General features: G+C 43.8%; 7 protein-coding genes across 7 annotated transcripts; 1 reads left to right on the top strand and 6 right to left on the bottom strand.

Annotated features, from left to right (window-relative positions):
* Window positions 1–5,403: 5,403 nt before the first annotated feature.
* Window positions 5,404–11,056, top strand: LOC311148118 (syntaphilin-like; the record flags this gene model as incomplete). Its single annotated transcript, XM_084185021.1, has 4 exons — window positions 5,404–5,504; window positions 7,418–7,552; window positions 7,939–8,088; window positions 8,544–11,056. The coding sequence occupies 4 exons, from the start codon at window positions 5,404–5,406 to the stop codon at window positions 9,844–9,846; spliced, it is 1,689 nt and encodes a 562-aa protein (XP_084041147.1). The 3' UTR covers window positions 9,847–11,056.
* A 1,037-nt stretch (window positions 11,057–12,093) lies between these two features.
* Window positions 12,094–14,161, bottom strand: LOC311147791 (peptidyl-prolyl cis-trans isomerase FKBP1A-like). The gene is made up of 5 exons (XM_084184572.1): window positions 14,073–14,161; window positions 13,910–13,957; window positions 13,146–13,258; window positions 12,794–12,969; window positions 12,094–12,543 (listed from the first exon to the last, which is right to left on the bottom strand). Exons 1-4 carry the CDS (start codon window positions 14,158–14,160, stop codon window positions 12,841–12,843), a joined length of 378 nt encoding a protein of 125 aa, XP_084040698.1. The 5' UTR covers window position 14,161; the 3' UTR covers window positions 12,094–12,543; window positions 12,794–12,840.
* Window positions 14,162–22,795: 8,634 nt separating this feature from the next.
* On the bottom strand, window positions 22,796–38,951 carry LOC311148117 (sodium-dependent lysophosphatidylcholine symporter 1-like; the record flags this gene model as incomplete). The annotated part of the gene is made up of 15 exons (XM_084185020.1): window positions 22,796–22,908; window positions 24,221–24,318; window positions 24,544–24,717; window positions 26,438–26,581; window positions 26,876–26,988; window positions 27,076–27,159; window positions 27,431–27,514; window positions 27,594–27,715; window positions 27,952–28,042; window positions 28,427–28,590; window positions 28,711–28,789; window positions 29,398–29,530; window positions 29,642–29,766; window positions 30,098–30,217; window positions 38,946–38,951. The coding sequence occupies 15 exons, from the start codon at window positions 38,949–38,951 to the stop codon at window positions 22,796–22,798; spliced, it is 1,650 nt and encodes a 549-aa protein (XP_084041146.1).
* Window positions 38,952–38,993: 42 nt separating this feature from the next.
* LOC311148116 (protein FAM110A-like) lies at window positions 38,994–45,451 on the bottom strand (the record flags this gene model as incomplete). The annotated part of the gene is made up of 2 exons (XM_084185019.1): window positions 38,994–40,329; window positions 45,318–45,451. The coding sequence occupies 2 exons, from the start codon at window positions 45,449–45,451 to the stop codon at window positions 38,994–38,996; spliced, it is 1,470 nt and encodes a 489-aa protein (XP_084041145.1).
* Window positions 45,452–46,383: 932 nt separating this feature from the next.
* LOC311147304 (uncharacterized protein) lies at window positions 46,384–90,355 on the bottom strand. The gene is made up of 11 exons (XM_084183989.1): window positions 90,079–90,355; window positions 66,153–66,235; window positions 54,115–54,298; window positions 53,212–53,325; window positions 52,817–52,954; window positions 52,301–52,504; window positions 50,837–51,023; window positions 49,649–49,987; window positions 49,035–49,343; window positions 48,389–48,754; window positions 46,384–48,288 (listed from the first exon to the last, which is right to left on the bottom strand). The coding sequence occupies exons 1-11, from the start codon at window positions 90,118–90,120 to the stop codon at window positions 47,813–47,815; spliced, it is 2,442 nt and encodes an 813-aa protein (XP_084040115.1). The 5' UTR covers window positions 90,121–90,355; the 3' UTR covers window positions 46,384–47,812.
* Window positions 90,356–94,623: 4,268 nt separating this feature from the next.
* On the bottom strand, window positions 94,624–113,608 carry plp2b (proteolipid protein 2b). Its single transcript, XM_084184666.1, has 5 exons — window positions 113,363–113,608; window positions 98,091–98,246; window positions 97,795–97,893; window positions 97,533–97,629; window positions 94,624–96,608 (listed from the first exon to the last, which is right to left on the bottom strand). The coding sequence occupies exons 1-5, from the start codon at window positions 113,456–113,458 to the stop codon at window positions 96,595–96,597; spliced, it is 462 nt and encodes a 153-aa protein (XP_084040792.1). The 5' UTR covers window positions 113,459–113,608; the 3' UTR covers window positions 94,624–96,594.
* An 11,479-nt stretch (window positions 113,609–125,087) lies between these two features.
* LOC311147556 (synaptophysin-like) lies at window positions 125,088–133,988 on the bottom strand (the record flags this gene model as incomplete). Its single annotated transcript, XM_084184307.1, has 6 exons — window positions 125,088–125,390; window positions 125,541–125,732; window positions 125,894–126,092; window positions 126,643–126,767; window positions 132,233–132,298; window positions 133,971–133,988. 6 exons carry the CDS (start codon window positions 133,986–133,988, stop codon window positions 125,088–125,090), a joined length of 903 nt encoding a protein of 300 aa, XP_084040433.1.
* Between the last annotated feature and the right edge of the window lie 2,495 nt (window positions 133,989–136,483).

The following is a 136,483-nucleotide window of genomic DNA, read 5'->3' as shown; positions in this document are numbered from 1 at the left end:
GCACCTCTGTATCTCCCAGGACCCAGACCCAAGTTAGTCACTCCCTTTGTGAGAAAGCAGGGCTTGCTACAAGACATCATTTGGACAGGGTTTTTGCTCATTGGGTCAGAGTAAAGGTTTTGGAATGTTCTGTTATTGTTTTGTTCAAGAGCTTTAGGTTTAATTTACTTGTTTGAATAAGATGGTTGTGTTGTTATTGTTCATTATGCCGACAGACTAGGATTAGTTAGATTTACCAATTTCAGTAATTTAGTAATGGCAGTTTTAGTTCAGTGTTTTTAATTCAGCAATTTTTTTTACTGGTTACATTTTTTTTTTATTCTTAACGATCTGTAAATAGAACAGTGAATCTTATTCAATGAAATGTTTAAGCAGCCTTCTTCAATGTTTGTAAAGTATGTATATAAAGTCTCAATTAAAAGAAGTGCAAGTTCACCATAGAATGATGTTGAGCTAATACTTTTAAGAGTAATGAGGATACAATGGCATGGATTTTAATTAATCTATTAAAAAAATTACATATTACAGTTGAAGTCGGAAGTTTACATACACTTAGGTTGGAGTCATTAAAACTTGTTTTTCAACCGCTCCACAAATGTCTTGTTAACAAACTAAAGTCTTGGCAAGTCGGATAGGACATCTACTTTCTGCATGACTCAAGTAATTTTTCCAACAATTGTTTACAGACAGATTATTTCACTTACAGTGAGGGAAAAAAGTATTTGATCCCCTGCTGATTTTGTACATTTGCCCATAGACAAAGAAATGATCAGTCTATAATTTTAATGGTAGGTTTATTTGAACAGTGAGAGACAGAATAACAACAAAAAAATCCAGAAAAACGCATGTCAAAAATGTTATAAATTGATTTGCATTTTAATGAGAGAAATACGTATTTGACCCCTCTGCAAAACATGACTTAGTACTTGGTGGCAAAACCCTTGTTGGCAATCACAGAGGTCAGACGTTTCTTGTAGTTGGCCACCAGGTTTGCACACATCTCAGGAAGGATTTTGTCCCACTCCTCTTTGCAGATCTTCTCCAAGTCATTAAGGTTTCGAGGCTGACATTTGGCAACTCGAACCTTCAGCTCCCTCCACAGATTTTCTATGGGATTAAGGTCTGGAGACTGGCTAGGCCACTCCAGGACCTTAATGTGCTTCTTCTTGTGCCACTCCTTTGTTGCCTTGGCTGTGTGTTTTGGGTCATTGTCATGCTGGAATACCCATCCACAACCCATTTTCAATGCCCTGGCTGAGAGAAGGAGGTTCTCACCCAAGATTTGACAGTACATGGCCCCGTCCATTGTCCCTTTGGTTGTCCTGTCCCCTTAGCAGATAAACACCCCCAAAGCATAATGTTTCCACCTCCATGTTTGACGGTGGGGATGGTGTTCTTGGGGTCATAGGCAGCATTCCTCCTCCTCCAAACACGGCGAGTTGAGTTGATGCCAAATAGCTCCATTTTGGTCTCATCTGACCACAACACTTTCACCCAGTTCTCCTCTGAATCATTCAGATGTTCATTGGCATTCTTCAGATGGGCCTGTATATGTGCTTTCTTGAGCAGGGGGACCTTGCGGGCGCTGCAGGATTTCAGTCCTTCACAGCGTAGTGTGTTACCAATTGATTTCTTGGTGACTATGGTCCCAGCTGCCTTGAGATCATTGACAAGATCCTCCCGTGTAGTTCAGGGCTGATTCCTCACCGTTCTCATGATCATTGCAACTCCATGAGGTGAGATCTTGCATGGAGCCCCAGGTCGAGGGAGATTGACAGTTATTTTATGTTTCTTCCATTTGCGAATAATCGCACCAACTGTTGTCACCTTCTCACCAAGCTGCTTGGCGATGGTCTTGTAGCCCATTCCAGCCTTGTGTAGGTCTACAATCTTGTCCCTGACATCCTTGGAGAGCTCCTTGGTCTTGGCCATGGTGGAGAGTTTGGAATCTGATTGATTGATTGCTTCTGTGGACAGGTGTCTTTTATACAGGTAACAAGCTGAGATTAGGAGCACTCCCTTTAAGAGTGTGCTCCTAATCTCAGCTCGTTACCTGTATAAAAGACACCTGGGAGCCAGAAATCTTTCTGATTGAGAGGGGGTCAAATACTTATTTCCCTCATTAAAATGCAAATCAATTTATAACATTTTTGACATGCATTTTTCAGGATTTTTTTGTTGTTATTCTGTCTCTCACTGTTCAAATAAACCTACCATTAAAATTATAGACTGATCATTTCTTTGTCAGTGGGCAAACGTACAAAATCAGCAGGGGATCAAATACTTTTTTCCCTCACTGTATAATTCACTGTATCACAATTCCAGTGGGTCAGAAGTTTACATACACTTAGTTGACTGTGCCTTTTAAACAGTTTGGAAAATTCCAGAAAATGATGTCATGGCTTTAGAAGCTTCTGATAGGCTAATTGACATCATTTGAGTCAATTGGAGGTGTACCTGTGGATGTATTTCAAGGCCTACCTTCAAACTCAGTGCCTCTTTGCTTGACATCATTGGAAAATCAAAAGAAATCAGCCAAGACCTCAGAAAATAAATTGTAGACCTCCACAAATCTGGTTCATCATTGGGAGCAATTTCCAAACGCCTGAAGGTACCACGTTCATCTGTTCAAACAATAGTACGCAAGTATAAACACCATGGGACCACGCAGCCATCATACCGCTCAGGAAGGAGACACGTTCTGTCTCCTAGAGATGAACGTACTTTGGATGGCTTTGGTACTTTGCAAATCAATCCCAGAACAACAGCAAATGACCTTGTGAAGATGCTGGAGGAAACAGGTACAAAAGTATCTATATCCACAGTAAAACTAGTCCTATATCGACATCACCTGAAAGGCCGCTCAGCAAGGAAGAAGCCACTGCTCCAAAACCGCCATTAAAAAGCCAGACTACGGTTTGCAACGAAGAACACCATCCCAACCGTGAAGCACAGGGGTGGCAGCATCATGCAGTGGGGGTGCTTTGCTGCAGGAGGGACTGGTGCACTTCACAAAATAGATGGCATAATGAGGAAATAAAATTATGTGGATATATTGAAGCAACATCTCAAGACATCAGTCAGGAAGTTAAAGCTTGGTCGCAAATGGGTCTTCCAAATGGACAATGACCCCAAGCATACTTCCAAAGTTGTGGCAAAATGGCTTAAGGACAACAAAGTCAAGGTATTGGAGTGGCCATCACAAAGCCCTGACCTCAATCCTATAGAACATTTGTGGGCAGAACTGAAAAAGCATGTGCGAGTAAGGAGGCCTACAAACCTGACTCAGTTACACCAGCTCTGTCAGGAGGAATGGGCCAAAATTCACCCAACTTATTGTGTGAAGCTTGTGGAAGGCTACACGAAACGTTTGACCCAAGTTAAACAATTTAAAGGCAATGCTACCAAATACTAATTGAGTGTATGTAAACTTCTGACCCACTGGGAATGTGATGAAAGAAATAAAAGCTTAAATAAATAATTATCTCTACTATTATTCTGACATTTCACATTCTTAAAATAAAGTGGTGATCTGAACTGACCTAAGACAGGGAATTATTACTAGGATTAAATGTCAGGAATTGTGAAAAACTGAGTTTAAATGTATTTGGCTAAGGTGTATGTAAACTTCCGACTTCAACTGTACATACATCACTGTTGCCCTGACCTGAATTTGTTTTGGTCCCAAACACCCATGCCCCTTGTAAATACACATGTTGGCAAGATACTACCATCAGACCATCCCCAGATTCCCCACCATTGTTAGGCGTTAGATAATTGCCGAATGATGCGCCATGATCCATTGTCTCTTTTAAGAGAATCCGATGAGTATACGCCAGGGTTCTTCAGTTCCGGTCCTGGAGGGCCGAAACACCTCTGTTTTTCATCCTCTCCTTCTAATCAGGGGCTAATTCAGACCTGGGACACCAGGTGAGTACAATTAACTACCAGGTAGAAATAAAAAACAGAAGTGTTTCGGCCCTCCAGGACCGGAATTGAAGAACCCTGGTATACGCAATTGCCTAAAAATCTTCTTCATGGCAGGTTCTCCGACCTGTTTGAAGCTAGCCACAATAAGGATTAGCCACAATAGTGGAATTTGCGGTTTTGCCTTCGAAATAAAAGGCTGAAACCCCATTTCATGGACTGAAGATCCATAGTTTAGGCTGTATGTACATTGCAATATGAATGTTCTTTACTCACAATAGTATTGGGGATTCATTATTCTCCTAAATTGATGGGATGACTAACTTAGAAAGAATGCATTCTTGACTGGGCTAATGTAGGTTGTGACACCTGGCAGGCTGTGATTGATGTGAAGAGCTGTTTTAGGGGGTAAAATAAGATAAGGATTGTGTCTCCAAATGCTAGACTATGCTGGTTCTTTGTGATCTGTGAACCTTCCTTGGACGTAGGAATGATGTCTAAGGGAGCTGGCTCTTCTCACTATGACAGGTTGTTATGATAAACTTGTGCCTGGCTGAAGTGTGCAACAAATGGCGCCGAGGAGATGGGACCAACCCCTGAACCAACGGATTGGCTGAGTAAAGTTTAAACCACGCTCAAGTCTTTACTCTAATTGGCCAGCAGAGAAGTGGGAAATTCCCTCTGTCAGAGTATTTGAGTATTGGATCTGCAACAATGTTTTTAGTTAATAATAATAATAATACACCATTTAGCAGACGCTTTTATCCAAAGCGACTTACAGTCATGCGTGCATACATTTTTGTGTATGGGTGGTCCCGGGGATCGAACCCACTACCTTGGCGTTACAAGCGCCGTGCTCTACCAGCTGAGCTACAGAGGACCACAGTTCTCTGAAGTGCCCTGCGAGGTATTTCAAAGAGCCCGTATATACGAAACATCATATTTACCATTGAAGGTTTTTGCATTAATTAAAATAACTAGTATATCTTAGAAGTCGTGTTGACCTCTTTTGTTCCTAATACCAGATTTGAATTGACGCAACTTTGACAATAGGCTGAATAGTGAGGTGATTTCCCACAGTTAAAGTTCCTTAATATGAGCTATGACGCTAATATTTGTGTCAACTTCAGAATTGTAATCCGTGGATGTCACTGAGTAGGTTTACACCTGTGCAATACACAATTTCATGGACCCAAGATCCATAGGTAAGTGTACAGTGCATTTATGCCCCCAATGCAATTCTAAAGTCTAATATATCCACAGTGCGATTTCAACTGTTTTTATATTATTGTCTTTTGTTGAATTTATATAACAACATTCCGACCTTGTTTAGCATTATCTACTCCAATTCTAGCATGATTCCACTATTTTTATGTTTGAATCACAGTGGGGGACTTTTATTTTGAAGGCAAACCGCAAATTCCACTATTGTGGCTAATCCTTATTGTGGCTCGTTTCACACAGGTGGCTCCCGGCATGGACTCTCATCAGCAGCACAGTAACCATCTACATGCCACTGGTGACGGTTCTCAGGCGTCCATACACAAGTCCGGCGGGGACAAATTCTACTCCACGATGTAGGACAGTTTATGAGCAAAAATGGTAAATGTTGGGAATCGTGTCACCTTGTTAGTGTACTGCTATGTTAGAGACCACGGAGTCAGGTAATCGCTGCATCAGAGAGGAGGCTGGTGTATTGAATCACAGTAGCCTATGTAGGGCACAGCCAGGCCTAAATTCGTTTGTCACCTATTTCTGCCTCGTCCCGAAGATTCCAAACGTTGGATGGGATGTTTGGGTTCACCGGAAAGTGATGTTGGCTGGTAGGATTTTGCTTTTAGATTTATAATGGCATATCATCTATGGTGTAGTAATTGTTTTCTATAATGTCAATGTCTCTCGCAGTGACGCACGGAGATGCAACTGATATGTTTTGTGCTTATGGCTTTCGGCGTCTTGTCCATTCATCAACAGCGCGCGCGTCTATAGGAAAAGAAGGCACTGATCAAAATATTGCCAATTGTAGTGGCAATATTCAGTTGGTTCAAGAGGGAAAAGCCTATACAGCGCTCCCTACCCTTCTGCATTGTACAGATTACGTAAAGCACCATGCTCAACCTTATTCAGTAATTTCACTGAAACCTAGGTAGGTGGCATATTACTGCATAATGTCAATCAAATTATCAGCCAACATTAAACCTTATTCCCGTTAATTCACCCTCATCCTACAACCCAGTTATGCTGTCTGATGCTGCTCACAATTACGTAAGAAGTACATTGCGTGACCCCACCACCTGTTGCGCAGGGGCCCTACAGTATCCCCTGTAGGGTAGGCCTAGTTGTGATCCCTGCCTCTCCCATTCTTTCATGTATTGATCAAATGTACTGTGTCCTCAAATGTCCCATTGGCACAGTGACAGTAGACAACCATATCACGTGGCATATCACAGGCATGCCATGCCTTTGTATCTCTGAGCTGCTTTGTGCTCAGCAGGGATGTTCTCTTTGATCATACGTTTTTCCTCCATTATTGTTTGAGCATTACTGCTCAGCTCAGTCAGCCACAGACTTGCTGATGAGGCAACCCTGTTTGCGTAGCACCTTTTAAAATCGGTTTCTGTACCAACTGGTCTGGTTTTGTTATTTATTGTTATTTATTGGTTCTTTGGATTTTGCCAGTGGATATTATATGATTTATGTTTATTCCCGGCTGTCTGTGGTTACCAGGGATGGCGTGTGCGGCAGTGAGATGGGTGATGGACTCACAGAATGCCCTGTGTCCGTCCTGGTCTGTCCTGTGAAAGGCTTCTTTATCTGTTGAAGGGCTCCTGATGGCCAGACTGGTTTACTCATCAATGGGCTCCTAACATGCAGGGCAGTCAGGGCCACAACAAACAGTAATCCTACAACACCCCCCCCCCCCCCCCCCCCCCAAAAAAAAAAAAAATAATAATAACAAATACTTCATTGTCTTATGATGAATGTGTTTCTTTAATACACCGTTTGAGACCATGACATAGGACTATGTCCTTGCCCAGGGATTAAAACCGGTATCTGGTAGGTAGAGGAAATGTCCACAAAATTGATTGCTTTTCCATGCTAGTTTTTAATGGATTATCTCCTGTCTACGTCCATTCTGTTTTCTCTATGTTTGTACATTATGTATTGTGCAGTAAGCCATCTTCCTAGCCTTCCTCTTGGAGCCAGCAGCAGAGCGATAGCAGTGGTCCACACCCATGTCACTCCCTCCCAGTCGGAAGCCCTCTGCAGGTCAGCGCAGGTACTGCTGCTCCCTTCTCTCGCTATTGTCTTTTTTTGCTGTGTGATGATCCCAAGTGATGATGTATGAAAATGTTAGAGTAAAATAGTACCACATGTATAGTGAGTGAGTTTTTGGAAGCAATGCATTGATTTAGTTTGTTTTCTTAATGTTTGTGACTGAAGATAAGAGTCTCATCAATGTGTAACATTAACATAGCCTCTGTTGCAGGCGGTCAGTGGCTACTAGCAGTGGGTGCCATTCCCATAGCAATGCCTCCAATACCAACACTTACCCCACCAACACTTACCCTGGCAGGGCTAGTGAGGGCAGTCCTACAGCCCGGACATACCCTGGCACACCCAGGTATGACACAGCATCTGTACATCATATGCAAGACACACGCAAATATAGTTTTGTTTTAGGAATCGTTTTTTTTAAGTTGAGCCCAAAATATCATGCAGTAAAGATGATTCAGAAGAACACCAAGCAAATGTTTTAAGAATAAGGTGCAGAATCTGCCTTGCAATAAAAGGGGGGGAATATAATGTAGTCTTGAGATTCATAATTTATTATAAAAACCAAAAGATGCAGAGCTTGCATAAAAACCCCACTGATATCTACTCATAAGATATAAAACAGGCTTCTCACTTTTACTGAAAACTCCCTTCTTGTTATTATCTGATGATTGATCTCTGATGCATAACTGATCATCACTATAAACTCTCCTTCACACCCCTATGCAAACCCAGGCGTCAGGCGAAGCATGCCACCTGCAGTGATAACCACGGGATCCGCCCCCCCACACCAGAGCAGTACCTCACCCCGCTGCAGCAGAAGGAGGTGTGTATCAGACACCTGCGAGCCAGGCTAAGGGAGAATGTTGAGATGCTGCAGCACAGGTGAGTCTGGAGGGATGCGTTGTGACACAGAAGCAGAATATTCCTGACCAATGTGGTACTTCAGATGTAGGCTGAGTGGCTGACAATTTTTTTTAAATTGCATATTGTAGATCTCATGGTCAATAGAAGTGTCTCATCCACAACCCAGCTCTTGGGTTACATGTAACCAAGCTATGATTACAAAAATAGCAACATCAATAACGGTCTTACATTTCACTACAGAAACTGGGATTGTATCTCAGACTTCTCATGCCTCTCAAGGCATACCGCACATTGATTCCTTTTCCTTGGGAAGCCCTCATACTCTCAATCTCCCTCCCTCTCTCTCTCTCTCTCTCTCTCTCTCTCTCTCTCTCTCTCTCTCTCTCTCTCTCTCTCTCTCTCTCTCTCTCTCTCTCTCTCTCTCTCTCTCTCTCTCTCTCTCTATCTCTCTCTATCTCTCTCCTCTCTGTCAGGGACAGTGAGATAACTGAAATGAGGACCCAGCTGTGTCGGATGCAGGAGGACTGGATAGAGGAGGAGTGTCACCGTGTGGAGGCCCAGCTTGCTCTAAAGGAGGCACGCAGGGAGATTCAGCACCTACATGAGGTCGTGGAGACAGTACGATCAAATCTCGGCACCCCAGAAAAATCCCCCCACGACCAAAAGCCATACCTCTCACCGCAGGGACCCCGACCTGTCAAGTCCCGCTCCTGTGGTTGCTCCCCAGCCAGCACCCTGAGCCGCAGCACCACCTACACACGGCTGAGCAGTGAGGGCCTGCATCTGGACCGCAATGGAAACATCCCAGGGCCTGACCTGCGTGCAGCGGCACGGGCAGAAGGGGGACGGACCCACCTGCTCCTGGAAGCAGCCCTTCTGTCAGAACAAAACCCAGCCGGCTCCGCCCGTGGCCCCTTCTCCTCCACCATGCCACGCTCCTCCACCTACGAGAGGCTGTACAGCGGGGGGGCTGTCCTGCCTCTCTCCCACTCCTGCCACTCCCTGGGTAACAGCTGCAGGTGCAGCGGACACACCTACCTCCCGCATCACCACCTCTTCCTGCACCTCCCCCAGGAGGAGCCCCCGGCTGCAGTGGCAGCGGCTGCTGCTGCCCCCATGACAGATGTGAAACCGGAGGTCCGATCCCAGGCCTGCAGCCCCACCATGACCTGGGTCTCGGAGGAAGGAGGGGGAGAAGAGCTAAGCGTCATCTCCCTGGCAACAACCGACATCACCCCAGTCTACTCCGAGCAACAACTGTTCCCTCCCTCCTTGTCTTCCCCCTCTCCTCCCCAGCCGTTCCCTCCCTTCTTGTCTTCCTCCCCTCCTCCCCAGCTCTCCTACAACCTAGAGCCGCTGCCTCCAGATGGCCCTGTGGAGATGACAAGAATGCCAACAGTGGCCCAAACCTGCCAGCCCAAGCCTGGGCCACTGTATTCACCAGAGAGGCAAGGAAGCGTGACAGTGGTGGAGGTGGAGGAGGAAGAGAAGGAGGAGGCTGTTGAAGTTGAAATTGTTGTGGAAGAGGGGGAGGAGGGGGCTCCCCAGCGGAACTTCTGGAGCCAATACTTCCTGGTGGACCTGTTGGCGGTGGCCATGCCGGTGGTGCCGACAGTGGCCTGGCTGTGCCATGGGGCCCCGCGGGAGGTCATGCCTGTCTACCACATTGGCTCTCTGCTACGGGGTTGCTGCGCTGTGGCCCTTCACTCTCTGCGACGCAGGGGATGTGGCCAGGGCCGTGCCCCCACAAGCATGAATGGGGCGACCAATATCTGACAACTTTACTCCTTAGTCCCCTGACTCCCCTCACAGCAACCATGCAACCCCAACCTCTTACGAGCCACAGCCACAACGGCAATTATACAGACTTTGATTTGGACTTAAACTACTATTGCTTTTTATTCTCCACCCACCACGTGTCTGATTTGAGGATGACCTTGAGATTTACATGATCCGATTTTATTGCAGTTGACCTTTGTGAATTTTGTTTATTGGTTACAGCAGACAGGAATTAGGCTAATTGTATAGTTCAAGCCTGTTTCTGTTAGATTTGTAATCATGCCTTGCTATCAAAGAAAATCTAATGCAATAGTGATTTGATGGGGAATGCATTAGCCTGCTTAAATTGACTTTTTGACACTGGTCTACAGTGTCTACCATGACTGTACAACTGTACAGTGCATGTAAACCTGAGAAATGTTCAACCTTTTGCCATTACCTCACTTTAAACAGACCTGCTACATTTGAACCTTGAAGACTTTGATGTATGCTCCATAAATCTTCTAGTGTTGTCTTTGAAATTGGGGTGAATACGGTTCATCTTGTTAGAAACATCAGCAACATTTTATTTTAGTTTCTAGCGCTAAGTGAATGAGGGACCTGAGTAGGAGTTCTAGTTGAATGTCTTTGAATTCTTTATTTTCTCAAGAAAATTGAGGATGGAAAAATATGTGTTTGCACAACGACCGGGAGATAGAGAATCTATTACATTTCAGGGATCCAAAGTTTATCTTCTGGTTTCATGAATTTTATTTATAGTCCAAGGATAAGATAACAATTCTGAATAAGACTAGCACTGTCACTATCCATGCAAATGCTGAATGCCAGTCATAAAAAAATGCCAGCTATGTATTTATTGTTGTTAAGGCATATATACCATTTGCTAAATTTCACAATTTACAATATTACGAATATTATCAATTGTTTCCAATAGTTAGCCTAGATATTTGACGTTGCACTTTTTTCCCCACACTTGGCTTTGCATGTTATCAAACATTAACCATGCAAGTCTGCTTTTGAGCCACATCGTGCCGCCAATGCTACAGTGACAGATTTGTCTCAATTATTCAGAGGTCAAAATCAATGATAAAAAGCAATGATGAAATGTCTTTACTTGGGTTGATAAATTGCACAAAAAGCTTTAGAATGCAAAGCGTAAATAGCTCTGGATGTATTTCCTCCTCCCTTTGAAAATAAACTGAAAGTTGCCTTTGTCTGTGTGTCATCTATTGAAGTGTGCTCTGAGAGAATTAGAGACGCCTAGGAATCAATATGAAATAAAAAATACATTCAAAGTCTCTTTTTGAAGTTGATAGAACATCCTATCGAAAGCTCTTAGGGATGAGGAACATAATTTTTTTCATCAACCAATGGGGTGGGAGTTTACTCATTATTGTGTTTGGGGAAATGTAATTCTACAGATCCATAGCTTGCTGAACAGGTTCCTTAAAATCTGGTTTTAGCGCGTCACTAATCCTCTGAAAACAAAATCATGCAACTTATCAAATCTTCTGGAATAGTATGATGGTATAATTCTGGAATAGTACTGTGAATGATAATGTTTGGCCCAAAACAAAGGGACTCTATTTTGCCTTCCCTTGTGATTACTAATGGTGTTCAAACATGCCCTCAACACTTCTCAGAGCGTCACTTGAAATAATTGGTATACAGTTGTCAGATACTGTGAAACATAAAACCAGTGATACAAGGAAAATGTATTGGAGAAATCAGACCAAACTATCCTAGTTTAGAGAACACAAGGTCAAGCTGACTTGGGGATAAAGGGTGATCATTGTATTCAAACATACCATAGGAAATTGACCCATTTTGTTGCTTGAGAGGATAACTATACTTGCCAGCATATTATGTGAGTTTGGCACTATAATAATGACCAGATTGAATTACACATGTAATATTTGGTCTTGCCAACAGACATCTTGTGCCATGCTTGTCCGTCTATTCAGTGTTTAATACAGAAAGTTAACGTTACTGGAACAAATATATATTAACCAAAACATTTTATTTTTTTTTACATTTAAATGAAAATTCCACCCAAAAACTATTTTGGTGTTTGTGTCATTAGTCCATTGTTGATAGTCCCAAAATGTTTTGAATGTCAGCAATCAAACCAGCAGTATCTCTGTATTTAGAAAGTTATATCTTGAAAACCTGATTGCTGACTTGGAAAACATTTTGTTTTTTTTTCCCTTTGTCAACTTCTGCAATCCAATTACATTAATCCAATCCATTTGGGGAAAGTCATTTATTCATAATTTCTTTCTCAATTATCATGTCCACAATAACACATTTTCTGAAAAGTTGCTAAAGCAAGGCCACTCATAGAGCCACAAGAATGAGATCAAATTGAATATGCGTAATGATACTTTATCCAAAATTGTATCAGTACCTACCCGATGGCAGGCATGACTTACAAATTTCACAACAAAAAAGACCATAAAAAACATACATTACAATAAAATGACATGATATCTGAAAGGTATGGCCTATGACTTGTTAGGGTCTTCTAATACAAGAAAGAACAAGAATAAGGTATTTTAAGCAAGTGACAAACACATTTGAATCTAAATGGAAAGGAGAGTGAAGTGGTGAAGCTATAGATTAGTCTTTTACAGGAGTCAAGTGCATTAATCTTCCTTTTGCCTTTTCCTCCATGTTCCCGAGATAGGAGTCAACCTGTAGAAAGGGACAGGGATACAATTATGTGGTTAACAGAAGAGACACGACAGAGGGGATTATGGGAGATGAGCACCAAAGCTTGTTAAACACACTAATGAGCACTTAAGCTCATATAACTGTGTTGTAAATCGCTCTGGATAAGAGCGTCTGCTAAATGACTAAAATGTAAAAATGTAAAGTACTCCTTCAACACTAACAATGTAGTAGTGCAATTTGTGCAGGCGATTTGCATGCAGAATTGTCTCACCCTGAAAATTTGAGTGGAATTAAACATGTAGTAATTGCACACAAGCATCACTCCAGGCCCATCAGCTCCACATCGAAGATGAGGGTAGAGTTGGGTGGAATGATGCCAGGGTGCCCTTTGCTGCCATAGGCGAAGTCCGGCGTGCAGGTCAGAGTTGCCCTCTGGCCCACACTCATCTGTGGGGAAGGTGAAACAAAAAGAAAGGTCATATTATTATCATCAAGACGCATCTAATATAACCCTAAAATTGCTTGTGTCCTTGCCAATTTTGGATTTTCCAAGTGATTGAAATAAGTGGTGCAATCATTCAAGGGGATATCTAATGTAAACACACCCAGGAGACCCTTCTTACCTGGCCAACCCCCTCCTCCCAGCCACGGATCACCTCCTGCTTGCCAATCTTGAACTTGAAAGGCTTGCCTCTGTCCCGGGAAGAGTCAAACTTGGTTCCATCAGTCAGTGAGCCTGCGATAGGATTGAGAGAAGGTTAGTTATACAGCCGTGTAACGTTACCTATATTCTGTCCCCTCCAAAATTGCTAGCTAGCATTCATGGATTAAAATATTTAATTACAGTACCCTGGACAAACATTATCGGCTACTGGCTAACTAGCCAATTTATTTCCTAAAGATACATTAATCTTTATTACATTCATTCTCACTGATTTGAGGAAACTGTCAATTAGCTAGCTAGCTAGTAACGTTAGTAGTAGTCCCGTGTAGCTCAGTTGGTAGAGCATGGCGTTTGCAACGCCAGGGTTGTGGGTTCAATTCCCACGGGAGGGCAGTATGAAAATGTATGGACTCACTAACTGTAAGTCGCTCTGGATAAGACCGTCTGCTAAATGACTTAAATGTACGGGCGGCAACTAGCTACTAGCTACAAACGATAACTTAGCTAGGGTGTACAACTACTTTAGCCGTATAAAAATTACTTGAATTAGCTAAGCAAATCGTTTAACTAATTGTTAGTTATATTATGAGACAATATCGTTTGGCAGATTACACACACATTATATAAATATCACAACATTTACATTGTTGCCGACGAAAGTGGACAACTGACAATAGCTAACTAAGCTAACTAGCTATCAAGCTGGTTAGCTTGCTGACTCACCGACATAATGCACAACGCATGTCTGTCCTTTTTTGGGAAATGTCTGTCCTAAAAGATGGAAGAAAGGGAAATAATTAGCTAAGTATTGTGTTAACGACTTAATATTTTGAATTTAGCAACATCCACTTGGCTAATTTAATCATATTTACTGTTTGTTCCTTACCATCACCAGGGGTTATGGTCTCGATTTCTACTCCCATTTTACTCTCCGACGCACTACAATGCAAACTGAAACTGGAAGTCCAGCTCATTGAATTCAAGAAAGGGGGAGGGCAATATAAAATGGCCAATACCAGTTATATGACGAGAATTAGTGTAAGCCTACCTGGTCATATTTTAAGGCCCACCTACATTGATGTAGTTTCATTTTTCAAGAGAGATGATGAAAACATAAAAACAACAATTGGTTGACACTCAACAATTTCTAGAAATATAAATTAATTAAAGTTGATGTCATTAACCACGTTTCCATCCAGTTATGAGAGTAAAGTCATTCCATATTTACATATTTATATATATATAAAGTAAAGACATCTGTGATGGAAACATTAAGTTACGGTACACTGTTATAAGTGCCGACAGATCATTTGTTCGTTCGACATATTTTTGTGTCGGTAAAATGTATTATGCGAGAAATGGCGGTGGAAACGCCTTTATGCGCAAATATTCATATCATAACCATCATTTTGAAGTAAACTTGGAGTCACGCGATGACATCACAGATAGAACAATGAGCCAGATATTCCACCGGATGTATAAATGTGAAGCATCCGGTTGGCGTTTCTACTCACTACCAAATATGGTGATGAGAGAAAACCCTGTGGCCGGCGGTGGGGGAAGCTGGAGCAAGATGGATTTCTGCCGACATTTTCTCATCGATTAAACATTTGATCTCAATACAGTTTTCTTTCCCCAAAACTATAATCTGTTACGAACAGAGTGGACTAGGTTTTGTAGATTTTACCCTTTGCCAAAGGAAAAAAAAAAGCGTTGTTTAGGAGTGCAAGGGCGAATTGAGTTATTGCACACGTGCACTTCACGGAGTAGGCGTTACCTAACGGAAATATGCAAACATCTTGCTAGCTAGTGCTTGGCTCTGCCCCACTCCTTGCTTGTTCTGCCTCTACGAATCATTTGTTCCCATTAGAAACGACAGGCTGTGGTCTATCTTGGGTTAGTTATAAAAATATTTTATGATATGGTGTGTGGTCCTCCCACTACAACTCAGGAAACCATGCAGTTTCAATTGGATGTGCATTCCGCCACTTACTGTGCGGGTGGATAATAAGGATCCCAAAAAGGAAATAATGCGGGTTATTTATTTTATTATAATCATACAAACTATGAAAGAAGAAATCAACTAAACAAAATCAACCAGGCACCCTGCTCCGAAGATCAATACAGGTTACTTCTGACGTGGGCAGGTCCTTCTGTTCTATTTTGCTTGAGGGACTATGCTAGTCACTCAATGAAATATCCTTCCGCCTGGCGGCAGGATGAGTCAAGATATTAATATCAGAGTAATTCCGTACCACGAGTGTGATGCGCCCCCATCCCCTATAAATCCCTGGGCGCATAGCATCACTTCCTATTTTCTTAACTCGGCTACGCAGGTGAGCGAAAAGTGGATATAGAAGACAAGGTAGGTGAGTTTTTCGTTGTGTGTAGAGTATACTACATCTTGGGCAAAGATTGCTCCTCCCAGGAGTGCTCTTCAGTGTTTTGTTGTCAAAGCTTTTTCTTACAGGTCGACAACATGCTACGAAGTAGGGTGAACTGGTTGAGCCAACCTGTTCACGGCGCAAGACTTGTCTTGTCTGTGTCTGTCCGCCGGTTAGCCTCCCGGCTAATTGCGTTACCTGTTGCTTGTTAGCTTCAGCTGGAGGCTAGCCTCTTCTCTCTGGAGTCTGGGTACCGCGCCTACCCAGGCTAAGGAAGGCTGTGTTATCTAGCTCTAGATAGATCTCCGGGTCACACCTTAATGTCCAGGCTTTGCATCCTAGCTAGCATACTCTCTTACTGGCTCGAGCTGCAGCTGTTGCCGGAGTGAGATTCAGAGCGTCTGTTCTTAGGACTTCTCCTCACACAGTCTGTTACTGTCTCAGTGTAATTGGCTCCTCACATCCATACGTTTTGGGGATTGTGAGTGAATTTACCAAATATATTCTGTTATCCATAGAATATATTATTACTTAAATTCACATATTGCCCTGAAACAGAACTACTTTAAACTTACACCTAGTATAGTATTAAAGGGGTGTTATGCAGATTATCTGTTCTATAAGACATATCTGTATTTCTGCTTCTGTCTAGACCGGGAGAAGATTATACATGCCATACTACTGTGATAAATGCAATGCTGGCTTGGCTTCGGTTGATGCCCATTCCACCTGTATGATGTGCCTAGGCTTAGAGCATGCTGTTCAGGTTGTGGATTCCCCCCTTAGCTGCATGTATTGTGCTTCTCTTGGCCCACGCCTATGTGAAGCGCGATTAGATACTATGAAGGAGACAAATGCTAGAGGCTCCGGGAACGGACTCAAGCGTAAGCAACCCTCCTCAGCGGCGGGCCCGCCCACCTTCACAGCTCCGTTCTCTCAGCCTGACAGGCTCAGTTGAAGACTTAAGACAGGATCCTGATGCCATCTCCATCTTTAATGGTAATGACCTAGACAAAGAGAGACCTCTGAGGCCGGTTCTGGGTCAGCGAACCATGGCTCATAGGGCTGAGAGTGAAGCGCCCTTTTCATCAGCTGATCTGCAGGAGCTCCTCTCTAGGATCCTGAAAGCTCTGGATATTAATCCAGACCCTAACAGCAGCCTGGGCAGAGTGTACATTCCTCAGTGCCACAAGTTCTCCAATGAACTGCGTCAAACTTGGGCTAAGGTGAACTCAAGCCAGTGCAAGCCTTGGACATTCATGGCTTCTCCTGAGGAGTTGGTACTGGACCAGTACCCAGTCATGGACCCCATTGTTGCGGTCATGGTCCTCCCAGACAAGGAGATCATTGGTAAGTCTCCCTGCTGTCCTCATCAGGCTGCTGACGACCACTTAAAGGACACCTTCTGGACCTTGGCTGTGGTGGCTCGACCACTCTTCTGCAGGCATACCTGCATGGTCTGATAGCTCTCCTGTCCACCAACAGTGACCCTGAGCTGAAAGCTGAAATGTACATTTACGTCATTTAGCAGACGCTCTTATCCAGAGCGACTTACATTATATATATTTTTTCATACCCCCTGTGGGAATCGAACCCACAACCCTGGCGTTGCAAACACCATGCTCTATCAACTGAGCTACATCCCTGCCGGCCATTCCCTCCCCTACCCTGGACGACGCTGGGCCAATTGCGCGCCGCCCCATGGGTCTCCCGGTCGGCTACGACAGAGCCTGGATTCGAACCAGGATCTCTAGTGGCACAGCTAGCACTGCGATGCAGTGCCTTAGACCACTGCGCCACTCAGGAGACTCCAGTGTCCACACTCCTCTCCCTCTTAAATGTTGAGATGTCACGTGCTAATGGCAAAGCCCTGTATACGGTCATCTTGTCACGCAGACCGCTTTGGCTCTCACAGACAAAGATGTCAGCCTCCGTGAAGAAGGGTACCAAGTGTTACCTTTCAGCCTTTCCCTGGCACCAAGAACATTCACAAAATGCATGGATGCCGCTCTAGCACCCCTAACATCACAAGGGATGATAGTACTAAATTACCTAGATGATTTGCTAATCTGCGCTTGGTCACGAGAACAGGCAGCAGCAGACAACATATCTCCTGAAGCATATCTCAGTGCTAGGCCTCAGGTTGAACATGCAAAAAGGACACCTGGTCCCCACACAAACTGAAGTTTGTGGGCATACGGATCGACTTGTCTCTAATGAGGGCTCACCTCACCGAAGAGCGAGTCCAGAAAATTGTAGATCTCCTCAATCCTTTTGTCCAAGAAGGTAACTGTTCTTCAGTGTCAGAGACTGATGGGTCTCCTCTTCGCACCCTCTCTTTTGACCCCATTGGGCCTTCTACACTTGAGACCCCTGCAGAGGTGGTTCAATGCGCAAGGTTTAAATCCCAAGGAACCCCGGTATTGTCGCCTGACTGTGTCCAAGGAATGCACGCAAGCCCTGGCAAGATTGCGATCCCTGAAATTCCTTTCAGGCGGGATATGTCTGATTCCATCGGAGGGAACTGGTTCAAACAGAAGCCTCCTTGACAAGCTGGTGAGCAGTATTGAGGGGGAGGGCGGCCAGCGGGACATGGAGCTCCAGCTGGTCCAAACAATATGCTGGAGTTGAGAGCAGTCCAACTAGCTCTGCTCAACTTTGTCTCACAACTGCGAGACAAACGTGCTGGTACAGACAGCACCACAGTGGTAGCGTACATAAACCACCAAGGGGTTCTGGGTTCCATCCGCCTCCACCAGATGGTACATACACCTTCTGCTGTGGTCACAGAAGAATCTGGCCTCACTAAGAGCTGTACACCTCCCAGGGACCCTGCGGCGGACATGCTGTCCAGGGAAGGGCCTCCGGAAAGGGAGTGGCGTCTACATCCCCGAAAAGTGAGTCGCATGTGGGGATTCTTTGGGGAAGCGGAGGTGGATCTGTTTGCTTCAGTGAGGAACACACAGTGCCCCCTCTGGTTCTCGATATCAAACCCCCCCACCAGGTCTTTCTGATTGCCCCGAGATGGCAGAGACGCCACTGGTTCAGCACAATACTGTCACTCCTAGCGGGGACATCATGGGAACTACCTCGGAAGCTGGACCTATTGTCGCAGGCGGGGGGCACATTGTGGCATCCGAATCCCTTCTGCCTGCAGCTGTGGGCCTGGCCGCTGAACAGCGAAAAAGCTGTTCAGTCTGGTTGTTAACATCTTACAGAGTTCCAGGGCCCCCTCCACCACGTCAACCTATGACACGAGGTGGCACGTGTTCTGCCAGTGGTGTGGGGAGCAGTGGGTTGCTCCAGAATCTTGCAGCATAAGAACTGTGCTCCAGTTCTTGGCGTCTTTGTTCGATGCTGGCAGGGCTGCATCCACACTTAAGATATACGCAGCAGCCATTTCAGCATGTCATGATGAAGAGCAGGATAGTCCGCTTGGCAGCCACCCGCCCATGGCAAGGTTTCTTAAGGGAGTCTGTCAATTATGCCCCTCATTAGCCCCCTCAGATCCCAAATGGGATTTGGATCTGGTTCTTGGAGTACTATCCAGACCTCCCTTTGAACCGTTAGATGCTATAGACATGAAACATCTCTCTCAAGACAGCGTGTCTGGTGGCCTTCGCCTCTACCAAGAGGGTTGGTGAGCTCCATGCTTTGTCTGTTAGTGATGAGTGTTATCATCTAGGCCCGGGTAAGGCGAGTGTTACTCTGTGGCCTAGTCCTGCCTTTCTACTAAAGGTCCTGCCCCCAGGTCACATGAACAGGGAAATGGTGCTAACAGCCTTATCCACCTCCATGCCAACTGGGGCTCATGATGTTGATGTACGCGCTCTGTGTCCTGTGAGATCCCTAAACGCGTACGTGGAGTGGCGATCTGTCGCTCTGATCAGCTGTTTGTGTGCTTTGGAGATACAGGGTAAGCCTCTCTGAAAACAACGGTTGTCACTTTGGATTGTAGACACCATCCTGCAAGCATATAGTCTAGCTGCCACCCAGCCCCATCCTTTATGGTAGCGCACTCCACCGGGGGAGTTGCCACCTCCTGGGCACTGCTTAAGGGAGTCCCCCTCTCTGACATCTGTGGCTGCCAGCTGGGCATCCCCCAGTACCTTTGCAGGTTTTACTGGGGGAATGTTGCTAACCCTCACAGTGTGAGCTCAGCTGTGCTTGGTGCTACCCTTCCCTCCCAAAACTAACCTGTGGTTGGTCCGGGTACTGCCTCAAGCACCTATGGTGATGTGTTGCTCTAGGCTGTGCCCTACGGGAACCGACTTACTCTGGTATTGTCATCCCATTGAGTGACTAGCGTAGTCCCTCAAGCAAAATAGAATTAAGGTTACTCACGTAACCACAGTTCTATGAGCTAGGGACTATGCTAGTCTAGCTGTTGGATCCCTTGTAGCCTCGGGAAGAGTCTTGAGGAAGTGATGATACGCGCGCAGGTATTTTTAGGGGGTGGGGGCACGCGCATCACACCCGTGGCACGGAATTACTCTGATATTAATATCTTGACTCATCTTGCCGCCAGGCGTAAGAATATCCCATTGAGTGACTAGCATAGTCCCTAGCTCATAGAACTGTTGTTACGTGAGTAACCTTCGTTCTTCATCGACACAATTAACCAAAACAAGGCCGCTTTTAGTCACCTTGATTAAATCCATTTTTCCAAAAGTCCAACAAGAAATGCATTATTAGACCGATCCTTGTCTTCTACTACTACAACTTTTGCTCGTTTCGTTCCATTCCTTGTTTTCACAATTTTCCATTAATTGTCACACACTTCCCTTGCCGCACTTCCAGATTCAAGCAACAATTCCATGGACGCTGCCATTTTGCCAAAGGAGACCAACAATGCAGTTTATTAGGCTACAGTTGAAATAAGTTATGAAATTCACAGGGTGGTGAAAGTGCACTGTGATCTTGATGTGCCTTTCCAATAAATATCGAGGGTCTCATTCTGGTGACATGATACAGTGGGGGAAAAAAGTATTTAGTCAGCCACCAATTGTGCAAGTTCTCCCACTTAAAAAGATGAGAGAGGCCTGTAATTTTCATCATAGGTACACGTCAACTATGACAGACAAAATGAGGAAAAAAAATCCAGAAAATCACATTGTAGGATTTTTAATGAATTTATTTGCAAATTATGGTGGAAAATAAGTATTTGGTCAATAACAAAAGTTTCTCAATACTTTGTTATATACCCTTTGTTGGCAATGACACAGGTCAAACGTTTTCTGTAAGTCTTCACAAGGTTTTCACACACTGTTGCTGGTATTTTGGCCCATTCCTCCATGCAGATCTCCTCTAGAGCAGTGATGTTTTGGGGCTGTCGCTGGGCAACACGGACTTTCAACTCCCTCCAAATATTTTCTATGGGATTGAGATCTGGAGACTGGCTAGGCCACTCCAGGACCTTGAAATGCTTCTTACGAAGCCACTCCTTCGTTGCCCGGGCGGTGTGTTTGGGATCATTGTCATGCTGAAAGACCCAGACACGTTTCATCTTCAATGCCCTTGCTGATGGAAGGAGGTTTTCACTCAAAATCTCACAATACATGGCCCCATTCATTCTTTCCTTTACACGGATCAGTCGTCCTGGTCCCTTTGCAGAAAAACAGCCCCAAAGCATGATGTTTCCACCCCCATGCTTCACAGTAGGTATGGTGTTCTTTGGATGCAACTCAGCATTCTTTGTCCTCCAAACACGACGAGTTGAGTTTTTACCAAAAAGTTCTATTTTGGTTTCATCTGACCATATGACATTCTCCCAATCCTCTTCTGGATCATCCAAATGCACTCTAGCAAACTTCAGACGGGCCTGGACATGTACTGGCTTAAGCAGGGGGACACGTCTGGCACTGCAGGATTTGAGTCCCTGGCGGCGTAGTGTGTTACTGATGGTAGGCTTTGTTACTTTGGTCCCAGCTCTCTGCAGGTCATTCACTAGGTCCCCCCGTGTGGTTCTGGGATTTTTGCTCACCGTTCTTGTGATCATTTTGACCCCACGGGGTGAGATCTTGCGTGGAGCCCCAGATCGAGGGAGATTATCAGTGGTCTTGTATGTCTTCCATTTCCTAATAATTGCTCCCACAGTTGATTTCTTCAAACCAAGCTGCTTACCTATTGCAGATTCAGTCTTCCCAGCCTGGTGCAGGTCTACAATTTTGTTTCTGGTGTCCTTTGACAGCTCTTTGGTCTTGGCCATAGTGGAGTTTGGAGTGTGACTGTTTGAGGTTGTGGACAGGTGTCTTTTATACTGATAACAAGTTCAAACAGGTGCCATTAATACAGGTAACGAATGGAGGACAGAGGAGCCTCTTAAAGAAGAAGTTACAGGTCTGTGAGAGCCAGAAATCTTGCTTGTTTGTAGGTGACCAAATACTTATTTTCCACCATAATTTGCAAATAAATTCATAAAAAATCCTACAATGTGATTTTCTGGAGAAAAAAATTCTCAATTCGTCTGTCATAGTTGACGTGTACCTATGATGAAAATTACAGGCCTCTCTCATCTTTTTAAGTGGGAGAACTTGCACAATTGGTGGCTGACTAAATACTTTTTTTCCCCACTGTATATACACACACAAATAAAAACAGAGTTAATGAGTTTGATGGATGTTGGCACAAACTCTTAGATTTTAATGGGAAAGCTCTATACCCGCGCCCGGAGGGTAGGTGGCTATATTGGTCTATCAGTGTGTGTGTGTGTGTGTGTGTGTGTGTGTGTGTGTGTGTGTGTGTGTGTGTGTGTGTGTGTGTGTGTGTGTGTGGTTCAAATGCTATTTGTTCCCCCCTTCTTCCTCACTTGTTTTTTGTAAATGTCACTGAGAGGTTCCTGACTTGCTCCGATTACCTTCCTACTGATTCTTATTACCCTGTTCAATGGGTTCTGACTTGTGTTCCCTAGAGCACCAAACCACCCCACAATATTAAAGCCTAAGATGGATTCTATAAAGCATATATAAAATGCTTGGGGAATTGGTGTACATTAAACTTCATCAATTTCTGTAGAAAGAACATGCGTTGACATTTTGAGTGAATGTGTTCAATGTTTCTTTTGAAGGAGAGCTTGTTGTCAATGCTGGTTCCTTGGTATTTGTAGTCCTCCATTCGCTCAATGATCTGTCTGTTAATGTCCAGCGCTTGGATGCTAGGTTGGTCTCTTCTGAAGTCAATGACCAGGTCTTTGGTTTTGGTTGCATTGAGGTGCAGGTAGTTCTGGCTACACCACAGTGAAAGCCTGGAGTTTCCCCGAGTTGCCTGCTGTGTCCATGATTACGGTGTCATCCGAGTACTTCATGAACATCATCTCTGGGTCTGAGCTCCTACAGTCGTCTGTTTACAGGTTGAATAAAACAGGCGAGATTGGAGCCTGTAGAGATGATTCTGGACGAGCTGCAATGACCATTGAATCTGACCAACTGTTCTCTATTTGTCAGGAAGGAGAGGACCCAGATAATCAGATGTGGATTGACATTCATGTTCTGGAGCTTTTGACCCATTAAGTGAGGCTGCACTGTATTAAATGCACTAGAGAAATCCAAAGATACCATCCTGACTTATACCTTGGGCTTCCCCAGGTGGGTGTAGGCACAGTGCAGTAGGGACAGAACTGCATCAACACCCCTGTGCCGCTTGCAAGCAAACTGGAGTGGGTCTGTTTAAGAGCATACCTCCTTTTGCAGCTGGGGGAGAATCAGCCTTTCAAAAGCTCTTCCCACCTTGTTGGGAAAATGCACATTTTCTTTATACAGATTCTAGAGTATTCGCATGAAAATCTGTCGCCAATTGGACAGAAACCTAGCTAGTCAGATGATCTAGCAGGTCTACGCCTATCTTGAAAGTGTATGATTATTATTTTATGTTTTACATATTCACATTTTCTAATGTAGTATTTATTGACATTTGTAGCTTTTTTTCTTAACAGAAATCACCAAATATTTGATTTGTATTTCTTCATCCCGGGTGAACACAGTCCTACAAGAAACATAAAGAAGATATTCGGCCCACTGGTGACTTTATTTGGCCCCTCAGAAAAGTATTATTATATAAAAATACATCGTTATTGGACATAAGACTGTACAATCATCAGAAAATCAGTTAAAATTTATTTTAAATGTAGGAAATCTGTCCCAAGTATTCCCACACATACAGTGCCTTCAGAAAGTATTCTGGTCACTACCATGAAGGCCCAATTGGTGGAGTGCTGCAGAGATGGTTTTGGCTCTGACATGCACTGTCAACTGTGGGACCTTATACAGTGAGGGAAAAAACTATTTGATCCCCTGCTGATTTTGTACGTTTGCCCACTGACAAAGAAATGATCAGTCTATAATTTTAATGATAGGTTTATTTATTTTTATTTTTTAGACCCATGTAATTTTAAATTTTCCTTCAGACTTGTTAGACATCCTATGATCAGATTTATGTGAGCAGTGATTAGAATTTGGCCTAGAATTCCATGGAAGGTGATCTGAGTTGGGCTTAGATTCTTGTGAATGGGAATTCAAATCAGGCCTGACCTCCAGTGGATTGTGATGAGCAGATTTGTTTGATTGGTTATTTAACTTTTTGGAGCCTCTGAGGTTGTGACTTTTCAAGGTAGACTTGTTTGAAATACAACTGGACTTAGTTGGCTGTGACTCGCCACTTGACTTCAGACTGGACTCATGTGGTTGGTGTCTTGACTGATGAATGTGTGATCCTATCTCCTCTTCTATATCAGTTGAATGTATGGCTTCAACACTGAATAGAGGGAAAACAAGAAAACAGTTAGTTGCCTAGGGCTACACATATTCATATTCATCGTCATGCACATACAAAACGTCAAAAGAGTGGGGCAGGATGTTTGAGAATCATAAACTCAGGAATGTGTAAGGGAAGTTGTGATGCAGTATGTTGGATTTAGAGAGGAAGCTATTGTCAGAGTAGGAGCACTAAGGCAGCCTATTAGGAGTGTGAATGACTCACACTCTTCCTCGCTCTCTCTGGAGCTGGAGGCGTCGATCCTCATTGATGGGGTACAGGTGGAAGAAGACCAGCCCCACCAGCAGCAGGGTGATGGGCACAGGGGCAAAAAGCACAATAAGAGCAGTCACCACGTCCTCACTATGGCTACAGGCACCTGCACGATACCCCACAAAGCTGCAGTACAAACAAGCATACAAACACACAACATAAATACATAGAAATAATATGGTGATCGAAACATATACAGTGCATTCGGAAAGTATTCAGACCCCTTCACTCCACATTGTTACGTTACAGCCTTATTCTAAAATGGATGAAATTGTATTTTTTCCCTCAATCTACACACAATTCCCCATAATGACAAAGCAAAAACAGATTTGAAATGTTTGCAAATTTCTTAAAAATAAAAAACGGAAACATCACATTCACATAAGTATTCAGACCCTTTACTCAGTACTTTGTTGAAGCAACTTTGGCAGCGATTACAGCCTTGAGTCTTCTTGGGTATGACGCTACAAGCTTGGCACACCTGTATTTGGGGAGTTTCTCCCATTCTTCTCTGCAGATCCTCTCAAGCTCCATCAGGTTGGATGGGGAGTGTCGCTGCACAGCTATTTTCAGGTCTCTCCAGAGATGTTCGATCAGGTTCAAGTCCGAGCTGGGTCATTCAAGGACATTCAGAGACTTGTCCCGAAGCCACTCCTGCATTGTCTTGGCTGTGTGCTCAGGGTCGTTGTCCTGTTGGAAGGTGAACCTTCGCCCCAGTCTGAGGTCGCTCTGGAGCAGGTTTTCATCAAGGATCTCTTTGTACTTTGCGCCGTTCATCTTTCTCTCGATCTTGACTAGTCTCCCAGTCCCTGTCGCTGAAAAACATCCCCACAGCATGATGCTGCCACCACCATGCTTCACCGTAGGGATGGTGCCAGGTTTCCTCCAGACGTGACGCTTGGCATTCAGGCCAAAGAGTTCAATCTTGGTTTCATCAGACCAGAGAATCTTGTTTCTCATGGTCTGAGAGTTCTTTAGGTGCCTTTTGGCAAACTCCATGTGGGCTGTCATGCCTTTTATTGAGGAGTGGCTTCCATCTGGCCACTCTACCCTAAAGGCCTGATTGGTGAAGTGCTGCGGAGATGGTTGTCCTTCTGGAAGGTTGTCCCATCTCCACAGAGGAACTCTGGAGCTTTGTCAGAGTGACCATTGGGTTCTTGGTCACCTCCATGACTAAGGCCCTTCTCCCCCGATTGTTCAGTTTGGCCGGGCAGCCAGCTCTAGGAAGAGTCTTGGTGGTTCCAAACTTCTTCCATTTAAGAATGATGGAGGCCACTGTGTTCTTGGGGACCTTAAATGCTGCAGAAATTTTTTGGTACCCTTCCCCAGATCTGTGCCTCGACACAATCCTGTCTCGGAGCTCTACGGATAATTCCTTCGACCTCATGGCTTGGTTTTTGCTCTGACATGCACTGTCAACTGTGGGACCTTATATAGACGTGTGTGCCTTTCCAAATCATGTCCAACCAATTGAATTTACCACATTTGGACTCCAATCTAGTTGTAGAAACATCTCAAGGATGATCAATGGAAACAGGATGCACCGGAGCTCAATTTTGAGTCTTATAGCAAAGGGTCTGAATACTTATGTAAATAAGGCATGTTTTTTTATTTTTAATAAATGTGCAAACATTTCCAAAAACCTGTTTTCGCTTTGTCATTATGGGGTACTGTGTGTAGATTGATGAGGACATTTGTATATTTAATCAATTTTAGAATAAGGCTGTAACGTAACAAAATGTGGAAAATACTTTCCTAATGCACTGTAATAATGAAATTATATTTTACATAATGAGGGGGAGAAAAGGGGTGAGGGAGAGAAGGAGTAGGTGGATGAATGACTCACTGTAATGTCATGGTTGAGATTCCAACAGACAGGCCTCCCCCCAGCTTACTGCAGAAGGCATAGCAGGAGAAAAACAGGGGCTCCAGGTCCTTGCAGCAGGGGTTTCTCAAGGCAAAGTCATCTACCACGTCCGGGAGCATGGACCTACATGAATAATAAGAGACTGCCTTGCAAATCAGACCACACACAGATTATGCACCAAACACTGTCTGAGTGAATCGATTGAAGTGTAAAACAGTTTATATTAGTGAACTGGCCGAGTGTCAAATCAGCATATAAGAATATTCAACACTTGACAGGCTGTCATGGGGGGTTATGAATGTTAGCATTGTGTGTGTGTGTGTGTGTTTAGAGTCATTAAAAGTGGCAGAGACAGAACTGGAGCAGAGTGCAGTACAGAGAGGAGACATGGCCCTGAGCCAGAGTACGCTGACTCACCAAGGCAGCAGGAACATTGTTGCCAAGCTGAATCCTAACATCACACACATGGTCACAAAGACCGGCAGGTTACTGGGTACACAAGCTATGATTGTTACAGCTGGGATGAAGAGCTATAAAAAATACAAAAACATTTCACACACACAGTAAGTATTTCAGCATAAACATTGTCATAAAGGGACAAACAATGTTGTGCTCACAAATAGGCCGATGAAAAGTGTGGTCTTTTTCCCAACTCGTACCAGGATTGCCTGCCACAGTGGAACAGCTATAGTGGCTGCAATCTGTTAGGACGAAGAAACAGACTATATAAAACAAAAACAAGAGAATGTATTGTGGCTGTAGTTTTCCCTTTAATAAGGAAATGACAAGCGGTTAGCTTCCAGAGACGAATACCAGTTACACATAAATATATCACATCATAAAGAGTATGATATGCCGGATTAGATAACAATTGTGTTCTGTCATCTGTGTGTGTATTGGGCCAATCAGAGGGTGTGGGGTGTGTGATACGAGTATGTGTGAGGTCGACAGAACTGAACAGAACTGTCTTACCAGCAGAGCCAGGAGAAGGTGTTGGAACTGGGCCCCAAGCCCAGCTACATGGGTACAGAACAGTGCAAAATTCCCCAAAGACATCTAAAAGGGACAAATGTGCATTAGCGGGTTCAAGATGTATAAGTTGATCTATTTGGATGCAGTCCAGGCAAGGATTTACCTGGAAGGCAAGTGCAGCAAAGAGGAGGCCAAGGACCAGTCGTTGGTAAGGAATGTGGCACACAAGCATCTTTAGTGTGGTGAGATAGGACAGACGCACTCTAGCCGGACTATAGAGGGGAGCTGGAGAGAAAATCAGAGAGAGGTATTTGGTGTTGTAGAAAAAATAAATTCAAAAAATAGTTACTGTGATTTATGTCAAAAGTGACTTCTGCAAAACTTTAGTTCCAAGCACATCATTTAGCCCACCTCCCAGAACTAGACTCTTGAACACATTCTACTGAACCTTGACCTCCCCTGTGCTTTGCTCTGGCAGTTCTAAACTGACCCCAACTCTAGTGTTCTGACCCTTGACTCACCATGCTGCTCTTTCACCCCCAGGAAGAGGACCAGGCAGCAGAGGAAGAACAGCCCGCCTATGACCAGCGCTGAGGTCAGGAAAGCCTTACGCTAGGGAGAGATACACAAAACCTCACAGGTAAGCAAAGCTACACAAACAAATGATTCACATGTATGCATATACATAAAAAACCACTTAGGCCTATGGGTAAACAAACAAGACAAACGCACATACTTGAAATGCAAAGACACACGGACGCAAGTACACACGCATACATGAGCATGCACACACACGCTAAGAACAGTTAATTACTGTGTAATATGATATCCCTGGGACTAGGTAAGTTCACTTCCACTGACAAAGAAATGCTGCTAAACTAACATAGTAGAGGAGTGTTATGTTCATCAGTGTGTGTGTCAGTGCTGGGTTAGTGATTGTGACTGGAGAGTAGTTACTCGCACCAAGCCCTGCTGTGTGACGCATAGTGGTAGTACCGTGGCCTGTAGTGTATCTGCCTGTGGCGCAGGGGTGTTGTGAGGCAGCTCCTGGATCTGGTCCAGCTGTTGACAGGCCCCAGCCCTCTCTGTGTTATATACAGCCACAACCTGACCCTGAATCACTGAGGCCACCAGCATCGCCAGCATTTCCACACTCATCCCTGAGAGAGAGAGAGAGAGAGAGAGAGAGAGAATGTATGATTTTATCCATTTTTACTGTATGCCATTCATCATTACAAGATTTTAAAAAAATTGCCAGAGAGTGGATGTCAAGCTCTTACTGTAGGCTGTGGCAGAGTCTCTATCTCTCTGGTCTCCACCCAAAAACATGCTCAGCGAAAGGTAAGGCACATTAAAACACTGTCAGGAGAAAGAGACAGAAACCATGGTGACGGTGCAAAAAAAAGGGGTATGTGATACTGTACTGTGAGTCAATAATTGCACCTTGTAACCATGGTCACACTGACACAGGAAGAGTATGGCACACAGTAACCATAGTGATGCCCTAAAGGAAAGTGGTCATTATCAAGAGGCAGCAATGATAACACTGCAGAGATCAGACTACAGAAAGCAGCTAAGTGATTTGTTTGGGATACATACAGTAGTAATTATGATACAGTAAGTGGTCCTCTGTAGCTCAGTTGGTAGAGCATGGCTCTTGCAACACCAGAATAGTGGGCTCGATTCCCGGGACCACTCATGCGTGAAAAATGTATGCACACATGACTAAGTCGCTTTGGATAAGTGTCTGCTAAATGGCATTTATTATTATTATTATTATTATTATTATTATTATTATTATTATTATAGAAATGGAGCAAGGCAAGCAAGGGTTGAGGATGTAGACTAGATGATTAAGACTTGGAGATGGGGCTGAGTGGTCATACTGTATGTGAAGAAAGAGTAGAACAGCCTTGATGTTAACAGGCTGAAATGTCTCATCCAGTGGATGAGATCGTAGATCTTACAGTCATGAGAGTCTCAAACAGGCAGCTTGCTGTGAGGTACCAGGGAACACTGAAGGCTTGAGACATGGAGCCTTGGGGCATGAACCACAGCAGGACATAGGAGAGGACCCCAAAAGGCATGGCGAGAACCACCCTGAAAAACACAAAAATACAGAAAGGGATGCTCTGAGAAGGACAGCAAGAATGGATTGCACTGGCCAAAATCAATATCAAAATGGAAGAGGCATTGTTGAGATCCACTGACCATGGCATGAGTTTGCCAATGGGTGTCAAGCTACTGCGGCTCACCAAGTACCCCACCAGTGGGTCCGTTACAGCATCCCAGGCCCGACTCACAAACAGGATCAGAGAAACATAGAAGGCCTCGATCTGCAAAAGAGCCAGGGACAGACAGGACTCAGACACCCTTCAGAGCCTGGTTCTTCTAGGTTTCTACGTAGGTTCCTGCCTTTTAGGGAGTTTTTCCTAGCCAGCGTGCTTCTACATCTGCATTGCTTGCAGTTTGGGGTTTTATGATGGGTTTCTGTATAAGCACTTTGTGACATCTGCTGATGTAAAAATGGTTTTATAAATACATTTGATTGATTTGATAGAGACAGAGACTCCAGCCTAGAGAGGTTACACAGACAGACATGAGACAGTGGACTGTACACAGACAGACAGACAGACAGACAGACAGACAATGAGTAACATTACTGACCTGTACAACATCTAGCAGGAAAATCTGTAAGGAGAAGCCCATGGCAACCGTAGTAATCTGATATGGCACACCTCCCACGGCATAGCACAGCTTCCTGGACAGAGGAATCCCTGCCGGACGCTACAGTGATCGGATATATTACAAAGACACACACACAAATTGATCAGACATGCTTGAGAGCGAGAGAGAGAAAGAGAGAGCGAGAGATTGTTAGGTTGTTAACAGTGTTATATTTAATTAATTCAAACTTTTAAAGCTTTCAGGACCTCATGTTTCCCTGTCCTATTCCACAGCTTTATTAGTGGAAAACATACCCTGATTTGGTTTACTAAGCACAATAAAAGGTTGTTAATAGTGACACTTGAAACCCTACCTCTTTAAGGAATACCTGGAATAGTATAAAAGTAATCCTTCTACTCCCCCCTCCCCCACCAAAAAAAAGATGAAAAAAAAAGTGGTTGTCCCACTGGCTATCATAAATTGAATGGACCAATTTGTAAGTCACTCTGGATAAGAGCGTCTGCTAAATGACGTAAATGTTATATTGAAGAAATTCAAACTTTTAAAGCTTACAGTGGTCTTGCATTGATGACTGTCCTTGCATGTGTTTCCATCTTGCCGTTCAATGGTATGGGGGGGTAAATGACTCCTCAAGGTCTGTAGTTGATCTGTCAAAGTCTGGAAGCAGCTCATCCTTTGGAATTAGGTGTCTCCCGTGGTTACAGTCCACTCCAGATCACAATTTGCCTCCTCGACAGGGTAAAGCTCTGTCCTACAACTTCAACATGTTTCTCTGCTTCTGACATGAGAACAAACAAACTACTAGTATCTGGTAACAATGGACACATGCACACACATTTGTGCTGTGTGTGCACACCTCTTAATCCTTTGTGACATTGGAATCCCACCAAACAACTCTGGCCCTTTGAAAGTGAGAAACTCCTGTCGAGGTCTATTTCAACCCACCTATTAAAGTACTACATTGTTTTAACACAAACAGGTGTTAAAGCCCCTGTAAGTCTAAGCCTTTAGATCGCAATATCTACTAAACATATTAAATTGTTTTAAGATGGTAATAAAATGTATCATTTTGCAATTTGATTTGGAATTTTAGGACCTCTGTAGGTATATATATATATATACAGTGGGGGAAAAAAGTATTTAGTCAGCCACCAATTGTGCAAGTTCTCCCACTTAAAAAGATGAGAGAGGCCTGTAATTTTCATCATAGGTACACGTCAACTATGACAGACAAAATGAGAAAAAAAAATCCAGAAAATCACATTGTAGGATTTTTAATGAATTGATTAGCAAATTATGGTGGAAAATAAGTATTTGGTCAATAACAAAAGTTTCTCAATACTTTGTTATATACCCTTTGTTGGCAATGACACAGGTCAAACGTTTTCTGTAAGTCTTCACAAGGTTTTCACACACTGTTGCTGGTATTTTGGCCCATTCCTCCATGCAGATCTCCTCTAGAGCAGTGATGTTTTGGGGCTGTCGCTGGACAACACGGACTTTCAACTCCCTCCAAAGATTTTCTATGGGGTTGAGATCTGGAGACTGGCTAGGCCACTCCAGGACCTTGAAATGCTTCTTACGAAGCCACTCCTTCGTTGCCCGGGCGGTGTGTTTGGGATCATTGTCATGTTGACAGACCCAGCCACGTTTCATCTTCAATGCCCTTGCTGATGGAAGGAGGTTTGCACTCAAAATCTCACGATACATGGCCCCATTCATTCTTTCCTTTACACGGATCAGTCGTCCTGGTCCCTTTGCAGAAAAACAGCCCCAAAGCATGATGTTTCCACCCCCATGCTTCACAGTAGGTATGGTGTTCTTTGGATGCAACTCAGCATTCTTTGTCCTCCAAACACGACGAGTTGAGTTTTTACCAAAAAGTTATATTTTGGTTTCATCTGACCATATGACATTCTCCCAATCCTCTTCTGGATCATCCAAATGCACTCTAGCAAACTTCAGACGGGCCTGGACATGTACTGGCTTAAGCAGGGGGACACGTCTGGCACTGCAGGATTTGAGTCCCTGGCGGCGTAGTGTGTTACTGATGGTAGGCTTTGTTACTTTGGTCCCAGCTCTCTGCAGGTCATTCACTAGGTCCCCCCGTGTGGTTCTGGGATTTTTGCTCACCGTTCTTGTGATCATTTTGACCCCACGGGGTGAGATCTTGCGTGGAGCCCCAGATCGAGGGAGATTATCAGTGGTCTTGTATGTCTTCCATTTCCTAATAATTGCTCCCACAGTTGATTTATTCGAAACAAGCTGCTCACCTATTGCAGATTCAGTCTTCCCAGCCTGGTGCAGGTCTACAATTTTGTTTCTGGTGTCCTTTGACAGCTCTTTGGTCTTGGCCATAGTGGAGTTTGGAGTGTGACTGTTTGAGGTTGTGGACAGGTGTCTTTTATACTGATAACAAGTTCAAACAGGTGCCATTAATACAGGTAACGAGTGGAGGACAGAGGAGCCTCTTAAAGAAGAAGTTACAGGTCTGTGAGAGCCAGAAATCTTGCTTGTTTGTAGGTGACCAAATACTTATTTTCCACCATAATTTGCAAATAAATTCATAAAAAATCCTACAATGTGATTTTCTGGATTTTTTTTCCTCAATTTGTCTGTCATAGTTGACGTGTACCTATGATGAAAATTACAGGCCTCTCTCATCTTTTTAAGTGGGAGAACTTGCATAATTGGTGGCTGACTAAATACTTTTTTTTCCCACTGTGTGTGTGTGTGTATATATATATATATATATACACATACATACATACATACATACACACACACACACACACACACACACACACACACACACACACACACACACACACACACACACTGCTCAAAAAAATGAAGGGAACACTAAAATAACACATCCTAGATCTGAATGAATGAAATAATCTTATTAAATACTTTTTTCTTTACATAGTTGAATGTGCTGACAACAAAATCACACACAAATTATCAATGGAAATCAAATTTATCAACCCATGGAGGTCTGGATTTGGAGTCACACTCAAAATTAAAGTGGAAAACCACACTACAGGCTGATCCAACTTTGATGTAATGTCCTTAAAACAAGTCAAAATGAGGCTCAGTAGTGTGTGTGGCCTCCACGTGCCTGTATGACCTCCCTACAATGCCTGGGCATGCTCCTGATGAGGTGGCGGATGGTCTCCTGAGGGATCTCCTCCCAGACCTGGACTAAAGCATCCGCCAACTCCTGGACAGTCTGTGGTGCAACGTGGCGTTGGATGGAGCGAGACATGATGTCCCAGATGTGCTCAATTGGATTCAGGTCTGGGGAACGGGCAGTCCATAGCATCAATGCCTTCCTCTTGCAGGAACTGCTGACACACTCCAGCCACATGAGGTCTAGCATTGTCTTGCATTAGGAGGAACCCAGGGCCAACCGCACCAGCATATGGTCTCACAAGGGGTCTGAGGATCTCATCTCGGTACCTAATGGCAGTCAGGCTACCTCTGGCGAGCACATGGAGGGCTGTGCGGCCCCCCAAAGAAATGCCACCCCACACCATGACTGACCCACCGCCAAACCGGTCATGCTGGAGGATGTTGCAGGCAGCAGAACGTTCTCCACGGCGTCTCCAGACTCTGTCACGTCTGTCACATGTGCTCAGTGTGAACCTGCTTTCATCTGTGAAGAGCACAGGGCGCCAGTGGCGAATTTGCCAATCTTGGTGTTCTCTGGCAAATGCCAAGCGTCCTGCACGGTGTTGGGCTGTAAGCACAACCCCCACCTGTGGACGTCGGGCCCTCATACCACCCTCATGGAGTCTGCTCAAACGGTCAGAAACAGACACATGCACATTTTTGCTCACCGTTCTTGTGATCATTTTGACCCCACGGGGTGAGATCTTGCGTGGAGCCCCAGATCGAGGGAGATTATCAGTGGTCTTGTATGTCTTCCATTTCCTAATAATTGCTCCCACAGTTGATTTCTTCAAACCAAGCTGCTTACCTATTGCAGATTCAGTCTTCCCAGCCTGGTGCAGGTCTACAATTTTGTTTCTGGTGTCCTTTGACAGCTCTTTGGTCTTGGCCATAGTGGAGTTTGGAGTGTGACTGTTTGAGGTTGTGGACAGGTGTCTTTTATACTGATAACAAGTTCAAACAGGTGCCATTAATACAGGTAACGTGTGGAGGACAGAGGAGCCCCTTAAAGAAGAAGTTACAGGTCTGTGAGAGCCAGAAATCTTGCTTGTTTGTAGGTGACCAAATACTTATTTTCCACCATAATTTGCAAATAAATTCATAAAAAATCCTACAATGTGATTTTCTGGAGAAAAAAAATCTCAATTCATCTGTCATAGTTGACGTGTACCTATGATGAAAATTACAGGCCTCTCTCATCTTTTTTAAGTGGGAGAACTTGCACAATTGGTGGCTGACTAAATACTTTTTTCCCCCACTGTAAATGCTTCAGAGTTCAAGTAACAGACACGTCAACATCAACTGTTCAGAGGAGACTGCGTGAATCAGGCTTCATGGTGGAATTGCTGCTAAAGGACACCAATAATAAGAAGAGACTTGCTTGGGCCAAGAAACACGAGCAATGGACATTAGACCGGCGGAAATCGGTCCTTTGGTCTGATGAGTCCTAATGTGAGATTTTTGGTTCCAACCGCCGTGTCTTTGTGAGACGCAGAGTAGGTGAACGGATGATCTCCGCATGTGTGGTTCCCACTGTGAAGCATGGAGGTGGTGATGTGATGGTGCTTTGCTGGTGACACTGTCAGTGATTTATTTAGAATTCAAAAAGGCACACTTAACCATCATGGCTACCACATTCTGCAGCAATACGCCATCTCTACTGGTTTGCGCTTAGTGGGACTATCATTTGTTTTTCAACAGGACAATGACCCAAAACACACCTCCAGGCTGTGTAAGGGCTATTTGACCAAGGAGAGTGATGGAGTGCTGCATCAGATGACCTGGCCTCCACAATCACCCGACCTCAACCCAATTGAGATGGTTTGGGATGAGTTAGACCGCAGAGTGAAGGAAAAGCAGCCAACAAGTGCTCAGCATATGTGGGAACTACTTCAAGACTGATGAAAAAGCATTCCTCATTAAGCTGGTTGAGAGAATGCCAAGAGTGTTCAAAGCTGTCATCAAGGCAAATGGTGGCTACTTTGAAGAATCTAAAATATTTAGATTTGTTTAACACTTTTTAGGTTAATATATGATTCCATATGTGTTATTTCATAGTTTTGATGTCTTCACTATTATTCTACAAAGTAGAAAATAGTAAAAATAAAGAAAACATTTGTTTGGACACACCTACTCTCATGGTGAGCACAAATAAAACATCACAAATCACTCAGAAAAACAGTTACATTCCTCCACAAATAAATCCCCAATCAATACTTTAAATTGACTTAACGGCACCAGAACATCAAGATTAAATGTATTTTGAATTTTGTTCCAGCATTATGGTGCATTAAAACTAAAAGCAGATTTACCTAGCTCGGTGGAGACTCTAGGAACCTCAAGAGTTAACCAATCCTGTGAACGGATTAGGCAAATCAGATGTCTATACTTTAACAGAAATGTTTGATAAGGTGGAAGTTTATGAAGTTGGGCCTTTATGAAGTTGGGCCAGGTCTTTAGCGAAGTCCAGCCAACCTTTTGATACAGTGATGAATATCAAAACGGTCGCCTGTTAACAAAACGAAGGGCATTATGGGAGATTGCATCCAAAGGTTTAAGAGTAGTAGCAGCTGCACTTTGATAAATAATATCACCATAATCAAGAACAGATCATCTGCTTCCTACTGCTTAGAGAAAGCCACGATCTGTTACTGTAGAGAAAGTCAATAAAAAATGTTTGCTTCTTAACCAGCTCATCTATATGTTTTTTAAATGTCCAACCCATATCAATCCAAATGCCTAAGTATTTATGTGCGGGAACACGTTTGATTGGAGAACCATCTAATGAGTGAACATGTAATTCATCTGAAACATTCTTACGAGAGTTTAAAAACAACATGAATTTAGTTTTGCCCGTACCAAGCACAAGTTTTAAATCAGCAAGGGATTCCTGCATAGCTATAAAATCTGACTGTAGTTTTGACACAGCCAGATCAACAGTCGGGGCAATAGCATACATAATAGTATCATCCGCATATAGATGAAGTTTACACATTTTTAACAGATTGACCAATGGTGTTTATATAAATAGTTTAGAGAACAGGTCCCAAAAATGCACTTCAAGAAATTCCCTTAACCCCAATCAATCATGATGGCCTGAGTTCTTCCACTAAAAGAATCATGAAACCATGAACAGGCGTCAGAGCTCAGGCCTATCGAGGACAACTTATTCAAATAAATAGCATGATCAACAGTATCAAAAGCTTTGGACAGGTCCACAAACAAAGCGCACATTTCATTTTAGTGTCTAAAGTATTGACAAGATCATTAACAACTAAAGTGGTTGCTGTAATAGTGCTATGGCCAGGCCTATATCCTGATTGGTTTACATTCCAAATATATTTCTCAGATAGAAAAGAGCAAAGTTGTACATTTACCAAGGATTCGAGAATCGTAGCTAGACAAGGATGCCTTGAAATGGGGCGATTAACTATTAATATCACTACTATCCCCGCCCTTATGGAGTGGCAGCACAAGAGCTGATTTCCATAATTTTGGAATATTTCCCAATAACAATGTTAAATAAAAAATGTGGGTTATTGAGCCAACAATGATGGGCGCTGCACATCATTGTGGATTTCTTGTTGTCTATGGCTAGCAAACCATCCAGGACTTATTTTTCTGTAAATAGCCTAAATGAAAAGCTTTGACTATTTCTCTGATCATTCAGCAAGTTTCCCCTATCAGCATCCAGCCCAATATCATTGTGAATAGGCTTAGAAGTTCTTTCAGAGATAGCCCACTGAAATAAAATGGTGAATAAATGTATCAATGATGGCATTTTTTTTCCGTAATGAGGCTAGTGTCTGAATTAATTTGTTGTGGCAGAGAGGAGGAAGTAGAACCCTTTAAGGATTTGACAGTTTTCCAGAATTTAGCCAGGTTCCCATTGCAATCAGAGAGTGGTTACATAATAATCAGATTTAGCCTTTCAGATTGTTTTTTTTACACAATGGTTCCTCAATTGCTTAAAAGCTTGCCAGTCTGGGCCTAAGCTTGTGTTCCTGGCCTTGAACCAAGCATCATCTCTTTTATGTCAAGGGAAATGGATTTCAGTAAAGAGAGAATGTTTTTTAAATAAAAATGGACACTCCACCACCTCTACCATGTCTGTCAGCTCTGAACACATGATAACCCTCAATATTAATATCAGAGTCCAGAATGTCCCCAAAGATCCAAGTTCCAGTCAATACCAGAATGTCCGGATTTGTCTGCATAGCCCAGATCTGAATTAACTCCAGTTCAGGAAGTAAGCTCCTGATGTTCAGATTCATCAACCCAAGTCCTTTACGATTTCTTAAGTCACATGGAAATTCCAACTCAAATCAAGCTACTGTATGTTCAATAGGCGGTTGCGGACCCTGTCTGATGGTTGATATTGATTTAGTTGGTTTGGCTATAAGATTGCATAGAACTAGACTATTTGGTCTATCCCTATTAGAAATAGAGGAAGGAGAAGAAATTGGAATTACTTTTCCAAGTTTAGCATCATAGGGCATGAGGCTACAGCCAATGTCAATATGAGGAACTCTCAGAGGAACCAATGATGGAATGTTATAAACTGACTTACATGGGCGTGCAACAGCCCAAACCCTCTACGTGATTTGAAAACCGAGGGGGTATTCAAGTTTATGGGATTCACATTTGAACTAAAAGCACTGGGTGAGCAGACCACAGTGGGCTCCTCTTTTGATCTAACAATAGCAGATCTAAGAGTAAATCAAACGAATGGGTACGCGATTACAACTGACAACACCCCTGGCAGTATAGACAACAGTATGACGATAACGCTTAGAGAGGATGGGAGGTATTACCTGAGCAGGGCATGGTCTGTCTCTTAGTCTATATCTTAACGCGGCTTTGAAATGTGAAGAGAGGGTCCAGGCTCCTAGATGGTTTGGGTGGAGTCCATCATCCCTGTAGAGCATCTTTTGTTTCCAAAAAGTTTCAGAATTGTCAATAAAAGTTATGCCAACAGAATGGCAGTAGACTTTAAGCCAGATATGAAGTGCTAAAAGCCTGCAGAACCTTTTGCAGCCGCAACTCAGCGATGGCACAGGACCAGAGATAATTGGCTGCTTTCAGAGCCTTTTAGGGTGTTGATCAGCTCAATAAAATCCTGTTTCATTAGCCATGATTTACCCTTTTTGATATCATTTGATCCCACATGCACTACAACAGCAGCAGCCCTTGGCTGTAGGAAGGTGAGGACAGAAAAATAAATATTGTGATATCCTTCACCGTAGCCCCCAGGTAGCACAGAGTTTTAGCTCCAGGAACTAAGATGTGCCTCACCATGGAACTACCAATGATAATGGCTGGAGGAAGGTGAGTAGCTGTGGACATCCAGCCTTTTCTGAGCCTCCTTGAGGACCGACGGGAGATGAGGGACGGAGGACCCTCATCAATAGAAGCCCCATTCACCAAACACTGCTTCCTTGCGCTGGATGAAACAGGTGTTAGTACCAAGTACCTTGCAATAAATAAATGTGCACAAATGAAATCCAACACTGTATCAAACTGCATTGACAGACAGTTTCCTTCACTATTAGTCCAGATCAGTCCCTTCCTTTCATTTTCCTTAGTTGGTTTATACTGGCGGTAACAGTTCTCCTGCTTTTTTCTCTGTACAGGAATTGTGTTTAAAGTGTACCTCCATGTTTTTCTCCCCTGCCTCTATTTACATCAGTCTCTCAGGGCCCTAAAGGTTGGTGCTCCTGGCACTATCCTTGGATGTGCGGATACCATAAAGCCACTTGATAACTCTGGCGTTCCTCTCAATTACTGAGACGCCATAGGGAGCTGGCTCTGCAGCCCCACCTTCCTCTTCACCCTCCTGGCCTGCACACTCTGACCCAGGAGCGCTGGCACTGCGGAACTGTGCAAGGGAGGCGACGTCTGAGCCCGGCACCTTCAGCACCTGCATCTCCGAAGGGTCCAAACCACACAGGTTGAAGAAGCGCTCCAGCTCAGTACTGGCCCGTGAGTAACGGTCACTCATGTCTGATTTGGAGCGGGTCAGAGAGGGACGTTTCCTGGAGGTACCGGATGACAGGCGGGTGACCGACGGGGAGGGCGGGAGTATGGGGGGGTTGGATGGGAGCTGGATGGGGGTAGACGGGGAGGTGGGATTTGGGGTGTGGTTTTGTGGTGGAGGGGCTGGGACAGGTTTAGGAGACGCATGGCCTGGTGTATAGGTAGTTCGGGGGTGGTGGAGACGCAGAGATGACATAGCGTTGTGGATCTGGGTGTGTGGATGCAGAGCCATGGGCTGCTGCTGTGCTCTAAGGGGCGTCCTCACTGGCATGGTGTGGTGGGGTTGGGGTATGACGTCCACTCTACGTATGGTCACTGCAGTTGGAGACTCTGTAGGATTTAGTGGGCCAGAGGCATTTACCCTTACTTTGACTGGGGTGGACCACTCAGGACAGGGGGTCTGGATACTCTCAGCAGCCCCCGACCCAGCAGAGACTGGAGAGGGACAGGGAGAGTTGGTAGTGGTGGGGCAGTCAGAGGCCTGACTACTCTCCACTGGGTCCATGGTGGGGGTGGTAGGGGAGGTGGGGGGAATTTCAGCCTCACCCACCCCATTGATCAGGTTACTCAGGTGCTCCAGGTCCAGTGGGGAACTCCCTTGCTGGGTGTAGTTAGGGCGAGGCGGTTGGGCCTTACGGGTGGGCCGCAGGGCGGGGGCCGGGGACATCAGAGGCTTGCGCATGACAGGCGGAGGCACTTTGATTGGCTGCTGCTTGGAGAGGGCCACCTGGCTCTTGACATATTTAGCCTTGTCTGCTGCCAGCCTCTCCACTGCGCTCTGCCTGGGCTCAGCTGCTGCCGCTGTTCTTGGTTGTAGGAGGAGGCGGTTGGGCATGAGAAGGCGGTTGGGCATTCCAGCAGCAGCAGCCCTCACGGCCACCGGCCGTCTTAGGCCAGGCTGGAGGGTCTCCACAGGCATGCTGGAGGTGGGGTTGGGAGGTAGCACGAGTGGGCTTGTTTGTCCTTGACTCCTGTCTTTATCCAGCCTTTTCTTCAGATGCCTTCAGTCCAGGATCATACTGTTCCCTATACACAAGTCCCTAAAAGTTGACAGGATGTTGCTTGTGGCTGATATGATTCCGTCTTCTTCCAGTTCCCATGGGGGTGTCACTTGAACCCTGGTGCCCTAAAGTCCTGGATGTCCAGCAGAAAAAGGAGAAACAGCATCACATCAGATAGCAACTACACACCATAAGAGGAGAGAGACAGCATACAGGCAAGCAATCAATATAAATACAGTTACCTCAAAGACAGAGGGAGCACCTCTCTGTCAGATCATTGACCTCCTACAGAGAAACTACCCCTATGGCACTGATACTTCAACTCACACAAATCACTTTAAAGTGCTGTGGTTGACTCAGGGATATTATAAGTCAACAGTAGTGGCCCCTCCCACTGCACTCACAAAACCCCAGGATGCAGCCAATCACAACACAGAATGTTATACAGTGCCTTGCAAAAGTATTTATCCCCCTTGGCGTTTCTCCTATTTTGTTGCATTACAACCTGTAATTTAAAATGATTTTTATTTGGATTTCATGTAATGGACATACACAAAATAGTCCAAATTGGTGAAGTGAAATGAAAAAAATAACTTGTTTCAAAAAATTCTAAAAAATAAATAACGGAAAAGTTGTGCGTGCATATGTATTCACCCCCTTTGCTACGAAGCCCCTAAATAATATCTGGTGCAACCAATTACCTTCAGAAGTCACATAATTAGTTAAATAAGTCCACCTGTGTGCAATCTAAGTGTCACATGATCTGTCACATGATCTCAGTATATATACAGTGAGGGAAAAAAGTATTTGATCCCCTGCTGATTTTGTATGTTTGCCCACTGACAAAGAAATGATCAGTCTATAATTTTAATGGTAGGTTTATTTGAACAGTGAGAGACAGAATAACAACAAAAAAATCCAGAAAAACACGTCAAGAATGTTATAAATTGATTTGCATTTTAATTAGGAAAATAAGTATTTGACCCCCTCTCAATCAGAAAGATTTCTGGTTCCCAGGTGTCTTTTATACAGGTAATGAGCTGAGATTAGGAGCACACTCTTAAAGGGAGTGCTCCTAATCTCAGCTTTTTACCTGTATAAAAGACACCTGTCCACAGAAGCAATCAATCAATCCGATTCCAAACTCTCCACCATGGCCAAGACCAAAGAGCTCTCCAAGGATGTCAGGAACAAGATTGTAGGCCTACACAAGGCTGGAATGGGCTACAAGACCATCGCCAAGCAGCTTGGTGAGAAGGTGACAACAGTTGGTGCGATTATTCGCAAATGGAAGAAACACAAAATAACTGTCAATCTCCCTCGGCCTGGGGATCCATGCAAGATCTCACCTCGTGGAGTTGCAATGATCATGAGAACGGTGAGGAATCAGCCCAGAACTACACGGGAGGATCTTGTCAATGATCTCAAGGCAGCTGGGACCATAGTCACCAAGAAAACAATTGGTAACACACTACGCCATGAAGGACTGAAATCCTGCAGCGCCCGCAAGGTCCCCCTGCTCAAGAAAGCACATATACAGGCCCGTCTGAAGTTTGCCAATGAACATCTGAATGATTCAGAGGAGAACTGGGTGAAAGTGTTGTGGTCAGATGAGACCAAAATTGAGCTCTTTTGGCAACTCTCCGTGTTTGGAGGAGGAGGAATGCTGCCTATGACCCCAAGAACACCATCCCCACCGTCAAACATGGAGATGGAAACATTATGCTTTGGGGGTGTTTTTCTGCTAAGGGGACAGGACAACTTCACCGCATCAAAGGGACGCTGGACGGCGCCATGTACCATCAAATCTTGGGTGAGAACCTCCTTCCCTCAGCCAGGGCAATGAAAATGAGTCGTGGATGGGTATTCCAGCATGACAATGACCCAAAACACATGGCCAAGGCAACAAAGGAGTGTCTCAAGAAGAAGCACATTAAGGTCCTGGAGTGGCCTAGCCAGTCTCCAGACCTTAATCCCATAGAAAATCTGTGGAGGGAGCTGAAGTTTCGAGTTGCCAAACGTCAGGCTCGAAACCTTAATGACTTGGAGAAGATCTGGGAAGAGGAGTGGGACAAAATCCCTCCTGAGATGTGTGCAAACCTGGTGGCCAACTACAAGAAGCGTCTGACCTCTGATTGCCAACAAGGGTTTTGCAAACAAGTACTAAGTCATGTTTTGCAGAGGGGTCAAATACTTATTTCCCTCATTAAAATGCAAATCAATTTATAACATTTTTGACATGTGTTTCTGGATTTTTTTTTTGTTATTCTGTCTCTCACTTTTCAAATAAACCTACCATTAAAATTATAGACTGATCATGTCTTTGTCAATGGGCAAACATACAAAATCAGCAGGGGATCAAGTACTTTTTTCCTTTACTGTATACACCTGTTCTGAAAGCCCCCAGAGTCTGCAACACCACTAAGCAAGGGGCACCACCAAGCAAGCGGCACCATGAAGACCAAGGAGCTCTCCAAACAGGTCAGGAACAAAGTTGTAGAGAAGTACAGATCAGGGTTGGGTTATAAAAAAATATCTGAAACTTTGAACATCCCACGGAGCACCTTTAAATCCATTATAAAAATGTTTAAAGAATATGGCACCACAACAAACCTGCCATGAGAGGGCCGCCCACCAAAACTCACGGACCAGGCAAGGAGGGCATTAATCAGAGGCAACAAAGAGACCAAAGATAACCCTGAAGGAGCTGCAAAGCTCCACAGCGGAGATTGGAGTATCTGTCCATAGGACCACTTTAAGCCGTACACTCCACAGAGCTGGGATTTACGGAACAGTGGCCAGAAAAAAGCCATTGCTTCAAGAAAAAAATAAGCAAAAACGTTTGGTGTTCCCAAAAGGCATGTGGGAGACTCCCCAAACATATGGAAGAAGGTACTCTGGTCAGATGAGACTAAATTTGAGCTTTTTGGCCATCAAGGAAAACGCTATGTCTGGCGCAAACCCAACACCTCTCATCACCCCGAGACACCATCCCCACAGTGAAGCATGGTGGTGGTAGCATCATGCTGTGGGGATGTTTTTAATCGGCAGGGACTGGGAAACTGGTCAGAATTGAAGGAATAATGGATGGTGCATGGTATGAATAGTTATGCACGCTCAAGTTCTGTTTTTTGTCTTATTTCTTGTTTGTTTCACAAAAAAGATTTTGCATCTTCAAAGTGGTAGGCATGTTGTGTAAATCAAATGATCCAAACCCCCCAAAAATCAATTTTAATTCCAGGTTGTATGGCAACAAAATAGGAAAAATGCCAAGGGGGGTGAATACTTTTGCAAGCCACTGTACATCTCCACAGCTGTCAACAAACTATTGTTTGGAAGAATACTCAGACAGAGCCTATCACACACAGCAACAGCTGGTAGAGGGGAACAATGCATGTCATCTTTAAATAAAGATCCCAGTTGCTAGGGGGTCGTGCTGGGCTTCCTCTAGACCAGTGTTTCCCAACTCCAGTCCTCGAGTGTACCCTACAGCACATATTTCTGTTATAGCCCCGGACAAGCACACCTGATTCAACTTGACAACTAATCATCAAGCCCTCAGTGAGTTGAATCAGGTGAGTTTGTCTGGGACTACAGCAAAAATGTGTGCTGTTGGGGGGGTACTCGAGGACTGGAGTTGGGAAACACTGCTCTAGACTGCAGACCCTGCGATAGAGGTCTTCAGTATCTCTGAAACCATACCACTTGATCCACCCCTCTAAAAGTTGACTGTAGTTATCATCAATTTGTTTTGCTTAGAACACAAATCATGTATTTTTTGGTCTGCACCAGTAAATGTATTGAAGATCGGTGACCACAACAACAAACATTACCTTGAGTAGCTGGGTACAATGGGGTTGGGTCTGGCAAACTATTCCATTAATCTGGCACTTCTGGGGAAGAATAAGTTAATATTGTAGGCCTATTATTAACTTCTAAAGATGTTCCTATTGTGTGGTGTCATGCGCTGTTGGTAGATAAAGTGCAAAGATATGAATGTTAAACCAGTAATCTGTGCTTTATGAATGAGTGTTTAAGAAACCGCTCTGTATCTGACAGACACATTCTCAGCAACATGTTTCCCATTCCACCTAGAACCATGCCAATCCCCTACTGATGTTAGAGCGGTCTCACTGCACCCTCTTACCTGCATGTTCCTTATCTCTTCATCTCGATGTCGCTCCTCCTCTCCCTCCACACACACTCCTACTGTACACACAGTACAATTTATTAGTCAATGAGGGCAGAGTACATTCTGTTTTATTAGGCTAACTTCTCAGAATACAGTAATACTGAACACACAGAGGTATGTAAAGTGGTACGTAAAACAAAACCTGATCCTTCTCCTTCAACCCAGTGTCAAGTGTCAGCTTCTTCCATTTAGGAAGAAAAAACACCTAACACTGAAAGGATCTCTCACATGCATACACTCAAGGCTTATAGATTGATTGTCCTTAAGTTCTTTGATCCTGTTTGTTTGAAGGCGTTTGTTACTTGGACACACACAGACTTCCTCGGGGGTTACTCTCCAATGAAATCTCACCTTTAGAATGGAAGTAATATCTTACAGGTCCCCAATAGAACTCTGGGCCTCTCTCCACAGCTCAGCACGCCACAGACGATACAAACTGCAGAATTCTACTGCAGAGCCAGAATGGAAAGGAGCAACAGACCAGCCAAACTTGTCAGATTGCTCACGTGCTCCTCCTTCTCATTCCCCTACCTGACTACTACTTTTTCTTCTCCTTCTATGGTATTATGGCTGTCTGCAAACATACGTTAGAGGTGCATGCCGCCACCTTCTGTGTGGGCTGTGTCAGCCTACTGTTATGGAGTGTGAATTCATTACACTTTGTGAAACAAAAAGGGATGGGGAAAAAGGAGGGGGAAAAGAGAAGAAAACAATGTGCCCTGCCAACTAACTAACTAAACCTACACCAATTAAAACCTCACCACTATTCCACTACTTTGGCTCTATCTGAGCCTACCCCAGGCTGGCAGCCTGGGAGGACGGAACACTGTTGCTCAACACACCTTGTAACTCCTTTGCTGTAAAATCTTGTACATACAAGTACTTCTCTGCAGCTGCCACCACATCTATTTTCTTTGATTTATGTTCCATTTCTGCCAGTTGATAACCATGGCAATGAATACTATGAAGCCAACCTTGCTGAAGCACGTTATTCCTGTTTGAAAGTCGGACACTGTGGTGGTTTTCCAACAGCAAGGCTCAGATCAACATGGCAGTGTCAACATAGCTGCTATTGTTTATAAAGGTTTGTCTGTATAAATGTCGAAATAAACCTTTCTGTACCCCCATATCACACACCAACAAACTGGAAACATAACGTGTACAATTCGTTGGTTAGATTAATATTACTTTTCATTTGTATCCCCTGAATCACAGCAAAATTGGTTCCTGTTTCAGTTAAATAATTGGCCACGTTTGCGTGGGTCAAACAAAAACAACCTAGTGTTGATAAACAGCACCTCCCACAATGCAAGTGATGGCTGTATTGTGGAGTTGGTGAGAAGCAACTGTAACGACCTCTTTAAAAAAAACTGCATGACCTTTGATCACATGATTTTTGTAAAGTTCATGTAGTCGCAAGTCTGACAATTGTTATAACCATAATGCAACACACTTTAAAAGGCGGTGACCAACGAGTCAACGACTTGACAAAAGTGATCCGCTCGAACGCGCCCAGTGGCCGTGTTCGAAAGCATCAAAACGACTGCAGGCGACTGACTGATCTACAAATCACCTTGCATCATTAATAACGACTCATTATTTGTAGATCAATCAGCTAGTCACAATTTACCCATGATACATTGGGGTTTTGATCCTCTCTAACACGGCCAGTGTCTTCTCAGTTTCACCACGCTCTCCACCGGGTCTGCGTCGTCCCACCTGGTTACTCTGACCAAATCACTCCTACATAAGGAAGTACACTGGCTTCTTCTGTCATGTGATAATAGCAGTTTCCAATTCTCTAATGATTTCAGTAATCAGAATGATTTTTAAAATATGAAATGAGAACAAAGGGTTGTTTTAAATAAATGTATTTCCCCTATTACAGAACTTACAGAAACGGTAATTTCCTCATAATTTCTGAAAAGTTACAGTTTAATTGAATAGCGTTTTATATTTCAACAAAAAACATAGAAAAACAGGAACCAGCACCCAAGAGTATACAAATAATAACTGGACAAAAACAAATATTAATGTACATGTTGCACTATTTCCTCTTTTGAACATATCATACACTTACATAGGGAGGCTTTACTTGAAAATGGAAACCGCAGACACACATGAACATACACACCAACATTCACAGCCCAGGTTATTGTGTACAGATAAATCTCACTGTGTGGGCCTGCTACTCTGTTAATTATTTATGCATAGTCACTTTAACTCTACCCACATGTACATATTACTTCAACTATCTCAACTAGCCGGTGCCCCCGCACATTGACTCTGCAACGGTACCCCCCTGTATATATAGCCTCCCTACTGTTATTTTATTTTACTTCTGCTCTTTTTTTCTCAACACTTTTTTTGTTGTTGTTTTATTTTTACTTTTTTTGTTAAAAATAAATGCACTGTTGGTTAAGGGCTGTAAGTAAGCATTTCACTGTAATGTCTGAACCTGTTGTATTCGGCGCATGTGACCAATACAATTTGATTTGATTTGATTTGATAGTCTTAATTTTGGTACTCACTGCTCTCCCAGAGTATTTAACCAACTATTTGGTGACTCATAACTGTGTAACATTGCATATAATGCCAAAGAAAAAAACAGTAGGCTACAAAAACATTTGAAACATTTATATCGGCCTTGGCTAGATGGTAGAATGTGGTGGAGAACATGAAGAACTCTCTGTGTGGAAGCTGTGAGAGAGGGCCAAATGCCCATGAAGACTCATTAACTACAAATAAAGGTAGACTGAGAAGGAATCCTCAAAACCTTACATGTATGGTCCTATACTGTACAAAAATAGAAAGGTCAGTAAGAATAACTTCCCACAATGAATGATTACATGTTTATACTGGAATGAGAGTTCTCTCTCCACAAATTCACTTGAATAATATAATGCAAAGTGAATTTCCCCCCTTTTCTGAGTAAATCCTTTGGTTGTTCTTATGCTGTAATATGCACTGTGGCACACAGTGACGTTTCCTTACAGAAGCTTACAGATCTTCCCAGATGGATGCAAGTTTCATTTTACTGTGCAAAAAAGTGCCCGAAACAATATACAAACATAAAACGTATACAATTGTTATTTTAATATGTACACTAATATGTACTATGACGTATCTCTCTGATTCGTCATTGTACAGTAGTTCACTCCATCTTTGAATAAGTCTGCTGCATAGGAGTATTGTGTTCAAAGTATCCCAAAGGAATACCAACATATTACAGATTTATTTTTGTGATATTGAACATTTCCTTAACTTTCACTGGGTCTGTGAGGATCAAAGTTAGGAGATTGCACAGTTGTCTTTGTCCTTTGCGCCAAGGCTATTTGCCCTCCTCCTCCTTCTCAGGCTGTTCCTCAAACCCCTGTCCTTTACTCCCTCCCTCTCTCCGTCCCCCTCTCCCTCCCTCTCTCCATCCACGGACTGGGGCCTTCGGGTTAGCTGGGGGGGCAGGGGGATGGGCTGCCCCAGGAAGTAACCCTCTTCCTCTGAGGAGGAGGAGGAGGAGCAGGTTGAGCAGGAGTCCTCGTGTTTGTTGTACTGGGCTGGCTGGAGGGTGAGTGACAGGGGCTCTGTGGTGCCAGGGGAAGAGAGGGAAGCCCTCTCCCTCTCTCCTCTCCATTCTAGAGCGTCCAGACGGGGCCGATCAGGCACAGAGTAATGGAAGTGTCTCTCTGTGCCTAGGTGGAGAATGGAGTCCGAGGCCACGCGGCCGCGGTTCCACCCCCGCCGTAAACTACGATGTTGGTATGAACCATCTGTGAGGAGACACAGAAAATTAGAGACGGTTGGTAGTTGTGAAGAAAATAAAAAAGAACAGGAGAAGGAAAATAAAAAAAAGTGGTATTTGTCTCTTACCCAGAAGGTCCATTTGAGGTGGAATGCCCTTCTGCATATGTAATCTGCGCCCAAAACCTCCATCCTCTTCCTCCCCCTGTTCTTCTTCCCCATCTCCTTTCTCCTCCTCATCTTCTTCTTCTTCCTCCTCCTCCTCATTCACAGAGTAGCTGCAGCTGATTGGCTCTCGAAAGCTGACCCTGGCTGTCCCACTGCGAAATGATTGGGGGCTATGGTCAGGGGGGCTTGGTTCTGGTTGGTGCAGACTTGGCTTGGTCATCAAATCACAAGACTTGGTGGGTAGAGTGGGTGGGAGGGGCGGCGGGTCAGCAGGACTGGGGTGGTTTAGTGATGCAGGTAAGGAGGAGTTCCTCGGGGGAGGAAACACTGGGAAGAGGGAGAGGGAACAAATAAAATACCTCAATCCATAAAAAGGTAAAGGATTCAATTACTGTTCAATCAACTCACAATAACAGGAGGTGAGAAAGATGTGAAGACGGATTTATAGAATACTACCAACTCTTTCTTATGGCCAATTGTATCTAACAGAGCACTACAGTTAACTGTTTCATTCTGAACACAATGCTTTAGCTTAAGACCCACATTTATTATGCATGTCATTGCCTTGAAGTGGCACTTTGTAGAACAATTCACCCATGTGTAATACCTTGCGTAACTTGACTACTCTTCTCCACCCAGTTCCCACAGTCCTTTGTTGTAGACGTTCCTCTACTGAAACTGGTGAGGGGGTGTCCAGCGTAGCCGTTGGGCTCTCCTAAAAACTCCAGACTACTGCCTTGATGCTTGCCACAGTCTCCAGGGTGCAAACTGTTGAGTGATTGGTCGACAGGCCAAGATGGTGCCCAGCCATTGGCTAAGCGACAGTGGGGAAGTGGAGAGTAGGACCTTCTGAGGTTAGGATGACCTTTGGGTGGCGGGGGGACTCCATTTGGAACATTAGTAGAGATGGGAACACCTGGGAGACAGAGTTGAAATGAAGATAAAACACCTTGCTTGAATAGAAAAGGCTATGTAATCTTTGACAATTTCTAAATGGTATTGTTTTGATAATTTGATCAAAGTTGCCTTGGATAAAATAACCTGCTAAATAACTCAAATTATCTTTCTTCATTTCAATTACATTCCCTGCAGGCTATGTTATGTTTGTATGTGTATGAGTATTACATAGCTGTTACATGCTGGGCAAATAAAAAGGCTCAGGCATGACCTACATAACATGTAAATGCCATCTGCATATATGCATGTACAGTAGGCCCCTACCTATATTTTCCTGTGCAGCATGAACGCAGTCTTTTCCTGGGACAACAGGGATGTTGGCTCCCTCTGGTGGTTGCTGTGGGGAGCAGCGCTGCGACTGCTGGATCTTCTCTGCTGTCTCACAGCGTCTGTGCTGTGGAGGCCGGCTCTGGAGGGCTGAGTCACATGAGTCTGAGTTATCTGGGTCCTCTCCCAGGGAGCAGGGCCTGGAGCAGAAGATGAGGCCCCCACGCGGGAGGAAGGGCCGCCCCAGCAGGGGGAGCCGACAGCGGGCACAGCAGAAACACGACTCGGCTGCATGCCAGTGCTGGCCCTCATAGGTCATCTGACCCTGGTCTATACCTGGAAGACAAAGAGAGGCTCTAAGAAAGTTGTCTCTATGTGAGCGTGTATATTTCTCTGTGTGAGTGAGTATATGTTTCTTTCTGTGCACGTGTGTATATATTTTTTTATGTGTACAGATGACTTATCTTAAATTTGATCATCCTGTTGTTGCAGGAAGTTTCCTGCACAGCAGGAAATGCTAACTTGTAGTGTATTCAAGGTTAAAAAGGCTTCTAAAGTTTGTAATTTCCTCTTTAAAATGTCAGACTTGATTTGCCCTAACGGAAAATGTACCAACCCCTACAAAAATGACCCTTCATTATAATCCACAAAACTATTAACATTTCCTGTTGCTGCAGGATTATTTTCCTGCTGTAGTAAACTGGCTCATATGACGATCCTACATCTGTATGTGTTCACAGCGTTCCACAGGGATGCTGGCCCATGTTGACTACAATGCTTCCCACAGTTTTGTCAAGTTGGCTAGATGTCCTTTGGGTGGTAGACCACTCTTGATACACACAAGAAAATGTTGAGCGTAAAAAACCCAGCAGCGTTGCAGTTCTTGACACAAACCAGTGTGCCTGGCACCTACTACCATACCCCCGTTCAAAGGCAATTACATATTTTGTCTTGCCCATTCTCCCTCTGAATGGCACACATATACAATCCATGTCTCAATTGTCTCAAGGCTTAAAAATCCTTCTTTCATCTACACTGATTGAAGTGACATCAATAAGGGATCATAACTTTCACCTGGATTCATCTGGTCAGTCTATGTCATGGAAAGAGCAGGTGTTCTTAATGTTTTGTATACTCATTGTATGTTTCCCTTTGTGGAAACATGGACATGTGTAGTTGCAGTACCTATGTGTTCCCCACAGGTGTCACAGTACTCTGCATAGAAGGACTCATAGCAGGAGCAGCAGTATGGCCGGCTCTCCCTCATGATGTACCGCTGCCCTCCCAACGCTGCCTCACACTCAAAACAACAGAAGTGCTTCATGTGCCAGTGTCGGCCCTCTGCCTCCGTACACTCATCTGCTAGAATGATCTGCATTTCAGGGAGAGAAAGAGTGAAGAAGAAAGAAGGTGGGTCAACAAATCATATCTCAAGAAAATACTTCACTATTGAATATTTCTGGATGTTGAAAGACATTTTCATTCCTCTGACAAACAGGCTTTCCCAGAGTATCCGTGTGACAGGGCCAATGTTGTGTCCTCTAAGGACTTCCCACTGTGCACACACTGGTTGAATCTTCATTGTTTCTATGTCATTTCAATGAAATGACGTTGAAACCAACATGGAATAGATGTTGAATTTATGTCTGTGCCCAGTGGGTTGTGAAAGTCAGTCATGACAGACCTATTTGTCTACTTCAACTGATCTCTTTAAGTCACAAACAAAGAGGGTGTAAATGAGAGGGAGTCAGAGTGTGTGTGTGTGTGTGTGTGTGTGTGCGTGCGTGTTGATCTTTGTGTCTGTCTGTCTGGATTGCTGTCTATCTGTTTGTCTGGCTGTCTGTTTGTCCTATCAAATTTACCCTGTTAGTGTTGCTGCATTCATAATCAGTGAAAAGTAGTGAATATTTCTGTGTGTGTGAGTGTGTGTGCCTGAGGAGGAGAGATTAAAAAGGTGCTTGTGGAACAACAACATATGGCTCACTGTGGGACTAGATGTTCCTCTAGGGTCTACAGCAGTGTTGTCAAACTCATTTTGCCCCAGGGGCCACATTTGGTCTTCAATGAGCTCCAGAGGGCCGCACTGAAAATTGCTTATATTTCCTCGCCGTCAAAACTGGCTAAATATTGACTCTATCCATCATTTTTTGCATTTTCAAAGCTCCCTGACTGTCAAGCTTTCATTTCAGTGGCTATTAGCGAGCTGGAAACAGTCAAGAAACTATGAATGTCGGGCCATTATAATTTCTACACAGTTTCAATTTTATTTGAGTCATTTTAAAGTATATTGAGTTCTCCCCTCCCCCCGCCGTATGTTTGACAACCCCGGTCTACAGGCACATGAATCAAAGACAAAAGACAGACTCTCCCAGCCCAGAGTAAGAGTACACATCTCCTCATAAGAGTCAGTGTTAGAACTGGAGAGAGTGGCGATTTGAACTGGAGATTTTTAGACAGGGCAGATAGAATGTATAAACGGACAGTGGATACACAGTTTAGAGAGCTTTGTGGGGACAGGACAGACAGCAGTTAAACAGTAACAGTATGGAGAGATTTGTGGACTGGACAGGGCAGGCCAGAGTGTATGAGCCAGTATGGAGAGATTTGCATTGTAGACATGACAGGACATGACAGGGCAGAGCCAGTCACCTCATCACAGGCCTGGCAGCGTGGTTTCATTCTCTCAGCGTGGTGCCGGCCGCAGTAGATCTGTCCATCCTGGTAGAAGTAGATGAGGTCTACCAGCAGCTCAGTGCACGAGGCACACTGGAAACACTGAGGGTGCCAGCAGCTACCGTGCCCCGCCCGGCTGGCAAACACCGCTATGTCCCCACCATAGATCTGTCTGCCACACTGAAACACAGAGAGAGAGAGAGAGAGAGAGAGAGAGAGAGAGAGAGAGAGAGAGAGAGAGAGAGAGAGAGAGACAGAGAGAGAGAGAGAGAGAGAGACGGAGAGAGAGAGAGAAAGAAAGAAAGAGAGAGAGTAGAGAAAATGAGAGCGAGACAAAACAACAAGTAAACAAAATGCAAATGAGCCTGTGGGAGTACAGAGCATACATACACTAAAAACCATCTCCATCTCCTTGATCCCTCTCTCTCACTGTTTCCATTCCACCCTAGTCTCCCCCCTGATCCCCCATCCCCCTCCCTCAGCACTGTCTACCTGTTGGCAGATGGCTCCGGTCATGGTGACAGGGAACAGTCTGACCATGCCTCTTCCCAGGTTCTCCCTCTTCCTCTGCTGACTGAACAGACACAGCTCCTTCTTCTCCTCCTCATCCAGATGGTTACAGTACTGATGCTGGAAACCGGAAACACATACAGTTATAATGCTGACTCAGACAAGCAGAACAGTTTAGTGAGGAACAACACAAACCAACTACATTACAGCCCAGAGGTTAGGAAAACCAACATTTCACACAGAGTTGCAGACTAGTCCTAGAGAACACTTACAATGCTGAGTCAGACAAGCATCCCAGCAGAACATTTTTTTTTTACAGCCCAGGGGCGTTAGGACACCAAAACCTCACACAGAGTTACAGTATTAGTGACCGTTACCTCACTGTCGTGGGCTGGTAGCTGGTGAAGGAGCTGTTTGATGCGATATCTCTCTCCTGAACTGTTAGCATAGGGCACTCTGTCCTCCGGGATACAGCTGAAATACTGATACACCTGCATTAAAAAACAAGAATGTTCAGACACACACACACACACACACACACACGTTTTCAACCCTGTGTGTATGCAAATAAGAATGTGTGTTGAAGTTTAAACATACACTGAGTGTACAAAACATTAAGGACACCTGCTCTTTCCATGACATAGACTGACCAGGTGAATCCAGGTGAAAACTATGATCCCTTATTGATGTCACTTGTTAAATCCACTTCAATCAGTGTAGATGAAGGGGAGGAGACAGGTTAAAGAAGGATTTTTAAGCCTTGAGACAATTGAGGCATGGATTGTGTATGTGTGCCATTCAGAGGGTGAATGGGCAAAACAAAATATTTAATTCCCTTTGAACAAGGTATGGTAGTAGGTGCCAGGTGCACCAGTTTGAGTGTCAAGAACTGAAAATCTGATGGGTTTTTCACTCAACAGTTTCCCATGTGTTTCAAGAATGGTCCCCCACCCAAAGGACATCCAGCCAACTTGACACAATTGGAGTAAACATGGGCCAGCATCCCTGTAGAACGCTTTCGACACCTTGTAGAGTCCATGCCCCGACAAATTGAGGCTGTTCTGAAGGCAAAAGGGGGGGGGGTGGAACTCAATATTAGGAAGATGTTCTTAATGTTTTGTACACTTATTGTATATGCTGAGTGTTAATGTCTGCATGTATGTGAGTGTGTGCGTGCATGTGTTTGTGTGTGTGGTGTGCATGTGTGCGTGTATGTGCTTGCATGCCTGCGTGCATGCATTAATGTATGTAAGTGAAGCGCTCGCTGTACTGGTTCTGACCTGCTCCGGCTTGAGTCCAGGTGGGACCCAGGCGTACTCCTCGGAGGCGCAGCCCGAGTCGTCGTCAGATATGGAGTGTCTTTGGAAGTCTGAAACCAGCTTCATCATCATCCTCTCCAGCTGGCCCGGCACCACCCGCACTGCATGCTCCTCACGCACACACTTACAGTGCACACAGATCTTTCTGTGGAGAGAAGAAGAGGACAATGGGTTCAATACATGCCAACTTAGAGTATTGCACAGATGCAACACCTACCAAACAGAAGGCTAGGATTGAACAGTTGGCAACAGTGTGACTACGTTTGAATAATCTTATCATAAAAACACGCCATTGATTGCCAACTCAATACCCATACTGTCTGTAGTCAAGTATTGCATGGTTGGAACATAATTTGCGTTGGAGACATGAAGTAATTAGCCAGTCCACAAACATTCTTGAGTGTGACTCAATATGACTCCCTACATTACAGTTACGCATTCCTAAGACAACAAACAGGTGTTCATCCAAGGAGAGGCATGTCACCAGCTCGGATACAGTCAAATACACACTGCACAATCAGAGGCTAAAACAAGCATGGAGTCAAACTGCAAACTGACACACACACACATTCAGTCTAACAGTGACATGGTTGGACACACATAACTGGATGAGGTAGCTGACCATTCTCTGAATACCTGCTGAAGGAGACCCCAGCCCATTGAGCGGACATGTTTAACACCTTGTCACCTATGGTAAACATACCGGTAAGCCTCATCTTTGCCTGAGTCATGCCCTGCACATTAAGATTCCCACTGTTGCTGGGAAGGTGGTAGCTGCATCCCAATATGGCGACCGGAGTATGGGCAAATGGGTGTGTGGAAAGGACAGTAGTGGGTGTGTGGAAAGGAGTGGGTGTGTCGAAAGCGCTCTGCTATACACTGAGTGTATGACTGACCAGGTGAATCCAGGTGAAAGCTATGATCCCTTATTGATGTCACTTGTTAAATCCACTTCAAATCAGTGTAGATGAAGTGGAGGAGACAGATTAAAGAAGGATTTTTAAGCCTTGAGACAATTGAGACATGGATTGTGTATGTGTGCCATTCAGAGGGTGAATGGGCAAAGAAAATATTTAAATGCTTTTAAACAGGGTATGGTAGTAGGTGCCAGGTGCACCGGTTTGTGTCAAGAACTGCAACACTGCTGGGTTTTTAACGCGCAACAGTTTTCTGTGTGTATCAAAAATGGCCCACCACCCAAGGGACATCTAGCCAATTTGACACAACTGTGGGAAGTATTGGAGTCAACATTGGCCAGCATCCCTGTGAAACTCTTTCGACACCTTGTAGAGTCCATTCCCCGACGAATTGAGGCTGTTCTGAGGGCAAAAGGGTGAGGGGGGTGCAACTCAATATTAGGAAGGTGTTCTTAATGTTTTGTACACTGTGTAGGTTAGACGGTTTTGATTGAGCAGTGTTTTTTCTTCTTCTGTTTCTTACCACGCAACTACCGTACCGCAAGAGGTTGGGACTTCTGTTTTGAAGCCAGAGCATGAGTCTGAGTTGTATTTCACTGTTAGTTTCTCAAAAATTATTGTACATTTTCAGTTATAAAACTGACGATTGTTTATTTTTGATTAAAAGTATTGATGATGATGGGTGTGCTGTTGCTTCATGTGTTATATGTGTGTGCTTACTGTGACTGTCACCCTGATATTGGCTACTTCCCACGCCGTTGCCGGACAGTAGTTCTTGGCGATGTTGTTACCGTTCATGCCCACCCCATTGAGTAGTAGACTGTATGTATGTATCAAGGTGACATCTAGATGGTTATTAATATTAGTTATTTCTTGTGTAAGCTGCTATCCCGATCTGGCTATGGCATATGGCTGTGGGCTACACTAGTTCATTTGGCAGACAAGATTTGCTTAGAATTCCGTGGCATTATTTTATATTGTTTTATAGTATGAAGAATACAATTGAACATAGCTGAATAAAATAGAAAGGATATTTTCTCCAAATGATGAGGGAGTGCGCACATGTGGCTATTCTTTTGACAAGCCTTGATAATGCCTCGAATTTCCCGGCAGAATCCCCTTTGTGTGGCCGTAATGCTGCTTTAAAAAATCCATGCCTTTTGCGGCCAGTGGCCGTTGTTCCCTTGGGCTGAATATAATAATTATCATTCCCTTCTCCCGGCTGCGTACTCCGAAGCACCTCTCACTCACATGGCTCTCTCAGATATCTCAATTGTTATTAGACAATGCCGTCACATGATCGGGTCTTTCTCACAGGCTGAAGACAGACACATCAGGGTCGCAACTGAGTGTCCTTATCCAATTCCGAGGCGCATATTGAAGATATTGGAAGAACTGTCCACATTTACTTTTAGTCAGCCAACAAGATGAGTAGGCCTAACGAACAACAAAAGCACTAGCCTATGTCAATCTACTATCCCCCATAGTACAAAAGTTGACCTATTCTATACTGTGTGAGAAATAATGATTCCAAACATAGTCTGGGACAGTTGTGGGATGCAATAGATCCCAAATGAATACAACCACTAGCATCCCAAAAACTGTTTTAAGCAATGAGGCTGATGCAACAGATCAGAACGTTTAGCTTAAAATGTTGATAAACTATTAGGCTATTTCTTCACATTATAAACACAGCAATGCGCACACCGCAGTTGGCTATAAGCGCGAATGTTACAAAATGCAATCATTTAGCTGTCACGCCTGCTCCCGCTCCCCCTCCACGCCTCAGCCGGCTCGTCAGGCTCCCACGCCTCCGCCGGCTCGTTCGGCTCCCATGCCTCGGCCAGCCGGTCAGGTTCACCCAGGTGGGACGCCTGCTCCCGCTCCCCCTCTGCCAGTCTGCCCATCATTACGCACACCCGTCACCGTCGTTACGCGCATCTGCGCTTCATTGGACTCACCTGGACTTTATCACTGTTTGATTACCGCCCCTATATCTGTCTGTTCCTCAGTTGTGATCCCCGTGTCAGCATTAATATTGTTATGTTTCCCCTGTCCAGACGCTGTCCGTGTTTTGTTTCGTGTCTGTTTATATTAAATATTCACTCCCTGTACCTGCTTCTCCTCTCCCAGCGTCTGTCCTCACATTAGCGGGAAAACACCATTCTCAAAAGTGACCGCAAATGCGATTATGCATGTATGGCTTTTATTATAAAAGGTGCATTTTTATTGTGAAAATTAACTTCCCCAAACTTGAAACTCACGCGCTGCATATGTATGCCAGTTAGGTTCTACACCCGTCGTAAAGCTGATTAATGTGCTTTATTTTAATAGGTTATTTGGCCACTTTAGTTGTGATACAAACCTTATCAAAACATATAGGCCTATGGGCTAGGGTTTTTTTGTGATTAGGATTTGAAAAAGTCGAGAGAAAGGCATGCGCTGTTTCTTGCCTTACTGCACACAAGATGGTGATAATATATCATTCACAAGTGATAGGCTACTATTGTCACCCATCAGACTGTTCTTGATTTAATCTTGTCTTTACATATACTAAATTATATATGTGTGAAATTTGTTCTGATTTAGAATGGACCACTATCATGCACCCGTTTCGAAACAGGGGCAGGGGAAAAAAATACATGCACTTAAATAGTGAATGGAGTACACTTTTCCCGTGGTTCATTTTCGTGCCAGCCAGGTAGGCTATACTCCTGTTGTAAAGAGAAGCAATGTGCTTAATATTAGGAAAGTTCAGAAATAAATATAATAGGCCTAGCCTACAGAAAGCTGATGGGACCCTCTTTTTCATAGAGGCCATCACTCTGTTTTCTCACGCAATTGCATAGCCTATATAAATGTTGCGCAACATGAGCTCATGGGCTCTCATGAAGTGTTTGCGATTACATTTGCATTAATGTTAAAGTGATTAGAGGGACAATAGTGTGCTGAGTACCAGGCAGTTAGTACGTTTGGTAGGCTACTAATGACCATCAGCAGCATCAGAGCTTAGAGAAGCCTAATTACCGTGACTAAATGGTCACGTGGAATTTGACAGCAGTCATGACTCGTGACCGCCGGTGTGGCGGTAATATGGTCACCGTAACAGCCCTAGTGAAGACTCAGTAGCTCATTTGAAGCCCAGGAAGACGTTTTTAGCTTGCTAAAATGGCGTCTTATGGAGACATAACATGCGCAGTTTGACCTACTCCAGAAAGTGACGCTGCAGGCTATATACGTGTTGCCCCCTCTCATTGAGTAACTCAAGTTGAAGGCCGACCGGGGTACTGCAGGTTGCCATTAGTAACTAAATTATCCTTATAACTTATTCTGTGTGCGATTTTAAAATAATGGGTTCAATGACATACATCTGGTGTACTAGAAGCAATTATTGGTACCATGATTGTCTTTGATGTTTTTATATTTATTTACACAAAGGTTGACCACAAATATAGCAATTTTTCCATTCACTATAATGGGGGATCCTGTTTTCTACTAACAACGCCTGCAGTGCTGGGGTCAGCCTTGAACTTCCGTGGCTACAATGAGAGGGGGCAGTCGTTCTCCCCTGTCCCACAGTGGTTATTAACAGGAGGAGGAAGAGAAGATGGAGATGGGGGGAGTAATCCTCCCCCTTCTCACCCCATCTGGGCTGTCATATCTTTCCTCAGAGTAATTGGGGCTGTCTGTATGTGGGACTGACTGTGGCAGTGTGAGAAAGGGTTTGTACAGTATGTGTTCATGTATGTGTAGGCATTACGTGTGTGGATGCATCAGTGTGTGGGCTCCTGTATATACAGTATCTCTCTGGCTCTTGTGTGATTGCATAACAGGCCCTCAGCTGGTATTTGCAGCTCAAGGCCTGCTCCTCGGGAACAGATGGAGGATAAAGCCGCTTTGCGTAGACATCCCCCTTAAAACACACACACACTCCGACCAGAGACCAATCCTTTCGTGTGGATAAATGGCATTCCCTTTCTATCCCCTGTTCCAAAGTCTCCCATCCCATCCTTACTACTATTCCCTTCCCAATAAAATATTAAACTGAACAGCTCTCCTGCGGATCGCTTCTATCCCTAGCTGCCTTAGCTCCTTATAAGGCCATGTTGTAGTGCAGCAGGTCCAGTATAAATCATGGTAAACATAGCAGGTCACCTCAGGGTAAGCCATGCTGGAAAGACTCACAAGCCACAATCTAGCCCCAGCTGTTTGTTCTCAGAGCCTGTGTACACTGTACGTGTGTGCATGTGAGAGACACAGTACAACACAGAGTCACGTGTGTGTGTGTGTGTGTGTGCGCGTCGTACAGTAGGCCCGCAACATTCAGGCAGCAATAAAACCACTACTGATGTACCAGGGAATGTTATCCAGCCACCCATAAACTCCTCAAAATAACAGGGAGGTTTATCAGGAAAATAATCAGCAAAGAGTTGTCCAGAGTATAGTTGCCAAGTCCAACATGAAACGTTATTGCACCAGAGCAATTCATTTTAAATGATGTGTAGGACTGTGCTTGCAAATGGGCTTGAGTGTTATTAACCCACTTGTATCTCTTTGCCAGCCTGGAAAGACATCTAGCTAGCCATTTAGAGTATATTTAGCTCAAATGCCAGGATGGCACACTCAGCCACCACAGCCACACCCAGCCACTGCTACCGAGCACCCTCTGAAATGACCAGCAGCGCTACTGTGGTCCCAGAACAGATGCTGATGTGATCTGTTTCGCCTGTAATCCGTGTTACGCCTCCGATTCTCAGGTTACATCACAACCTGCTGGGCGTCAGCGCACTGTGGCTGTAACAGTTGTTGTTGTTGAGGCATCTTTCTTTGTGTTGATGTGTAAGCAGTGACTCTGGTTGTGGATAATCCCGTCCATGACTGACTGCTGGGCAGAAGGATACAGTAAAGTAGTGTAGCCTGCTTCTCTGTGATTCTCCTGAGGTCAGAAATCAATGCTCTGCCACATGGCCTAAATGTTTACTATGACCTCTCTGGTCTTTTCACACGGCACTGATGGGTTTAGCGTAGTTCACTAGTAGTATATTTGAATAATCAATACAGTATATCCTTCTTTTATCCCCCCCAAAAATGGTTTAAGAAGCACATGTATACTAAATTATAATTATAATAAAATACATATTAGCTTGTGGTACTCTAATCTGGTCTTAACCACTAAACATACTGAATAACTTCTGTGACTTTACAGAGTAAAACAGTGTGAACTGGGCCAGCAGGGAGACTCTGTAACTTCCATTAGTGCACTGTGCATACTGCACAGCAGGACCAAATAATCCTGACACATAATCCTGAATAACTTCCATTTTCTCTACTAGCCCTCTTGAAGGAGAGCAGACATAACTCTCTCTCTGCTCGTTTTCACTTTTGGAATGCCACAACCCAAATTACAATAATTAGCGGTCCTGTTTTCAAATTTGCTAGCAGTGTTAACAGGCTCAATCTAAATTCTAAACCTTCCCCCTCTGGAGAGTAGGGGCTATGTGCCCCCACTATCCACTTCCCACTATCCGTTGTGAGCTAACGCATTCAAGTACACACAATTACTTTTTATTTCTATTCTATGAGTGTTTAGCCTTCCAATTAGTGGCTACATACACCAAAACAAAAAAGTAAAGCAGTAAATAGCCAAGACCTTTACCTTTCGTCATCAACGTCACAAATAAATCCATGCTGACTCTGTAACATCCTCCTATCTCAGAATCAGTCACATTGTGCTGCTGCCTGTCTGCCTGCCTGCCTGCCTGCCTGCCTGCCTGCCTGCCTGCCTGCCTGCCTGCCTGCCTGCCTGCCTGCCTGCCTGCCTGCCTGCCTGCCTGCCTGCCTGCCTGCCTGCCTGCCTGCCTGCCTGTCTGTCTGTCTGTCTGTCTGTATGCCTTGTCAGCTTGTCAGAGCTGAGGTCAAGCTGAGGCAGCTCCTTACCATGGGAAATGTGTTTTCTCTCTCTGAGTGTCTCTTTTCAATGTCTCACTCCCTCCCTCCCCCACACCATCCCTCTACCCCCATCTGATAGAGTTGACCAAACAATAAGCCACTGGACACACACACACTCCATTCTTTCCATTCACTGCATGGTTTCTCCACACTTCTAAAAAGCGTGTAATAGGTAAGTTTGACCTCACCCTTTTTCAGAACACACATACACACTTAGACACACCAATGCCGACAGCTTCAATGTTTGAAATAATTGGAGCAGATTCTATGACTCAACTTCATTTGGGAATGAATCATTCCAAGTTTTGACAAGTCTAATCAAGATGAGCAATGCAGCACAGATAAAAAAAAGCCTATGTTTGGACATCAAGCCCTTCTGACCAATTAAAGGATGACATTTCAGAGAACATCATGGCCTGGCTATGGGCCTCTAAGAAGTCCAAAATCATAACAGCTCATCTGACCTCGCTGTCAATCACTCCAGGATGACCTGTCAATCAACAGGTCCCACCAAAAAGGCCCTTTGTCCTTAGATCTATGTTAAATTGCCTCGCTTGTCAATCTCTCTTTTATCTTTCTCTGTTCATGACCCTTTTACGGTTTCTCTCACTCTCGCCTAGAATAACTATTTAACTGTTCAAACATCAACAAGTGTGCCATCAACCCTGACAAGATAAGTAATAAGATACTCACTCTTCCATACAATCACAACTTAGAACAAAGTCAAAAGTCTGAATTTTTTGATGTATCATTAGCCAGTCAATCCATCCCATTCGTTTTGGCCATACATTTGTCAAATGGGTAATCTACCAACCAGTTTGTACAATACAGTGATCGATAACCCTCTTGGGATGAATGTGTGTGTGTGTGTACTCTGCTCTTGGTGTGATTAGCTGTGAATTAAACTGAGTAGCTACATTGTCTCTCTCTGTGGCCTGATAGTGCTCTGAGTCCAGATTAGATCCATCCATCCATCCCTCTGAGAAACAGATGGACACTGTCCCAGAATGCTCGCTCTGTGGTCACTAATTAGTGCCTGAGTAATCGCCATGCCACCTGCCTGCTCTTCCCAACTAATAGGGGAGGCTGGCTTTGAGCACTCTGTGTCTCAGTGTCACTGACTGGGACATATGGGGTCACAAGTAACTTAATTCCTCCTCTGGTGGATGGGGTAGTGGAGCCATCTGCACTCTGCCTATGAGGCCTCAGCCCCGGCCCTGTCTGGGAGAGAGCAGATCGAAGATGGATCACTGCCCTGACAGTGTGGTTAAACAGCTGAGCTCTTTGGTCACTTGCCTGTTTGTCCTCCAAGGGGGAAATGGGGGTAGGTGTTACTGTGAATGGGTTAATAAAGGAGATGTCATTTGTCCTGGACTCTGGAGTCTTTAAGATGTTAAGCAGCGACCCCCATACATCTCAATCATTTAATCATTCTGCCCTGTGGTAACTGGGCAGTAACTGTGGTTCTGACGCCTCCTGCTTAAAAGGATTAAACAGCTCTCATTATTCTTGCCCTGATATCAGACTGGAACATTAAACAAAAACTCCCTGTCACCAGACCTCAAACCAAGTACCCTCTCTATTCTGCTCAAATGTCTTTCAATAACTTCACCAATAACTTCGCCAATAACTTCGCCAATAACTTCACCATAACTGTGATTCACAGATTAACATGTATGGTAAACACATTAATGATATGATGACAGTGGCAGTTTCATATCTGGTTTGTCTGTGTTTTTAGCATGCCAGTATAAAGTACAGTAGAGTCACCATGTGCTTTAGATGAAGGACTGTTTGTCCTCAAAGCCTGTTGACTTGACCTTAACACAGGGACAGACTAACCAAGGAAGCAAGCACTCAATTAGAATAATTTGATAGAAATGAATACCCTCCTTGCAGCCTTTATTCCATTGTATAGCCTAGTCGGTGTTTCTTCTATTTGACGCTTTATTAGTTCAATCTGCCAGCCAGGGTTGGCTTGTTTTCTGAAGGCCCAATGTGTGTTTGTGTATGCTACATTATTTTACCCAGAACTCTCTTTCTCTCTGTCAAACCTACCATGAAATGTGGCTATTGTCTCCATTCACTAAAACAACTCATAAAGGGAGCACTTCAGAAAATAGTCAGAAGTGCAAGCTGTGTTAACTTCAAGCCTTGTGCGAATGTACAGTATGTCTACAAAAATATTCAAAAAACTGCCCTTCCTCAAAGTGCTTATTAACTGTATGAGGACAGTGAAAAGTCAGAAAGGGATGGGGAGAAGGACGGAGAGTGAGCGAGGGATGAAGGAGGGCGAGAAGGTTAGGGCTTCATCACAGCGGTGGCGGCAGTAGCAGGAGCTGAAAGGGCTAATCTTATTAGGGTGAAGGACAGGATTAGCACTAACCAAGAGACCCAATGGGCTGGACACACTGAGGAGGGGAGGGGGGAGGGGAGGAGGGAAGAGGGAGGGAGGGGAGAGGATTCATACAGGAGGACTGCACAACACAGAAGAAAGAGGAGAGGAAAACTAGTTGCTGCTCAGAAAGACACGAGGACACTGACTGGACACCTAAATGACCATAGGTGGTTGAAAAACACCAACAGACAGACACTCATAGACACTCAGACACCAGTATTTATTTGGACAGTGAAGCTACAACTTTTAATTTGTCTCTATACTTCAGCAATTTGGATTTGAGATCAAATGTTTTATATGAGGCGACAGTACAGAATCTCACCTTTTATTTGAGTGTGTTTTTATACAGTATGTGGACACCCCTTCAAATTAGTGGATTTGGCTACTTCAGCCACACCCGTTGCTGACCGGTGTATAAAATCGAGCACACAGGCATGCAATCTCCATAGACAAACATTGGCAGTAGAATGGCCCGTACTGAAGAGCTCAGTGACTTTCAACGTGGCACCGTCATAGGATGCCATCTTTCCAACAAGTCAGTTCGTCAAATTTCTGCCCTGCTAGAGATGCCACCTTTCCAACAAGTCAGTTCGTCCAATTTCTGCCCTGCTAGAGTTGCCCGGTCAACTGTAAGTGCTGTTATTGTGATGTGGAAACGTCTAGGAGCAACAACAGCTCAACCGCGAAGTGGTCGGCCACACAAGCTCACAGAACGGGACCGGCGAGTGCTGAAGCGTGTAGCGCGTAAAAATAGTCGGTTGCAACACTCACTACCGAGTTCCAAAATGCCTCTGGAAGCAACGTCAGCACAATAACTGTTTGTTGGGCGCTTCAGGAAATGAATTTCCATGGCCGAGCAGCCGCACACAAGCCTAAGATCACCATGCGCAATGACAAGCGTCGGCTGGAGTGGTGTAAAGCTTGCCGCCATTAGACTCCGGAACAGTGGAAACGTGTTCTCTGGAGTGATGAATAACGCTTCAACATCTGGCAGTCCGACGGACAAATCTGGGTTTGGCGGATTTCAGGAGAACGCTACCTGCCCCAATGCATAGTGCCAACTGTAAAGTTTGGTGGAGGACGAATAATAGTCTGGGGCTGTTTTTCATGGTTCGGACTAGGCCCCTTAGTTCCAGTGAAGGGAAATCTTAATGCTACATAATACAATGTGTCAAGTATTTGGACAAATTCTATTCTGGACAAATAAGAATAGAATATGTAATGTAATATAAATGTAATATATTTCTGAACACTTCTACATTCATGTGGATGCTACGATGATTACGGATAATCATGAATGAATCGTGAATAATGATGAGTGAGAAAGTTAGAGATGCATAAATATCATACCCCCAAGAAAATCCTAACCTCCCCTGTAAATAGTACATTATTTACCATTCATTTCTATTGGGCACAACATAATCCAAAACCGTACCAAAACCAACTGCAAATGCATTCAACATATTTTTAGAGTCACAAGCTTGATGTAGTCATTACGTGCTAGGAATACGGGACCAAATACTAAACTTTTGACTAAATTGAATACACTATAAGTGAATTTGTCTAAATACTTATGACAACTTCAAATGGGGAGACTAGATACATGAAGTGCTTTCATTTCTAAATGGTCAAATAAAATAAAAGGTGACATTCTGTACCAAAATACTGGTGTATAGAGCCAAATTAAAAGCTTGAACTTCACTGTCCAAATAAATATGTAGGGTAGATTATTTTAAAATGTGTGACACAGGCAAAATGAGGCTCACACCTCTGAGCCTGGTGGAATTCCCCTTGTGTCCTGTAGAGTTTGTTCCAGTTCAACACTCAGCTATTTCCTACTCTCTGGTAGTAAGACCAAGTCAAGATTTATTTAGTTTAGCCAAATGGTCTCTTTTAATCTCGGCCATTTCCATTCCAAATGTATCATATTTTATTCACTGAAATGAGATACAGTGATACACTATATAGGCTCCATATATAATCAGAGAGCTCCCTCCATCCATAGTATGTTTTAGGTCTCTGCTATGAACCCTTTCAAAAGTTTAAAACGTGCTAAACCACATGCAGCTAGCATGTCTAATGGTAATCCCTTGCCCTCAGAGGTTGTGTGTGTTGTGTGTGGATAACGTCCACTCACACAAAGTGCAGCTGCTCTCACTTTATTTTTTGCCTCGATTCTCTATGACCTTTTCATTCACATTGCTGGATGCTTTATCTGCTCTGGATGTGGTAAATGCGTTGTGTGTGGATAATGTTTGTTTGAGTCAATACATAGACCTACTCTCAACATGGACACAGTTTGGTTAATCAGCTCTCCACTCTAACATACAAACACACAGAGAAACCCTATTGTTGTCAGCAATCACCTCAAATCACCCAATAAAGACTGGAAGTTAGCTATATGACTCTTCCTCAATAAGTAAGTCACAACCAAATAGTGACACACAAGAGGGCACTGCCTGCACTAGACTGTGATCATACCTATCCTACTTATGAGTTATGAATACCTGGAATAGTATAACAGTAATCCTTCTACACCCCCCCTCCCCCAGTGGTGGTTGTCCCACTGGCTATCCTAAATTGAATGCACCAATTTGTAAGTCGCTCTGGATAAGAGCGTCTGCTAAATGATTTAAATGTAAAATGCAAATGTAATCACATGAAACATCTTGGAAACAGTGTCTATGTTCCTGTGAGGAGGTGAGGAGTATGTGATGGGTGTATGAGAGGCCTACCTCCAGCCATGCATGCGAAAGCCAGGACACTGGTCTCCACATCTTATACATGGTTGTCCCCGGTCTGGGTCTTCCGTCTCCTCCTGAAATCACAACATACAACAACATGACATTAGACACCCAGTATGTTAACATCATTCATGCATCACAAACAATGACAATAAAATGATCAACAAATACAGCATTTATTTATTTCACATGACAGTTAGTGAGTGTGAGGAGAAATGGTCACATGTGTCAAGTGGTCATTCCACTTTAATCAAAAGCAGTATGGATTGTGAGAGGTTAATCCCTGAGAGGTCAATCTCTACTGTCATTTATTGCATAGGATGTGAGTGGAGTGATCTTTCGCAATAGATTATTCTCTGGGAAGCAAAATAAATTCACAGAGATCCAGAGAAATACATGGAAAAATCCTCTCCCCCCTCAATTTGCACAACTGCAGTTTGATTCCATGATTGACAGAGAAGTAGGATTGCATTGGTTCAAATCCACATCAGGGTACTGTATGTGAGAGTGGTCTTGCTCATAATCCATGGGTGTGATGCCATCTGTGAGTACATGCGTGTAAATAATGTGCATGACTGTGTAACAGGGTGTGTTAATAGGGTTGTGTATGTTTATGTGTACACACATACATTATGTTGTGACTGTATTCCTATTACATTTACATTTACGTCATTTAGCAGACGCTCTTATCCAGAGCGACTTACAGGAGCAATTAGGGTTAAGTGCCTTGCTCAAGGGCACATCGACAGATTTTTTCACCTAGTCGGCTCGGGGATTAGAACCAGCGACCTTTCGGTTACTGGCACAACGCTCTTACCCACTAAGCTACCTGCCGCCCAATATGCATGTCAAAGGTCTGTGTCTATGCTTGCATAGCCGCCTGGTCCATTACCCAGCTTTGTGTGTGTGGAGCGAGCGGACGAGCGGATTAGGTGCTGACTGCTCGCTGATATGTGGCAGGGGGTTAGCGGTAGGGCTGTTATGGTGACCGTACTACCGCCACACCGGCGGTCATGAGTCATGACCGCAGTCAAATTTCACGTGACCATTTAGTCACGTAACTTGGCTTCTCCAAGCTCTGATGCTGCGGTTGGTCATTAGTAGCCTATCAAACTTGTTAACTGCCTGGTACTCAGCACTCTATTGTCCCTCTAATCACTCTGACATCAACGCAAATGTTTTTGAAAATCAAATCAAAACCCTTAATGAGAGCCCATGAGCTCATGTTGCGCAACATTTCTATAGGCTATGCAATTGTGTGAGAGTTTTGATGGCCTCTATTAAAAAGAGGAGGATCCCATCAGCTTTCTATAGGCTAGGCCTTCTATATTTATTGATCAACTTTCCTAATATTAACTTTATATCAACTTTCCTAATACAACAGCATATAGCATAGCCTACCTGGCTGGCATGAAAATGAACCACGGGAAAAGCGTCCTTCATAGATTACATGTATTTTTCCCCCCCATGCCCCTGTTCCGAGACAGGTGCATGATAATCGTCCATTCTAAATCAAAACTAATTTCACACATATATTATTTAGTATATGTAAAGACAATATTAAATTAAGAATAGTCTGATGGTGACAATATTAGCCTATCACTTGTGAATGATTTATTATCACTTGTGAAGGATGCCCTGCGTGTGCAGTAAGGCAAGAAACAGTACATGCCTTTTTTTGCGACTTTTCTAATCATAGTCGCACACCTCATGTAGCCTAGCCCATTAAAATTAAGCACATTAATCCGCTTTACAACCGGTGTAGAGAATAACTGGCATACATAGGCGGCGCCTGAGTTTCAAGTTTGGGGAAGATCCTTTTCCTTTATAATAACGCACTACATGCATAATCACATTTGCGGTCACTTTTGAGAACAATGTTTTCCCGCTAATTGATTGCATTTAGGAACATTTGCCCTTATAGCCTACTGCCGTGTGCGCATTGCTGCGCTTATATTGTTAAGAAATAGCCTAATAGTTTATCAATATTTTAAGCTAAACGTTCTGATCTGTTGCGTCAGCCTCATTGCTTTTAAAAGTTTATTTGATGAGAGTGCAGGGACGGCCTGTTCAATAGGGCGATATGGGCGACGCACTGCCAAACGGGAAAAGGAAGGGATTTTTTTTCTAATCAATTATATCACGGCAACAGTATTTATCAGTGTTCACGTCTGATCTGCCAGCCACTAAATGTCAAATCAGGCTAAAGTCGTGCTTCAAATGGCCCCGCCCGTTTTTGGGGCGATTTCAGTCAGGTTGAAAATCGCCCAGAAGTCTCTCATAGCCTGTCATGTAAAATCTATTTTTTTCAAATTTCAAAGCTTTCAATACATTCTCTATGGGTGTCTGTGGGCTTGCACTTACGCGCTTTCGTCATACGTGACGTAACCATGAACGTAACTAAGACAATAGCGGCTAGCAGCGTCTCTGTTGCGACCTGCAGTGTGGTGTTATTTTATGTTTTTAATTTGTAGACTTAGTTTACAAACATTCTGCCAACCATGGATTTCCAGTGGTTGGTTTTGGACTGATCTTGTTGATCGTGTACATACCCGCAACGAACGGACTAAATAATGAAAACGCTGCTGGCAGCGGAACCGGCTTCACCCTGGTCAGAGCGGACCGCGATCCTGGTAAGAGAGCGACTCTGTACCCCGACATTGAACTGCTTTCTGTGTCATTGCGACCTTACTATCTGCCCCGTGAGTTCCCCCAATTGTTTGTTACCGTTGTGTACTGTTGATAATCACAAGTTTACTGGAGAACTGAGACCAAGTAGAGTCTCAGGAACAGCATTGATTGAAAACAAACGCCCAACACAAAATGGGTCATGCACAAGATTTTAGTCAGACCAAGCTATAACATTATATATTTACTACGACAGTACATTCAACCAAAAGCTAATATAACAAAGGCATCAGAGATTATTTATAATCTGTCACAGAAACTGGAATCCATCTCCCCAGATCAGTCAATAAATGCTTCTGGTATTGATTTATATGCTGCCCCTGTCTTCATGTTGTTGCTGGACATATCTTTTTTAAAATGTGTGTAGGTCACCTAAATCATCAGAAAAATTGCCCCTCCTGAGAATTTTTTCAGGAGCCGCCACTGTGAGAGTGGTTGTATTAATTTGGGATCTATTGCATCCCACAACTGTCCCAGAGTATGTTTTGAATATTTATTTATTGCACAGAAGGACAAGTTGACCAATAGAATAGGTCAACTTTTGTACTATAGGGGATAGTAGATTGAAATAGGCTAGTGCTTTTGCTGTTCATTAGGCTTACTCTTGTATCTTGTTGGCTGATGAAATGTAGGCTAAATGTGGACAGTTCTAACATCTTCAATATGCGCCACGGAATTCAATAAGATGTACGGGAGCTGTTGCGTCCCCGATGTGTCTGTCTTCACTTGTAGCCTACTTCTTAGCTGAGATGCCTGTGAGAAGGACCCGATCATGTGACGGGCATTGGCTAATAAACATTTAGATATCTGAGAGAGCCATGTGAGTGAGAGGTTCTTCAGAGCATGGCAGCCGGGAGAATGGAATTATAATTATTATATTCAGCCCAAGGGCACAACGGCCACTGTGGCTGCAAAAGGCATGGATTTTTTATGAGGCATTGCGGCCACAAAAGGGGAATGCCACCGGGAAATTCGAGGCCTGTTGAGAATATTATCAAGTGCTTGTCAAATTGTGAATGAGAGATTGATGTGCAGTCTGCACAAGAAACAAAGCAGAGTTCATGCCTTTGATGCAACTTTTTTCAAATCATCATTAGAGTCGCATCATGCAGCCTTAGAATGTATTCAAAATCAAAACATATAGCCCAACGTTTGTATTGTTTGTATTGTACAAGGATTTATTATACTTTTTTTATGTAGATGTTCCAAAGGTCTGCATCAGTGGCTTGTAGGCTATGCGTGGAAGCCAGGAGATGCTAAACGTGTTTATGTTAATTAACAGTAAATTACCGTGAGACCGGCAGTTATTTGCTTGACGATCACTGGCTGACAAAATGTAATGACTGCCACAGCTCTAGTTAGAGGGAGGGGAACAGGGGCTAAGTTCTCCTCCGGTCCAGAAGAAACAGCCCAGGCCCTGGGTCCAAACCCCATACAGCAGAACTACAGCTCCTGCTGGGAGTGGGACTACAGACACACGCGACCCAAACTATCACAAGTCATTTGGTGTATTCAGAATATCTCAAAGTACATTCAACAAACCATAAAAAAGCCAAACATTTCTTTGCACATTAGTATTGGTGTGTCTATTCATGTAAGTAGTATCTGAGATTGTGTTGTGTGTGTGTCACACTACTGCTCATTGTGGTGTCTCTTTTTAGAGATGAGAGGAAGGAAGCAGATACAGGAAGTGTGCCTCACCCTTTCCTTTCCCTCTCCATGTAGTCACTGTCTCCACTTTCCTTTCCTCTGACGCTGTCATCCTGCCTCTCCTCTCCCACATTCTAATCAATTATTTTCTCACAATAATGTGCACTTACATTCGTCCAGAGGTGTTGAGAGATACAGTAGATGATAAACAGTTGGTTCACACCGTACACTAGGGTTCCCCAATAGGCGCCCCGCAGGCCAAATTCGTCCCATGGGAGAGTAGAGCATATCTTAGACAGTTATAAGATATATGATGGCAAACATTTAGTAGTGAATTGCATACAAATGTAATGTTACCTCATATGCGCCGCACAACAGAGAGGGACTCACCGATAGATATAGAACGCTATGGACACACCAGCGCCCCCTTTCTCCCACTGGGTACTTTACAATGAACACGTGACTGCCTGCTGTTCTGGGGAACTACAGTATGCTTCATAATGAAAAATAATTTGGCAGGCGAAATGAAGAACGCAATCTGCTTTATCTCCTAACATACTGCACGAGTTGACTGCAGGTATTTACTTAAAAAGTAGCTACAAATATTCAAAAACCTCAAATAAATAGTTTCAACGGTATTGACGGTATATGAAAACCAACCCGTGGATATTTCCAAATACCCCGGAATACAGTATATATCAGTGGCGTTCGGTGCCGTTTAAGATGAGGGAGAACAATATATTTTTTTATGAGCATGGCCTTATTTCTATTACAGCATATTGGATGACTGTCATTCATATTCCATTCACCCAGCTCAATGTAACATCGATAAGTTTAGGCTACTCCATGACACTCTAATTTTCCTTATACCAATCATGAGGTTGCTACAACCTAGCCTATGAATGAAAGTTTACAATGTAGGTGCACAAGTCAAGATACATTTTTGTAATTAAGGTGACAGACATTGACACATTCAATATCACCTTGCACAATCTTGCCTGGATCTAGCTGATCTAGGGTGTAATCATTAGTCCAACAGTTGCAAATGAGAGTTTCTATTGGACAAATTCAGGTATGTTTATTTCCATTTCGTTCCGTTTGATTCCGTTTAAGAAACGTTTTTCAACAGAGTCGGCGGAATGAATGTACCCCTGTACACATGCGATAACAGTTCACTTTCATAGCAGCGACATATAAACAGCATGATCCCTTTGATCATTGGATAACTCCTTCTTGCATCTACGTGCGCTCCTCCTCTCATCTTTTCCCTTTGCTTGAGGACTTCAGTGCACAACACATCAGCTGTCTGTGACCAGGCAAAAAAACGTTTCCAAGCCAAACCTTCATATCATAACCGCTACACACAGCCTACATCGTTGTCACCATATTAGCTCTCTCTCTCTTGCTTCTCCTTCCTTTTTGAAGAAATGTATTTGTTCAAAACTGTTCAACTATTGTCTTTCTCTCTCTTTGAGTCAACTACTCACCACATGTTATGTCCTGCAGTGCTAGCTAGCTGTAGCTTATGCTTTCAGTACTAGATTCATTCTCTGATCCTTTGATTGGGTGGACAACATGTCAGTTCATGCTGCAAGAGCTCTGATAGGTTGGAGGACGTCCTCTGGAAGTTGTCATAATTACTGTGTAAGTCTATGGAAGGGAAGTGAGAACCATGAGCCTCCTAGGTTTTGTATTGAAGTCAATGTACTCAGAGGAGCTAGCTGTCTTCCGGCTACACCATGGTGCTACCCTATAGAGTGCTGCTGAGGCTGCTGTAGACCTTCATTGCAAAACAGTGTGTTTTAATCAATTATTTGGTGACGTGAATATATTTAGTATAGTTTTATCTAAAAAGGAAAACTTTTTTAATGTTTCACTATTTTAATTTTTTATGCAATTCACTGAGGAGGATGGTCCTCCCCTTCCTCCTCTGAGGAGTCTCCACTGGATACGGTATACCGCCCAACCCTATTCCCAACTATTCCCACGCATGTGAACTTATCCCAATGTTATCAAGGTTTGAAACTATTCTGTTTTTGTCAAATTCGATATCTGTTTGGGCTTCTTGAGGTCAATTTGCAGTGTACAAATTATTTATTGCTATGTTCCGGCCATCCGCTCAATAAATGTTTTTGGGGAACCCCTGCCATACACCATAACCTGATACCCCCTGTCTTGGTTTGTGTGGTGTACATGACAATGTGTCAGTCTACTCGTTTCATTGTGCAAAACATTATTAGCCAGCCCTTCAAACAATATTTCTTAGATAAGTGAGAAAGACAGGGAGAGATACAGTGAGGGAAAAAAGTATTTGATCCCCTGCTAATTATGTACGTTTGCCCACTGACAAAGAAATGATCAGTCTATAATTTTAATGGTAGGTTTATTTGAACAGTGAGAGACAGAATAACAACAAAAAAATCCAGAAAAACGCATGTCAAAAATGTTATAAATTGATTTGCATTTTAATGAGGGAAATAAGTATTTGACCCCCTCTCAATCAGAAAGATTTCTGGCTCCCAGGTGTCTTTTATACAGGTAACGAGCTGAGATTAGGAGCACAATCTTAAAGGGAGTGCTCCTAATCTCAGTTTGTTACCTGTATAAAAGACACCTATCCACAGAAGCAATCAATCAATCAGATTCCAAACTCTCCACCATGGCCAAGACCAAAGAGCTCTCCAAGGTTGTCAGGGACAAGATTGTAGACCTACACAACGCTGAAATGGGCTACAAGACCATCGCCAAGCAGCTTGGTGAGAAGGTGACAACAGTTGGTGCGATTATTCGCAAATGGAAGAAACACAAAATAACTGTCAGTCTCCCTTGGCCTGGGGCTCCATGCAAGATATCACCTTGTGGAATTGCAATGATCATGAGAATGGTGAGGAATCAGCCCAGAACTACACGGGAGGATCTTGTCAATGATCTCAAGGCAGCTGGGACCATAGTCACCGTAACACACTACGCCGTGAAGGACTGAAATCCTGCAGCGCCTGCAAGGTCCCCCTGCTCAAGAAAGCACATATACAGGCCTGTCTGAAGTTTGCCAATGAACATCTGAATGATTCAGAGGAGAACTGGGTGAAAGTGTTGTGGTCAGATGAGACCAAAATCGAGCTCTTTGGCATCAACTCAACTCGCCGTGTTTGGAGGAAGAGGAATGCTGCCTATGACCCCAAGAACACCACCCCCACCATCAAACATGGAGGTGGAAACATTATGCTTTGGGCGTGTTTTTCTGCTAAGGGGACAGGACAACTTCACCGCATCAAAGGGACGATGGACGGGGCCATGTACCGTCAAATCTTGGGTGAGAACCTCCTTCCCTCAGCCAGGGCATTGAAAATGGGTTATGGATGGGTATTCCAGCATGACAATGACCCAAAACACACGGCCAAGGCAACAAAGGAGTGGCTCAAGAAGAAGCACATTAAGGTCCTGGAGTGGCCTAGCCAGTCTCCAGACCTTAATCCCATAGAAAATCTGTGGAGGGAGCTGAAGGTTCGAGTTGCCAAACGTCAGCCTCGAAACCTTAATGACTTGGAGAAGATCTGCAAAGAGGAATGGAACAAAATCCCTCCTGAGATGTATGCAAACCTGGTGGCCAACTACAAGAAACATCTGACCTCTGTGATTGCCAACAAGGGTTTTGCCACCAAGTACTAAGTCATGTTTTGCAGAGGGGTCAAATACTTATTTCCCTCATTAAAATGCAAATCAATTTATAAAATGTTGTTGTTATTCAATGTTCAAATAAACCTACCATTAAAATTATAGACTGATCATGTCTTTGTCAGTGTCACACCCTGGCTCTGGGACTCTATATGTTGAGCCAGGGTGTGTTCTTTCTGTTGTGTTTATTTCTATGTTGGCCAGAGTGACTCCCAATCAGAGGCAATGAGTGTCAGCTGTCGTTGGTTGTCTCTGATTGGGAGCCATATTTAAACTGTCTGTTTTCCCTTTGTGTTTGTGGGTTCTTGTTCCGTGTTGGTCATTGTTACCGTGGACTTCACGAGTCGTTTGTTGTTTTGTTGATTGTTGTTTCTATTATCACTAAAGATAATAAAGTTAACCATGTTCGTTCATCACGCTGCGCCTTGGTCTGTTCCCTACGACGATCGTGACAGAAGAACCCACCATAAAAGGACCAAGCAGCGTGTCCAGGGGCAGATCTTGGACTGGACATGGGAGGAAGCACCGGGAAAGGAGATGGAGAGGTTGGCGATGGCCCAGGTGGGCAAATCGTGGTCCTGGGAGGACATGCTCGGGGGCAAGGGACCTTGGGCTAGGATTAAGGCCCTGGCGAGAGAGGAGCAGCGGCGTCAGCAGTGTCATCGTCGGACGGACGAGAGGCAACCCAAAACATTTTTTAGGGGGGGCACACGGCATGGGCGGCTGGGCAGCAGGAGGCTGCCACAGGGCGATTTGGAGAGGAGGCCACCGGGTTAGGGGGGCCAGAAGGCAGGTTGGCGGAGCCTGGAAGGAGAGCGGAACCAACTTCCCGTACTCAGGCATGGCAGCATGGGACGGGGCAGGTTCCGTGGTATGCGGAGCGGCGTACTGTGCCACGAGTGGTCCGGCATAGTCCTGTACGTCCTGTGCGAGCACCCCGCACGTATCGTGCGAAGGGGGGTATGCAGCCAGGACGGAGTGTGCCGGCTCAACGCTCGTGGTCTCCAATGCCTCTCCGCGGTCCCGGATATCCTGCTCCAGTGTCACGTGCTGTTATGCCAGTACGGGTACACAGCCCTGTACGTCCTGTGCGGATGCCTCACACAGAGTGTGTGAGGGTAGGCATTCAGCCAGGACGGGTTGTGGCCGCTCTTCACTCCAGGTCTCCTATCCGTCTCCACAGCCCGGTTCGACCTGTCCCTGCTCCACGCACCAAGCCTACGGTGTGCGTCGCCAGCCCAGTCCGGCCTGTCCCTGCTCCTCGCACCAAGCCTACGGTGTGCGTCGCCAGCCCGGTCCGGCCTGTCCCTGCTCCACGCACCAAGCCTACGGTGTGCGTCGCCAGCCCGGTCCGGCCTGTCCCTGCTCCTCGCGCACCAAGCCTACGGTGTGCGTCGCCAGCCCAGTCCGGCCTGTCCCTGCTCCACGCACCAAGCCTACGGTGTGCGTCGCCAGCCCGGTCCGGCCTGTCCCTACTCCACGCACCAAGCCAGGGGTGCGAGTCGTCAGCCCGGTCCGGCCTGTTCCTGCTCCACGCACCAAGCCTACGGTGTGCGTCGCCAGCCGGTCCGGCCTGTCCCTGCTCCACGCACCAAGCCAGGGGTGCGAGTCGTCAGCCCGGTCCGGCCTGTTCCTACTCCACGCACCAAGCCAGGGGTGCGCATCGTCAGCCCGGTCCGGCCCGTTCCGGCTCCACGCACCAAGCCAGGGGTGCGCGTCGCCAGCCCGGCCCGGCCTGTTCCTGCTACTCGCACTAAGCCAGGGGTGCGAGTCGTCAGCCTGGTAAGGCCCGTTCCTCCTCCACGCACCAAGCCAGGGATGCGCGTCGTCAGCCTGGTAAGGCCCGTTCCTCCTCCACGCACCAAGCCAGGGGTGCGCGTCGTCAGTCCAGCACAACTCGTGCCTGGGTCACCGGTGCCTGGTAAGGTACCGGTCAACTGCTCCACGACGGAGCTGAAGCTAACCGCTCCTGCTGCGTCCAGTTCCGCTCCAGCCAGCGGGGCCAGACTGGACCAGGGGCGCTATGGGGGGTTTATTGGAGGGTGGTGGGCAAGGCCGGAGCCAGAACCGCCGCCGAGGAGGAATGCCCACCCAGCCCTCCCCTGTTTTGTTCAAGTTGAGGCGCGGTCGCAGTCCGCGCCTTTAGGGGGGGGTACTGTCACACCCTGGCTCTGGGACTCTATATGTTGAGCCAGGGTGTGTTCTTTCTGTTGTGTTTATTTCTATGTCGGCCAGAGTGACTCCCAATCAGAGGCAACGAGTGTCAGCTGTCGTTGGTTGTCTCTGATTGGGAGCCATATTTAAACTGTCTGTTTTCCCTTTGTGTTTGTGGGTTCTTGTTCCGTGTTGGTCATTGTTACCGTGGACTTCACGAGTCGTTTGTTGTTTTGTTGATTGTTGTTTCTATTATCACTAAAGATAATAAAGTTTAACCATGTTCGTTCATCACGCTGCGCCTTGGTCTATTCCTTACGACGATCGTGACAGTCAGTGGGCAGACGTACAAAATCAGCAGGGGATCAAATACTTTTTCCCCCTCACTGTAGTTACTGCCACGAGACAAGAACACATAGAAAGAACGTTGCCAAAAAACTGGAGACTCCCTCGAGCAATCTCACAAACTAGACAGACACGCAGACACACCACTTATCCTTCTCTCTCACACACAGACATACACACACACACGCCAATAAACCAAACCCATGTGATATGGGAATTGGGAAGGCACCTGTGCATACCTGCTCAACTTCGTTCTTAAACCACCTCTCAGTACATAGGGTAAATGTAATGTTAACGTTAGTATTCACGTCAAGACAGTTATACCATTTGGGTTTTTATTGCTTGTGAATCAGGGTTATTATGATAGGGCTGCAGTGGTAACAGTGCTACAGTAGACCAATCTGTTGGATGTTGTTGTACAGAAAGAACACCTCTGCATTTCGCTCTTTTCATCAATGTGCCTATTCGTTCATTGAGTCCAGATGTTGAGATGTTTGTGTGTCATTGAGAAACTACACAACTGATACACTTCAACAACAACATACCAATAGCGCCATCACCCTGCTCTGAGCTCAGACGCCCAATCTATGAACAGCAACAACAGGTTAGCCCACAAGAAACACTCACAAGCTCTGGAAAGAACATTGAATGGTTCACATACCGATTTATTGCAACTGGTGTGTGATTTAATATCTACACATAGACATGCACATGCATGCTCACACACAGACATATAAGTACTCAAAGTTATCTAAATTAGTCAGTACGCGGTAGAAACAGTTATTAAAAAGTGGAACATAGCCTGTTTGAACATCTTGTGTATACACCCGAATGTAAAATGGCAATTAGGTGGGGATAAAGGGACTGTACAGTCGTGGTCAAAAGTTGAGAATGATACAAATATAAATTTTCACTAAGTCTGCTGCCTCAGATTTTATGATGGCAATTTGCATATACTCCAGAATGTAATGAAGAGTGATCAGATGAATTGCAATTAATTGCAAAGTCCCATGAAAATGAACTTAATCCCCAAAAAACATTTCCACTGCATTTCAGCCCTGCCACAAAACGACCAGCTGCCATCATGTCAGTGATTCTCTCGTTAACACAGGTGAGAGTGTTACATTTTACATTTAAGTCATTTAGCAGACGCTCTTATCCAGAGCGACTTACAAATTGGTGCATTCACCCTATAGCCAGTGGGTTAACCACTTTACAAAAAAAATATTATTATTATTATTATTATTGTTTATTTTTTTTATTTTTTTATTTTTTTTGGGGGGGGGGGGGGGGGGCGGGGGGGTAGAAGGATTACTTCATCCTATCCCAGGTATTCCTTAAAGAGGTGGGGTTTCAAATGTCTCCGGAAGGTGGTGAGTGACTCCGCTGTCCTGGCGTCGTGAGGGAGCTTGTTCCACCATTGGGGTGCCAGAGCAGCGAACAGTTTTGACTGGGCTGAGCGGGAACTATGCTTCCGCAGAGGAAGGGGAGCCAGCAGGCCAGAGGTGGATGAACGCAATGCCCTCGTTTGGGTGTAGGGACTGATCAGAGCCTGAAGGTACGGAGGTGCCGTTCCCCTCACTGCTCCATAGGCAAGCACCATGGTCTTGTAACGGATGCGAGCTTCAACTGGAAGCCAGTGGAGTGTGCGGAGGAGGGGGGTGACGTGAGAGAACTTGGGAAGGTTGAACACCAGATGGGCTGCGGCATTCTGGATGAGTTGTAGGGGTTTAATGGCACAGGCAGGGAGCCCAGCCAACAGCGAGTTGCAGTAATCCAGACGGGAGATGACAAGTGCCTGGATTAGGACCTGTGCCGCTTCCTGTGTAAGGCAGGGTCGTACTCTCCGAATGTTGTAGAGCATGAACCTGCAGGATCGGGTCACCGCCTTGATGTTAGCGGAGAACGACAGGGTGTTGTCCAGGGTCACGCCAAGGCTCTTCGCACTCTGGGAGGAGGACACAACGGAGTTGTCAACCGTGATGGCGAGATCATGGAACGGGCAGTCCTTCCCCGGGAGGAAGAGCAGCTCCGTCTTGCCAGGGTTCAGCTTGAGGTGGTGATCCGTCATCCATACTGATATGTCGGCCAGACATGCAGAGATGCGATTCGCCACCTGGTTATCAGAAGGGGGAAGTGTTGACGAGGACAAGGCTGGAGATCACTCTGTCATGCTGATTAAGTTAGAATAACAGACTGGAAGCTTTAAAATGAGGGTGGTGCTTGAAATCATTGTTCTTCCTCTATTAACCATGGTTACCTGCAAGGAAACACGTGCCGTCATCATTGCTTTGCACAAAAAGGGCTTCACAGGCAAGGATATTGCTGCTAGTAAGATTGCACCTAAATTTAACATTTATCGGATCATCAAGAACGTCAAGGAGAGAGGTTTAATTGTTGTGAAGAAGGCTTCAGGGCGCCCAAGAAAGTCCAGCAAGCGCCAGGACCATCTCCTAAAGTTGATTCAGCTGCGGGATCGGGGCACCACCAGCGCAGAGCTTGCTCAGGAATGGCAGCAGGCAGGTGTGAATGCATCTGCATGCACAGTGAGGCAAAGACTTTTGGAGGATGGCCTGGTGTCAAGAAGGGCAGCGAGGAAGCCACTTCTCTCCAGAAAAAACATCAGCATACTGATATTCTGCAAAAGGTACAGGGATTGGACTGCTGAGGACTGGGGTAAAGTCGTTTTCTCTGATGAATCCCCTTTCCGATTGTTTGGGGCATCCGGAAAAAAGCTTGTCCGGAGAAGACAAGGTGAGCGCTATCATCAGTCCTGTGTCATGCCAACAGTAAAGCATCCTGAGACCATTCATGTGTGGGGTTGCTTCTCAGCCAAGGGAGTGGGCTCACTCACAATTTTGCCTAAGAACACAGCCATGAATAAAGAATGGTACCAACACATCCTCCGAGAGCAACTTCTCCCAACCATCCAAGAACAGTTTGGTGACGAACAATGCCTTTTCCAGCATGATGGAGCACCTTGCCATAAGGCAAAAGTGATAACTAAGTGGCTCGGGGAACAAAACATGACATTTTGGGTCCATGGCCAGGAAACTCCCGACCTTAATCCCATTGAGAACTTGTGGTCGATCCTCAAGAGGCGGGTGGACAAACAAAAACCCACAAATTCTTTTAAACACCAAGCATTGATTATGCAAGAATGGGCTGCCATCAGTCAGGATGTGGCCCAGAAGTTAATTTACAGCATGCCAGGGCGGATTGCAGAGGTCTTGAAAAAGAAGGGTCAACACTGAAAATATTGACTCTTTGCATAAACGTAATGTAATTGTCAATAAAAGTTGGGACACCCCCAACTCTAATCACACAAGCCCAATGGTACGGAGTACTGAGAAAGTAAATCAAATCAAATTGTATTTGCCGAACACCTTACAGTGTGAAATGCTTACTTACAAGCCCTTAACCAACAATGCAGTTTTAAGAAGAAAAAAAAGTGTTAATAAAAAATTGACAAGTAAAAAATAAATAAAATAAATAATTAAAGAGCAGCAGTAAAATAAAATAACAGTAGGAAGGCGATATACAACGGGTACCGGTACAGAGTCAATGTGTGGGGGCACAGGTTAGTTGAGGTAATTGAGGTAATATGTACATGTGGGTAGAGTAAAAGTGACTATGCATAGATAATAAACAGAATAGCAGCAGCGTAAAAGAGGGGGTGGGGTGAGGTGGGGGGGACAACGCAAATAGTCTGGGTAGCCATGATTATCTGTTCAGGAGTCTTATGGCTTGGTGGTAGAAGCTGTTAAGAAGCCTTTTGGACCTAGACTTGGCGATCCGGTACCACTTGCCGTGCGGTAGCAGAGAGAACAGTCTATGACTAGGGTGGCTGGAGTCTTTGACAATTTTTAGGGCTTCCTCTGACACCGCCTGGTATAGAGGTCCTGGATGGCAGGAAGCTTGGCCCTAGTCATGTACTGGGCCGTACGCACTACCCTCTGTAGTGCCTTGCAGTTGGAGGCCGAGCAGTTGCCATACAGGCAGTGATGCAACCAGTCAGGATGCTCTCGATGGTGCAGTTGTATAACTTTTTGAGGATCTGAGGACCCATGCCAAATCTTTTCAGTCTCCTGAGGGGGTCGTCGTCAAATGTTCCCCTCCAAGTTGCTATTAATAAAATACGAATACAAACATGAAAATATCTGTTTTGTACTTCATACCTTGTCCTGAACACACATGCTCACACATAACTACACATAGTCTCTCACAGTCAGAGAGCTGACTCTTTTGTCACTGGGGAATGCGATCCATGTTAACACGTGTGCTAAAACAAACAGTTAGTGAAGCCACATTGCCCTCTGCCATACCCACTGATCCTTGACTTGTGCATCTCGCCAGCAGAGCATGGGACTCCCTGGAAAAGTCCAGCAAAGTGTGTAATAAATACAGAGAGAAAGATGGGGGAGGAAAAGCGCAATCATGTTGTATTGACAAATGGAGGATTAGAATACTGGGGAGAGAAGAGAGAGGAATGGAGAGAGAGGGCATGCAAATCATGCAGTCCATTTGGGATTGTAGACGTACTACATACTGTACCAAGCCTGCAGAGAAGGAGCATAAGTAAATGCAATAAAGACACATAAAATGTTACCTGACAACTGTTAGGCCAGTACAGTACTGTTCGGTTCAGTACAAGTGTGGTTAAATCAGTATACAGTGCATTCAGAAAGTATTAAGACCCCTTCCCTTTTTCCAGATTTTGTTACGTTACATACTTATCCTAAAATTGATTGAAAAAAATAATAATCCTCATCAATCTACACACAATACCCCATAATGACAAAGCGAAAACAGGTTTTTATAAAAAAAAATTATAGAATGTATTAAAAATAAAAAACTGAAATACCTTATTTACATAAGTATTCAGACCCTTTGCTATGAGACTCGAAATTGAGTTCAGGTGCATACTGTTTTCATTGATCATCCTTGAGATGTTTCTACAACTTGACTGGAATCCACCTGTGGTAAATTCAATTGATTGGACATGATTTGGAAAGGCACACACCTGTCTATATAAGGTCCCAGAGTTGACAGTGCACGTCAGAGCAAAAACCAAGCCATGAGGTCGAAAGAATTGTCCGTAGAGCTCCGAGACAGGATTGTGTGGAGACACAGATCTGGGGAAGGGTACCAAAAAATGTCTGCAACATTGAAGGTCCCCAAGAACACAGTGGCCTCCATCATTCTTGAATGGAAGAAGTTTGGAACCACCAAGACACTTCCTAGAGCTGAGCAATCGGGGGAGAAGGGCCTTGGTCAGGGAGGTGACCAAGAACACGATGGTCACTCTGACAGAGCTTCAGAGTTCCTCTGTGGAGATGGGAGAAACATCCAGAAGGACAACCATCTCTGCAGCACTCCACCAATCAGGCTTTATGGTAGAGTGGCCAGACGGAAGCCACTTCTCAGTAAAAGGCACATGACAGCCCGCTTGGAGGTTGCCAAAAAGCACCTAAAGGACAAGAACAAGATTCTCTGGTCTGATGAAACCAAGATTAAACTATTTGGCCTGAATGCCAAGCGTCACGTCTGGAGGAAACCTGGCACCATCCCTAAGGTGAAGCATGGTGGTGGCAGCATCATGCTGTGGGGATGTTTTTCATCGGCAGGGACTGGGAGGGTAGTCAGGATCGAGGGAAAGATGAACGGAGCAAAGTACAAAGAGATCCTTGATGAAAACCTGCTTCAGAGTGCTCAGGACCTCAGACTGGGGTGAAGGTTCACCTTCCAACAGGACAACGACCCTAAGCACACAGTCAAGACAACGCAGGAGTGGCTTCGTGACAAGTCTCTCAATGTCCCAGCCAGAGCCGGGACTTGAACCCGATCAAACATCTCTGGAGATACCTGAAAATATGTGTTCAGCGATGCTCCCCACCCAACCTGACAGAGCTTGAGAGGATCTGCAGAGAAGAATGGGAGAAACTCCCCAAATACAGGTCTGCTAAGCTTTTAGCGTCATACCCAAGAAGACTCGAGGCTGTAATCGCTGCCAAAGGTGCTTCAACAAAGTACTGAGTAAAGGGTCTGAATACTTATGTAAATGTGATATTTCCGGTTTCCTGTTTTTGCTTTTTCATAATGGGGTATTGTGTGTAGATTGAAAAAACAATTTAATCAATTTTAGTATATGGCTGTAATGTAACAAAATGTGGAACAATTCAAGGGGTTTTAATACTTCCCAAATGCACTGTACTCAGCAGTGAAACCCCAAACATATTGACGATAATAGCACACTGCTCTTCGACCTTACAATCAATGTAAACATTTATGTGAGTTGATCAATGCCAGGAGTCATATGTCCAGATAATAGTTATGTAGGCCTTGAGCTTATGTATTGCATATGAATGCCTTTATAATAGTACATAAACAAGAAACAAAAGGTCAAACTCCATCCCCATTATAAAGCTGATCCATTCTGCTCATGGAGAAAAAGCTGGCATTAGAACAGTCCCATCTGTAAACTGATCCAGAAAGAAATGCATCCAAACCCGCCAAGCTGGTTCTATTTAACTGCACGGTGCAAACAGAGAGAGAGGGGATGTTATCTGCATATCATTACCATGACGAATAAAGTTTGTAATGGAAAACATCAGATCCATCATACAACTTTAGCTTATTTTTCCTTGAATGAAGACAAGAGCAGCAAGGAGAAATGCATCATGTGCTAGAGAACATGGGAAGGAGATGATGTCAAGAAAACCTCACATACTGTAACATAAGTCAAAGTAACGTGGGTTATTGTGGTTTCATGTATTTCCTTCACGTCTCTTAGAAAGAGATAATATACATCAGGTTTATGGCCCTACAGTGGGTTAGCCTTCTTTGCTTTCTGAAGTAGGGGATGTGATGGGTGGGGACTGCTGAGGAAGGAAGTGAGGTAATAAACGATATGTGTGAAGTATAATATAATATAATATAATATGCCATTTAGCAGACGCTTTTATTCAAAGCGACTTACAGTCATGTGTGCATACATTTTTACGTATGGGTGGTCCCGGGGATCGAACCCACTACCCTGGTGTTACAAGCGCCATGCTCTACCAATTGAGCTACATAGAACATTTGAATTCACAATAGGTTTGTTTGTACTATGACACAAACCTCTTCTTCTCTCCATGAAAAGGAAAGGCTTGTATAGGAGAGCGTACACTTGAGCGATGGCAAACACACTCACATATACACACACCCTACTTTAGTTACTGCATATGACCTTGATATCAGCTTTATCTAAAAAAAACTTTTTTTGTTATTACAAGGTGGGGATCAGATATTTTGTGTTTGTTCTCAGGCTCATGCATGTTATGGCTATGTGGACACAGCAGTCAGATAGATTGTGAGGGCCACAGATAGTTACTGTAGGTAAAGGGTTGAACCTAAAAGCTGACCAGTGCCATCATAATCATATAATGGCAATTTTGGGGTAACACTTTGAAGTGAAAGTAAGGTGGTGCGGTCCGGTACGACGTCCTGGAAAAATTGATATTGGGGGTACGCCGTACCGGTAAAAACATGAGCCTATCACAATAATTAAAACAAAATGTCAAGAAAACTGTAGGCTATTATACAACTATTTATCATTACCGCATGAAAAATTAGCGAATGGTCTTGAAAACGGGTGGTATAGCCTACACTCCAAAATGGGATGTGGTTCGACGAGAACACTGACATTTTGCCAAGGCAGAGATGAGTGGCCGAGATACGCGGACAGCAGTGGATGCATAAATTCTGGCCTACACTCTTAGAAAAAAGGGTTTGTCACACCCTGGCTCTGGGACTCTATATGTTGAGCCAGGGTGTGCTCATTCTATGTGTTGTAGTTCTATGTTGGGAGTTCTAGTTGTGTTTATTTCTATGTTGGCTAGAGTGACTCCCAATCAGAGGCAACGAGTGTCAGCTGTGGCTGGTTGTCTCTGATTGGGAGCCATATTTAAACTGTCTGTTTTCCCTTTGTGTTTGTGGGATCTTGTTCCGTGTTGGTCTATGTTACCTAGGACGTTACGTTATCGTTTTGTTGTTTTTGTATCGTGTGTGCACTTTAATTAAATAAAGTATGTTCGCTCAACACGCTGCGCATTGGTCTACTCCATACGACGAGCGTGACAGAAGATCCCACCATACCAGGACCAAGCAGCGTGTCCAGGAGCAGGCAGCCTGGACGTGGGAGCAGAGCTTAGACGGGCAGGGGTCCTGGACCTGGGAGGAAATCCTGGCCGGGATGGATCGCCGGCCATGGAGTGAGACGGTAGAGGCGCGACGGAGAGAGGAGCAACGGCGTGATCAGTGTCGTCGTCGGACGGTCGAGAGGCAACCCCAAAAAAAATTTAGGGGGGGGCACAGGGCATGGACGACGGGGTTGACGGAGGCAGAAAAGGGGCGTATTCAGAAGGCCACCAGGTTAAGGGGGCCACTGGCCAAAGTAGGGAAGGAAGGTGTGGAGGCACGGCGAGAGGTACTGGGGTGTGTTACCAGTCCGGTCCGGCCCGTTCCAGATCCCGGTGTAGAGCCAGTGGTGTGTGTCCCCAGTACGGTCCGGCCTGTTCCGGCCCCTCGCACCAAGTGTACGGTGCGCGTCGCCAGCCCGGTCCGGCCTGTTCCGGCCCCTCGCACCAAGTGTACGGTGCGCGTCGCCAGCCCGGCCCGGCCTGTTCCTGCCCCTCGCACCAAGCCTACGGTGCGCGTCGCCAGCCCGGCCCGGCCTGTTCCTGCTCCCCGCACCAAGCCTACGGTGTGCATCGCCAGCCCGGCCCGGCCTGTTCCTGCCACTCGCACCAAGCCTACGGTCCGCGTCGCCAGCCCGGCCCGGCCTGTTCCTGCCACTCGCACCAAGCCTACGGTGCGCGTCGCCAGCCCGGCCCGGCCTGTTCCTGCCACTCGCACCAAACCTACGGTGCGCGTCGCCAGCCCGGCCCGGCCTGTTCCTGCCACTCGCACCAAGCCTACGGTGCGAGTCGCCAGCCCGGCCCGGCCTGTTCCTGCCCCTCGCACCAAGCCTACGGTGCGCGTCGCCAGCCCGGCCCGGCCTGTTCCTGCTCCCCGCACCAAGCCTACGGTGTGCATCGCCAGCCCGGCCCGTTCCTGCCACTCGCACCAAGCCTACGGTGCGCGTCGCCAGCCCGGCCCGGCCTGTTCCTGCCACTCGCACCAAACCTACGGTGCGCGTCGCCAGCCCGGCCCGGCCTGTTCCTGCCACTCGCACCAAGCCTACGGTGCGCGTCGCCAGCCCGGCCCGGCCTGTTCCTGCCACTGCACCAAACCTACGGTGCGCGTCGCCAGCCCGGCCCGGCCTGTTCCTGCCACTCGCACCAAGCCTACGGTGCGAGTCGCCAGCCCGGCCCGGCCTGTTCCTGCCACTCGCACCAAGCCTACGGTGTGCGTCGCCAGCCCGGCCCAGCCTGTTCCTGGCACTCGCACCAAGCCTACGGTGTGCGTCGCCAGCCCGGCCTGTTCCTGCCACTCGCACCAAGCCAGGGGTGCGAGTCGTCAGCCTGGTCCAGCCCGTTCCTGCCACTCGCACCAAGCCAGGGGTGCGAGTCGTCAGCCTGGTCCTGCCCGTTCCTGCCACTCGCACCAAACCTACGGTGCGCGTCGCCAGCCCGGCCCGGCCTGTTCCTGCCACTCGCACCAATCCTACGGTGCGAGTCGCCAGCCCGGCCCGGCCTGTTCCTGCCACTCGCACCAAGCCTACGGTGTGCGTCGCCAGCCCGGCCCGGCCTGTTCCTGCCACTCGCACCAAGCCAGGGGTGCGAGTCGTCAGCCTGGTCCAGCCCGTTCCTGCCACTCGCACCAAGCCAGGGGTGCGAGTCGTCAGCCTGGTCCTGCCCGTTCCTGCCACTCGCACCAAGCCAGGGGTGCGAGTCGTCAGCCTGGTCCAGCCCGTTCCTGCTACTCGCACCAAGCCAGGGGTGCGAGTCGTCAGCCCGGTAAAGCCCGTTCCGGCTCCACGCACCCAGCCAGGGGTGCGAGTCGTCAGCCTGGTCCAGCCCGTTCCTGCCACTCGCATCAAGCCAGGGGTGCGAGTCGTCAGCCTTGTCCGGCCCGTTCCTGCTACTCGCACCAAGCCAGGGGTGCGAGTCGTCAGCCCGGTAAAGCCCGTTCCGGCTCCACGCACCCAGCCAGGGGTGCGAGTCGTCAGCCCGGTAAGGCCCGTTCCGGCTCCACGCATCCAGCCAGGGGTGCGCATCGTCAGCCCGGTCCGGCCCGTTGCTGCTCCACGCACCAAGCCAGGGGTGCGAGTCATCAGTCCGGTGAGGCCAGTTCCGGCTCCACGCACCAAGCCAGGGGTGCGCATCGTCAGCCCGGTCCGGCATGTTGCTGCTCCACGCACCAAGCCAGGGGTGCGCATCGTCAGCCCGGTCCGGTCCGTTCCTGCCTCACGCACCAAGTCAGGGGTGCGCGTCGTCAGTCCGGCACAACCCGTGCCTGGGTCACCGGTGCCTAATCAGGTACCGGTCAGCTGCTCCACAACGGAGCTGAAGCTATCCGCTCCTACTACGTCCAGTTCAGCTCCAGCCAGCGGGGCCAGACCGGACCAGGGGCGCTATGGGGGGTTTATTGGAGGGTGGTGGGCAAGCCCGGAGCCAGAACCGCCGCCGAGGAGGAATGCCCACCCAGCCCTCCCCTGTTTTGTTCTAGTGGGGGCGCGGTCGCAGTCCCCACTAGAGCCTTTAGGGGGGGGTACTGTCACACCCTGGCTCTGGGACTCTATATGTTGAGCCAGGGTGTGCTCATTCTATGTGTTGTAGTTCTATGTTGGGAGTTCTAGTTGTGTTTATTTCTATGTTGGCTAGAGTGACTCCCAATCAGAGGCAACGAGTGTCAGCTGTGGCTGGTTGTCTCTGATTGGGAGCCATATCTAAACTGTCTGTTTTCCCTTTGTGTTTGTGGGATCTTGTTCCGTGTTGGTCTATGTTACCTAGGACGTTACGTTATCGTTTTGTTGTTTTTGTATCGTGTGTGCACTTTAATTAAATAAAGTATGTTCGCTCAACACGCTGCGCATTGGTCTACTCCATACGACGAGCGTGACAGGGTTCCAAAATGGTTCTTCGGCTGTCCCCATAGCAAAACCGTTTTTGGTTCCAGGTAGAACCGTTTTTGGTTTCAGAAGAAAAATACATGTTTAGAACTCATAATTGATCGCATGCTGCAAGAATGAATGCAATTAATTGATTATTGAATGTTATGATGGACACAGCTTTGTAGAACCAAAACATACACAGCCTCTGCTCAACAAACTCAAACTCGAGAACGAATCATTTTGGGGGCTGCAGTTTTACAAATGACATTGTGCTTATCACCCTCACGGCAGTCAAGCAATGCATTCCGCCAAGAGTCCTTCACAATCGAGTCCGGTTGCGGCCACTACTACGTGCTTAGGCCTTACCGACTCAAATGAACTAAATGGGTCGAAAGATTTGTTCTTTTGACTGAACGAGTTGAAAAGATCAAAGTCAGTCAAAAGAGCCGAACTTCCCATCACTAAGGAACATGCGCACGTAGCTTAGTAAAGGAGCCCTTTGAAGTGATTATTTGACAAGCGCATGCACACATAGGAGGTCCCTTACCGGAAATGTATTCTACTTTCACCCCTGCTTATACTCATGTTATAACAATGTAACTACATAGTAACAACATTGTTACAATGCATAGACAAACAGATGCTGAAATGGAGACAGCAGGGTATGTTCAGCTTAGACATAAAACAGAATGTTTTACGTAGAGTTTTCCTTCTGTGTTTGAGGAGTTAAACGTTAACAGAGGAGAGGTCAGTGGTCACAGGCCTGTGCAGCCTAAATCACTAAAGGCATGCTGGGTTGAGTTGTTACACTCCTCACTAGGCTGGATACATCAAACACACAGCCTGCAGGGAACGCTTCACCTAACCATCACAACACCACACACATCTGTCTCTTCTCTCTGGAATGGTCAGGAACACATCCCCATCCCTTTTGAGTTCTTACAATACCATACTGTATGTTAACATCATACAGCCTTTTGCTTATCTTTGCAATGCACAAGTTATGTACCTTTTGTGATGCACGTTGATAAGGTGATCAGGTTTTTACCTGATTGCATCTACTGTACTGTACATCAGGGATAAAATGTAATGTTGTTGTCAGTAGGGATTTAATACAAGCACTTCAGTCAGGGATACATTTTCTGGTAAGAATGCTTTTATTGCTTCCTGAAAATGTATCTTCTCTTTACTTAGAGAGGCTGACACCAACTAAACTCACCAGCTGGCTTACTGTGTTGTGTCTTGACCTCAAAACCACCCTTTCAAGCGATTCATGACAAAACTGAGGAGGAATAATTCTGCAGCTTTTGCATGTCTTAACTACCTGTGTTTTTTGTTTCCAATGGGAGGATTGCTTCAGGCTACTAAAATGACGCTGACTAAAAGCTTTATTCACATTTTGGAAGCTCCTGCAGAGGAAAGGAGACACGTACTCCCCTGGATATGCCTTTGCATGTGCCTTCTTGAAATTGCAATATTAACTTGCTTTAAAATGTGTATGTCTGATATCATGTCCACATAACACTTCTACTTCTACTGAAGTTCTTATAGAATGGATACTGTAGATACAGAGCAGTCATGAATGCAGCAGACCCTAAATTGGACCATAGTGTGGATCAGTTGTGTGTTCCACATGCCAACAGTCCAGTATAATTATAGTGGGATTCACTTTATGGGCATTGGAACGGCTCCAAGTCTGCTAGGAGCCAGATGTTTAGTATAACAACAGCTATACTAGTCATCCATGACTGAATGGTTCAACTCCCTTACTGACAAAAACCAATGCATTGGTGAGTCAATGTTCTGAATATTTTTTTAAGACTACCTTGCCTTTGCGCAACAAGTGTGCGTAAATGTTAAAAACGATATAAGTGTGTGTCACACAGAGCTCCCTAAGAGTGTGTGGGCTGGTCTGGGGTCGGTGAGTGGTAGGCTATACTTTGGGCTATAAATTGCCTACCTAACCTGTGCAGGTAAATGCCAATGACGTAGGTGACCATACGCCCCTCCCATGCAACCATGATTCATTTCAACTCAGAAAACAAAGAACGGAATTCCTGTAAACTAAATCAAGGTAAGCAAAGCAACTTGTCCAATTGTATCATATAAAAACGCATAGCGCATAGGCAGGCCTATAATCAATCCGAATAACACAACGTTAGCAAAAAACAACCACAGGATCAAAGTTGGCAGAACAAAATAGGCTATATCTTTATTTGTAAGTTAACTAGATAAACTTTCAAAAGCTATTATATGTCAATAAGGTCTTAAGTGCGTTCCAGATAACAGTAGGCCTATACCTCGGACTGAAAAACTAAAAAACTAAAGTGCAATGTTATAACCTGTAGTTCTGGCCATTATACTTACCGAGCGATTCGACCGTCGTTTTTTAGATCCGCGCGTGAACATGTCGATTGTAAAAGAACAAGCGGCTTAGTTGTTTCCAAATAGTCCAGCAGGGTTTTTAAATAGGTAGATACATGAAGCATCTAAATTCACAGAACAACGTAAAATATGTTCCGATAAGCTGTTCCGATAAGCTGTGTCCCAAATACAGTACCAACTTGTACAAAGCCCCTCTTCTTGGAGTTTTACGCAGTCGACTTGCTGGAGTTTTCTGAAAATTACTGACGCAGACGTAAGCACGCTACACCTAGATGACTGCACTTATTGAGCACGGAAGCACACTGTACTGTAGTTCTAACTATGCGACACCCTTCCTCCTGCCCCTCTTGTCCCGGGCCCTGGTGGTGTGCTCCTCAAATTGAGGTTCCTCATCATCGCCCATCTGTTGCCAAATGTTCCATACAGAAAACACTCGGGCCATGAGATGAGTCAACTTTTTAAAGGTGGAGTGAACCAGGGGCATCATGCACCCCAAAAAACCTGAAGGGGCACAAAGTACATGAGGATGGCTGGTGGGTGGTCCTGAGGGGGGGCTAGGCCCTCGTCCATAATTTGGAGAATTTCGCATTTTACAAACACCCAAAACATATTTTTCCTGCAATCTACACTCTTAGAAAAAGGGTTCCAAAATGGTTATTCGGCTGTCCCCATAGGAGAACCCTTTTTGGTTTCATGTATAACCCGTTTGAGTTCCATGTAGAACCCTCTGTGGAAAGGGTTCTTCATGGAACCCAAAAGGGTTCTACCTGGATCCAAAAATAGTAATTTAAAGGGTTTACCTATGGGGACAGCCAAATAACAATTTTAGGTTCTAGATAGCATCTTTTTTTCTAAGCATGTAGAGCCATAAGTATTATGCATAATTCTATGTAAAAGATATGTATATTTTTCTGCATATCTAAGCATACCTCTTGAGCTGTCTGTATCCTCCTGACTGGTGGTTATTTTTTTAAAGAAACTAAATATGCTTCTCTGCATCTCTGCTAAAATCTGGGTAAAAGATTTCAGTACATTTAGTTATTGCTTGCTTTTCTAAAGCAGGGGTCTTCAACCTTTTCTTGCCCAGAGGCCCAGGCAAACCAGCGACCCAGGGGCCCCCATAATATGTTTGCAAAACATGTTTCTTTCCAATGGCAAGGACAAGTAATCAACATTTTAAAATGAATACATCTGGTAGATCGTTTTTTCCCATTATTTTGACCTGCCCACATTATAATTGGAAGAAGTGTTAACTCTAACACACTGTAGCCTATTAGCTAGAAAGGTAACTCTAAACTAGGGCTTTGGCGGTTATGGAATTTGGGATAATAATGAATTGTCATGCAAATTGTCATAATAGTGATTTTTGTTGAAAATTGTTTTGAGCTTGTAATGCATCTTTGAAAATTAGCTACGACATACCTAATAAATACAACACAGCTTTGGTGACACCCCTGTTTCATAAACGAACGGTTCTGACCGCATATAACTTATGGAAATGAAGCTTCTCCTCCCAACTTTATCCACTTCATGTAAAAATGAAGAACTGCTATTGGGTAAACTATATCTACTTGAATATTAAGTTGAATCCCCCCCTCTCCTAAAATTAATGTATTAAGACGATTATGACTACTATTATACGATAATTGTGCCAGCCATACTCCAAACACATGTTCGCTAATAGCAGCTGTTTCGCTGGTTAAACAAAGGTTAGCAATGTGTTGACGAAAGTTAATGTCCAAGTCAAGAAAGCTTGCCAGCAGCCAGCATCACTTGCCGCGACTGGGACTCGGGGGTGCTTTTTCAAAGCTCCAATGAGTTTGATTTGCTAAATATTAGGAGTTGAGAAATACAGTTGACATCATTAGAAAAACGATATTCCCCTCTTTGTAATAAAACATTAGTTTAGTCTGTTGTTGCTAGCGATATTCATAAAAACATACAAATATACTAGGAATAGATAATTTAGTGGTGGATGCGATGACATTTTTGTGAAAATGTATTAATCATCTAAAAACATGGATTTTCTTCTAGCTGGGTACTCAGAATAGACCCTAGACAAACCATGAATCGCATCCCCTGACCAACCCAATCTCTCTGTTTCAACTTTGACCTAGTGTACAGCATCTTTACATGGAAAAGTGACTATTCACAGGAGTTCATGTTAGGCCTATATACAGTATACAGTATATATTTACATGAGCCAACTATGCCCATATGGAGGTCCTGTCAGGGGCCCCATTCCAACATACATTTTCCCTAATTAGCTTGTGACAAATATTTCTAGCATATTTTCTCACAATGATGAAACTAGGTATAAATGGAGGGCTTTATTCTAATAAGATTTAAAATCTCTGATGAAGTTTTTTGTCCAAATAATTGTCCAACGTGAATGTGATTTTTTGACGGCAATGACCAAACATTTTGGTATTAACGAACACCAGAGGAAGGAATCGGCGATAAGTTGCACAAAAAACGATATTATATTGGCCAGCATGCAAATGGTCAAAGAGGTGTAAGCCAGTAGAACTCCCAGCACTGTATGGGTCCTTGTTGGATCAGCTGAAGGGTTTGTTGGAGAATTTGGGAAAAGCAAACGGAGAACCAGATATATTTGTTTATGGTGGGAAAATCTTTATGATCTAACAAAAGGCCTACAAAGGGTCATGGGGTTTACAGAGGAGGATCAACCAAAGATAGCGAAAGGGCATTTGTTTATCTAGTTTCCTGAAAATCATACTAAATATGTTATTTAGATCAAGTCAAAATCTAAACAATTATTAGTAATTATTGATAGTATTTTGCAGCATTCCATTTAATTGCTATTATTAGGCCTATGTGTGAAGAAACAAATGAAGTACAGAATGAACCCTGGTCATGTTGAAAGGGCAGCTGCTTCCATCTAGTGGTAGCTTGAGAGAGAGCACTCAGATCCTTGAACTTGTGCATGCCACAAACCGGTATACAGTCGTGGTCAAACATTTTGAGAATGACACAAATACTTTCACAAAGTCTGCTGCCTCAGTTTTGATGATGGCAATATGCATATACTCCAGAATGTAATGAAGAGTGATCAGATGAATTGCAATTAATTGCAAAGTCCCATGAAAATGAACTTAATCCCCAAAAAACATTTCCACTGCATTTCAGCCCTGCCACAAAAGGACCAGCTGCCATCATGTCAGTGATTCTCTCGTTAACACAGGTGAGAGTGTTGACGAGGACAAGGTTGGAGATCACTCTGTCATGCTGATTGAGTTAGAATAACAGACTGGAAGCTTTAAAAGGAGGGTGGTGCTTGAAATCATTGTTTTTCCTCTGTTAACCATGGTTATCTGTAAGGAAACATGTGTCGTCATCATTGCTTTGCACAAAAAGGGCTTCACAGGCAAGGATATTGCTGCTAGTAAGATTGCACCTAAATCAAACATTTATCGGATCATCAAGAACTTCAAGGAGAGAGGTTCAATTGTTGTGAAGAAGGCGCCAGGGCGCCCAAGAAAGTCCAGCAAGCGCCAGGACCGTCTCCTAAAGTTGATTCAGCTGCGGGATCGGGGCACCACCAGTGCAGAGCTTGCTCAGGAATGGCAGCAGGCAGGTGTGAGTGCATCTGCACGCACAGTGAGGCGAAGATTTTTGGAGGATGGCCTGGTGTCAAGAAAGGCAGCAAAGAAGCCACTTCTCTCCAGGAAAAACATTAGGGACAGACTGATATTCTGCAAAAGGTACAGTGATTGGACTGCTGAGGACTGGGGTAAAGTCATTTTCTCTGATGAATCCCCTTTCCGATTGTTTGTGGCATCTGGAAAACATCTCCCAACCATCCAAGAACAGTTTGGTGACAACCAATGCCTTTTCCAGCATGATGGAGCACCTTGCCATAAGGCAAAAGTGATAACTAAGTGGCTCGGGGAACAAAACATCGACATTTTGGGTCCATGGCCAGGAAACTCCCCAGACCTTAATCCCATTGAGAACTTGTGGTTGATCCTCAAGAGGCGGGTGCACAAACAAAAACCCACAAATTCTGACAAACTCCAAGCATCGATTATACAAGAATGGGCTGCCATCAGTCAGGATGTGGCCTAGAAGTTAACTGACAGCATGCCAGGGCGGATTGCAGAGGTCTTGAAAAAGAAGGGTCAACACTGCAAATATTGACTCTTTGCATAAACTTAATGTAATTGTCAATAAAAGCCTTTGACACTTATGGAATGCTTGTAATTATAGTTCAGTATACCATAGTAACATCTGACAAAAATATCTCATAACACTGAAGCAGCGAACTTTGTGAAGACCAATACTTGTGTCATTCTCAAAACTTTTGACCACGACTGTACACAGTTGTTAGTACTTTGCCTGGCTACCCAGAATCCTTGCTCCAGACAAACGCTACGCCACGCCAACGGAGGTATGTAGCAAACGACAGAACAGCAGAACAATTTAGTGTGAGTCGTCAGGCTAGTAAGGACTATGTATTTAACAACAATGTGATTATACAGTTATTAGAGAGGTTCATAATTCATTAGAGTAAAACAAATGGCTTTTATTGTGCAAAGCATTGTGAATGCCGCAATATTTCAAACACGCAAAAAGGATGAAACAAGAAATAAAAAATCCTGTTAGAAAAAAATATTTGAGGCCAAATTATACCTTGAAAAAGTAATTTTATATTTCGGAGGTCAGGTAGCATTTATTAAAGCATATTAAAATTATAACATATGCATCCTGAAATGTCAACCACACAATTGATAAAATAACCTTCTCTGCTAATTAATTAAATTAATTGCTCATTCTAAATAAAAACAATTCTAAGAGTTTACTATAACTGCATACAAACGGTCAAAATCCCTTAACAATGGTGTACTAACTGAGGTAACCTTTCTCTTGTACAACATAAAATGTCATTAAAATATCTTCATTACCATTGGTTAAAAAACATACCAAAAAATGGTAAGAAACACACTTAACCTGAGTTAGATTTTTGAAAACCAGGATGATGAAAACATGTGTTTCCTTTAGCAAGAGTAGCCTACTAATGAGAAGTTCTTTGGTGGCAAAGGAACATCTAACCTTACTATGAGGGCAGAATGAATGGTGGTCAGTAACAGTGCTGGGTGAGTAGAGAGGCAAAATAACAACCAATACAATTAAGGCACTACACATGGTGTATTAAAGGCACTGTTTGAGAGAGGAGCTCTATGTGTAGTATGCATTACTGTACAAGTAGCACTATGCACTGAGTGTACAAAACATTACGAACACCTGCTCTTTCCATGACATAGACTGACCAGGTGAATCCAGGGGAAAGCTATGATCCCTTATTGATGTAACTTGTTAAATCCACTTCATCAGTGTAGATGAAGGGTAGGAGACAGGTTTAAGAAGGATTTATAATTGAGACAATTGAGACATGGATTGTGTATGTGTGCCATTCAGAGTGTGAATGGGCAAGACAAAATATTTAAATGCCTTTGAACGGGGTATGGTAGTAGATGCCAGGTGCACCGGTTTAAGTGTGTCAAGAACTGCAACGCTGCTGGGTTTTTCATGCTCAACAGTTTCCTGTGTGTATCAAGAATGGTCCACCACCCAAAGGACATCCAGCCAATGTGACACAACTGTGGGAAGCATTGGAGTCAACATGGGGCCAGCATCCCTGTGGAACGCTTTCGACACCTTGTAGAGTCCATGCACCGACAAATTGAGGCAGTTCTGAGGGCAAAAGGGGGTGCAATGAAATATTAGGAAGGTGTTCCTAATGTTTTGTACACTCAGTGTAGGTAGCAAAATCACTGGTCACAAGGAGAACATTGACTAAGTGCCGGCTAAATTTGACCAGCACAATTTGAATATATTAGTGATAATACGGAGAGGGCTATGCCGCTGAGGTGAAATGTTGATGACGCAGAAAGATAGAATGCCGTTTGTAGTAATTTGTACCAAAACTGCAAAGGTAAACAGCTGTTGTTACATTATGATGTTATATTAATCTGAGCACCTCTATGAATGTAATGCTACAATCTCATTACTAATACAAACCAACCTTTTAGTAGTGGATGTAATACAAACAACAGACATCTTTTGACACATTAATTAATTAGATCAGAAAACAAATGATGTATGAAAACTGACCAAGGCTTTTCACCTCCTTGTGCTGCATAATATTTACATCTTTCCCTTTTCGGTAGATGGTAGAATTGTACACCGAGACTGGAATAATGCTTCTCAAGGGAATCCCTCCTGAAATTGACATGATTCTTTTGAACATGCAGATCTCAATGCAGTGTAACATTCTCCTCTGGGTCAGCTATAGATGTACTGTAGATGTTTCTCTCTTCTGACCCTAACATTGGTTAATTTCTGCTATTAATCTCTTCGTTTGAGCATCAAACTTCCTTCCAACCTGCTCCACTTCTTTCTCTCTTCATTGTCGACTCCTCCTGCACAAACTTCATTTTTCTTTCACTGGCTAAATTGGGGTATAGCTTTGAGTGCTTAAACTCTGTCGTCTGTAAACAAAGCAGGGAATAGAACAAATACAATTAGGTGAGAAAATGTCAGTCAGAACTGTAGTTGGGTCGTTCCACGAAATGAGTGACTTCTGAGTCCCTTTGATATTTTAAGTAGAAATTGTGCACCAATATTGCATTTTAAAAGCCTGTATTATTCAATGAAGTGCTCTTTAATATAGACCACATGGATAATTCAATAAATCTGAATAAAGACTTGCTAAAGTGCCAATATTCAGCAACGTGGTTTAGGTTGGCACCCTCTGTAACTTTTAGGAAGATTTTAATCCACTTAACCCCAACATTTCTCCAAGTTTCCACCATCATTGTAAAGCCCTAGTTATTTTGTTGCTTTGACAAAGTCATTTCTGAAGATGATTATTTATTTAATGTGATTAGTGATTCATTTACGTCTGTCCCTCATTTTAAGGTCAACCCTGTTATGTTAACTTAACTCTACTCTTTTTGTCAATTTTCTGGTGTTTTGTGGTGGAAATCTGAGCGGGTCAAGCATAACACATCCACCCTGTTACCCATATATAGACAGGATAGAAATGTAAAAAAATAAATAAAAATAAATGTGAAGCTTGCATTGCCCCTCCCTGTTTCACACAACAAGCTTCCATTTCCCCTGTCAAAAGGAGATTTATGGCTGATTTTAAGATGAAATTGTAAACCCTGTTACGGTCACCCCTGTTACTTTATTTGGCAGTTAATAGGCACTTACTACAGTCATTTTTATTGATTTAACCTTTTGCGTGTTTTTTATGAAGTTGAACATGTGCTCTTTATGACAGAATGTTAAAATTAGGTGAAATCAAAGTTTTTTTATTTTTTATTACCAAATTACTCTTCTCAAAAGGCACCGAATTCTTGGAACGACCCAGTTCATAGCAAAGCTGCAGCCTTATCTAAATCACCCACCAGTGGACGCTGCTGTGTGCTGCCTGGTGCTCTTGATAACCAGAAAGATGGTGTAGGCATCATAGGCAAACAGGATCCCAGCCAGCAGGCCAAACACCTAAGGGAATGGAATAACTTTTAATCTAAACGTAATCTAAGCGCCAAGTTCTACTTTTCAGTGATTACTTGGTCTGAAGTATTGGAGAGCTGAAGAACTAGGCAATTTGAGATGCTCTAGTTTGTTTCTATTAAAAATCTCAGGGTGGTTAGACATTTTACTCACCCCTCCTGCAATACGGGCGCCGTCCCCTGCTCCACCAATCACACAGATCAGAGAGGTGATAAGGTACAGGGCTGCACCAATAGTAGCACGGATAAAATCCTGAGAGGAGGAGACCAACATTAGTGAATGATTGTCCTATAGGCGCTTGGAAAGTCCTCGTGTCACTGTTTGTTTTTATGAATGTATCTTTAATTTGTGTGCTTCTCTTTCTCTCTCTCTGTGTGTGTATGTGTCTCTAAGTATGTGTGTCTAGGTGTGTGTGTGTGCGTTTGTGTAAACATATATACTGTACTCACACTCCAGACCCAGTTGACCACATGGAAGGACTTGTCCATTTCCATCATGAAGACACCAAAGAAGATGATGGCGAACACCATCTCACAGATGGCCACGGCAGAATAACCTCCATACAATGACGCAGCATAGCAGATTAGGATGATAAAACTGATGAGCTGAAAGAAAAGGACAGAAAATTAATTTTGGGGAAAGGTAGAGTGAGAGAAAGAGGAGAAAAAAACAGCCTGCATGAAAATATTCAGTGTAAAATGTTAATAAAGATACTTAGAAAATGCTAAATCTGTAGGGCAAAAATTGGTTTTTGTTCAATGAATCTGTAGCCTAATTGCTTGAACTTGGGATGTTGTTCATAGCATTTCCTTTTTAGGAAATGACTGCAACGTATCCCAGAATCCTTGGGGAACGTCTCGCTGTAGTTTACAACAAACTAACAATTAGGCTCCAAATTCCTCCCTTTCCTTTGAATTAGCAGTTCAGGTTGAATGACGTGATTAAAACTCATCCCAGACAGCAGATCAGCAGTGATAGCAACAGTCATCTCAGAGTCATTTCCAACACATGAAGGCGGTATGACGGTTGACTTAAGACCATATTTTATCCATGATAGCCTTCTACTCCAAGACCCAGTCTGAGTGAGACCAGGGAGCAGCACTGTCAAATGGGCAGACACCCTAACTGCCATATCACACACTAACACTAGCATCTCACACCTCAAACAGGACACAATATACACAGCCTATATGGGGTTAAAGACCCTGTGGTGACGCAACAAAGTACACAAACAACAGAGGCTGTCACAAAACACACACAACAACAACAAACATAGTAGCCAACATAGCCAATCAGTTTAGAAGCATATATCACACTGAGTAAGACCCCCAGTGTTGGGATTGATCATTTTTATCCTAAACATTTGGATGTCTTTCTTTAACATGTTGCTTTAATTTTATCTACAGAGGGGTCTGTACCAAGTCAAGAATGCATTTTTCCATCAGATAAAAAAATTCAGCTGGCATTCCCTTCAGTCCATTCCAGTGAAATAGGGTCAGTGTGGAGAGCACATAAACTTGGACAGCCCACAGTGTAGCAGCAACACCAGCCCTTACTGAATCTCTCTATTGTAGCTGCTGTTGAGTTAGGATTCTGGGTGGGTAGATGTATTTAAATACAACCACAGGCAGGTTTTGAAAGAATGGTCACGTTTCATGGTGTCACATGACATCACAAAGCCTTTGTGAGGATGACAAAGATGTTACTAACTTAGATGTTCAGGGATGATATTGGAGTTTGTCAACTTTGCTTGCAATTGCATAGCTACCCTTTTTTCATTAATTTGAGGGATACTGCATGATTTGGTATGTATCATTTACAAAATGATACATGTAAAGAGGGTAGGTTAGATTATTTGGGCCTTAGTCTTTTAATCAAACACTGTGTAAAAAAATTTAATGTAAAAACAAATCAAATTCATGCTGCCAAATCACCTCAACTACAATCCATTGTGTAGCACCAAGGAATATGTCATGAGTTGGCCACAGAGCAGTAAGCAAAGCTAGGGCAAACCCAGTGAAAAGCGTGGTAGTAGCCTACAGATGATGCAATAAACTGCCCCCCCCACCCCCACACACACACGCATCAGTGCTTCATGTGTTCCAGAGACTGGCACGAGCTGCCTCTGTGCACTTATGGGGTGGCCGGGGCGAGGGGCCTACACAATGAGGCTCTATTCTATTCTGGCCTCAGCCGGCTGCTCGAAGGGGAACCGGCTAATGAAGAGGCCTTCACACGGAGAAACACCCACTATCCAAAAGCCCTTCACAACAAAAAAGGGCCTGCGATGTTGACACCTCACTGGTACACCACAGGAAAAACTGCTCAGTTTCTGACCAGACTGAAGACCCAGATGGAATTACATTTACATTTTAGTCATTTAGCAGACGCTCTTATCCAGAGCGACTTACAGTTAGTGAGTGCATACATTTTTTATTTTTTTCATACTGGCCCCCCGCGGGAATCGAACCCACAACCCTGGCGTTGCAAATGCCATGCTCTACCAACTGAGCTACATCCCTGCTGGCCATTCCCTCCCCTACCCTGGACGACGCTGGGCCAATTGTGCGCCGCCCCATGGGTCTCCCGGTCACGGCCAGCTACGACAGAGCCTGGATCAGAGAGGCTTGCATTGCCCCTCCCTGTTCTGATGTTCAGTCCTCCATACACTGACTATGGAAAATGACTAACATTTTTTCAATGATTACAGTCAATACATGAACAAACTAAAAACAGGAACAGAGTGGCAACCAAAAACAAAGAGAGATGTAAATATACACAATCTCTCTCACACACAAAGAAATGCCAGGAATAGTTAAACTGCTGTTTCAATGGAACTAGCTTTTCTGAATAGTATGGGGATGAGGCAAAATACAATTTCTAAGTACAGTTATAAGAACAGAACAAGCTACTGCAATGCCTGCATCACTCAGCTTACATGGAAGCGATTGCTCATTATCCAGGGAGAGTCACACTGACTGTGTTTCACTTTGACATTAGCTAGCTATCACAGAAGCATGTTCAAAAACAATGAACCACTGAACTAATTAATGGTTTGCGCTACAAAAGTAAAAAGCATATCAAACATTCTTCGTCCCAATGAAGTTTCCATGTGAGAATTGCCAGAACAATCTGAGATACCAAAAATATTTTCGGGCTATGCTGGCATGGAATCGCCCTTTTGGAGTATGGCTTCCATAGGCCCATTTAAGTTCAGAAGCAATGTACCATATTGTCAGAGTGTCAATCTTATACAGTACATGGGGTTACTATGAAACATTGGGCGAGAAAATTAGAGAATGAGTATTTCCCAACTGATTAATGATGGTAGGAGTTGTCTTCCTGTGTATCTCACATCACATGATCCTTCTCTCCCTGCTGGAGTATTCTTTGCTCTGTATGAACTACAGTATGTAAACTGTCTGAGACACCTACTATCTCTCGTCCTGTGACTTTCATACTTTCTCCCAGGCTGTTGTGATGTTCCACAGGGGGGGTCATCCATCTCCTGAGTGGCGCAGTGGTCTAAGGCACTGCATCGCAGTGCTAGCTGTGCCACTAGAGATCCTGGTTCGAATCCAGGCTCTGTCGCAGCCGGCCGCGACTGGGAGACTCATGGGCGGCGCACAATTGGCCTAGCGTTGTCCAGGGTAGGGGAGGGAATGGCCGGCAGGGATGTAGCTCAGTTGATAGAGCATGGCGTTTGCAACGCCAGGGTTGTGGGTTCGATTCCCACGGGGGACCAGTTTAATTTTTTTTTTTTTTTTAAAGACAAAAAAATATATATATGTATTCACTAACTGTAAGTCGCTCTGGATAAGAGCGTCTGCTAAATGACTAAAATGTAAATGTAAAATGTCTCCAGTGAGGTGTGAAACTATCCTTGAATGCCAAGCCAGGTCATGTAGAGTTGCAAGCAAAGTGATTCCTGCATTCCTTGTCCCAGGCTGCAGGAACCTCACACATCCTCGGTAATTTCCATTACCTCTGCAAAGCACTGACTCTTAACGTGTGGTGAAACACTGACCTCCGGGATCTGAGTCTAGGAATTCCCTTGCTAGAATAAACTCTACAATTGAAGTGTTTCATTCCAAAACGCTATATACACTACATGACCAAAAGTTTGTGGACACCTGCTCGTTGAACATCTCATTCCAAAATCATGGGCATTAATATGGAGTTGGTCCCCACTTTGCTGCTATAACAGCCTCCACTCTTCCGGGAAGGCTTTCCACTAGATGTTGGGACTTGCTTCTATTCAGCCACAAGAGCATTAGTGAGGTCGGGCACTGATGTTGGGCGATTAGGCCTGGCTCGCAGTCAGCATTCCAATTCATCCCAAAGGTGTTCATCCGCCAAACCCAGATTTGTCCGTCTGACTGCCAGATGGTGAAGCGTGATTCATCACTCTAGAGAACGCGTTTCCACTGCTCTAGAGTCCAATGGCGGTGAGCTTTACACCACTCCAGCCGACGCTTAGCATTGCGCATGGTGATCTTAGGCTTGTGTGCGGCTATTCGGCCATAGAAACCCATTTCATGAAGCTCCCGACGAACAGTTCTTGTGCTGACGTTGCTTAAAAAGGCAGTTTGGAACTTGGTAGTGCGTGTTGTAAACGAGGACAAACGATTTGTACGCACTACGTGCTTCAGCACTAGATGTTTCCACTTCACTATAACAGCACTTACAGTTGACCGGGCCAGCTCTCGCAGGGCAGAAATTTGAAGAACGGATTTGTTGGAAAGGTGGCATCCTATGACGGTGCCGCATTGAAAGTCACTGAGCTCTTCAGTAAGGCCATTCTACCACCAATGTTTGTCTATGGAGATTACATTGCTGTGTGCTCGATTTTATACACCATTCAGCAATGGGTGTGGCTGAAATAGCTGAATCCACTAATTTGAAGGGGAGTCCACATACTTTTGTATATATAGTTTATCTATTTTCAGAAATGTTGGTAAATTAGCATTTATTGTTTAAATAACTTATGAAAGAGATTGGTGTGTTCTCACCACCTAATCATGGCATGGGGTTGTTCAATGATAGATTTCAAACAAATGCATGTCTATCACTTGATGGTTTCATTTCAGAGAGACAAATAATCATGTTTTGCTGCAAAATGCTATACAGTGAGGGAAAAAAGTATTTGATCCCCTGCTGATTTTGTACATTTGCCCACTGACAAAGACATGATCAGTCTATACTTTTAATGGTAGGTTTATTTGAACAGTGAGAAACAGAATAACAACAAAAAAATCCAGAAAAACGCATGTCAAAAATGTTATAAATTGATTTGCATTTTAATGAGGGAAATAAGTATTTGACCCCTCTGCAAAACATGACTTAGTACTTGGTGGCAAAACCCTTGTTGGCAATCACAAAGGTCAGACGTTTCTTGTAGTTGGCCACCAGGTTTGCACACATCTAAGGAGGGATTTTGTCCCACTCCTCTTTGCAGATCTTCTCCAAGTCATTAAGGTTTCGAGCCTGACGTTTGTCAACTCGAACCTTCAGCTCCCTCCACAGATTTTCTATGGGATTAAGGTCTGGAGACTGGCTAGGCAACTCCAGGACCTTAATGTGCTTCTTCTTGAGCCACTCCTTTGTTGCCTTGGCCGTGTGTTTTGGGTCATTGTCATGCTGGAATACCCATCCACGACCCATTTTCAATGCCCTGGCGGAGGGAAGGAGGTTCTCACCCGAGATTTGATGGTATATGGCCCCGTCCATCGTCCCTTTGATGCAGTGAAGTTGTCCTGTCCCCTTAGCAGAAAAACACCCCCAAAGCATAATGTTTCCACCTCCATGTTTCACGGTTGGGATGGTGTTCTTGGGGTCATAGGCAGCATTCCTCCTCCTCCAAACAAGGCGAGTTGAGTTGTTGACAAAGACCTCGATTTTGGTCTCATCTGACCACAACACTTTCACCCAGTTCTCCTCTGAATCATTCAGATGTTCATTGGCAAACTTCAGACGGCCCTGTATATGTGCTTTCTTGAGCAAGGGGACCTTGCGGGCGCTGCAGGATTTCAGTCCTTCACGGCGTAGTGTGTTACCAATTGTTTTCTTGGTGACTATGGTCCCAGCTGCCTTGAGATCATTGACAAGATCCTCCCGTATAGTTCTGGGCTGATTCCTCACCGTTATCTTGATCATTGCAACTCCACGAGGTGAGATCTTGCATGGAGCCCCAGGCCGAGGGAGATTGACAGTTATTTTGTGTTTCTTCCATTTGCGAATAATCGCACCAACTGTTGTCACCTTCTCACCAAGCTGCTTGGCAATGGTCTTGTAGCCCATTCCAGCCTTGTGTAGGTCTACAATATTGTCCCTGACATCCTTGGAGAGCTCTTTGGTCTTGGCCATGGTGGAGAGTTTGGAATCTGATTGATTGATTGCTTCTGTGGACAGGTGTCTTTTATATACAGTGGGGAAAATAAGTATTTAGTCAGCCACCAATTGTGCAAGTTCTCCCACTTAAAAAGATGAGAGAGGCCTGTAATTTTCATCATAGGTACACGTCAACTATGACAGACAAAATGAGAAGAAAAAAAATCAAGAAAATCACATTGTAGGATTTTTTATGAATTTATTTGCAAATTATGGTGGAAAATAAGTATTTGGTCAATAACAAAAGTTTCTCAATACTTTGTTATATACCCTTTGTTGGCAATGACACAGGTCAAATGTTTTCTGTAAGTCTTCACAAGGTTTTCACACACTGTTGCTGGTATTTTGGCCCATTCCTCCATGCAGATCTCCTCTAGAGCAGTGATGTTTTGGGGCTGTCGCTGGGCAACACGGACTTTCAACTCCCTCCAAAGATTTTCTATGGGGTTGAGATCTGGAGACTGGCTAGGCCACTCCAGGACCTTGAAATGCTTCTTACGAAGCCACTCCTTCGTTGCCCGGGCGGTGTGATTGGGATCATTGTCATGCTGAAAGACCCAGCCACGTTTCATCTTCAATGCCCTTGCTGATGGAAGGAGGTTTTCACTCAAAATCTCACGATACATGGCCCCATTCATTCTTTCCTTTACACGGATCAGTCGTCCTGGTCCCTTTGCAAAAAACAGCCCCAAAGCATGATGTTTCCACCCCCATGCTTCACAGTAGGTATGGTGTTCTTTGGATGCAACTCAGCATTCTTTGTCCTCCAAACACGACGAGTTGAGTTTTTACCAAAAAGTTATATTTTGGTTTCATCTGACCATATGACATTCTCCCAATCCTCTTCTGGATCATCCAAATGCACTCTAGCAAACTTCAGACGGGCCTGGACATGTACTGGCTCAAGCAGGGGGCCACGTCTTGCACTGAAGGATTTGAGTCCCTGGCGGCGTAGTGTGTTACTGATGGTAGGCTTTGTTGTTACTTTGGTCCCAGCTCTCTGCATGTCATTCACTAGGTCCCCCTGTGTGGTTCTGGGATTTTTGCTCACCGTTCTTGTGATCATTTTGACCCCACGGGGTGAGATCTTGCGTGGAGCCCCAGATCGAGGGAGATTATCAGTGGTTTTGTATGTCTTCCATTTCCTAATAATTGCTCCCACAGTTGATTTCTTCAAACCAAGCTGCTTACCTATTGCAGATTCAGTCTTCCCAGCCTGGTGCAGGTCTACAATTTTGTTTCTGGTGTCCTTTGACAGCTCTTTGGTATTGGCCATAGTGGAGTTTGGAGTGTGACTGTTTGAGGTTGTGGACAGGTGTCTTTTATACTGACAACAAGTTCAAACAGGTGCCATTAATACAGGTAACGAGTGGAGGACAGAGGAGCCTCTTAAAGAAGAAGTTACAGGTCTGTGAGAGCCAGAAATCTTGCTTGTTTGTAGGTGACCAAATACTTATTTTCCACCATAATTTGCAAATAAATTCATAAAAAATCCTACAATGTGATTTTCTGGATTTTTTTCTCTCAATTTGTCTGTCATAGTTGACGTGTACCTATGATGAAAATTACAGGCCTCTCTCATCTTTTTAAGTGGGAGAACTTGCACAATTGGTGGCTGACTAAATACTTTTTTTTCCCCACTGTGAGTAACAAACTGAGATTAGGAGCACTCCCTTTAAGAGTGTGCTCCTAATCTCAGCTCGTTACCTGTATAAAAGACACCTGGGAGCCAGAAATCTTTCTGATTGAGAGGGGGTCAAATATTTATTTCCCTCATTAAAATGCAAATCAATTTATAAAATTTTTGACGTGCGTTTTTCTGGATTTTTTTGTTGTTATTCTGTCTCTCACTGTTCAAATAAACCTAACATTAAAATTATAGACTGATCATTTCTTTGTCAATGGGCAAACGTACAAAATCAGCAGGGGATCAAATACTTTTTTCCCTCACTGTATATCCGCCTTACTCTCAGAGAAATAAGTAGCACTGCTAGGATTTACACAGTCAAATAACAACATTTTAAATAAAGAACTGTACAAATGATACCTTTGTGACATCAATATGTAACAATATTTTTGTAATGAATTAATACAGTAATATGAGATCTGTATGTAAAATATTGACTTACAGTTAGTCCATTCATTTTAAGATCGCTAGGTGAGACAACCACATAACAGTCAAATATACAGGATACAAACATTCCTTTCCAGCTAAACAATGGATATATAGTGTTTTGCAACAAAAGCCATTTTAATGGAGATCTAAAATCTCTGAACTAAAAATCTGAGAACAGTAATATTTTACACACACATGAAGGTACCCATAAGCAATCATTTGTGAGGAAAAAACACAAATATGAAAAATTGGTGGATATAGCGTTTTGGAAAGAAACTCTTCCATTCTAGAACTAGAACTCGCTAGAATTCTATTCTGTTCTATTCTATGAGAAAGCTCAGTCGGTGAGTTACCACCTCTTTTAGAACAGAACACCTATCATCCCCAATACTGCTTATCTTTACAAAAGGAGAGATTAATCAGTGCTGATTTCTTAGGGCAATGAAAACACTGAGCAACAAGATAGGCAATCAGTATGCATGCAGCAACTCCACCAGAGTAGTGGGATGGCCCTCTCCAATGCACTTACACATGGGTAACAAAGCCCCCAGAGGACACTTACTACCCTACAATACCCCTCATGGATGTAGATCACATAGAAGGGGTCTACTGTGTACAAAAACCCTACAGAGAAGCTGTATGACCTGCTTGAAGTTATTCATGTCTATTCCTGGAGTTCCTTTACATACGCTACCGTTCAAACGTTTGGGGTCACTTAGAAATGTCCTTGTTTTCCAAAGACAATCACTTTTTTTGTCCATTAAAATAACATCAAATTGATCAGAAATACAGTGTAGACATTGTTAATGTTGTAAATGGCTATTGTAGCTGGAAACAGCTGATTTTTTATGGAATATCTACATAGGCGTACAGAGGCCCATTATCAGCAAACATCAGTCCTGTGTTCCAATGGCACGTTGTGTTTGCTAATCCAAGTTTAATTATTTTAAAAGGCTAATTGATCATTAGAAAACCCTTTTGCAATTATGTTAGCACAGCTGAAAACTGTTGTGCTGATTAAAGAAACAATACAACTGGCCTTCTTGAGACTAGTTGAGTATCTGGAGCATCAGCAATTGTGGGTTCGATTACAGGCTCAAAATGGCCAGAAACAAAGAACTTTCTTCTGAAACTCGTCAGTCTATTCTTGTTCTGAGAAATGAAGGCTATTCCATGCGAGAAATTGCCAAGAAACTGAAGATCTCGTGCAACACTGTGTACTACTCCCTTCACAGAACAGCGCAAACTGGTTCTAACCAGAATAGAAAGAGGAGTGGGAGGCCCCGGTGCACAACTGAGCAAGAGGACAAATACATTAAGTGTCTAGTTTGAGAAACAGACGCCTCACAGGTCCTCAACTGGCAGCTTCATTAAATAGTACTCGCAAAACACCAGTCTCAACGTCAACAGTGAAGAGGCGACTCAGGGATGCTGACCTAGGCAGAGTTGCAAAGAAAAAGTCCAGTGTCTGTGTTCTTATGCCCATCTTAATCTTTTATTTTTATTGGCCAGTCTGAGATATGGCTTTTTCTTTGCAACTCTGCCTAGAAGGTCAGCATCCCAGAGTCGCCTATTCACTGTTGACGTGAAGTAGAGGTAAAGAAAAACATGCGCAGAATGAGATTCGGATCTTCAGCTCTGGGGAAAAGTGATGCAGGGGGGCGGGGCAGCCTCGTCTTAATTTATAAAGTCAACCTCAATGTGACTTGGATTTAAAAGGAATATTGTCGAGACAGGTGCAAAAAATATGGTGGAAGGAAAAGCTCTCTAGCCCATATACTAATCCGATGCGTTTTAACTTTAGTAGTACATGTAAGAATCAAGTTAGCTACTTAGAGGTACCAGTCGAGGCATACCAGTCGAGGTATATCAAACCTTTTTTGATATACTCAGAAGACCGTTATTAGCATGTTTTAACCACTCCTATGTAAATCTGATTTCTTTATTACTGAAACAGTGGAAAGTGGAAAATTGAAAATATAAAGATGGAAAATATAAAGATCCAGTCCATTAAAAAATTGGAAGCCCCTTACACTTCAGTGTTGTGATGCAAAAATTCTAGCAAAATGTATAGCGCATAGAATTAAAAAGGTATTGTCGGACATTATTCATTCTAATCAGACAGTTTTTTTACATGGACGATACATTGGAGATAATATAAGGCAAGTACTGGAAACAATAGAACACTATGAAAAATCAGGGAAACCAGGCCTGCTATTCATAGCAGACTTTGAAAAGGCATTTGATAAAGTATGACGGGTTTATATATAAATGCCTGGAGCATTTCAATTTTGGAGAATCTCTTATAAAATGGGTTAAAATCATGTATAGTAACCCTAGGTGTAAAATAGTCAATAATGGCTATTTCTCCAAAAGTTTTAAACTGTCAAGAGGAGTGAAACAAGGTTGTACACTATTGGCATATCTATTTATTATGGCCATCGAAATGTTAGCTATTAAAATCAGAGCCAACAATAATATCAAGGGATTAGAAATCCAGGGCTTAAAAACAAAGGTGTCATTGTACACTGATGATTCATGTTTTCTTTTAAATCCACAACTTGAATCCCTCCACAGCCTCATAGAGGATCTAGATACATTTTCTAACCTCTCTGGATTACATCCAAATTATGATAAATGCACTATATTCCGTATTGGATCACAAAGAAATACAATTTTTACATTACCATGTAGTTTACCAATAAAATGGTCTGATGGTGATGTGGATGTACTCGGAATACATATCCCAAATGAAAAAAATTATCTCACTCCAATACATTTTAATAGAAAGTTTGCAAAAATAGATAAGATCTTGCTACCATGGAAAGGTAAATACCTGTCAATTTGTGGAAAAATCACCCTGATTAACTCTTTAGTATTATCCCAGTTGACCTATTTGCTTATGGTCTAGCCTACGCCTAGCGAACAGTTTTTTAAATTATATGAGAAAAAAATATTCCATTTTATTTGGAACGGCAAGCCAGACAAAATTAAACGGGCCTATTTATATAATGAATATGAATTCGGGGGACAGAAATGATTAAATATTAAAGCATTAGACCTATCACTAAAAGCTTCAGTAATACAAAAGTTATACTTAAATCCGAACTGGTTCTCTAGCAAATTAGTACGATTGTCTCACCCAATGTTCAAGAATGGCCTTTTTCCCTTTATTCAGATTACAACCTCTCACTTTCAGTTATTTGAAAAGGAAATAATCTCCCAAATATCACTATTTCTAAAACGAGCCATAGAAAGTTGGTTGCAATTTCAATTTAATCCTCCAGAAACGACAGAACAAATAACGCAACAAATATTGTGGTTAAACTCAAATATACTAATTGATTAAAAAAACATTTTTTGAAAAAATGTTTTTAAAAGGTATAATCTTCGTAAATGATATCATAGGTAGGACTGGTGGAGTTATGTCGCACATGCAGCTAACAAAAACATATGGAAATGTCTGCTCTATCCAAAATTACAAACAAATAATTGCAGCATTACCACAAAAATGGAAGAGGAAAGTGGAAGGGGGAAAAAGTAAGAACATAATTGGTTAAAGAAAATTGTGATAAATAAAAAAGTATACCAGTTTCATTTAAAGACCAAAGGATTGACAGCTGTCCCATATAGATTGCAAAATAGTCGGGAAGAGATTTTTGATGTACCGATTCCATGGCATAGTGTTTATGAACTGATACGCAAAACGACGCTGGATTCAAAACTTAGAATTTTTTTATTGAAATTATTATACAAAATTCTTGCTACCAATAGAATGTTATTTATATGGGGGATACAATCTTCCCAGCTTTGCAGATTTTGCTGCGAAGAGACAATCATTACATCATTTGTTTTGGTACTGTCCATTTGTAGCTTGTTTTTGGACACAGGTCCAGGAATGGCTAAAGGATTGCAATATTTACCTGGAGCTAACCCTGCAGATAGCACAACTGGGTGATCTGAAAAGTCATAGTCAATCGATCAATAATATAATAATGCTTTTAGCAAAAAAGTTTATTTTCAATTTACAATCTGTAGAAACAATGAGAATAGAAGGGTTCAGAACTTTTGTGAAACATCACAGTACAGTTGAAAAATATATGGCAAATAGAAATCCAATATGGATGGTGTTAAGAGATAGATGGGTGGTGTTGAATGGAGTTGAAGGATGGGACTAATAACAACTAACAACAACTAATAACAACAAGATAACTAATGTAAAGCATACTGTGTCCATAATACAGTGGGGGAAAAAAGTATTTAGTCAGCCACCAATTGTGCAAGTTCTCCCACTTAAAAAGATGAGAGGCGCCTGTAATTATCATCATAGGTACACGTCAACGATGACAGACAAATTGAGAGAAAAAAATCCAGGAAATCACATTGTAGGATTTTTAATGAATTTATTTGCAAATTATGGTGGAAAATAAGTATTTGGTCACCTACAAACAAGCAAGATTTCTGGCTCTCACAGACCTGTAACTTCTTCTTTAAGAGGCTCCTCTGTCCTCCACACGTTACCTGTATTAATGGCACCTGTTTGAACTTGTTATCAGTATAAAAGACACCTGTCCACAACCTCAAACAGTCACACTCCAAACTCCACTATGGCCAAGACCAAAGAGCTGTCAAAGGACACCAGAAACAAAATTGTAGACCTGCACCAGGCTGGGAAGACTGAATCTGCAATAGGTAAGCAGCTTGGTTTGAAGAGATCAACTGTGGGAGCAATTATTAGGAAATGGAAGACATACAAGACCACTGATAATCTCCCTCGATCTGGGGCTCCACGCAAGATCTCACCCCGTGGGGTCAAAATGATCACAAGAACGGTGAGCAAAAATCCCAGAACCACACGGGGGGACCTAGTGAATGACCTGCAGAGAGCTGGGACCAAAGTAACAAAGCCTACCATCAGTAACACACTACGCCGCCAGGGACTCAAATCCTGCAGTGCCAGACGTGTCCCCCTGCTTAAGCCAGTACATGTCCAGGCCCGTCTGAAGTTTGCTAGAGTGCATTTGGATGATCCAGAAGAGGATTGGGAGAATGTCATATGGTCAGATAAAAACTCAACTGGTCAGATAAAAACTCAACAAAGAATGCTGAGTTGCATCCAAAGATGTGAAGCATGGGGGTGGAAACATCATGCTTTGGGGCTGTTTTTCTGCAAAGGGACCAGGACGACTGATCCGTGTAAAGGAAAGAATGAATGGGGCCATGTATCGTGAGATTTTGAGTGAAAACCTCCTTCCATCAGCAAGGGCATTGAAGATGAAACGTGGCTGGGTCTTTCAGCATGACAATGATCCCAAACACACCGCCCGGGCAACGAAGGAGTGGCTTCGTAAGAAGCATTTCAAGGTCCTGGAGTGGCCTAGCCAGTCTCCAGATCTCAACCCCATAGAAAATCTTTGGAGGGAGTTGAAAGTCCGTGTTGCCCAGCGACAGCCCCAAAACATCACTGCTCTAGAGGAGATCTGCATGGAGGAATGGGCCAAAATACCAGCAACAGTGTGTGAAAACCTTGTGAAGACTTACAGAAAACGGTTGACCTGTGTCATTGCCAACAAAGGGTATATAACAAAGTATTGAGAAACTTTTGTTATTGACCAAATACTTATTTTCCACCATAATTTGCAAATAAATTCATTAATAATCCTACAATGTGATTTTCTGGATTTCTTTTCTCATTTTGTCTGTCATAGTTGACGTGTACCTATGATGAAAATTACAGGCCTCTCTCATCTTTTTAAGTGGGAGAACTTGCACAATTGGTGGCTGACTAAATACTTTTTTCCCCCACTGTATGTATGTATGTATATGTATATATATATATATATATATATATATATATATATATTTGTTTTGTTTTTTTTTGCGAGAGAAAAAAACATATGGGGGATTGGAAGTGATGCAGACAATTACATTGATGGAAGTTACAATCTATCTGCAATATTAAAGCTGATCTACCCCCTAAAAAAAAAAAAAAAAAAAGTTAGCTAACTAGACAATTTTTTCCCTGTTAGCTAGTGATAGTGATGCATAAACTAGGCCTATTTGAAACATCATCATCTCCTGACCACATTTTTACCTGCCAAATTTAGTAGCATGAAAACCCCCCAAAAGCTTGAAAAGCCCATTACATTATTTTTTTACTGAACATAATTCATGATAGTTTTTATGTTATTTTAGTTAGTTTTGGGGTCAAAGATAATCATTTCAGTATAGTTTTAGTTTTTTAGATGGGTTTGTTAATGATTTTATTTCTGTTTTTTATTTTTTTTAATCACGATTAGTTTTCGTTAATAATTTACTATAATAACCTTGCTACATAACGGAACATTAATGAGAGCAACATCAAAGAGAATGAGTTTTACACATTTACTGCCTACAGCTAGGTAGTAAATGTGTAAAGCTTCGGCATACCAACTCCTTATCAATCTTAAGGAGAGGTCGGTCATCATTTCATAATAATATAATATAATATGCCATTTAGCAGACGGTTTTATCCAAAGCGACTTACAGTCATGTGTGCATACATTTTTATGTACTTTATTTCATGACTAACTGTCACACATAATCATAACTATATCCTGTAGCATGTCACCCTATGTACACTCTGATTTTCAACCTAAACTGTCAGCATTTGACTGTTGGGTGCCAAATGAGGGGAGCTTCAAGCACACCACCACATTAGAAGTGACAGGTGGAAGCTCTTAACCCTTGGCCCACAAACCCAGCCCTTGGCCTGGCCCCTACCTCCAAGACCACATGGTTCTCATTCCAGGTCCAGTTCCTCTAAATCCACACAACTGGGTAAAATATTTTAAAAGGCCCCATTCATTATCATGCTATGATCAAATCATTGGAATACCATCATGGAAATACTCACAGATCTGTATTGCAGAAACAGCTGTAGGTAAATGAACTACACCTACATAGCCTATTCAGTTGTGATCTAAGATACATTTTTGTAAAGTAGTAGGTTTACTTATTGCTTAATATAGGCCTAAGCTAACGTCATGAATGCAAACCATGCAAACCTAAAGTAGTATGTAATCATAACAATGATATATTCGAGGAAATTATATTATATTTCTACAACAGACCTTTCATTCATAGTTTGGAAACTCCTAAATAGCAGTACGTTTAGGTTACAGCAGTAGTCTACTCTTTGTGTGAGGCTATAAGAGTAAATGGAAACAAACGTACTATTTCTGCAGCAAGAATAGTTCCTTTTCGGGTCTTCACGTAGCCCTTCAGCTTCTCCAGGCAGCCTGCAGCAACACTGGCCTCTGTATCAGCCATAACGAAATTAAATGTATAGTTTACCAGCTAATTATAACGGCTGAATATTGCAATGTTGCAGAACTCAACGAAGACACAAGTTTTCTTCTCTCCAATTTGCCACTCCTTCGAATCGGTCAGTAATGGCAACTTCCTTGATTTAGCAAAACTAGAGAACAAAATAGGAAGGAGGGAGTAAAGACGGGCAATGGGGCGTTGGCTTGAATTTTTCTCTAGAGATTTAGGTGGGGAAGGGTAAGGGGAGGGGGGGCTGTTGGCGCACAGAGGTGGGTTTGCTCCAACTGTTGATTCATAACTGTTTCTCTGTTTCTATGATTAATTTATGGAAGTTATTTATCGTTCATGAACATTATAGCCATCAGTAATATGTTTTCTCAAGTTCAGTGGGCAGAAACTAACCGAAAGCATTAGACCTATCCTATGCAGTTGTTGTGTGACAAGCCTCTATTTGCTTTGGCAACAGTGTCGACTATGTTCTTGACAACTAACTAGAACTGCCTACTGGTAGTCTGGTGCTGTTGGGCACATACGGGAAACACCTTCTTAGCGCGCAGCTTTCTCATCCAGAGGGTGTGAGCAGTTGTTTTTAGAGCAAACAAGATTGAGAACAGCTGCCCACGGCTATGCATGACACATGACCTTTTTGTAAAATGTGTTGTTTCATTTACTTTGCTCTATGCAGAATACAATAGAATATGAATAGAATAGAACAGAACTGTGTTGTTAATTGATTGTTCATTAGAGGGGCATTAAAGGGGCAATCTTAGTGGTGTAGTGGAGGGTATACGCAGGTATACGCCGTATACCCACTTATTTTTCAGTAGGCATTGCGCATACTCACTTAATCCCAACTGATACGTATCAAAGTAGTGTAGTGGACGTATACGCCCTATCAATAAATACGGCTGATGGAACAGATCAGAATGTTTAGCTTCAAATGTTGATAAACTATTATTTCTTCACCTTTTAGGCGCAGCAATGTACACACGGCAGTAGGCGGTTTCATGGACAGAGATGGAAATATCCATTAGAAAGACGGGGGATTTAAAGATGCAACAACTATCATGGGTTGCTAATATGATAAGGATAATGCCTTTGGCTGCTAGCCAAGGAAAAAACGTTTAAAGAAAATCAATAGAACACATATGAGTAAGTCTTTATAAAAATAATTGCAATGTAAGACATGAAGCAAGGTAAGACAAATAATTAAGGAACAGGAAAAATATAGAGATGCTAATGATAGGCCTAACCGTCTTCTGGTAGATGGAAAGGCTTTGCCAAAAACCTTTGTCGTATATGATGAATGGTGGCAATTATTGCTGTCAACAAAAGGAGTCTGCTCATACTGAACATTGATCATAAGGTTTATTCACTATTAAATGTTAACTAGCTACAAAGTAGCCCATGCCTACCTGTCAGAATGATATTGTGGTGGTGACAGCAGTGCTGAGATGCTGTGTTGACAAGGAATCCGCTGACACTGTACTTGATTATAACTTTTATTACATCAAAGATTTCAGCATCAATTTACAGATTTCTGCAGAATCTGGAGAGCAACTAACCCAATCTCAAATATAATCACTCTCTCATCCCTTTGTTCAAACATGGTATATATCCTATGTAACACAAAATGGCGTGTTTTGAATAGACCAATCCCTGGCCTCCCCATATCCCCCTGTCCACTGTTTTAGGGGGGCCCTATAGTAACACTTTCCAGATGTTTCAGCACAGCAGAGCAAAGTTCATTTAACCAACAATATGAAAACCTCAGCCAAAGCTATAAATGTTCAGATACTACAATATCATGATGATTATTTGCATCAATCCAGTGGCCATTTATTTTGCAAACTACATCTCATGTGCTACAGAAACACTGCTAATCAAACAATAGTGCTAGATGCCTGCAAACTTGAATTAAAGGGTAACTACTGTCAAAAATCAAAATGTCTTAGAATTTTCCCAGACCTCGAAAGTGGTCTCCTGACGTGGTTTAAGCATTGTTATGGACTTAGAACATACCATTTTGTTGTTGTTCTGTAAAAAAAAAAAAAAGTGTGATGAATGAATGGCGCCAGAGAAGATGGCTGCCGTTTTACAGCCCTCTAACCAATTGTACTATTATGTGTGGTTTTTTTGCATTATTTGTAATTTATTCTGCACATAATGTTTCTGCCACCGTCTCTTATGACCAAAAATAGCTTCTGGTAATCAGGACAGCGATTACTCACCTCGTATTGGACAAATATTTTTTCTTCAACGAGTCAGACGCGAAGGATATCCTACAGACACCCAACAAGGCCCAAATCCCCGTCATTCGCATGAGAAAGAGACAGAGATATCGTGGACGTAGGTCGGGGTGCCTTGTAAGGATCCGACGGCGAGCGAGTAAACTGCCTCTTCCATCAATCCTATTAGCCAATGTTCAATCATTTGAAAATAAATTGGACGACCTAAAATTAAGGTTATCCTACCAACGGGACATTAAAAACTGTAATGTCTTATGTTTCACCGAGTCGTGGTTGAACGACGACATGGACAACATACAGCTGGTGGGATATACGCTACATCGGCAGGATAGAACGGCTGACTCCGGTAAGACAAGGGGTGGCGGTCTGTGTATATTTGTAAACAACAGCTGGTGCATAAAATCTAATACTAAGGAAGTCTCAAGGTTTTGCTCGCCTGAGGTAGAGTATCTCGTGATAAGCTATAGACCACACTATTTACCAAGAGAGTTTTCATCTATATTTTTCGTAACTGTCTATTTACCACCACAAACCGATGCTGGCACTAAGATTGCACTCAATGAGCTGTATAAGGCCATAAGTAAACAGGAAAATGCTCATCCAGAGGCAGCGCTCCTAGTGGCCAGGCACTTTAATGCAGGGAAACTTAAATCCATTCTATCTAATTTCTACCAGCATGTTAAATGTGCAACCAGAGGAAAAAAACCTCTAGACCACCTTTACTCCACACACAGAGATGCGTACAAAGCTCTCCCTCACCCTCCATTTGGCAAATCTGACCATAACTCTATCCTCCTGTTTCCTGCTTATAAGCAAAAACTAAAGCAGGAAGCACCAGTGACTCGGTTAATAAGGAAGTGGTCAGATTAACGCAGATGCTAAGCTACAGGACTGTTTTGCTAGCACAGACTGGAATATGTTCCGGGATTCTTCCGATAGCATTGAGGAGTACACCACATCAGTCACTGGCTTCATCAATAAGTGCATCAATGATGTCGTCCCCACAGGGACTGTACGTACATACCCCAACCAGAAGCCATGGATTACAGGAAACATCCGCACTGAGCTAAAGGGTAGAGCTGCCGCTTTCAAGGAGCGGGACTCTAACCCAGACACCTATAAGAAATCCCGCTATGCCCTCCGACGAACCATCAAACAGGCAAAGAGTCAATACATGACTAAGATTGAATCGTACTACACCGGCTCCGACGCTCGTCGGATGTGGCAGGTCTTGAAAACTATTACAGACTACAAAGGGAAGCACAGCCGTCAGCTACCCAGTGACACAAGCCTACCAGGAGAGCTAAATCACTTCTATGCTTGCTTCGAGGCAAGCAACACTGAAGCATGCATGAGAGCATCAGCTGTTCTGGATGACTATGTGATCACGCTCTCCGTAGCCGATGTGAGTAAGACTTTTAAGCAGGTCAACATTCACAAGGCCGCAAGGCCAGACGGATTACCAGGACGTGAACTCCGAGCATGCGCTGACCAACTGGCAAGTGTCTTCACTGACATTTTCAACATGTCCCTGACTGAGTCTGTAATACCAACATGTTTCAAGCAGACCACCATAGTCCCTGTGCCCAAGAACACTAAGATAACCTGCTTAAATGACTACCGACCCGTAGCACTCACGTCTGTAGCCATGAAGTGCTTTGAAAAGCTGGTCATGGCTCACATCAACACCATTATCCCAGAAACCCTAGACCCACTCCAATTTGCATACTGCCCCAACAGATCCACAGATGATGCAATCTCTAATGCACTCCACACTGCTCTTTCCCACCTGGACAAGAGGAACACCTACGTGAGAATGCTATTCATTGACTACAGCTCAGCGTTCAACACCATAGTGCCCTCAAAGCTCATCACTAAGCTAAAGACCCTGGGACTAAACACCTCCCTCTGCAACTGGATCCTGGACTTCCTGACGGGCTGCCCCCAGGTGGTAAGGGTAGGTAACAACACATCTGCCACGATGATCCTCAACACGGGGGCCCATCAGGGGTGCGTGCTCTGTCCCCTCCTGTACTCCCTGTTCACCCATGACTGCATGACCAGGCACGACTCCAACACCACCATTAAGTTTGCCGACGACACAACAGTGGTAGGCCTGATCACCGACAACGATGAGACAGCCTATAGGGAAGAGGTCAGAGACCTGGCCGTGTGGTGCCAGGATAACAACCTCTCCCTCAACGTGATCAAGACAAAGGAGATGATTGTGGACTACAGGAAAAAAAGGGGACTGAGCACGCTCCCATTCTCATCGACGGGGCTGTAGTGGAACAGGTTGAGAGCTTCAAGTTCCTTGGTGTCCACATCACCAACAAACTATCATGGTCCAAACACACCAAGACAGTCGTGAAGAGGGCACGACAAAGCCTATTCCCACTCAGGAGACTGAAAAGATTTGGCAAAAAGTTATACAGCTGCACCATCGAGAGCATCCTGACTGGTTGCATCACCGCCTGGTATGGCAACTGCTCGGCGTCCGACCGCAAGGCACTACAGAGGGTAGTGCGTACAGCCCAGTACATCACTGGGGCCAAGCTTCCTGCCATCCAGGACCTCTATACCAGGCGGTGTCAGAGGAAGGCCCTAAAAATTATCAAAGACTCCAGCCACCCTTGTCATAGACTGTTCTCTCTGCTACCGCACGTTAAGCGGTACCGGAGCGCCAAGTCTAGGTCCAAAAGGCTTCTTAACAGCTTCTACCCCCAAACCATAAGACTCCTGAACAGCTAATCATGGCTACCCGGACTATTTACATTGCCCCCCCCACCCCACCCCAACCCCCTCTTTTACGCTGCTGCTACTCTGTTTATTATTTATGCATAGTCACTTTAACTCTAACCACATGTACATATTACCTCGACTAACCGGTGCCCCCGCACATTGACTCTGTACCGCCTGTATATAGCTTCCCTACTGTTATTTTATTTTACTGCTGCTCTTAAATTATTTTATTTTAATATTTTTTACTTATCTATTTTTTACTTAACACGTTTAAAACATTTTTTTACTGCATTGCTGGTTAAGGGTGTCTACACCTGTTGTATTCGGCACATGTGGAAATAGAATTTGATTTGATTTGACATAGATTGCTGGAGAAATGTAACCACTCTCAAATTCATAGATGGGGCTATGGATGCAACGACTGACCATCCATGAGATCAAAATGATTGTTTTAACCATGCTTTTAAGCTATACAGTGTTTGTTTACAATTATGTTGTTTACAAACAGTGGACTAAAACAATAAGCTTATATTTTGTGTTCTGATGGGGTTAGACCAGGGGTGTCAAACGTACGGCCCACGGGCCGGATCAGGCCCGCAAACGGGTTTAATCCGGCCCGCGAGATGATTTTGAAAAAAAAAAAGATACATTTTTTTATTTTTATTGTAAAGCATAAAAATGTGCTTCAATTTTTCTATAAAATAAACTGCTGTTCCAATTGCGTCCACTGGATGGCGCAATAGCAATTGTGTTAAGCAAGCAAACTGTTTATACCGGGGCAGAGCAAGTAGGTCAAGCACGTGCAGCCAATGAGCTACTTTGTTTTGCCCGCGATATTTATTATGGCTTCTACTTTTAACATTATGTGCTTTGGCACCCTCATTGCCCCAATATGTCTCTGTCAAAAAAGAGAAAAGTGGACGCAGAGTGCAGAGTGTTCCATGAAAAATGGTCATCCTATTTAATCACGGAATTGAATGGGAAAGCTGTATGTTTGGTGTGTTCAGAGCATGTTGCAGTGCTGAAAGAATATAACCTTCGTCGCCACTATGTGAGTCTTCATGCCGACAAATATGACAACTTTCAAGGACAGCGGAGATGAGAGAAGGTGAATGAACTGTTGGCGGGTCTGAAGAAACAGCAGTCTGTGTTTACTCACAGCCGAGACATCAGTGACGCTGCAGTGAAAGCTAGCTACCTCATTGCTAATGAAATCGCAGTGGCTTCAAAACCATTTAGTGAGGGTGAATTTGTAAAAACATGCATGATGAAGGCAGCGGAGATTGTGTGCCCTGAAAAGCGGCAGGCTTTTGCAAATATCAGCCTGACAAGAAACACAGTTGCAGACAGGATTTCCGATCTTTCAGTGGATTTGGACAGCCAGTTGAAGCAAAAAGTAAAGTCATTTATTGCGTTTTCGGTTGCAATTGATGAAAGCACGGATATTACAGATGTTGCACAACTGGCCATTTTTTCATCCGCGGAGTTGATGACACATTGACCGTCACCGAGGAGTTCGTGGAGTTGGTGCCGATGACAGATACAACGACAGCAGCTGATATTTTTACCGCACTCGTCGGCGCGCTGGACAGGGTCGGAGTGGACTGGTCCCGCGCTGTCAGCCTGGCTACAGATGGTGCGCCCTCAATGATAGGGAAAAAAGCAGGCGTTGTGACAAAGTTCAGAGAGAAAGTGATATCTGCAAATGGAGGATGTGATTTTTTGACTTTTCACTGTATTTTGCACCAGGAGGCTTTATGTTGCAAGTCATTAAAGATGGATAACATTTTTACATTACATTTTAGTCATTTAGCAGACGCTCTTATCCAGAGCGACTTACAGGAGCAATTAGGGTTAAGTGCCTTGCTCAAGGGCACATTAACGTCATTTAGCAGACGCTCTTAGCCAGAGCGACTCACAAATTGGTGCGTTCACCCTATAGCCAGTGGGATAACCACTTTACAATTTTGGGGGGGGGGGGGGGGGGGTAGAAGGATTACTTTATCCTATCCCAGGTATTCCTTAAAGAGGTGGGGTTTCAAATGTCTCCGGAAGGTGGTGAGTGACTCCGCTGTCCTGGCGTCGTGAGGGAGCTTGTTCCACCATTGGGGTGCCAGAGCAGCGAACAGTTTTGACTGGGCTGAGCGGGAACTATGCTTCCGCAGAGGAAGGGGAGCCAGCAGGCCAGAGGTGGATGAACGCAATGCCCTCGTTTTGGGTGTAGGGACTGATCAGAGCCTGAAGGTACAGAGGTGCCGTTCCCCTCACTGCTCCATAGGCAAGCACCATGGTCTTGTAGCGGATGCGAGCTTCAACTGGAAGCCAGTGGAGTGTGCGGAGGAGGGGGGTGACGTGAGAGAACTTGGGAAGGTTGAACACCAGACGGGCTGCGGCATTCTGGATGAGTTGTAGGGGTTTAATGGCACAGGCAGGGAGGCCAGCCAACAGCGAGATGCAGTAGTCCAGACGGGAGATGACAAGTGCCTGGATTAGGACCTGTGCCGCTTCCTGTGTAAGGCAGGGTCGTACTCTCCGAATGTTGTAGGTGGTCATCCAAACTGTTAATTTCATCCGATCCAGAAGCCTGAATCACTGTCAGTTTGACAGCCTTCTCAGAGAGAAAGACCACATCTATGGCCTGCCATACCACACTGAGGTAAGATGGTTAAGCCGAGGTGCTGTGCTGAGGCGTTTCTTTGATTTACGAGAAGAAATTGAACAGTTCATGGAAGAAAAGGGCAAACCAGTGTTAGAATTTCATTCCGCAGAATGGATGCCGGACCTTGCATTTATGGTGGATGTTACAGAGCACCTGAATAACTTGAACAAACAGCTGCAAGGGCGCAACAAAGTTGTCACGCAGTATTATGACAGCATACGTTCTTTCAAGTTGAAGCTGTCATTGTGGGAGACGCAACTTGCCGGTGGTGATGCAGCTCACTTCCCCTGTCTGAAAAATGTGTGCGCGACCCAACATGTGGCAGACATGAAGCGGTTCAAAGCTATTGTTTTTAATTGATTTTATTTTATTTGTATATTTAACCTATTCTTGACTCTGTGGTTCTTGCACTTGTTTGGGGAACAGGATTTCATTATTTTTATCTACATTTCTGCCTGAGAAATGACACCCTGATATAGTTCTGTGATCTGTGAAACAGTTCTGTTAATCACTGAGGCATTGTGTGTTTGTGTGTTCTTTTTCTTTAGAATTTTCAAATAAACTTGACGTGTTTTGTGATTAATAGTGATGTTGTGCTTGTACTATTTTGGACACACTGTCCTCAGGCTCCAGCTTTATGTTGTATGTTGATCGTATTAAAACAAAGAAAACAATCTGAAGTTGTTGTTTTTAAGTTATATATACCATGATTTTTCCGGTCCGGCCCACTTGGGAATAGATTTTCCTCCATGTGGCCCCTGAGCTAAAATGAGTTTGACACCCCTGGGTTAGACAGTTGAATTAAGCTCACTAGGCACTTATAAGTTGTACTCGTCAAGAGAAAAACGGGTATACTGTATGTCATTAATTTAAAGTACAAAAATGGATGTATCAATCACAGATTGCCACTTTAAAGGATTTGAAGATTTTTGAATCATATTAAAACGCTTTGAATATTTTACAAACCCTGATAATGAAAAAGCATTCGATGCATTACAACAGTAGCATTCTGGAAAACAGCGATATCATGCCATCATGTGGCAAAGCAGCAGGACTACATGTGGCAATAATAGAAGTTGGTGATCAGCCCAGTTCTGATCTTTATTTCACTAATTTATCTTTTGACCAATCAGATCAGCTCTGAAAAAGATCTGATGTGAAACCAACTGATGTGATTGGTCAACAGACCAATTAGTGGAAAAAAGACCACAATTGGGCTGCCTGTCTAAATGCATCCCATGTAGCCTAGTAGTAGGCATACCTTATACCCTCAGACAGTGAATCCCGCAGTGACCTCACGGCGCTACTGAACATCAATCAGTAAATAGTACAGCATAAACAATGCATATGATCTACAAGGTTAGAGAAGACATTTAACCTTCAACAGAATAATTTCAAGTTTATTTGATTTTGTTTCACATGGATTCCATAAAATAAGAATACTATAGAATTCTGGAGAATCTTGGATATTTTTTTCTCTGAATTGTAATAGTCATTATCATAAATACTAATAAGAATACATCATACACAATAAATACAACTATCCAAAGGCGTAAAGAGTATCACAAGTCATCATTCACCACTAACGACAGACTATACGTATTTCATTGAGCATATTTATAAGAGCTACAGAGAAAAATAAAGAGAGAGAGAGAGAGAGAGAGAGAGAGAGCATAATATAGAGAAGAACAGGGGAAGAGAGAGAAAGTGAGGTGCCTCTACACCAGGGTTCTTCAATTCCGGTCCTGGAGGGCCGAAACACTTCTGTTTTTTATTTCTACTGGTAGTTAATTGCACTCACCTGGTGTCCCAGGTCTGAAATAGCCCCTGATTAGAAGGAGAGGATGAAAAACAGAGGTGTTTCGGCCCTCCAGGACCGGAATTGAAGAACCCTGCTCTACACCGACTGATTTAAAAAAAACCTGATAAAGAAAATTATGGATCCAAAACTGCATAATGGAATAACATGGATGAAAAACAATTTATTTGTGATGATAACTGATGAAGCCAAATCTATCTATCTGTCCTGTTACCATTTGGCAATACAGTTTTTCTTCTATCCAAACAGAGGATTGGCAGTATGGCGAGTAGGCCTATCTACATGACCTTGAAAAGAGTGATCATCGCAGCACGTGTAGTCCCTGTACTTTGTGTAAAATATAGCAGAGCTGCACTGTTCTGTGCTGTGTTGTCACCTTATGATGAGCCAAACATACTATTACTTAAAATGCTGTAAGACTTGTTTGCTACTTGCCTACAATTTGTTCCAGGCTGCTTTAAGTCCAGGAGTCAGACACATGCAAAACCGGCTTTTGAGAGTGAATGTGGGGGGATGGGGGATGCAGGATATTTTATTTACATGGAACCAAGATACTGTTCAGAACACCTCAGTTGGCTATATTAATATGTAAAAAATGCTGTACTTATTTTCTATGGCTTGTGTATGGTCTTGAAAATGGCACATATTGTGCCATATTGATTTAGTTCTATGTAAATATATGCATGCATTTTGATCAGACAACCAATAGAAATGGTGATTAAACACGATTAATAACTCTGTCGTATGACTCATCCCTAGACTAGATAAATAGGCGATCGAAACAGGACAAGGTTCTGGGCCCAATCTGTCCGATGCCAAGTTACAAACTACAATAAAATAAAAAAACATGATCCCCCTTAACATCCTCAAATCATCTTTAAATAAGAGTGTTGATAGCACACTACGTACAGCAGTTTTTAGAAACAGCATAGTATTAGCAGAATAACAATTCTTACCATGCAAACTACTTTTTCATTATCCTAGATGCATTTTCTCCTTTTTACATTTCAGCTTTTAAGAGATTCTCTGGAACAAACATAGCGAAATCATTGCTTGAGTAATATTTCGATGGAAAAATATAAAAGACAATGAACACAAGTTGTAATGAATGAAACCAATGTTAAATACATAAATCACTGCTAACACCTCTCCACTGCTAACACCTCTCTCATTCTTCACTCTCTGAATTCATCGTTCTTTTTGCTTTCTTTTTTTGCTTCATCCTTTGCCATCACGTCTTCTCTATCCCGTCAAACTCACTCAGTAATGTTGAACAAATAAAAAAGCACAATGAGAAAATAGAAAATATATAACTCTATTCTGAAAATGAATAAACAGAAAATGTAAAGAAACACACATGGATAAATAAAATAAACAAAACATAAATATTAAAAAATGACAAGGGTTGAACTATGTGAGCTCCTAAACAGAACTGAAGTAAATACAATTGAATAACTCTGTGCTCTACATTTGTTGTATAACAACTAATATGGAGTGCACAATTATTCAACTGTGTACATATTTCTATATGAATATGTTGATATTTACATAGCACAGACAAAAACATTCTCCCAAGTTAAATATTACTACCATTATTGTCCTTCATTTAAGTGTTATTCCTTTATAAGATTGATCTTGTTTTTAAATTTCTTTATTCAGGTTTTGGTTTTGTATTCAAGTTTGTCCTCGTATGATCAAATGGACAATCAATCCCCTGTTGTCTTCTACAGTTAAATACATCACGAGAATAAACAGCATTTTACAGTAAGGACCCATTTCCCCCTCAACAAAATAACCCTCTCCCAAACGACACGGTGTTGCTCACTTCCCCTCCCAAGAGCCCACCTTCCTCCATCCCTCGCTCCCTGCCTCCCTCCTCTTGTCAACTCACAGATGCACAAACAGACGAGTGTGGAATTGTGGGTGGTGGTCAGGCACCACACTCCCAAATCACATGGTGGCCCTGGGGAGAGAGAGAGAGAGCGAGAGCGATAGAGAGAGAAAGAAATGACAACTAATTCATACCTAAAGATTATGAAGATGTCATAAAGCCACATAGTCTGTATTTTCCTTTGGAAGAGTAATGCAGTATCTCACAGTTGTTTATCAGTATTGCTCCATCATATGCACTGACACTCACCAGCTTCCATAGGGTGGACCAGCTCACATCTGATTTGCGTAGGAGGTGGGCTGCTGTTCGTATCCCCCCTGCTGATAGTCTCCGCCTCCCTCGGTGTAGCCGCCCTGGCCATAGTCGGGCTGGTAGCCTCCCTGGGTGCCGGCATAGGCATCCCCCTGCTGTGCGTAGCCCTCCTGCCCATAGCCGTCCTGGCCGAAGGACTCTGGGGCAGGCGCTTTCTCCTGGGAAGGTGCGTATGTGCCTCCGAAGGCTGCCAGCCAGCCGGTCTCCTTGAACACGAACCACAGGTTTCCTCCCCACAGGATCAGGTTGAGGAAGCCAAATGCCTAGAGGGTTGATTTGGAAGAAAAATAATAAGAAGAAGAAGACGAAGAGAAGTCAATATGTTGTAGTACAGGGTTTTTCCATCATATCCTCAGCAGTCCATGCCCTTTTAAAAAAACACACCATTTAAAATTAAATCCGGAAAAACGTACCACAGATGTGTTGAGACCAGAGACGACAGGGTCGTGGACTTCACGGCAGCGGTTCTCCGGTTCGTCGCATGCCTCGATTAGTAAGAGGACCTTGTCTGGGTCAGTGGATGCCTTCACATCCGACAGACCCTTAGCCCAGGCAGAAGAAGCCACCAGCCAGAAGAAGGTGAACACACAGGTCACAACGAAGTCCTGAGGATAATCACGTTATAAAGCATTAGCAAAATACATGCTCATCATCGTCAAATCAAAGTCCTTATCAGAAACATAATCAATCTCATCATCATCATTACTATGATATTAGTAATAGTAACAGGAGTACTAGAAACAAGAAGCGCGAAAGACAAACTCACAATCTGGGCTCCCTTGCAGCCTTCACGGTATTTCTCCAGAATGAAAACGTACACAGAAAGGGCTGCCATGGAGTAGAGGAAAGAGAAGACTCCGACGGTGACAAAGAACCCAGCTGAGGAGGAGTAGTCTCCAATCAGGAACAGACGCTCAGTGTTTCCCCCCTTACAGGTTGGGGCATTGAAGTACACCTGATGTAGCCTGGCAAGGACAAGGGACATAGAAAGACAGAGAGAAGATGGGAGACAGACAGACACAGAGACAGAGACAGAGAGAGAGGATGGGAGATAGACAGAGAGGATGGGAGAGAGAGAGAGAGGGAGAGAGAGACAGAGAGGATGGGAGAGAGAGGAGGGGAGAGAGAGAGATGGAGAGAGAGGAGGGGAGAGAGAGAGAGAGCGATGGGGAGACAGAGAGGAGGGGAGAGAGAGAGAGAGAGAGCGATGGGGAGAGAGAGAGAGCGATGGGAAGACAGAGAGGAGGGGGGAGAGAGAGAGAGAGGGAGAGAGACAGAGAGGATGGGAGAGAGAGGATGGGAGAGAGAGAGATGGAGAGAGAGGAGGGGAGAGAGAGAGATGGAGAGAGAGGAGGGGAGAGAGAGAGAGAGAAAGAGACGTCAATTTGGGATAATAAAGTTTACAGGTTAATGTTCCACCACTGACTTTGCAGCCCAGTGGTACTGTAGAAATTACAGACAGACCATATTTGTGCGGGTTCAAGGGGTTACGTGTGACTGAATAGGCATACTGACCTGAATGGATACTCAAACTCCACCTCAATGCTCAGGTCACTCTCTGACCGGTTTTTACACTCCACACTCATCTTGAACATGCCAGAGTAGCTGCCGCATGTCGAGAAAGCAAAGATGGCAAAAATCTGAAAGACACAGAGGGAGGATGAGAAGAGGAGGAAAATGACAGACAGTCGAAGTAAACGGGAAGTAAAGAGAAGGTGAGGGGAAAATAGAGTAGTGAGATCAAAGGAATGGGGAAGGAATATGGTTGTAAGAATGACACAGACAGAGAGAAGTGTGGGGAGAAGCAGAATACATCTATTAAATTGCACTTATATTGGAATGATTATTCACAGAGATTGTGCTCTGTTGAGGAACTGGCATAACTCTAGTTTGGTCTGAAATAGGTGTTGATGTGAGCCTAAGGAAAGCCCATGCAGTATAATTGCAAACCCCGCTAAAGGTATACTGCTACGGAAAAACCTGACACTGTGGTTTCACCATCTGCTGTGTCTCCTGCGCTCCAATGTTCCTCCAATCACTGCAGGTTGCTTTCAAAGGCACACAGACTGCAAATCAATGCAGCTGTATTGCCAGGTTACAGCGCTACACCTGTTGCCATAGTTACTCCAACACCTAAAGTTGTGTGCTTTTGTATAAAATAATAAATACAAGAAATGTAAAATAACATGTTTGGTTGATATTGATATATCTGTTGTACTAAAGAAGTTATGATCAACTCTATTGATCAGGCTACAGTACTACAGTAATGTAAACCAGCGCTTGTGTACCTGAACGCTAACCTACTCTCTTACACACGAGCGTGCACATACATAGGAGATTAGACAGCCTATTTTTACACACCCTCCCTTCCCTGCAGGCCAGATCCCATTGGATGGAAAATCAGTCTATTAATCTGACTGAGGTCCTCTACCATCTGTCACTAAAGGACGCTGCACAGGGCTATTGTACACACACACACACACACACACACACGCTCATGCTTGTGCACACTCACAGTGCATTCGGAAAGTATTCAGACCCCTTCACTTTTTCCACATTTTGTTACGTTACTGCCTTATTCTAAAATTGATTAAATTATTTATTTTCCTCATCAATCTACACACAATACCCCATAATGACAAAGCGAAAACAGGTTTTTATAAATGTTTGAGACTCGAACTTTATCTCAGGTGCATCCTGTTTCCATTGGTCATCCATGAGATGTTTCTACAACTTGATTGGAGTCCAGCTGTGGTAAATTCAATTGATTGGACATGATTTGGAAAGGCACACACCTGTCTATATAAGGTCCCACAGTTGACAGTGCATGTCAGAGCGAAAACCAAGCCATGAGGTTGAAGGAACTGTCCATAGAGCTCCGAGACAGGATTGTGTCGAGGCACAGATCTGGGGAAGAGTACCAAAAAATGTTTGAGCATTGAAGGTCCCCAAGAACACAGTGGCCTTCATCATTCTTAAATGGAAGAAGTTTGGAACCACCAAGACTCTTCCTAGAGCTGGCCACCCGGACAAACTGAGCAATCGGGGGAGAAGGGCCTTGGTCAGGGAGGTGACCAGAACCCGATGGTCAAACTGACAGAACTCCAGAGTTCCTCTTTGGAGAATCTTCCAGAAGGACAACCATCTATACAGCACTCCACCAATCAGGCCTTTATGGTAGAGTTGTGGTAGAGTGGCCACATGACAGTCCGCTTGGAGTTTGCCAAAAGGCCCCTAAAGGACTCAGACCATGAAAAACAAGATTCTCTGGTCTAATGAAACCAAGATTGAACTCTTTGGCCTGAATGCCAAGCGTCACGTCTGGAGGAAACCTGGCACCATCCCTACGGTGAAGCATTGTGGTGGCAGCATCATGCTGTGGGGATGTTTTTTTCAGCGGCAGGGACTGGGAGACTAGTCAGAATCAAGGGAATGACAAACGGAGCAAAGTACATAGAGATCCTGGAAGAAAACCTGCTCCAGAGCGAATGTCCTTGAGTGGCCCAACTAGGGAGGTCCCCACTCATAGAAATAGAATGAATAGAACGGGCTTGGAACTTCTAACCCTGCCAATTTTACTGGTAAAGTCATGGGTACACTCACAATGGCTGCGTAGTATTGTGATGCTAAAATGTCCATGGTAATGTAGAATGTTCATTCAAATTATGTTAACTGATGTGGCTCATGCAATGGAATGTATTCTTTGTAATGTCAGTTGAGTTGAATCAACAAATCACAGCACATATTGATGGGTACACTTACTTTCTGCTTTGCTCCTATGGGTACCCTCGCAATGGCCGCCAGTCCACCATTATGCAATCATTGACTTGAATGGGGATGCCCGTTCTGTTCATTCTATTTCTATGTTCCCACTAACATGGTAAATGTTGCAGTCTCTCACATAAATCCACTGACACACTACCACATTTCAAGCAGGCACAAACACGCACATGCATAAAAGCAAACCCAGAAGTGCACTCATACACACACACTCTTGGAGTTAGAATCAGCAGTATTTATAAATACCTGCTTATTTTATAGCCGAGTCCGACAAGACTGAAAACCACAGGTATTCCAAAATTAACTCAAGTAAATGAATAACTGAACTTAATACATTGATTGATACACAAGCATAAATGGATGTTGTAGGACCACAAGTCTATCCATCACCATGTAAGTACTGTATGTATGCTCTCCAGTGTCTTTCTGTCTCAGAGTTTGGCAGGAATCCAAAGTATGAGAGCTTCAACCAATCACACCTCCTCTAAGCCAGGGGCAGACGAGTGGGCAGAGAGCCCTGGCAATGAGTTTGCAAAGGTTTAACATGTAAACTCCTTACCATATACAGTGCTTCTTGAAAGTATGTGAACCCCTTGTGCAATTACAGATTTGTTCAGTTTTTACCGTGGAATCTTCATTTAATCAGAACCAGTATTTTTGATCTGACATAACAGGTTTATATTTACCAATACCATATGTTGGTGTGGAGGAAATCATGCATGTAGTAGAAAAACTAAATTAAAAAGGAATTAGTGCAGGTGCAAAAATAAGTGAACCCGAAATTGCATTGGTTAAATCAAGTAGGTAAGTAGAATCAGGTGGGTAAATATTTAGCTACCAAATGAACCAATCAAAGGAGAGATCGTCAGGAAAGGGTTTGGGTGGAACTCTGATAAATAAAGATAAGAAACCTGGTCAGTTTGGTGTTACCCATTCAGGTGATTGCAAAGCACACCATGCCGAGAGGAAAGGAGATCTCAGAGGGCATCAGGACGAGTGTAGTGAGAGCACATCAGACTGGGGAAGGCTATAAAATCATCTAAAAAATATTTGAGCTCCATCAGTCCACTGTGAGGCAAATAATTTACAATTGGAGAGCATTTAACATGACAGCAACTCGGCCTAGAAGTGGACGCCCTTCCAAATATCCCCAAGAGCCACAAGAACAATAATAAATCAGGTAAAAGCCAACCCAAACATAACATCTAGAGATTTGCAGACCTCCCTTGCTGCATCTCAGGTAACTGTGCATGCTTCAACAGTAAGAACACTAAATAAACCACTTTTGTTAAATAAACAATGAAAATTGATAATATTTTTTTGTTTCTGTAATTTATTGGAATGTCTTTATTACGAATTGGGGTTTAGATAAGGATTTTATGTTTATTTTAATATTTTATAGCAAAATAATTACCAGCTCTGTAGGGTTCACATACTTTCAAGCAGCACTGTGTCTCCTGAGTGGCGCAGTGGTCTAAGGCACTGCATCGCAGTGCTAACTGTGCCACTAGAGATCCTGGTTCGAATCCAGGCTCTGTCGCAGCCGGCCGCGACCGGGAGACTCATGGGCGGCGCACAATTAGCCCAGCGTCGTCCAGGGTAGGGGAGGGAATGGCCGGTAGGGATGTAGCTCAGTTGATAGAGCATGGTGTTTGCAACGCCAGGGTTGTGGGTTCGATTCCCACGGGGGGCCAGTATAAAAAAATATGTATTCACTAACTGTAAGTCGCTCTGGATAAGAGCGTCTGCTAAATGACTAAAATGTAAATGTAATGTATACTCCTACAATGAGCAGCTTTGATGATCAACAACACCAGGAACCACTTATAGAATACTGGGCCAGATTATCCCAGATCTCTACTGTATTGACCACACAGTATAAAAACTGGTCTTACAGTACAATAATGCACTTAGTGAATCAGTAAAGCAAATATGTAAACTGTAACAGAGCAGTTAACTGTAAGACAAAAATAACCTAGTTCCCAAGCGTGACCTGGGGCAGGATGTTGTTATGGTAGACATAGTGGTTAACCATTCTCTATACAGCATTAGTTTCATTTGGGGAGATTTCGATGTGCTTTCTCCCATCATCCATCAAAACTAGGCTTTATCAGCACACAGCTCCCAAGAGAGAGCACAACAGCAATAAGCCCCCCCCCTCCCCCGAATCCTGATATTTTTTCCACTAATTGGTATTTTGACCAATCACAACAGATCTTTTCACATCAGATCTTTTTTTTAGAGCTGATCTGATTGGTCAAAATACCAATTAGTGAAACAAATATCAGAATTGGGCTGCCTGTGTAAATGCAGCCATGTAGACTCCTCTTTGTACAATTGAGAGAGCCTATCTACATAGAGGAATACCTCTAGCCCCTGGCACAAAACACTTTGGCAGAGGGGTCACACTGTGCCTCGAGTGTTACTGAATAAAGAGAACATAAAGCATGCAGAAACCTTGATGTGGATGTATGAAGTACATTTTGTGACATTGATGTGTGGAATGCTTTATCACAGATTCATCATGAATTGCCCATCAACGATTGTCATGCTGCAGCACAATACAACAAATAGAGCATTGTGGTGACTTTGTCGCATGAAGAATTGTAAAGGTAAACAAACAAGCAAATAGCGGAGATTCAGATTCACCACTATGGACAGAGGTCATTTGGAACCCCGTGAGTGACGTTTCAGAACCCCTGAAAGTGGACAGCGCCTTTTTCAGGTGACGCTGCAGGAACGGCAATGGCCACTACTACTACTACCCAGGTTTTAGTTCAGTGTAGGCTTATTCAATAATTATGTGCCACTTCCAAAACATGAAATGATAGTGAAAATGATTAGCACTAGGAGGGAGCAACTACAGAACACATAAAGAATTAACTACACGAGGTGGTCACAAGATACTGTAGATTAGATTACAGAGCGAAAGGCTAATGTGATGTGAGTTAATTATCTGGTGGATGAGATAGGCCTACAAAAAACTCCACAGGAGAGGACACATAAATACAGTGGCCTGGATAGTTTGAAGAGAGATTTATAACAATTACCATGATCGATTTACAGTAACATTGTACCACTGAAACGACGTCGAGCTTTCAAGAGACCTGCCTGCGGTGACCGAGAGGAAGCAGCGAGTGGGAGGATGGCCAGTGTCATCCACCTTGCGCTGCCTGTTTGTCGTCACGAGCACAAAGCTTCACGTAGCTTTGTGACCTCTGTGTGACAGAAGGACACGTTCTGACACAGTACAGGGGCCCAACATCACTATAAGGCCATCATCAGAAGCCAAAGAATTAAACATTGTATGAAAACAGTAACTTACCCATTGTAGGATTTTCATAAATCCCAAAGGCTGTTTGATTATGGTAAACTGCCCGGTGGCCACCAACTGTCAACACAGAAATCAACAATCAACATTGTTTTATGAATTTGTCCACAGCTTAGATTCTAAAAATATTAAAACACTCGAGTGAGTGCGCACAATCCAGCAAGAGGCCACATAGTTAGGTTATCTGACAGACACGAATTGTCTTTTGAACGTTTGTAGTGTGTACTGTGTAGGCCTACATGCATTTTCAGCATAGCCTATCTGTCGTTACTCCACAGTTTGCACCTTTCAATTAATTTAAATGTATATTTCAGGAGCGGTGGAGGAGGCGGTGATATGATCAATTTTCTCATGCTGCCATTTGTTCGCTAGTACAGTAATTGTATTCTTTGACTTGGGGCGTGACAGGCCGTGTGACAAAGCACTGACATCGTTTAGGGGAGACGAGAGCGAGAGAGACAGAGAGAGATAGAGACTTTGCCAGCATAGAATTAGACAAAGCTGCTTATCCCACTGTTTTGCCAAAGCTTGATAGACAGCAAGCACTCTACTAGAAATTTAGACAAGAAAGAAAATCTCGAGTTACCTCGATAGTAGTTGGCCCTATAGTAGATATAGCTGGTCCTATAGTTTAGGCTATACTTTGTAAAGCCTTGCCATGTGCGGTTGAAAGCAACACATCAGTCGCAAAGGAAGGTGGTCTGTGAGCATCCCTGAAGAAGCGATGGCCTGTAGCCTATCGATTCTGTCTTTAGCTTATCGATTCACATCGCAATATCTAATTTTTAACCCCCAGTCGGTCTGCCGCCCCTCATAAATTGATAGGCCTATAATATAACTCGCTACAGTAGTAAGAGAAGCACGACGTCTAATATTGCGGTATTGATGAAATAGGGGCTGTCGCTATTCCTATGCTTCTTCTATTTTTAGCAAGATCAGTTAAAAAAAACATATCTCTCTGTTTCTTTTCTCTTTCACGAGTTAGACATTTATTTTGCATCATCTCTTGTTTTGTAGCTTTTTTTTTTGTTAAAAAAATATCCTCATTCCATATTTAATCAGCTATACTTCAGCCTCTGCTCTGGCATATACTCTGCACACACCCCATAGGCTACATAGGCTGAGAGAGAAAAACTAATCCCCTCAAAATAGATCCAGTCAACGATTATATTAGTTCAATAGCAGTTATTCAAAAATATAAGTAGGCTTTCCAAATAGACAATCCATTTATGTGTCCACAATTGAAACGGCATATCTCTTCATATAGCCTACAACCAATAGCTTTCACCTCAACTAATACCCTGGATGTGTTAAGCCTATTTGTCGGAGTTATTTGAAATGCTGTTGAAATTATATTGCGCAGGGTATCTTGATCAATTCTTTGGACTTTTGGACCATGGTCTATTTATGAGCCAACCGTTCCACTGAACCAGTCCATTGCTGGTTCAAAATTGGCTAAATCACATGCAATCTATCATGCCTGTATTGCGGTGTTTTGCGCTCAGTGCTCACTTTTCGTTCACGAGTCGACCACTGAAAGCACTGTATTTCAGACTAACCGTCCGCAGCTTTACAATTACAGCAACCCCTATCATAATGATGTCCTATTATTTTTCCCCAAAACGCTACCCCGTCAAAGTGCGCATTCTGCAGGAGTGCCAAATTATGGCTTTTCAGCTAACTAAATCAAATGAAAACATTGATATTGCTGGTTTTCATCCCAGAGCCCTACCTGGTTCACAACATCCATCTTGGCCGCCTGCTTGTAGATAAGAGGATCAGCGAGGTGGCGGGAGGGAGGCGTTACATCCGGAACAGCCCACGGGGGGACGAGGGTAAAGAGATGGGAATAGCTGTATTACGTCACGAGCTCGTCGAGGGCATCTGGAGCGTGGACGCGTCAGATAAATAATTGGACATACAGTAATGACGAGGTCGACAGCTTGGCCAATCATATGGCTGCTTTATTCTAGTATACTACAGCGATTGCCACAAGGGATAACAGAGAGACAACACAAATGTGTGCATGCATACGTATTTTACCACGTTTGTTAGGAGGTGGGCACTGGGCAGGTTTAGTATTTATACATGATATTGGAGAGGCAATCAAGCTGCACTGCCAAGACTAGTCTGAGCTTTAGGGCTTCAGGTTGACGCTCATAAGCCTGTAAAGCCTGTTCGATTACCATAAAGCCTACCAAAGGCCGTCTCATCATCACAGAAAACGGGTCTAAAATAGCCTGATATTCTTATATAACTATATTATATGTGATTATAATGCAGTATATTTTATCACCTTACAGGGTGCTCATGGTCCATGATGTGAGAAATCAAACAAGAGCTCCACTAGTGGGTGCTGACCATGATGGTGGTGACTGGTAATGGTTTTGACTAGTCGGAATACAGCCTTTGTCAGATTTGACTTTTCATACCAGGTTAGGAAAACTTATGCAGCAGGTAAAACAATTTAAAAAAAAGTTATGATAATTATTGTAAAAAGAAAAGGTTCCTGTAGGATCCTTTAGGGGTTCTTCAAATTGAAACTGTGGGGGAACCCCTATCCTATAAGTTCTTCAAAGAACCCCCATTAATGGTTCCACAAATAACCTTTTGGGGTTCATTTTTGCCCCCCCCAATTATTATTATTATTATTATTATTATTATTATTATTAATCAGCATAAAATCACAATAATAACACAATCTTTTAGTTGGCAGTGTTAGTTATGATTTTAGTGGCAAAGCAGAAATATAAAACCCAAATATGAGGTACACTCCCAGCCCCAAGTTCAATAGGTTCATTATATCCTCTGGCGTGTTGTTCTCTGTAGGTCAGAATGATTTAGCAGTGCATGGTGATGGAATAGGTTTCCTGATATATTCATCAGTGGTGAACGGAGGGTGAAGACTGTGAATAAAAAAAAAAATCTAATTATACAGATGATTAACAAAACGTGCACACAACAGTATTCATATCTTCTTTTTTGTGGTAAAAATTATGTGAATGAAAAAAGGTTCACTTTTGACAACAGTTTTCATACACATACTGTTACGGATACAGGTATGCTGTATGTGTTTTTGTGTTTTTCCTCTCCTTCTGCCCTAATCACAGGTGTCCTTTGTGTTCCTGATTGGTGGTCGTTGGGGTTTCCCACCTGTCCGACATCCGTTTGTCTGCTGATTGCTGAGGTGGACCAATCAATGGACATTCCTCTGCATTGCACCACCTGTTTCTGGTTTTTCACTCACACCTCCCATTGTTTTAAAAGCCAGTCAGTTGTATTTGCTGACAGAGACTCTTTTCGTTTGTGAGTATGGATACTGTGGTGTCCTGTTTTATGTGTACGCACTAATTTGCTGGTTACTCTATATGGTAACTATGTTGTGTGTTCCTGGGAAAAGGGGGATTTAGCAAGTTGCCCATGGGTATACATTACCTGTAGAAAGAACATTGTCTAAAAACACTAGTTAGACCTGAGCGGACCACCCACTGTATTTTTGTATGGTTAGCAGTAGCTTAGCGGTTCTTGAGGCAGGCAAGATCAGTTTAGGGGTTTTTGACATTATTGTTTCATTCCTTGGGTCCTGCTCAGCCCTTTTTCCCAAACCTTTACTGTGTGTTCATAATAAACATTTTGTGTTTGACGGTAGTTTATGGTTGTCGGTGTATTTTTGTTCTCACTGTTTCTGTGTCACTATTCTAATTTGCATGAGTTATGTTACGGGTCTCTTTTCCATCCACCCTAGATTTTTAAAGCCACGGGGTTCGTAACACATACCTTGTCCATAATGTAGAGGCCATCTGTGATCTTCATTGAAGAGGTCAGGGAGGAGGAAGATGGCCGCTGTGACTGAGTCATAAGGTTTTAGAGAAACCATTAATTCAAATTAATTGTAGCTGATGCATGTGATCTGCATAACATTATGAGACAAACCAATACAAATTGTACATACCTTTGTGTGCCTCCTTGTCAGTATACCTGTATGCAGACAGACAACTAAAAAAGTGAGCAGTTCAGTCATCTGCGCCCAATACAACTATAGCCTTTAACATATTCTTACCTTGTTGTTGATTCATATCCATTGAATTGTGTCCATGTTCTGTTTTTAAAATGAGAAAGTGTCAAATAGCACAGTCATTTGCACAAATATGAAAAGATAGATGGTAGGCCTATCATAAAACAATATCAATTAAGATCATAAAGGGAGAAACCTTACCTTAAATTGAGGACATCTTTACATTTTTC

The sequence above is a fragment of the Coregonus lavaretus genome (assembly GCF_964263955.1).
Source record: "Coregonus lavaretus genome assembly, chromosome: 20".
NCBI lineage: Eukaryota > Metazoa > Chordata > Actinopteri > Salmoniformes > Salmonidae > Coregonus > Coregonus lavaretus.
Note: the sequence above shows the minus strand (reverse complement) of the source record. Positions and strands in the feature narration are given on the sequence as shown.

Coding starts and splice junctions, on each gene's coding strand:
- plp2b (XM_084184666.1), bottom strand. CDS start 113,458: ATGGCTGATACAGAGGCCAGTGTTGCTGCAGGCTGCCTGGAGAAGCTG. Junction 97,894..98,090: donor TGGTCAACTGGGTCTGGAGT/GTGAGTACAGTA, acceptor TCCTCCTCTCAG/GATTTTATCCGTGCTACTAT. Junction 97,630..97,794: donor GCGCCCGTATTGCAGGAGGG/GTGAGTAAAATG, acceptor CCATTCCCTTAG/GTGTTTGGCCTGCTGGCTGG.
- LOC311147791 (XM_084184572.1), bottom strand. CDS start 14,160: ATGAGCTGGACTTCCAGTTTCAGTTTGCATTGTAGTGCGTCGGAGAGT. Junction 13,958..14,072: donor GACCATAACCCCTGGTGATG/GTAAGGAACAAA, acceptor TCCATCTTTTAG/GACAGACATTTCCCAAAAAA. Junction 13,259..13,909: donor ATGCGTTGTGCATTATGTCG/GTGAGTCAGCAA, acceptor ATCCTATCGCAG/GCTCACTGACTGATGGAACC.
- LOC311147304 (XM_084183989.1), bottom strand. CDS start 90,120: ATGTTCACGCGCGGATCTAAAAAACGACGGTCGAATCGCTCG. Junction 54,299..66,152: donor TTTCGCATGCATGGCTGGAG/GTAGGCCTCTCA, acceptor TTCTCTCCACAG/AAAGATCTGTGTGCACTGTA. Junction 48,289..48,388: donor ACCTCAAATGGACCTTCTGG/GTAAGAGACAAA, acceptor GTCTCCTCACAG/ATGGTTCATACCAACATCGT.